At 42.7% G+C, this 112,224-nt stretch overlaps 6 protein-coding genes and 1 long non-coding RNA gene across 13 annotated transcripts; 3 read left to right on the top strand and 4 right to left on the bottom strand.

The window, feature by feature from the left end:
- Window positions 1-9,830: 9,830 nt before the first annotated feature.
- LOC124023460 lies at window positions 9,831-19,490 on the top strand. Of its 2 annotated transcripts, none has more exons than XM_046337923.1 (7): window positions 9,831-10,484; window positions 10,814-11,170; window positions 16,499-16,807; window positions 17,190-17,306; window positions 17,578-17,775; window positions 18,444-18,605; window positions 18,892-19,490. In XM_046337923.1, exons 1-7 carry the CDS (start codon window positions 10,436-10,438, stop codon window positions 18,945-18,947), a joined length of 1,248 nt encoding a protein of 415 aa, XP_046193879.1. In that variant the 5' UTR covers window positions 9,831-10,435; the 3' UTR covers window positions 18,948-19,490. The 2 variants fall into 2 exon arrangements, with proteins under 2 accessions (XP_046193879.1, XP_046193880.1); XM_046337924.1 differs by having other exon boundaries at window positions 17,578-17,785.
- A 3,527-nt stretch (window positions 19,491-23,017) lies between these two features.
- On the bottom strand, window positions 23,018-24,024 carry LOC124032382. Its single transcript, XR_006838265.1, has 2 exons — window positions 23,523-24,024; window positions 23,018-23,489 (listed from the first exon to the last, which is right to left on the bottom strand). It is a non-coding gene; the product is annotated as an uncharacterized LOC124032382 (long non-coding RNA).
- A 963-nt stretch (window positions 24,025-24,987) lies between these two features.
- On the bottom strand, window positions 24,988-29,523 carry LOC124032381 (emerin-like). Its single transcript, XM_046344748.1, has 6 exons — window positions 29,144-29,523; window positions 28,792-28,893; window positions 28,560-28,594; window positions 28,308-28,390; window positions 28,143-28,199; window positions 24,988-25,683 (listed from the first exon to the last, which is right to left on the bottom strand). The coding sequence occupies exons 1-6, from the start codon at window positions 29,223-29,225 to the stop codon at window positions 25,461-25,463; spliced, it is 582 nt and encodes a 193-aa protein (XP_046200704.1). The 5' UTR covers window positions 29,226-29,523; the 3' UTR covers window positions 24,988-25,460.
- A 1,701-nt stretch (window positions 29,524-31,224) lies between these two features.
- LOC124032379 (spore wall protein 2-like) lies at window positions 31,225-35,083 on the bottom strand. 4 transcript variants are annotated; one of them, XM_046344745.1, is made up of 6 exons: window positions 34,873-34,957; window positions 34,445-34,487; window positions 32,165-34,133; window positions 31,937-32,006; window positions 31,650-31,745; window positions 31,225-31,564 (listed from the first exon to the last, which is right to left on the bottom strand). In XM_046344745.1, the coding sequence occupies exons 2-6, from the start codon at window positions 34,485-34,487 to the stop codon at window positions 31,469-31,471; spliced, it is 2,274 nt and encodes a 757-aa protein (XP_046200701.1). In that variant the 5' UTR covers window positions 34,873-34,957; the 3' UTR covers window positions 31,225-31,468. The 4 variants fall into 4 exon arrangements, with proteins under 4 accessions (XP_046200701.1, XP_046200700.1, XP_046200702.1 ...); XM_046344744.1 differs by having other exon boundaries at window positions 31,937-32,009; window positions 34,873-34,956; XM_046344746.1 differs by having other exon boundaries at window positions 31,937-32,009; window positions 34,445-34,492; window positions 34,873-34,950.
- Window positions 35,084-35,681: 598 nt separating this feature from the next.
- Window positions 35,682-65,044, bottom strand: dnase1l1l (deoxyribonuclease I-like 1-like). Of its 3 annotated transcripts, none has more exons than XM_046344741.1 (9): window positions 64,883-65,044; window positions 64,471-64,524; window positions 55,200-55,288; window positions 54,856-54,942; window positions 54,573-54,700; window positions 37,060-37,172; window positions 36,758-36,915; window positions 36,165-36,261; window positions 35,682-36,055 (listed from the first exon to the last, which is right to left on the bottom strand). In XM_046344741.1, the coding sequence occupies exons 1-9, from the start codon at window positions 65,006-65,008 to the stop codon at window positions 35,975-35,977; spliced, it is 933 nt and encodes a 310-aa protein (XP_046200697.1). In that variant the 5' UTR covers window positions 65,009-65,044; the 3' UTR covers window positions 35,682-35,974. The 3 variants fall into 3 exon arrangements, with proteins under 3 accessions (XP_046200697.1, XP_046200699.1, XP_046200698.1); XM_046344742.1 differs by having other exon boundaries at window positions 35,695-36,055; window positions 64,471-64,627; window positions 64,883-65,019; XM_046344743.1 differs by lacking the exon at window positions 64,471-64,524.
- Window positions 65,045-75,438: 10,394 nt separating this feature from the next.
- LOC124032377 (ATP synthase F(0) complex subunit B1, mitochondrial-like) lies at window positions 75,439-79,849 on the top strand. Its single transcript, XM_046344740.1, has 7 exons — window positions 75,439-75,568; window positions 76,666-76,702; window positions 76,979-77,121; window positions 77,777-77,940; window positions 78,268-78,393; window positions 79,001-79,180; window positions 79,597-79,849. The coding sequence occupies exons 1-7, from the start codon at window positions 75,541-75,543 to the stop codon at window positions 79,672-79,674; spliced, it is 756 nt and encodes a 251-aa protein (XP_046200696.1). The 5' UTR covers window positions 75,439-75,540; the 3' UTR covers window positions 79,675-79,849.
- A 531-nt stretch (window positions 79,850-80,380) lies between these two features.
- Window positions 80,381-101,991, top strand: eps8l3b (EPS8-like 3b). Its single transcript, XM_046344739.1, has 20 exons — window positions 80,381-80,611; window positions 85,766-85,843; window positions 86,183-86,253; window positions 86,392-86,456; window positions 86,589-86,747; window positions 88,789-88,938; window positions 89,779-89,870; window positions 90,054-90,187; window positions 90,554-90,699; window positions 91,466-91,580; window positions 94,771-94,841; window positions 95,171-95,245; window positions 96,946-97,091; window positions 98,795-98,960; window positions 99,174-99,224; window positions 99,325-99,353; window positions 99,568-99,664; window positions 100,886-101,088; window positions 101,366-101,498; window positions 101,699-101,991. Exons 2-20 carry the CDS (start codon window positions 85,803-85,805, stop codon window positions 101,741-101,743), a joined length of 1,989 nt encoding a protein of 662 aa, XP_046200695.1. The 5' UTR covers window positions 80,381-80,611; window positions 85,766-85,802; the 3' UTR covers window positions 101,744-101,991.
- Window positions 101,992-112,224: the final 10,233 nt, after the last annotated feature.

Below are 112,224 nucleotides of genomic sequence, written 5' to 3'. Positions count from 1 at the left end.
TTGCAGGAAATCATGCACAGAACAAGCAGTATTGCTGGTGGCATTGTCATGCTGGAGGGTCATGTCAGGATGAGCCTGCAGGAAGGATACCACATGAGGGAGGAGGATGTCTTCCCTGTAACGCACAGCATTGAGATTGCCTGCAATGACAATACACTCAGTCCAATGATGCTGTGACACACCGCCCCAGACCATGACGGACCCTCCACCTCCAAATCGATCCCGCTCCAGAATACAGGCCTCTGTGTAACGCTAATTCCGTCGATAAATGTGAATCCGACCATCACCCCCGGTGAGACAAAACTGTGACTCGTCAGTGAAGAGCACTTTTTGACAATCCTGTCTGGTCCAGCGACGGTAGGTTTGTGCCCATAGACGCTGGTAATGTCTGGTGAGGACCTGCCTTACAACAGGTGTTTTTCAGAGTCAGTAGAAAGGCCTCTTTGGTGTCCTCTAAGTTTTCATAACTGTGACCTTAATTGCTTACCGTATGTAAGCTGTTGGTGTCTTAACGACCGTTCCACGGGTGCATGTTCATTAATTGTTTAGGGTTCATTGAACGAGCATGGGAAACAAGAGTTTAAACCCTTTACAATGAAGATCTGTGAAGTTATTTAGATTTTTACAAATTATCTTTGAAAGACAGGGTCCTGAAAAAGGGACGTTTCTTTTTTTGCTGAGTTTACATCTGTACAAATACAGAAAAATTAAACAAGGCATTTGAACCCAGTCTGGCACCAAAATAAGGTTCAAATGAGAGACAAGCCTATACACAATCTATTTACACCTCCGGTCAAAGGTTTTAGAACAGCTTCTCATTCAAGGATTTATCTTTATTTTTTACTATTTTCTACATTGTAGAATAATAGTGAAGACATCAAAACTATGAAATAACACAATATGGAATCATGTAGTAACCAAAAAAGTGTCAAAGAAATCCAAATATATTTTTCATTTTAGAGTCTTCAAAGTAGCCACCCTTTGCCTTGGTAACAGCTTTGCACACTCTTGGCATTCTCTCAACCAAAAAAAATAAAGAAAACCCCTTGAATGAGTAGGTGTGTCCAAACTTTTGACTGGTACTGTGTATGGCTACATGTACGCCCGCTTGCACACAGATAGCTTCTCTTTTTGGCACAGAAGATAGACTATTTTCCTCTACAATTTGTGCTTGGTTAGTCCCACTGAGGTATATACACTGCTCAAAAGAATAAAGGGAACACTTAAACAACACAATGTAACTCCCAAGTCAATCACACTTCTGTGAAATCAAACTGTCCACTTAGGAAGCAACACTGATTGACAATAAATTTCACATGCTGTTGTGCAAATGGAATAGACCCTGGAAATTATAGGCAATTAGCAAGAAACCCCCAATAAAGGAGTGGTTCTGCAGGTCATAACCACAGACCACTTCTCAGTTCCTATGCTTCCTGGCTGATGTTTTGGTCACTTTTGAATGCTGGCAGTGCTTTCACTCTAGTGGTAGCATGAGACGGAGTCTACATCCCACACAAGTGGCTCAGGTAGTGTAGCTCATCCAGGATGGCACATCAATGCGAGCTGTGGCAAGAAGGTTTGCTGTGTCTGTCAGCGTAGTGTCCAGAGCATGGAGGCGCTACCAGGAGACAGGCCAGTACATCAGGAGACGTGGAGGAGGCCGTAGGAGGGCAACAACCCAGCAGCAGGACCGCTACCTCCGCCTTTGTGCAAGGAGGAGCACTGCCAGAGCCCTGCAAAATGAACTCCAGCAGCCCACAAATGTGCATGTGTCTGCTCAAACGGTCAGAAACAGACTCCATGAGGGTGGTATGAGGGCCCGACGTACACAGGTGGGGGTTGTGCTTACAGCCCAACACCGTGCAGGACGTTTGGCATTTGCCAGAGAACACCAAGATTGGCAAATTCGCCACTGGCGCCCTGTGCTCTTCACAGATGAAAGCAGGTTCACACTGAGCACGTGACAGACATGACAGAGTCTGGAGACGCCGTGGAGAACGTTCTGCTGCCTGCAACATCCTCCAGCATGACCGGTTTGGTGGTGGGTCAGTCATGGTGTGGGGTGGCATTTCTTTGGGGGGCGCACAGCCCTCCATGTGCTCGCCAGAGGTAGCCTGACTGCCATTAGGTACCGAGATGAGATCCTCAGACCCACTGTGAGACCATATGCTGGTGCGGTTGGCCCTGGCTTCCTCCTAATGCAAGACAATGCTAGACCTCATGTGGCAGGAATGTGTGTCAGCAGTTCCTGCAAGAGGAAGGCATTGATGCTATGGACTGGCCCGCCCGTTCCCCAGACCTGAATCCAATTGAGCACATCTGGGACATCATGCCTCGCTCCATCCACCAACGCCACGTTGCACCACAGACTGTCCAGGAGTTGGCGGATGGTTTAGTCCAGGTCTGGGAGGAGATCCCTCAGGAGACCATCCGCCACCTCATCAGGAGCATGCCCAGGCGTTGTAGGGAGGTCATACAGGCATGTGGAGGCCACACACACTACTGAGCCTCATTTTGACTTGTTTTAAGGACATTATATCAAAGTTGGATCAGCCTGTAGTGTGGTTTTCCACTTTAATTTTGAGTGTGACTCCAAATCCAGACCTCCATGGGTTGATACATTTGATTTCCATTGATAATTTTCGTGTGATTTTGTTGCCAGCACATTCAACTATGTAATGAAAAAAAAAGTATTTAATAAGAATATTTCATTCATTCAGATCTAGGATGTGTTATTTTAGTGTTCCCTTTATTTTTTTGAGCAGTGTAGGCTCATCCACTGACATACAGTATGATATGGATACATTGTAGCAGAGTAGCTAGTGGTGAAAGAGTGACCTCTGTCTGTAGGATGATGGTCACGCATAGAGAATCCTAATTCCTAATTCTGTAGTCACATGTCAATGACGTCAGAGAAAACAACCTCTGATCAAATAACCCTTTCATTTGATCCAACACTTTGTAGACTACCAGTGAAATGCTTACAGGCCTTTCCCAACCATGAGGAAGAGAGGAAAAACTACAGACAAAAATAGAAAAAGAATAACACAAGGAATAAATATACAATGATAATAATATAATAATAATATATATTATTATTATATTATTATTATTATTGTACAATGATAACTTGGCTATACACACTAGGTACCAGTACCTAGTCGAGGTGCAGTGGTACGAGGTAATTGAGGTAGATATGTACATAAAAATCTACACTAGGTACCAGTACCTAGTCGAGGTGCAGTGGTACGAGGTAATTGAGGTAGATATGTACATAAAAATCTAATAAAATTGTATTTGTCACATGCACATTCACCTTACAGTGAAATGCTTACTTACAAGCCCTTAACCAACAATGCAGTTTTAAGAAGAAAAAAAAATGAAAGAGATAAGAATAACAAATAATTAAAGAGCAGCAGTAAAAAAAAACAATAGCAGGTTACCGGTGTAGAGGTGATTGAGGTAATATGTACATGTTGGTAGTTATTAAAGTGACGATGCATATAACAGAAAGTAGCAGCAGTGTAGAAGGAGGAGGGGGTGGGGGCATTGCAAATAGTCTAGGTAGCCAAGTCTCATGGCTTGGAGGGTAGAAGCTGTTTTAGAAGCCTCTTGGACCTAGACTTGGTGCTCCGGTACCACTTTCCGTGCGGTAGCAGGGGGAACAGTCTATAACTAGGGTGGCTGGAGTCTTTGACAATTTTTAGGGCCTTTCTCTTATATCGCCTGGTATAGAGGTCCTGGATGGCAGGAAGCTTGGTCCTGGTGATGTACTGGGCCGTATGCACTACCCTCTGTAGTGCCTTGTGGTCAGAGCCCTAGCAGTTGCCATACCAGGCAGTGATGCAACCCGTCAGGATGCTCTCGATGGTGCAGCTGTAAAACCTTTTGAGGATCTTAGGACCCATGCCAAATCTTTTCAGTCTCCTGAGGGGGAGTAGATTTTGTCATGCCCTATTCCCAACGGCCTTGGTGTGCTTGGACCATGTTAGTTTGTTGGTGATGTGGACACCAAGGAACTTGAAGCTCTCAACCTGCTCCACTACAGCCACGTTGATGAGAATGGGGGCGTGCTAGGTCCTCCTTTTCCTGTAGTCCCCAATCATCTCATTTGTCTTAATCATGTTGAGGGAGAGGTTGTTGTCCTTGCACCACACGGTCAGGTCTCTGACCTCCTCCCTACAGGCTGTCTCATCGTTGTCGGTGATCAGGCCTACCACTGTTCTGTCATCAGCAAACTTAATGATGGTTTTGGAGTCATGCCTGTCCGTGCAGTCATGAGTGAACAGGGAGTACAGGAGGGGACTGAGCATGCACCCCTGAGGGGCCCCCATGTTGAGGATCAGCGTGGCGGGTGTGTTGTTACCTACCCTTACCACCTGGGGGCCGCCCGTCAGGAAGTCCAAGATCCAGTTTGCAGAGGGAGGTGTTCAGTCCCAGGGTCCTTAGCTTAGTGATGAGCTTTGAGTGCACCATGGTGTTGAATGCTGAGCTGTAGTCAATGAATAGCATTCTCACATAGATGTTCCTTTTGTCCAGATGGGAAAGGGCAGTGTGGAGTGCAATAGAGATTGCATCATCTGTGGATCTGTTGGGGCGGTATGCAAATTGGAGTGGGCCTAGGGTTTCTGGGATGAGGGTGTTGATGTGAGCCATGACCAGCCTTTCAAAGCATTTCATGGATACAGAGGTGAGTTCTATGGGTAGGAAGTAATTTAGGCAGATTACCTTAGTGTTCTTGGGCATAGGCACTATGGTGGTCTGCCTGAAACATGTTGGTATTACAGACAGACAGGGAGAGGTTGAAAATGTCATTGAAGACACTTGCCAGTTGGTCAGAGCATGCTCGCAATACACGTCCTGGTAATCCTTCTGGTCCTGCGGCCTTGTGAATGTTTACCTGTTTAAAGGTCTTACTCACATCGGCTGCGGATGTAAGTAGGGATAAAGTGACCAGTCAACAGGATAGATAATAAACAGTAGCAGCAGTATATGTGATGAGTCAAAATAGTTGCAAATAGGTGAATGCAAATATTCCAGGTATCTATTGGTTAACTATTTAACTATCTATTTTGCAATATTATGGCTTGTGGGTAGAAGCTGTATCGAGTCCTGCTGGTTCCAGACTTGCAGCATCGTTACCACTGCTGTAGCAGTGAGAACAGTCTATGACTTGGGTGGCTGGTGTCTTTGACAATGTTAAAGGCCTTCCTCTGACACCGCCTGGTATAGAGGTCCTGGATTGCAGAGAACTCAGCCCCAATGTACTGGCCCGTACGCACTACCCTCTGTAGCACTTTACGGAAGCAGTTGCTAAACCAAATGGTGATGCAGCCAGTCAAGATGCTCTCGATGGTGCAGCTGTAGAACTTTTTGAGGATCTGAGGACCCATGGTGTATCTTTGCAGCCTCCTGAGGGGGAAGAGGCCTTGTCTCACCTTCTTGATGACTGTGTTGGTCTGTGTGGACCATGATAATTCCTACCAGTGTGTTGTGAACGACATTAGTTTGAGCAGCAATAGTAGAATCTGTGGTTCACCTTCAAAATAAAAGTCCCCCATTGAAACTGATGCAAACGGATACAAATTGTGGAATCACTGGACTAGATAATGCAAAAGCAAGGTTGGAATGTTGTTATATAAATTAAACAAAAGACAACAATAACAAAAATGTAAATCAGTTGAAATCGCACTGTGGATGTATTTCAATTCAGAATTGCATTGGGGGCATAAAGAAAGACTGACCTTTCCAGTCAGCCTATTGTGTGTATTGGACATACATACTGCACTGTACAGCCTAACCTATGGATTGAGCACCCATGAAATGGGTTATCAGCCTACTCAGTGACACCAACAGAACACAAATATGTAGAGTTTACACCTATATTAGCTTTGCAGCTCTTATTGTAGAGCTTTGACTGTGGGAATTTACCTCACTATTCAGCCTATTGTGCATATTGACATTCATATTGCACGGTACAGCTTTACCTATGGATCCAAGCGGAGACAATCAAGGACGCCACCTCAAGCTGACTGCCTGGCTGCCCTTGGTGGAAACGCCTATTTCTGCACTATGGACCTCACACCAGGGTTCTACAACGTCCCACTACATACATTTATTTAAAATTTCAGTTAAATTTCAGTTAATTTTTAATTTGCAAATACATTCGTTAAAAATCCTACAATGTGATTTTCTGGATTTTTTCCCCTCCTTTTGTCTGTCATAGTTGAAGTGTCCCTACGATGAAAATTACAGTCCTCTCTCATCTTTTTAAGTGGGAGAACTTGCACAATTGGTGGCTGACTAAATACTTTTGTGCCCCACTGTATGTGGAGTGGAGGAGTTTGATGCATAAGGGGCACAACACTTCATTTACAGATGTTGTTTGTTTCTTTATCAGAGAATAAAAGATCAACACCAATCTGTTCTTGTAAGCCGATCAAAACACAACGCAGAGGCCGGTCTACACCAGTCAACATAGTTGTGTTCTGTGGCTGTCACGAAAGTAGGCTGGACATTGCAATACACAATGTTTAACTGGTGAGCTTAATGTTTATTGCAACGGTTTCAGAGTCCCGCAGTAAGAGTTATAATGCTAATATACAGTTGAAGTTGGTAGTTTACATACACCTTAGCCAAATACATTTAAACTCAGTATTTCACAATTCCTGACATTTAATCCTCGTAAAAAAATCCAGTTTTAGGTCAGTTAGGATCACCACTGTATTTTAAGAATGTGAAATGTCAGAATAATAGTAGAGAGAATGATTAATTTCAGCTTTTATGTCTTTCATCACGTTCACAGTGGGTCAGAAGTTAACATACACTCAATTAGTATTTGGTAGCATTGCCTTTAAATTGTTTAACTTGAGTCAAACGTTCCGGGTACCCTTCCACAAGCTTCCCACAATAAGTTGGGTGAATTTTGGCACATTCCTACTGACAGAGCTGGTGTAACCGAGTCAGGTTTGTAGGACTCCTTGCAGGGATTTGTGATGGCCACTCCAATACCTTGACTTTCTTGGCCTTAAGCCATTTTGCCACAACTTTAGAAGAATGTTTAGGGTCATTGTCCATTTGGAAGACCCATTTGCGACCAAGCTTTAACTTCCTGACTGATGTCTTGAGATGTTGCTTCAATATATCCACATAATTTTCCTCCCTCATGATGCCATCTATTTTGTGAAGTGCACCAGTCCTTCCTGCAGCAAAGCACCACCTCCGTGCTTCACGTTGGGATGGTGTTCTTCAGCTTGCAAGCCTCCCACTTTTTCCTCCAAACATAATGATGGTCATTATGGCCAAACTGTTCCATTTTTGTTTCATCAGACCAGAGGACATTTCTCCTAAAAGTACGATCATTGTCCCCATGTGCAGTTGCAAACCGCAGTCTGACTTTTTTATGGCGGTTTTGGAGCAGTGGCTTCTTCCTTGCTGAGCGGCCTTTCAGGTTTTGTCGATATAGGACTCATTTTTACTGTGGATATAGATACTTTTGTTTCTTCCAGCATCTTCACAAGGTCCTTCGCTGTTGTTCTGGGATTGTTTTGCACTTTTCGCACCAATGTACGTTCATCTCTAGGAGACAGAACGTGTCTCCTTCCTGAGCGGTATGACGACTGTGTGGTCCCATGGTGTTCATCTCTAGGAGACAGAACGTATCTCCTTCCTGAGCAGTATGATGGCTGCGTGGTCCCATGGTGTTCATCTCTAGGAGACAGAACGTATCTCCTTCCTGAGCGGTATGACGACTGTGTGGTCCCATGGTGTTTATACTTGCATACTATTGTTTGTCCAGATGAACGTGGTACCTTCAGGCGTTTGTAAATTGCTCCCAAGGATGAACCAGACTTGTGGAGGTCATCAATTGTTTTTCTGAGGTCTTGGCAGATTTCTTTTGATTTTCCCATGATGTCAAGCAAAGAGGCACTGAGTTTGAAGGTAGACCTTGAAATACATCCACACCTCCAATTGACTCAAATTATGTCAATTAGCCTATCAGAAGCTTCTAAAGCCATGACATCATTTTCTGGAATTTTTCAAGCTGTTTAAAGGCACAGTCAACTTAGAGTATGTAAACTTCTGACCCAATGGAATTGTGATACAGTGAATTATAAATGAAATAGTCTGTCTGTAAACAATTGTTGGAAAAATGACTTGTGTCATGCACAAAGTAGATGTCCTGACCGACTGGCCAAAACTATAGTTTGTTCACAAGAAATGTGTGGAGTGGTTGAAAAAAATGTGTTTTAATGACTCCAACCTAAGTGTATGTAAACGTCCGACTTCCAACTGTATAGTGCCCTATGTCAAAGCTCTGCAATAAGAGCTGCAAAGCTAATATAGGTGTAAACTCTACATATTTGTGTTCTGTTGATGTTACTGAGTAGGCTGATAACCCATTTCATGGGTGCACAGTCCATAGGTTAGGCTGTACATAGGTCTCAAAAAACTCTAGGCGGCATTCTGACTTCTCTCCCTACAGTTCTCAGCCATTAGCTTTGCACACGACTGCCTCATATGATAACTATATTACCGACGCTGTGTTTTAGCGTTTGGGAACGTCAATAATCTTCGCTTGTGATAACGGCTTTCAAAACATATGGCCCTTATCTTTCATCCGAGAGAAGGAATCCTTTAAATAAAAACAATATACATTTACTGTAGCAGTTTTGCACAGATCAACAGAGTACCAGAGTATGAGTCATAATACCCCCAAAAACCTAGCAGTCAAATAAGGAAATAGTTCCAATCTAATTTTCCACAATTCATTTCTGCCATAGAGAGTTTTAGAAACACTTAAAATAAGGGCTATGTTTCGTGTAGGCTTACGTGACGTTTTGATAACCAATTTACAATTTACTCTCAGATTTCAAAAATGCTAATTTCCCTGTTTGACCGCTAGATTTTATGGGTATTGTGACACCTCCACTGTGGGTCTCTATACAGCTACAGGTGCCTCAAGACTAAACTATGTTTCTGCTCCACTTCCCGAGTTACGTTTACGCGCAGTTGTTCGGATATGTAAATATGGGAGATGCATTCAGTTGTACAACTGACTAGGTATCCCCCTTTCCCTATTATGTGTAATGGAACTGAAATGGTCCACCCACACAGACGGTGTGGTGAAGAAGGCACAACAGAGCCTCTTCAACCTCAGGAGGCTGAAGAAATTTGGCTTGGCTTGTAAGACCCTGACAAACTTTTACAGATGCACAATTAAGACCACAATTAAAACCATACTGGCAACTGCACAGTCAGCAACTGCAGGTCACTTTATTAGTGTTTACATACTGCTTTACTCATCTCATATGTATATACTGTATTCTATTCTACTGTATTTTAGTCAATGCCACTCCGACATCGCTTGTCCTAATATTTATATATTTCTGAATTCCATTATTTTTTTTTTAGATGTATGTATTGTTTTGAATTGTTAGATACTACTGCACTGTTGGACCTATGAACACAAGCATTTCGCTACACCCATCTACTAAATATGTGTAAGTGATCAATACAATTTGATTTGATGATCAAGGGCTAGGCATATAAGCCCCCAACGCAATTCTCAATCCAAATACATCCACAGTGCGATTTGCACAGATTTTTCTTGTAAAAAATGAACTTATTATTTTGTTTTGTTGAATATATGTAACAACATTCCAAACTCGTTCACCATTATTTACTCTAATTGTGGCATTTGTCCACTATTATTTAAAAAATCAGTTTACATGTTTCATTGGCGGCCATTTATTTTGAAGGCGAACCTCGAATTCCACTATAGTTCCCAAAACACTGGTATAATTCCGTACGTAATTACGTAAATGCAACGCCAGGCGGATATGTGTCTTGCTAGTTTTTTCCGAAAATATATATATTTTTTTAATGATTTTTTTATTTAATTCAAACAAATCTTTCGAAAGGATTCCCTGATATCTTGACGTGATTATATATCGATGACCAATAATACTGTATCTACATATTGAATAATTGATGTTTTTAACTGTAGAACTTTCGCGTTCTTTAAAACAAGGTTTTGTAGTTAAAGAATATTAATAGTTACGACATGGGAGTAGTTTTCTCGGTTTGATATTTTGTATAATGTTTGATATACGTTATGAAATGTGAAAGGAAGGACCTGGACGGACCTGAAGTTAGCCAGCTAAACTAACCAGGCATGATCAAACAGTGTCAGTGACTGAAGAAATGTAGCTAGATGCCTGACAGCGAGTAGGTATGTTAAGGCCAGCTGTACTACAGGCTAACACACCGAAATCCTTCAGATAGTATTACGGTAATTTGACTAGTTAGTCAACTATAGTTGTCTCAAGTTGAAGGTCACCACTCCACTTTTGGGTGCAGTTTGAGTAGACCGCCGAAAACCGCATCAAGCTCAACTTCAGCAGAATCATCTCTCGACTTGCGGTCAAATTAAATGATGACAAAGATGCTGAATATTCTAATTGTCCTTGCAACACTAGTAGGTCAGTGATCATTCAATATTTTTTTTAAACATTTTCTGTGTGGTATAATTTGTTAATTTTAGAATGAGCTAGTTTAAGTATTTCAATATGCTTGTGTGATGAGTTAAGTATCAGAGACAACCTTGAGTACTGATACTGTAGCAGCTAACATCGATATGACTACTTTTGCTGAAGTATTGTCAAGATTGTAGATCAAATGTACAGTTTTCCTCACTCTTTCTGTTGCTGTTCCCATAAAGGCTGTGCTCTTGTTGTACAAGCTGTGCTCTTGTTGTCCAGGCTGTGCTCTTGTTATACAGGCTGTGCTCTTGTTACTTGGGATGGGGTAGGTGCAGACGGTGTGTCACTCAGAATAATTCCAGCTGCAGATGGCTTTTCGTTCATCCGTCTAGTCCGTGGGGACAGTGACTGTGCGGGGCGCGTGGAGCTGCTCCAGGGGAATCAGTGGGGGACAGTGTGTGATGAAGGCTGGGACCTGACAGATGCTGACGTGTTGTGCAAGGAGCTGGACTGTGGGCTGGCTGATAAAGCCGTCCGTGGAGCTGCGTTTGGAAGGGGCACCGGAGAGATCTGGCTGAGGCACGTCAACTGTTCGGGCCAAGAGACGAGCCTGACGCAATGTCCCAGGGTCGTCAACGGGAACCCCACCTGCACCCATGATAATGACGCTGGAGTGAAATGTTCAGGTGAGACTGAGTCCCAGGAGTATAGCCTGGTACCAGATCAGTTGAAATTGTTTAAACAGATCTGGGGAAGCCATGCTTCAGGAGGTAAAGACACCTAAAATATTTTTTTGTTGTTGTTATGGGACAGAAAACATTTCCACGTTGGAATGTAATTAAGTAATACATATTAACGATAGTAATGTTTTAAGAATTTATAATATGCGTGTGATGTGTTTGTACAGTGCTTCCTCAATTTAAAGTTGCATCATACCATGGTGTAGTGTGCGGTATGCGTTACAGTGCTTGCCGTTAATGCTCGTTCAAACCACCAGAGGGCATCTTTGAGCACTTCTACTCCATTTATTAGTAAGGGCTTTTGAAGCTGAGCAGAGATCATCACCATGCCATGCAATTGTGAGTAGAGGTCGGCCGATTAATCGGAATGGCCGATTAATTAGGGCCGATTTCAAATTTTCATAACAGTCGGTAATCGTCATTTTTGGACACCGATCATAGCCGATTACGTTGTACTCCACGAGGAGACTGCATGGCAGGCTGACTACCTGTTATGTGAGTGCAGCAAGGAGCCAAGGTAAGGTGCTAGCTAGCATTAACCTTATCGTATAAAAAACTAGCAATCTTAACATAATCACTAGTTAACTACACATGGTTGATGATATTACTATTTTATCTAGCTTGCCCTGTGTTGCATATAATCGATGCGGTGCCTGTTAATTTATCATTGAATTACAGCCTACTTCGCCAAACAGGTGATTTGACAAGCGCATTCCCGAAAAAAGCACTGTCGTTGCACCAATGTACCTAACCATAAACATCAATGGCGTTCTTAAAATTAATACACAGAAGTATATATTTTTAAACCTGCATATTTAGTTAAAAGAAATCCAGGTTAGCAGGCAATATTAAACTAGGGGAATTGTGTCACTTCTATTGCGTTCATTGCACGCAGAGTCAGGGTATATGCAACAGTTTGGGCCACCTGGCTCGTTGCAAACTAATTTGCCAGAATTTTACGTAATTATGACATAACATTGAAGGTTGTGCAATGTAACAGGAATATTTAGACTTATAGATGCCACCCGTTAGATAAAATATGGAACGGTTCCGTATTTCACTGAAAGAATAAACGTTTTGTTTTTGAAATGATAGTTTCCGGATTCGACCATATTAATGACCTAAGGCTCGTATTTCTGTGTGTTATTATGTTATAATTAAGTCTATGATTTGATATTTGATAGAGCAGTCTGAGCGGTGGTAGGCAGCAGCAGGCTCGTAAGCATTCATTCAAACAGCACTTTCGTGCGTTTGCTAGCAGCTCTTTGCTGTGCTTCAAGCATTGAGCTGTTTATGACTTCAAGCCTATCAACTCCTGAGATTAGGCTGGTGTAAATGATGTGAAATGGCTAGCTAGGTAGCGGGGTGCGGGCTAAAAGCGTTTCAATCGGTGACGTCACTCGCTCCGAGACCTCGGAGTAGTTGTTCCCCTTGCTCTGCAAGGGCCGCGGCTTTTGTGGAGCAATGGATAGCGATGCTTCGAGTGTGGCTGTTGCCGATGTGTTCCTGGTTCGAGCCCACGTAGGGGCGAGGAGCGGGATGGAAGCTATACTGTTACACTGGCAATACTAAAGTGCCTATAAGAACATCCAATAGTCCAAGGTTAATGAAATACAAATGGTATAGAGGGAAATAGTGCTATAATTTCTATAATAACTACAACCTAAAACTTCTGACCTGGGAATATTGAAGACTCGTGTTAAAAGGAACCACCAGCTTTCGTGTTCTGAGCAAGGAACTTAAATGTTAGCTTTTTACATGGCACATATTGTACTTTTACTTTCATCTCCAACACTTTGTTTTTGCATTATTTAAACCGAATTGAACATGTTTCATTATTTATTTGAGGCTATATTGATTATTGATGTATTATATTAAGTTAAAATAAGTGTTCATTCAGTATTGTTGTAGTTGTCATTATTGAAAAAATAAATAAAAATTGGCTGATTAATCGGTATTGTCAAAAAACAGTCTTCCAATAATCGGTATCGGCGTTAAAATCATAATCGGTCGATTTCTAATTGTGAGCACACTTCATGATTTAAAATGGAATTATATATTTTATTTTTGGTCAATGGGAAGCGAAAGGGGAGAAGATCAAGCAAGCCAAATCCCAACATGGGCAGAATATTGTATGAAATATTTGGATGGTTAAAGGCCGACATTTTGGTCGTTTCAATTACATCTGGTTATTTCAATTCAAATGTGACTGGTTCCATTCTACATTCTCTTGTTGATATTTTATTTAGGATTATTTTAGTGGTTTCACAGTGCTGTATGTGTTTGACAGGCAGAAGTTAGAAACTTCAGCACCGCGCAACAAGAAGATGCCCCATCCCTCCAGCAAATTGGGCTACTTTTGCAAAAAAAATTATTCTCTGAGTGAGGGAAATGCTGTAAATCAAGATGCTACAAGATGCTTCTTTCTGTTGTTGTCATCTGTTCGGTAACATAACATAATAATTAATTCATCAGCAGGATAAACCCATTCCTGGCACAAATTGGGGGATTTTCACACCTATCCCTTTGTAAATGAATGGAGCTGTGAATGTTTCTGTCTGAGAGTCTCTCTCCTCTCGCACTATAGTCCTGCATCCGGACAAAAAGAATCAGCTGGCGGTTAGTTGAGAGAACTTGAGTAATGGCGCAATTACACTTCACGTGGACTGACGATAAAATAACAAAGAGTGGTTGCTCGTCTATCATGGAGTGGGACAGTTCCCAGCGCAAAACTGCAGATAACATAAGGCCAGCTATTGTGAAAGAATACATGGGGCTCTTGTTGAATTCCTCTCGCTTCAAAGAGACCAGACGAGTCTTTATATGTATTTCACTGCACCCCTCACTCTATTCAAGACCACATTGTCTGCCTCCATATGAGGCGTTCATTTAGGAAGGTCATAAAAAAAACATGGATACTAAGACGATGTATTTCAAAAGAACAGAATAGCATGTTTTGAGTTGTATTTATCTGTGCTTAGTAACCAAGGATATATGGCTGCGTCATCGACTCATTCATTTAGCAGACACCAATTGCGTATATTCAGTCAACACACATATTTTACAGTAAGAATTTAATGAAAAATGAATGTAACATTTTAGTTTATCTTTTAAAAACATTATAGTGTAACAACAGTTATAGTTTGTCATATTCTACAGTCCAGTTACAGCTTCTTCTGACAAAGTAAAAAAAAAAGAAAAAAAAGTGTATTTGTCCAGGTGTGAGCCTTTGTGCACATGGGACAGAGGAAGGACAATTCTTACACTGTTGTTCTAAACTCAATCATCATTATTCAGTTCGTTCCAATATATTTGTGAAGTCATGTGCACAATTTTCAGTTTCTATCTGGTTTTCACCCATTCATCAATTGACGTCATTCATTCAGTGAAACACTGATTCAACCACAAAGACCAGGAGGGGGGAGGTTTCCAAAACCTTGCAAAGAAGATCACCTATTTGGTAGATGGGTAAAAAAAAATATCCCTTAGAGCATGTTGAAGTTATTTAATTACACTTTGGATGGTGTATTAACATACCCAGTCACTACAAAGATACAGGCGTAACTCAGATGCCCGAGAGGAAGGAAACCGCACAAGGATTTCACCAATGAGGCCAGTGGTGAATTTTAAAATAGTTACAGAGTTTAATGGCTTTGATAGGAGGAAACTGAGGATGGATCAACAACATTGTAGTTACTCCACAATAAAACCTAATTGTCAGAATTAAAAAGGAATCCTGTGTATAGAATTTTTAAAAACATTTTTTTTAAATGCATCCCGTTTGCAACAAGGGACTGAAGTAATACTGCAAAAAATGTGGCAAAGCAATCATTTTTTTTGTCCTGAATACAAAATGTTACATTTGGGGCAAATCCAACACAACACATTACTGAGTACCACTCTCCATATTTTTAAGCATAGTGGTAGCTGCACTATGTTATGGGTATGCTTGTATTTGTTAAGTACTGGGGAGTTTCAAGAAAAAAAAAAGAAACGGAATGGAGCTTAGCACAAGCAAAATCCTAGAGGAATACCTGGTTCAGTCTACTTTCCACCAGACACCGGGAAATGAATTCACCTTTCATCAGGACAATAACCTAAAACACAAGGCCAAATCTACACTGAGGTTGCTCATCAAGAAGGCAGTGAATACTCCTGAGTGGCCGAGTTACAGTTTTGACTTAAATCTACCTCTTAAGGATCCGCCCCCCTTTTCTATTCAATTTTCACCTGAAATGACACGCAAATCTAACTGCCTGTAGCTTAGGAACTGAAGCAAGGATACACATATTATTGATACCATTTGAAAGGAAACACTTTAAAGTTTGTGGAAATGTGAAATTAATGTAGGAGAATATAACACAATAGATCTGGTAAAAGATGATACAAAGAAAAAACCAACCATGTTTTGTATTTTTTGTTGTTGTACCATCTTTGAAATGCAAAAGAAAGGCCATAATGTATTATTCCAGCATAGGTGCAATTTAGTGTTTAGCCACTAGATGGCAGCAGTGTCTGCGCACCGTTTTAGACTAATCCAATTAACCATTACATTTCTGTTCAAAATGTTGTATCAAGACTAACCAAATGTACCTAATTGGTTTATTAATAACTTTTCAAGTTCATAATTGTGCACTCTCCTCAAACAATAGCATGGTATTCTTTCACTGTAATAGCTACTGTAAATTGGACAGTGCAGTTGAATTAACAACAATTTATGCTTTCTGCCAATATCAGATATGTCTATGACCTGGGAAATTTTTGTGTTACTTACAACCTCATGCTAATCACATTAGCCTATGTTAGCTCAACCGTCCAGTGGGGGACCAGTGGGGGACCCACCAATCCTGTAGAGTTTTTAAATCTATGGCAAGATGTGAAAATGGTTGTCTAGCAATGATCAACAACCAATTTGACAAGAGATTGAATAATTTTCAAACGAATAATGGGTGAATGTTGCACAATCCAGTTGTAGAATGTTCTTCGAGTACTACCCAGAAAGACCTCACAGCTGTAATCTCTGCCAAAGCTGATTCTAACATGTATTGACTCAGGGGTGTGAAAATCTCATGTAAATGAGATTTCAGTATTTCATTGTCAATAAATAGGCAACATTTTCTAAAAACATTTTTAATTATGGGGTATTGTGTGTAGATTGGTGAGGAAAAAAGGATCCATTGAATCCATTTTGAATTCAGGCTGTAACATAACAAAATGTGGAATAAGTCAAGGGGTCTGAATACTTTCTGAATACTTTTTCTGTCTCCCTGACAGGTACACTGTTGATGCCTACCCTGTCCCTGCTCTCCCCTCACACCGTCTTATCTCCCGGGGAGGTGGTTCGCTTCAGCTGTACTGTGCTACCGGGCCACCACCTGAATGACTTCCACCTGTATAAGAGAGGCATAGCCACCCCGTTGAGGACTCAGCAGGTGGCCTTTGCCCAGTCCAGGGTGGAGTTTACTCCGTCAAACCAGAAGACTCAACAGGGCAGCTATAGGTGTCTGTACAGGATCAAGGGTATCCCTCCCTCCTCCTCCATGCTTACCTCTCCACCCAGCAACTCTATCAACATCACTGTGGGTGAGTCATCTAGGGCCTGTTCAGTTAGAGGAAGATGGAAGGGATTTGCTCCAATGGAAGAGGAAAAAGGGATTTACTATAGTATGCTTTAAAGTTCATTAGGGCACAATGTAGAGAAATGTTTTTGACACATAAAAAGGGACAACTTTTAAAAGATGTTTATTGGACGAGTTCAGGACAGGTAGTACTGCCTCGTTTCACTCCGTTCTCCCTACTGAACTTATCTTTTATCATTTTGGTTTTGTCATGAGATCCTGACATCTTTTCCAGTAACAAAGAAGAAAACGACTGACTTTGTTTTTTTGTCATTTTGATCTGTCCTGAAACTCAATGACGGGTCAAATTGATCCACAACCCCCCTGTCTCCCTCCCATCTCGTCAGTGGAGCTGCTCACCCCTCGGCACTGGTACAACACGTCCACCGAGGCTCCCACAGGCTCTGTCATCAAAGGCCACAGCTTCAACATCACCTGCTTCACTGAGAAGCAGTATCCTGGAGGTAGCTTAATTGATTGATACATTAATTGATTTGATTTATTTTACCATTAATTTTTAAAAATAATAATACCAATTAGTCTGGTTTATTTTGACATTAAGCATAGGCCTGGACTAAATAGCCATTTCAATGGAGATTCTCCAATAAGAAAGCTTTTTAGTCTAGTGCTAAGCTGTCTCAGGAAAACCGTCCCATATAGGCAAGAACAAGCAGTACATAGCTACATTTACAAAAACTATCCAGGATAACACAATTGTTTTATTTCCTTATTGAGGTTCCTTCCAGCTGCGTCTGATCCGTTCCAACGACACGGTACGCCAGTCGCTGCCCGCCCTCACTCCCGCTGTCACCTTCAGCTTCTCAAACGCACAGCTCTCCAACGAGGGCTACTATTACTGCCTCTATATGGTCCAGCTTGACGGGAGAATCTTCGTGTCCCGGGAGAGCCAACCGCTTCCTGTCTCCATCAGAGGTGAGGGCAGGTCAGTCAGCATCTACGGCAGGGATGAAGCCCTCGGATCAACTTCCCCCAAAATAGTAGAATAGAAATAGAATAGTAGAATAGAAATAGAATAGTAGAATAGAAATAGAATAGTAGAATAGAGATAGAATAATAGAATAGAAATAGAATAATAGAATAGAAATAGAATAGTAGAATAGAAATAGAATAATAGAATAGAAAATATGCCATTTCAAAATGTTGTTGTACATCAGCAATTTTTTATTTCCATTGATCATCCTTGAGATGTTTCCACCTGTTGTAAATTAAATTGATTGGACATGATTTGGAAAGGCACACACCTGTCTTTTTAAGCTCCCACAGTTGACGGTGCATGTCAGAGCAAAAAAAAAACAAGCCATGAGGTTGAAAGAATTGTCTGTAGAGCTCCGAGACAGGATTGTGTCTAGACACGGATCTGGGGAAGGGTACCAAGTACACATTAATGCCCATGATTTTTTAAAATGTTTTTTTTTAAAGATGTTCGACGTGCAGGTGTCCACATACTTTTGGTCACGTAGTGTATATTCGTGCTTGTTTGTGTCCACACACCCTAAGACCTGGAAGTTATTGACTGTAATATAAAACATTTCTCACTTCTCATATTGTCTGTACATCTGTGCTGCATCCTCCCTCATCAGACCCAGACCCAGTGTTGAGCCTTATGGTGATCAGCTGGCTAGCTTCTGCTCTGGCCTTCCTCGTGGCTCTCGTCGTCGTCATCATCATCATCATCGTTGCCAGAGTCAAGCTCTGCAAGAAACGGGAGAACCCCTTGGCACTAGAGCTAGAGACCAGAACCTGTGAGTGCTTGTATCGTCTCACTCTTAGCTTTTATCCTGGAATCCAGGTTGGGGTCAATTCCAGTCAAATCAGAAAGTAAACCCAATTCCATATTTTCCTCTTTGAAAATAATTTGACTTAAACTCTGCTGGAATCCTAACGGATAGAAACACTGGTGAAACTGGGCTCATCAGTTTGGATTCTTGGCTATCTTTGCTTACCACGGTCAAGTTAATTTAGAAGAATCATCCTGTATAACCACTAACAGACTGACGCATCTAATTACATGTCTGATTTGACCAACAGGTGTGGACAACACGTACGTTGCCTTGGATGATGAGCTGGGCAGATATATTGGATAAAGAGAAGGACCATGTGTTTGTGAGAGAACCATCAAGATGGAACCCACAATGCAGACATTCCTGAGCTTGACAACCTTCCTCAGGGATGGGTCACAGACAGAGATGGTGACACAAGATAAGTACCAAAGCACTACGTAGGAGCCATATGTAACAGTATAACTTTAGACCGTCCCCTCGCATGAACCAAGGACCCTCTGCACACATCAACAACAGTCACCCATGAAGCATCGCTCCACAAAATCCGTGGCCCTTGCAGAGCAAGGGGAACTACTACTTCAAGGTCTCAGAGCAAGTGACGTCACCGATTTAAACGCTATTTAGCGCGCGCCACCGTGAACTAAGCTAGCCATTTCACATCCGTTACACATACACACGACATCTACTAGAACCTGGTAGAATCCTGCATTAGAACATGACAGCAACAAATCAAATCAAATCAAATCAAATTTATTTATATAGCCCTTCGTACATCAGCTGATATCTCAAAGTGCTGTACAGAAACCCAGCCTAAAACCCCAAACAGCAAACAATGCAGGTGTAAAAGCACGGTGGCTAGGAAAAACTCCCTAGAAAGGCCAAAACCTAGGAAGAAACCTAGAGAGGAACCGGGCTATGTGGGGTGGCCAGTCCTCTTCTGGCTGTGCCGGGTAGAGATTATAACAGAAAATGACCAAGATGTTCAAATGTTCATAAATGACCAGCATGGTCAAATAATAATAAGGCAGAACAGTTGAAACTGGAGCAGCAGCACAGTCAGGTGGACTGGGGACAGCAAGGAGCCATCATGTCAGGTAGTCCTGGGGCACGGTCCTAGGGCTCAGGTCCTCCGAGAGAGAGAAAGAAAGAGAGAATTAGAGAGAGCATATGTGGGGTGGCCAGTCCTCTTCTGGCTGTGCCGGGTGGAGATTATAACAGAACGTGGCCAAGATGTTCAAATGTTCATAAATGACCAGCATGGTTGAATACTTGTAGGTAGATATGTTAAGCCATCATACATATACCAGGCACACTGTAATGAACACTACAATCAACTAACTATAAAAGGACAATGACCCTATGGGACACTTTGGCTTTTCTAGGCCAGTTCTCATGACAAAAAAATCAGCTATAATTGAAGAGACTGGACATGAATTTGACTGAGCACTAAGTTCCAATGCCAATGATTTTAATTGTTAAATGATGGTTGAATAAGACTGACGGTCAGTTAAACTTTTTCACTATTGATGTCAATAAGGGAACAGCGGACACTTGTTGGACTGAAGATTGATTCACTTTTAAGGCGTCAGCATACTTCAGTACGGCTAGGCAACCGAACGAGTGTGGTCGCATACTCCCTTAAAAGACCTTCGCTTGAAAAACAAGAGGCAGTAGTACTGTTTGTCCAGTTTGAGGCGCCGTAGCCAGTATACACTTCCCTCACAATAGTCTGAATTAATCTTAAGTAACTAAAGAAATCTGCATTTTTGACGTTTTTTCCTCAAGAGACTTTAGTCGCGTATTTTTGTATATATATATTTTTTTACATTTAACTAAGATGTTTGGTGCAGGATTTCGCAATGAAAATAATGTGCATGACAACATGTCGGTTTGAAGACCGAAAAGCACCCTATCCCCTCAGCATTGAAATTAAGTGGACACTTGTGATGACGTGTCTTATGATGACGTGTATACACTTGGAGGGCGAGGGAGGAAGGAATGATTTTTAAATAGACCGCCATTTGCCCGGAAATTCGTCCCTCCTTCATCCCGTTATGCTTATGTTTTCGGCCAATTATGATTGCGTGTCTACTTACATTACATATATAAGTATTAATATACGCCTACTATATGATAGCTAGAAAATGTATTAGCTAAATAACATTAGCCTGCCTAGTTGGAACTTCCGAAGAAGGAAAATGTTTTATTTATACATTTTCCAAAAGCTAACCAAACAAAAACATGACTTTTATGAAAACATGTTTGTGCATTAGTAGCACAATTTCTGATTTATTTAACATTCGTTTTTACTTACACGTGTATGTTGACTCCATATGTTGTTTTAATTTTTGGCATACTTTTCTTAGTGGATGTACAATCGCCGCGAATTGAATTATGGGGAGTTTCAGGCCCCGAAGTGAACATAATTGTACACAAGCTTTTAAAAATTATTTATTTAAATTAGATTTTTTATTAACAACAAATCAATACATGAAGCACACGAGGGAACACAAGCATACATAGATTACAAACACTCGTCTAAAAACGAGGGGCTGACGTTGCAAACATCGCTGGCTAATCATTTGGACCGCCCTCCAAGATGGTGACGGGGATTCCCCCAAGGGCATAACATTTACATTTAAGTCATTTAGCAGACGCTCTTATCCAGAGCGACTTACAAATTGGTGCATTCACCTTATGACATCCAGTGGGACAGTCACTTAACAATAGTGCATAAGGCGAGGGTCTCTTTTATGAATTGGAATCGCAAACGTCGTCTCTCGTTGAATGATAACAGACTTTACGGAATAATCTCTGCTATTGATCAATCATCGACGAAGGGGTTCGGTTCGCCTAAAAAAATGTGTGCATGAACAACATTCAAAAACGTCACAATTGTCATAATATAAACACAAACTTCTGAACTGTTTCGGTTTGTAAGCATGTGGATGGATGCTTTCAGTCTGGCAGCAACCACTCCTGATTGGTGGAGTAGTTTAATAGCCTGGAACCCGGGTCAGTTTGTGCTGTTTTGCCACTGTTGGTAAGACAATGACCACAGGAGTGGGCAACATGGCATAAACAGATCTGGGACCAGGCTAGCCGTTTTTGATGATACTGGTATTCAGACAAAGCTTTGACTGTGAAATCAATTTGTTCTCTTCAGGTCTCTTGTTAATACGTTGTGTATTTACACTATTTATTAGTTTAATCCATTTTTATTTTATTTTACAAGATTGTAAATTAACATTAGGCTATGTCAAGGATCATGAATTGTTGTTTTCACAGATAACAGTCCATGATTAGTGACATAAATGTGTAGTTATGTTTCAGTAGAGGTGACCCAAGCGACCATAGTTAGGAGGGGTAGCACAAACAGAGCTGGGATCATCTTGCTGGTAGTTATGATGTAGCCTCGGAAGCCCAGGATCGGATCGATCTGGAAGTTAGAATTTGCAAGACTAATGGATGTCCATCTCCCGTAGAGACTGACTTGCTAATGTCCATCTCTAGTAGAGACTGACTAGCTGATGTCCATCTCCACTAGAGACTGACTAGCTGATGTCCATCTCTAGTAGACTGACTAGCTGATGTCCATCTCTAGTAGACTGACTAGCTGATGTCCATCTCCACTAGAGACTGACTAGCTGATGTCCATCTCTAGTAGACTGACTAGCTGATGTCCATCTCTAGTAGACTGACTAGCTGATGTCCATCTCTAGTAGACTGATTAGCTGATGTCCATCTCCACTATAGACTGACTAGCTGATGTCCATCTCCCATAGAGACTGACTAGCTGATGTCCATCTCCACTAGAGACTGACTAGCTGATGTCCATCTCTAGTAGACTGATTAGCTGATGTCCATCTCCACTAGAGACTGACTAGCTGATGTCCATCTCTAGTAGACTGACTAGCTGATGTCCATCTCTAGTAGACTGACTAGCTGATGTCCATCTCCACTAGACTGACTAGCTGATGTCCATCTCCACTAGAGACTGACTAGCTGATGTCCATCTCTAGTAGACTGACTAGCTGATGTCCATCTCTAGTAGACTGACTAGCTGATGTCCATCTCCACTAGACTGACTAGCTGATGTCCATCTCCACTAGAGACTGACTAGCTGATGTCCATCTCCACTAGAGACTGACTAGCCGATGTCCATCTTTAGTAGATAAAGTTTGCCCTTTAGTATCTAGTATCTATGGGTGTCAGGGTTTTATATTTCACTCAGTTACCACATTTGCCGCTATCACTAAGTTCTGTTCACCGTATGTTGCTGGGAATAAAAAAATAAAAATGTATATTCTGTGATCACATTTTATTCTCTACTAACGTGTATTCAATCATTTTAAAGAAAGAAATGACAGAAATTCTGTTTGATACAGAAACATTTATTTTAAAGTTGGGAGATTCATAGGAATTACTCAAAATGGCTGGATAGAAAATATGTGAACAGTTACTGTCTTGCTGAAAAGTATTTACTTGTAGACCGCATCCTATTTATTCCCACTACAAAAGTAGTGCACTATATAGGGAATAGGGTGCCATATGGGACGCGGCCTGTGCTCGATAAACATTCTTGTGTGACCAAAGTGATCTCTGATAAAAAAACAGACAAGTGTATGGTAACGTCAAAGTGAGTATTACAAATGATACTGCAGATGTAGAAACATGTTCTCGTGACGTCACCATAAGACAATTAACAGAACCACCTCCCACACTGAACATTTGAATGACAATACACCTGTCACAGCAATTGCATTTGTATAATAGTCTGAATGGAACCATTAACAGGTCAAAATGCTAAGGCACTTCATTTTCAACTTTAATGCCATTTAGAACCTTGGAATTTAGAACTTTAATGCCATTTAGAACCTTGGAATTTAGAACTTTAATGTCATTTAAAACAACCAAAAATAACAATTGATTTTCATGTTCATGAAGAAAGCTTAACTTGTGTTTTTGATTCAATTAGACCATGCCCATTTCAAGCTTATCTTCCAAATAAATACAGTTTTTCACAATAGTTAGGCAAGAGTCATTGTTGCTGATGTGTAGTATAACCCCCCCCCCCCAGGATGCAGAGAGAATGAGGATACTGCGTATAGCTGACTAAGCTAGACTATACAACTAGATAGCACACTGTGTCAGGACATTTACACAAATAGCCATTATCAAATCATAATACACTACATGACCAAAAGTATGTGGACACCTGTTTGTCGAACATCTCTTTCCAATATCACGGATATTAATATGGAGTTGGTCCTCCCTTTGCTGCCACAACAGCCTCCACTCTTCTGGGAAGGCTTTCCACTAGATGTTGGAACATTGCTGCTATAACAGCCTCCACTCTTCTGGGAAGGCTTTCCACTAGATGTTGGAACATTGCTGCAGGGACTTGCTTCCATTCAGCCACAAGGATTAGTGAGGTTGGGCGATTAGGTCTTGCTTGCAGTCGGCGTCATCCCAAAGGTGTTCGATGTGGTTGAGGTCAGGGCTCTGTATAGGCCAGTCAAGTTCTTCCACACCGATGTCGACAAACCATTTCTGTATGGACCTCGCTTGGTGCACAGGGGCATTGTCATGTTGAAACAGGTAAGGGCCTTCCCCAAACTGTTGCCACAAAGTTGGAAACACAGAATGATCTAGAATATCATTGTATGCTGTAGCGTTAAGATTTCCCCTCACCGGAATTAAGGGGACTAGAACCATGAAAAACAGCCCCTGACAATTATTCCTCGTCCACCAAACTTTAAAGTTGGCACTATGCATTGGGGCAGGTAGCGATCTGGCATCCGCCAAACCCAGATGGTGAAGTGTGATTCATCACTTCAGAGAACTGATTTCCACTGCTTCAGTCCAATGGCCGTGAGCTTTATACTTGTGTGTGGCTGCTCGGCCTTGGAAACCCATTTCATGAAGCTCCTGACGAACAGTTCTTGTGCTGACGTTGCTTCCAGAGGTAGTTTGGAACTCGATAGTGAGTGTTGCAACCGAGGACAGACGATTTTTACACTCTCGGCGCTTCAGCACTCAGGTCCCGTTCTGTGAACTTGTGTAGCCTAACACTTTGTGGCTGAGGCGCTGTTGCTCCTAGACGTTTCCACTTCACAATAACAGCACTTATAGTTAACTGGGGCAGCACTAACAGGGCAAGAATTTGAGGAACTGATGTTGAAAGTGGCCATTCTACTGTTTGTCTATGGAGATTGCATGGCTGTGTGCTCAATTTTATACCCATCAGCAACAAATAGCCTAATACAACAATTTGAAGGGGTGACCACATACTTTTGTGTATATAGTGTATTTCTGATTTGATACTAACATATATATATATATATATACATATATAGTAGATGTATTTACTATGAGCTGTGGACACTACTTTTTTGGGGAGATAATGAAGATAGTGATGACACTTTCTCACAGTACTATTACCCATAGTAGAAGCACCCTGTTTTGGTAACATAGTTGTATGATAAGAGATAACATCATCTAGTAACTAAATACAAGTCTGGACGGGAGGAAATGTTCTGGCTTTCCTTTGGCAGAATCCAATGTCAGTCACCTTTTTATATAAACCACAAGCACAAAGAAAGACAGGCATGGGATTTCCATAATTCATCTGTCAAAATATGAACACTGGGACGTATTCATTCACACCGTAGCAAAACGTTTTAAAAACGTCCAACAGAAAATGTGATTTTATTATTGGACGAGTTATTTTTTTGTTGTTTTACTTCCATTTTGGACTGTTTTCTTTAAAATGTTCTGTCTAATGAACTTATCCCATATTTTGTAAAAATGTGATCATTGGATTCTGTTAAAGGGGCTACTCTCTACGGACTCCATGTTGATAAATATGAAGTAGAGGAACCCGGCTACGATCAGGAAGACCAGAAACTGGATCCAGAGAGGGACCAGTCTCCCAGAACTCTCTGTTTTTTCCTCCTTTACAACGACACCTCCAGACTTCACCACAGGCGTTGGTTTGGAGTAGGATGAGTATGATGGTGTGTTGTAGACATGGGGCCTGAAAACAGGGGGGGGGGGATTGGGGTTAGTCTCACATGACTATATTCAGGTATGTGATCAGAACATAGAAAAGCAGGCTCTTAGCTAGGGTCAGTTTCCATATACATGGAGTATACCAAACATTATGAACAACTTCCTAATATTAGGTTGTACCCCTCCCTTCAGAACAGCCTTAATTCGTCGGGGACATGGACTCTACAAGGTGTCAAAAGCTTTCCACCAGGATCCTGGTCCATGTTGACTGCAGTGGAGGCTGCTGAGGGGAGGACGGCTCATAATAATGGCTGGAACGGCACGAATGACATCAAGCGCATGGAAACCATGTGTTTGATGTATTTGATATCATTCCACTTATTCTGCTCCAGCCATTACCGCGAGCCCGTCCTCCCCGATTAAGGTGCCAACAACCTCCTGTGGTTGACTGCAATGCTTCCTCACAGTTGTGTCAAGTTGGCTGGATGTCCTTTGGGTTGGTGGACCATTCTTGATACACACAGGAAACTGTTGAGTGTGGAATAACAACCACAGCGTTGCAGTCCTGATAAACCGGTGCATTTGGCACCTACTATCAAAACCCGTTCAAGGGCACTTTAATCTTTTGTCTTGACCATTCACCCTCTGAATGATACACAATCTATGTCTCATTTAATCTCAATGCTTAAAAATCCTACTTTAACCCGTCTCCTCCCCTTCATCTACACTGATTGAAGTGGATTTAACAGGGGACATCAATAAAGGATGATCGACTGACTAGGTGAATGCTGTCATTGGAAAGAGTGTTCTTAATGTTTTGCTCAGTGTATATACAGAGCCTTCAGAAAGTATTCACACCCCTTGACTTTCCCCACATGTTGTTGTGTTACAGCCTGAATTTAAAATGGATTCCATTGAGATGTGTCACTGGCCTACACACAATACCACATGTGAGGGTGGAATGTTTTTCTATATATTTTTTTTTACAAATAATAAAAGGAAAAGCTGAAATATCTTCAGTCAATAAGTATTCAAGCCTAAATCAGTTCAGGAGTAAAAATGGGCTTAACAAGTCACATAAGCTGCATGGTCTTACGATGTGCAGTAAGTGTTGAACATGATTTTTGAATGACTACCTCATCTCTGTACCCCACACATACAGATAATTGTAAGGTCCCTCAGTCGACAAGTGAATTTCAAAACACAGATTCAACCACAAAGACCAGGGACGTTTTCCAATGCCTCACAGAGAAGGACACCTATTGCTAGATGGGTACACTTTTTATTTATTTAAAGCAGACATTGAATATCCCTTTGAGCATGGTGAAGTTATTTATTACACTTTGGATGTTGTATCAATACACCCAGTCACTACAAAGATACAGGCGTCCTTCCTAACTCAGTTGCCGGAGAGGAAGGAAACCGCTCAGGGATTTCACCATGAGGCCAATGGTGACTTTAAAACAGTTACAGAGTTTAATGGCTGTGTTAGGAGAAAACTGAGGATAGATCAACAATACTAACCTAATTCACTGTGAAAAGAAGGAAGCCTATACAGAATAGAAAACTTTCCATAACACATTGAGTACCATTCTCCATATTTTCAAGCATAGTGGTGGCTGCATCGTATTATAGGTATGGTTGTAATCGTTAAGGATGGGGGAGTTTTTTGAATGGCGCTAAGTACTGGCAAAACTAGAGGAAAACCTGGTTTCAGTTTGCTATCCACTGGGAGACTAATTCACCTTTTAGCAAGACAACCTGAATCAAGGCTAAATCTACACTGGAGTTGCTTACCAAGAAGAAAGTGAATATTCCTGAGTGGCCAAGTTACAGTTTTGACTTAAATCTGCTTAAAATCTATGGCAAGACTTAAATGGTTGCCGAGCAATGATCAACAACTAATTTGACAGAGCTTAAAGAATTTGGAAAAGAACAATGGGAAAACATTGTACAATCAAGGTGTGCAAAGAGCTTAAGACTTACCCAGAAAGACTCACAGCTGTAATCGCTGCCACAGGTGATTCTTGACATGTTTTGACTCAGGGATGTGAATACTTATGTAAATGAGATTTCTGTATTTAATTTAATACATATGCAAAAAATGGCTCAAAATGTGTTCACACTTTGTCATTATGGGGTATTGTGTGTAGATGGGTGAGTAAAAAAACCAAATATTTAATCCATTTTGAATTCCGGCTGAATTCAACAATGTGGAATAAGTCGAGGGGTATGAATACCTTCTGAAGGCACGGAATATGAATGGAGGTTAAATGTCAGAACAGTAGGAATCACATCCCTGAACATTAGCATAGTTCCAGTATCTGTTTGTCAAGTATTGCCAACTCATATGGTTCTTGTCGGCATGACAACGACCATAGGACTTGGCAAGACAGCATAAAAAAACAAACAGATCTGGGACCAAGCTAATGAAAACATTATTATACATAAACAATTTGAAATCTTTCAAAACAAAAGACTCACTCATCAACGTATTGCCTTCCACTGCTGTACTCTGGTCTTGATCTCGAATAGAGTTTTCTGCAAAGGAGAGAGAAACAAGGGGATTTGTTTTTATTGGTCCACTTTAAAATCAACTGACCATTAAAAAAAAACACTGGATAACAAAAAATCTGTAAACAAACGTACTCATCCACAAAGTCCATCTCACTATACTCTGGTCTTGACCTCATGTAGGGTTTTCCATCTCCGGAAGGCCCTTCGCTTATAACCTGCAAATATGAGAAACAGAAGAATATTGATGGTAAGACGGTTTGATTTTCCAGCTATAAAATGTGTTTTATTTTTCATTTAACTAGGCAAGTCAGTTAAGAACAAATTCATATTTACAATGTAGAAGCAACTGTGAACAAAAGAATCAACCCAAGGTTGGATACTTACTGGTGTCCGATATGTAACGTAAGTGACTTCTTCCTCTGAAATGAAGAAAGAAAAACTGTCTCTGTGCCCTTGAGCAAGGCACTTAACCCTCATTGCTCCTGTAAGTCACTGGATAAAAGCCTCTGCTAAACGACAAAAAAAATATATAATTCCTGATTTCCACTTAGCTCAGTCTAAAGATAGTATATGTATGCATAATGTAGCATTGTGTTATCATGCATGTATAACTTACGCTCTTCTCTGTAGAAGGTTTTGTCTGAGGATGGTTTTGTGACTTTCTTGTCTTTGGCCATGGCCTCTTTTAGCTTCTTTTCATATAGTGGTCTTGTAGTGTCTCCAAAAATGCAGAAATGTTAGACGTGGCTCAGTAATACAATGAAACCATTGCTATATGACTATTATAATACCCTCAATACATTTGAGACTGTCTGGTCATAAACATAACGTTAGTCTATTTATTAGGCAGGCCTACTCAGTAGGCTAGGAATTATTAGCTACAGTATCTAGCTAAAACATTATTCAGCTATGGGCTGGGTAAGCTCAGTTAGCTATCGTTAACGTTAAAAAATGAAAGCATGACTTACCAACGATAGGCCCGTGCTTAATTCCATACTCGTCCAACAGTTCCCTGATTTCTTGGTCAGACTTACTTTTCAGTGTGGCCATACTGTCGCCTATATATTTTGCTCTTTGATTGCAACGGAAAATTACTCGTGTTGACTGGCTACATTAACTACAGTTTAATTTGCAAAAATCAACAATGTTCTGGCACCACCCACTTCCACACATTGCTACCATAGAAATATTATGAATAGAACGGACTTGGACCCTCTAACCACAAAGTTTCTAAAAACCCAGAGGGGTAACATCGCGAGACTTCCGGGGAACGCTTATGAATATGGAAACAAACAGTTTTTCATTTTCGTCAAACGAAATTTTAATCGAAGGAGTGCATTTGAATTGACGGTTGGCACATGCGCAGTTCGGTGCGAGACGACCGTTTGACCCGACGACGTGTTTCTAACTCATGAGATTAGCTAGCTAACATCGGCTACAAGTGTCATCGGGGATTTATATTTGGATAAGATAAGAATGTAAATCTATTTTTTTAAGAAATAGAAAAAATATATTTGGATAAGCAGTTTTGGCCCCTCTTCATACTGTACTGTCTTCGGTACTACCCTGTCAGTTTGACTGGTACACTCGCAATGGCTGCCTGTTATTGTGATGCGATAATTTCCATGGTAATGTAGAGTTGTTCATTTACATTATATTACCTGATGTGGCTCGTGCAATAGAATGTACGTATTGTAATGTCAATTGAGTTGGATCAACAAATCCACAGCATAAGTAAGCATTTCACTGTTAGTCTACACCTGTTGTTTACAAAGCATGTGACAAATAAAATTAATTTGATTTATATTGATGGGTGCACTTCCTGCTTTGCCCCTATGGGTGGGTACACTTCCTGCTTTGCCCCTATGGGTGGGTACACTTCCTGCTTTGCCCCTATGGGTGGGTACACTTCCTGCTTTGCCCCTATGGGTGGGTACACTTCCTGCTTTGCCCCTATGGGTGGGTACACTTCCTGCTTTGCCCCTATGGGTGGGTACACTTCCTGCTTTGCCCCTATGGGTGGGTACACTTCCTGCTTTGCCCCTATGGGTGGGTACACTTCCTGCTTTGCCCCTATGGGTGGGTGCACTTCCTGCTTTGCCCCTATGGGTGGGTACACTTCCTGCTTTGCCCCTATGGGTGGGTGCACTTCCTGCTTTGCCCCTATGGGTGGGTGCACTTCCTGCTTTGCCCCTATGGGTGGGTGCACTTCCTGCTTTGCCCCTATGGGTGGGTACACTTCCTGCTTTGCCCCTATGGGTGGGTACACTTCCTGCTTTGCCCCTATGGGTGGGTACACTTCCTGCTTTGCCCCTATGGGTGGGTACACTTCCTGCTTTGCCCCTATGGGTGGGTACACTTCCTGCTTTGCCCCTATGGGCGGGTACACTTCCTGCTTTGCCCCTATGGGCGGGTACACTTCCTGCTTTGCCCCTATGGGCGGGTACACTTCCTGCTTTGCCCCTATGGGCGGGTACACTTCCTGCTTTGCCCCTATGGGCGGGTACACTTCCTGCTTTGCCCCTATGGGCGGGTACACTTCCTGCTTTGCCCCTATGGGCGGGTACACTTCCTGCTTTGCCCCTATGGGCGGGTACACTTCCACTTTCCTGCTTTGCCCCTATGGGTGGGTACACTTCCTGCTTTGCCCCTATGGGTGGGTACACTTCCTGCTTTGCCCCTATGGGTGGGTACACTTCCTGCTTTGCCCCTATGGGTGGGTACACTTCCTGCTTTGCCCCTATGGGTGGGTACACTTCCTGCTTTGCCCCTATGGGTGGGTACACTTCCAATGACCACCAGTCCGATCATTATACCGTCATTGACTTGAATGGCGGATGTCCGTTTGATTCATTCTATTTATATGATTGTTACAACGTTGTTTCTGGTTCCTCTTAAAAAAAAAAAAATCACCCGTGACAGCAGCTTCTGATACGCTCTGGCAAGAGTCACATAGTACCAGAGCATTTAGACAATAAGGCTTATATTTGTGTGGAAAAGCCAAGCTTTCTGTATCTGCGATGTAAAACAATATATAAAATGCTGAACCTTAAAGTTAAATGGGAATATAAATAGACCCCTTTTTATTATCCATCAAAACAGATGAAGACATGTTACAGATGAAGACAGTATGAAAATAAAAGTGACAGAAACTACAGTATAAGGAGAGAGTATTTTCCTGACAAGTAAGCATTTTCTACTTAGCTGCTGCTACTTTATTATCTCATTATTTTCAGGCATAGGCATATTGACAATACAGTACAGTCGTTTGCAAAAACTGTATTTGGTCCAGATCACCAGTCCTTTAGGTCTGTTGTCCACCAGAATGTCAAAAGTCCAATCAATGTCAAAAGGGCCATCTTCAGCAGGAACTTCAGCACCCTCAGACACTACACAAACACAGTGTGTCAGAGGAATCCCATCAATTTCATGAAGCCCTTTTTTTAAACAGAAAGTTGTGGGGTAAAGACTTACCCAGTCTCTCTTGCTGTGTGTCCGAGGTATTTTGCTGAGATCTTGTAGTTCTTCTTGTGGCTTCTGGCTCTCCTGAGTCTCAGGCTCACGCTGCTCCTGAAATAGATACACTGCATTGTCATGTGCTGCTGGTGGCTAAGAGAGAGAGAGAGAGAGAGAGAGAGAGAGAGAGAGAGAGAGAGCAAAGAGAGAGAGAGCAAAGAGAGAGCGAGAGAGAAAGAGAGAGCGAGAGAGAGAGAGAGAGAGCGAGAGAGGGAGAGAGAGAGAGAGAGAGAGAGAGCTCTCACTTCAAGCCTTGCTGTAGAATCCAGGTCCTCATCTCTGTCAGATGCGCTGTCGACCAAATCCGTGTCACTGCTGCTAAGAACGCAGTAGACAGACAGTAATATAGGAAATTATTTCACTTATCTATCTACCACAGTGACAGTACAAATGACATGTCTTGTGCAAGTAGAAATAAGCATTTCCTGGTTGGCGGGTGTCTTGAGTAATTTTATGTAGGCAATTTCTCTTACCTGTCTGTATATTCAATGACTTGAGGCAGGGGATCCATGCAGAACTGAACTTTAGGCTTCCTCCTTGAAAAAGCACCTTCTGTTTCCATGGCCTCCTTCTCCTCTTCGTCATTATAAAACTTGTAGAATGCCTCGATTCTCACTCTCTCTTGTTTCCAACTCCTCTCCTCGTCTTCTTCATCATCTGCAAATTGTTCCTCTCCGACTGTGATTCCGCTCCCCTCGTACTTGTAATCTAGAATGAAACCACTCCTGTCCACGTTATTATCCCCCGTGTCCCAGTTTATATTGGTGTGAAGGTGGTTCTCCAACTTTCCTTCTAGCTCCGGCGGGATTTCTCGAAGATACTCCTCTTTACCCCAAATCCAAGTCTCCCCTTTGTCCTTTCTTAGTTCAGTCTCCAACGTACAAAATTCTCCCGGAAAATTATCCTCAGAGTCAGATGATGACATGTTGCCTGTACTTCTCTTCCCCCTGTTACACCTGGTTACGTCTGCTGTACTGAGTCCAGCCTCACTGTGAAGGGTAAAAGTGGGGACATCAGAGATAGTGTCTGAAAGATGCAGGTCTGCAACACTCTGCTTGGAGATGTTCTCCTCTCCACCCTCCCAGTCAGGTAGATGTAAAACATCAGATCTGCAGTCTCTCTGAGGAAGAGCCTGGTATCTTGGCAGGGCTGGGTGTTCTTCATTATCCTTCTCATCCTCACTGGAACTATCACTAGAGCTATCAGTGGAGCTATCACTGGAGCTATCAGCTTCAAGATTGTCTTCAATAATCTTGCTCGTGCTAATGTCAATATTGATATTACACATTGCACAATCTGCAAAATCTTGTTTGCCTTCTACGCTCAGAGAGATAGCAGGTCTCACATCAACCTTTTCCTCTTCCTCTCCCTGTACATGGCTATCCTTCTGCTTGGTTATCTCTCTCTCTGGGTCGACATTCTCGTCTATCTTTAAATGACCCTCAGCGGGACTAGACAGTGTGCTCCCATTTTTGTTTCGCTCTCTCCCTTTCCCTCCATCATTGTCGTATTCACTTGGAAAGAAGTCAGAGGGGTAATCTGCAAAGCTTTCACCCGCCTCTTGGTGGTCATCCCCTAGGAAGTCCTTAATTTTCGCCTCAAGCGGGTGTTCCACAAAGGCATTGACCATAATAGATTGCAGATTCTGTGTTGCTGCGGGATCAGGACAATAGGAAACAATCTCTGGAGCTCCAGGTTCATCTTGCTCTTCTTCCTCTTCATTCTCCTGGGGAAAATGTGGGGAGAGTAAGTTCACTCCTTTCTTCCCCTCTTCTATCTGGTTTTCAGTGATAGAGCTTGTCAGGACCTCCAGGTCTGAATCAGATGATTTATCTTGGTTTTCTTCAGCTGCCAGTCTCTCCTCTTCTTCAATCCCTTCACTTATATCTGCTGTGATCTCCATGGTGTCATCTTCAGTAACACCCTCAAAACAACTTACATCACTGTTCTCGTAAGTACCTTGCTCTATGTTTCTGATGTTAGGGTTTTCCCTATCCTCTTGGGCAAAAGGTTGTCCTGTAGTTACGATATTTTCTATATTCTCTTCGTCGTAGTGAACAACCACAGACCAACCCCCTGGCGAGCCAATGTTCTCTATTCCTGTGTCCTCTTCTTCTCCTGAGGTGATCTCCTCTTCATCTTCCTCCTCCTCTTCCTTGCCCTCCTCTACCTCCTCCTTGCCCTCTTCTTCCTCCTCCTCTTCCTCCTCCTCATCAATATGTTCTGTATCCTCTTCAGTCAAACTCACATCATATGTCTTCACTGAGATAGGGTCAGGTACAGGTCCAGTTTCTCCACCAGGCTCTTCCTCTTCCTGTCCTTCATCCACATCTTCCTCTCTCAGCACTGGTAATCTTCCAGAGGACATTTCCGTCTTGGCTTCGTCAAAATCAAGAGGCTCAAAGTCAAACCCTCCTTCAGGGAAAGATGGGAGGGATGTGTCTGCAACAACAACATCAACATGGCGCTTAATGACAGAAAACCCAAGCAATAATATATTTATTGTAACTTTCAGGAAATGATTGTACTATATGTCAGTGAAGTTGCAGTACTCTAACTTCAACCTGCATAATGTGGTCCTTCTGTAGCTCAGTTGGTAGAGCATGGCGCTTGTAACGCCAGGGTAGTGGGATCGATCCCCGGGACCACCCATACGTAGAATGTATGCACACATGACTGTAAGTCGCTTTGGATAAAAGCGTCTGCTAAATGGCATATATTATTATTATTATTATTATTATTATAATGTTTACCTGAAAATGCATCCGTTAACATATCAGCAAAGTTCTGTTCCATCTTCTCTAGGTAATAGGATAAAAAATAAAATAAAATAAGACAAAACTATATGTCATAAGATTTCTGTGCCTTTTAAGTTAGTCAATTTACCAAGAGACACGTTTCGGCAACATTTGAAAGCATCTTTTACAACAAAATTCTTCTGATTTCTGACAGGAAGTGTGTTAGGTTTCTCGTCTGTTATTGCTTCAACTAGCTTCCTGTCAGAATAGGGGATGCAGAAATATATCAAAACACATCGACAAGTAGTGACAGTCAGGACAAAGAGAACAACAACTTAATTTTAAAAGAATATGCAAATTAAAATGTCACAAAACCCAAGTCTGTTAAAGGCTTTGGTTGTTCATAAATAAAGTCACATATAGGAAGATGTTGATGTACTCACCGTAGATTTAGCACATAAGCCGTGCTGTGGTTTTACTTTCTGATGTCTAACACAAGACCCAGCCCTCCCTCCCTCAGAGATGTAGGCTACCACTTCCACCCTGCCTGTGTCTGGCTCTATCAAATTAAGCATCGTCTGTATAGGGCAGGCCCCTAATTTATACTGAACAAAAATATAAATGCAACATGTCATGTGTTGATCCCATGTTTCATGAGCTTAAATAAAACATCCCAGAAATGTTCCACGCGTACAAAAAGCTTATTTCTCTCAAATTTTGTGCACCAATTTGTTTACATCACTGTTAGTGAGCATTTCTCCTTTACCAAAATAATCTATGCACCTGACAGCATGATCATTACACAGGTGCACCTTGTGTTGGGGACAATAAAAGGCCACTCTAAAAATGTGCAGTTTTGTCACACAACACAATGTCAAAGATGTCTCAAGTTTTGAGGAAGTGTGCAATTGCCATGCTGACTGTAGGAATGTCCACCAGAACTGTTAACTGAGAATTGAATGTTCATTTCTCTACCATAAACCAGCCCAAGACCTCCACATCCGGCTTCTTTACATGCGGGATCTTCTGAGACCAGCCACCAGGACAGCTGATGAAACCGAGGAGTATTTCTGTCTGTAATAAAGCCCTTTTGTGGGGAAAAACTCATTCTGATTGGCTGGGCCTGGCTCCCCAACCTATGCCCTTCCAGGCCCACCCACGGCTGCGCCCCTGCACAGTCATGTGAAATCCATAGATACGGGCCTAATGAATTTATTTAGATTGACTGATTTCCTTATGTTAGTCTGAGTTATGGATTAATCCAAAGTAGAATTAATTCTACATCACAATATTTAGATATCCAATATATTACGTTTATTAGTCTCTGTGCAGACAAAGACACAGTTTGTTTATTTTCCTTAATAGTATATACAGTTTGGTACAGTATAAATTCCAACAAAAATCACTCTTAATTTTTTTTCTAAACTCCTAAATAATTTAATTTAAGTACCTAAAATAATTTGAAATAAATAAATACAACTGAAATAATTGGGAGTAAAAACATGATTGCAATGGTTGTTGGTAATGTTGATGGTGCAGTGGGGTCTAAAGTTCATGGCGCAGGAGATAGCGATGGATGGGCTTCAGGTCAACTTCTACTGGGAAGTGGTCGCTGACTTCCAAGGCCTAAATGTAAACAAACACATAATCAAAATCGGTCAATCAAAAAAGAATACAAGGTTAATTTAAACTTATATTATACATATCAACTGATTTAAAATGTCTGAGAAGTTACCTCTTCTTCAGTAAGGCGGAACTCCTCTTTAAAGTTGAAGGGTTTAGCTGAATCTGGAACTATCCCAGAGATCATCTCTCTGCCATGAATAACTATCCTGGAGTATGACGTACAGAGAGAGAGGAGACATATCATGATTACAGCAAGAAGAAGCTTCACCCGCAGATTACATTTACATTTAAGTCATTTAGCAGACGCTCTTATCCAGAGCGACTTACAAATTGGTGCATTCACCTTATGACATCCAGTGGAACAGTCACTTTACAATAGTGCATCTAAATCTTAAAGGGGGGGGGGTGAGAGGGATTACTTATCCTATCCTAGGTATTCCTTAAAGAGGTGGGGTTTCAGGTGTCTCCGGAAGGTGGTGATTGACTCCGCTGTCCTGGCGTCGTGAGGGAGTTTGTTCCACCATTGGGGGGCCAGAGCAGCGAACAGTTTTGACTGGGCTGAGCGGGAGCTGTACTTCCTCAGTGGTAGGGAGGCGAGCAGGCCAGAGGTGGATGAACGCAGTGCCCTTGTTTGGGTGTAGGGCCAAACAAGCAGAACACATCCAAGTCTTCTACAATGATTCTATTGTATGGGTCACTGACCTGTCGTAAGCGCAGTGCGTCTTCTGCCGAACGGTTGTATCCTGTTCATCTCCAATCAGCCAGCGGAACTTGGGGTCGCTTCTCAAACGCACAGCTCTAAAGCCCTTGATGGTGATGTAGCTGCAGGCTGCGTTCAGGTCCCCTAAGATCACCACATTCTAGAGGAAGACAGATGACCAGTATCAAACAAATAAACACAAAATAGTTAGTTATTATCAAGAGAAAGAGGAAGGAATAAAATGCTAGAAATCCAAGGAGCTTCTAGTAATGTTATCAGATATCAATGATTTAAACCAACTAACCTCAGTCTTCCACTTCTTGCAGATCCCATTGAAAACAGTGTAGAGTTCATCGATCTCTTTCATTGCCGTTTTGGGACAGGTGTGTTGGCCCACCAAGACAAAATCCTTCACCACTGCAGAAGGAGAGATTTAAAAGAAATTCCTCTTATATCATTTATAATTTTGGGAGTTTGATAGGAGTATCGTAGCCTTGTCCCAGATCTATTCCTGACAGTGTTGTCGAGTCTGGTCTCGAGACCACATGTTGAGTGTCATGATCTTGTCTCGGTGTCGGATACATTTTGACTCAGTTTTGACTCGGTCTCGGACAGTGAGGACTTATCATTTCCTCCCAAGACCAGCGGAATATTTGTATTTGTATTTATTATGGATCCCCATTACATTACATTGCACAACAGTTTTCGCAACACTTTAAGTGTGTTCCCTCAGGCCACCACTCTACTACTACATATCTACAACACAAAATCCATGTGTACATGTTGTATAGTGCATATGTTATGTGTGTGTCTCTTCACAGTCTGCAGATTTTTTATCTGTTTAAAAAAACAATATCTAATTTTACTGCTAGCACGAGTTATTTGATGTGGAATAGAGTTACATGTAGTCATGTCTCTATGTAGTACTGTGTGCCTCCCATAGTCTGTTCTGGACTTGGAAGAGACCTTTGTTGGCATGTCTTGTGGGGTACGCATGGGTGTCTGAGCTTTGTGCTAGTAGTCTAAACAGACAGCTCGGTGCATTCAACATGTCAATACCTCTAACAAATACAAGTAGTGATGAAGTCAATCCCTCCTCTACTTTGAGCCAGAAGAGATTGACAGGCATGTTATTATTGTTTGCTCTCTGTGTATATTTTAAGGGCCCACTGTGCTGCCATGTTCAGGGCCAATTGTAATTTTCCTAAGTCCCTCTTTGTGGCACCTGACCACACGACTGAACAGTAGTCCAGGTGTGACAAAACAGCGCTTTATTATGGAAAGACCCCAGCTTAGCTACTGTTGCATCAATAGGTTTTGACCATGACAGTTGACCTGAACTGCCTCAATTTCCACATTATTCATTACAATATTTAGGGTTTAGTGAATCATTTGTCCCAAATACAATGCTTTAAGTTTTTGAAATATTGAGGACCAACTTATTTCTTGCCACCCATTCTGAATTTGACTGCAGCTCTTTGTTAAGTGTTGCAGTGATTTAACTTGCTGTGGTAGCTGACGTGTTTAGTGTTGAGTCATCAGCATTAAGAAAATGCTAAAAAAGCATGGATAAAGGTTAAAAAACATACATAGACACACAGACCTTAATTCAGCGCCAGTGGCATGTCATTAGTAAAGACTGAAAAAAAGTCAAAGGGTCCTAAACAGCTGCCCTGGGGTATGCCTGACTCTACTTGGATTATGTTGGCTAGGCTTCCATTAAAGAACACCCTCTGTGTTCTGTTAGACAGGTAACTCTCAATTCACAGTATAGCAGGGGATGTAAAGCCATAACACATCCGATTTTCCCAACAGCAGATTATAATCAATAATGTCAAAAGCTGCACTGAAGTCTAACAAAACAGCTCCCACAATCTTTTTATTATCAATTTCTCTCACATTTCTCTCCTTCCCTATAAGCATGCTGAAAACCTGTTAATTTGTTTACTGCAAAATATCTGGTCAAACACCATTTTCCACAAAAGTTTACTAAGGGTTGGTAACAGGCTGATTGTGTCACACCCTGATCTGTTTCACCTGTCTTGTGCTTGTCTCCACCCACCACCAGGTGTCTCCCACCTTCCTCCATTATCCCCTGTGTACTTATACCTGCATTTTCTGTTGGTTTGTTGCCAGTTCATCTTGTCAAGTCTTACCAGCATGTTTTCCAGTATCTCCAGTTTCTGTTTTCTAGTCGTCCCAGTTCTGCCCTGAGCCTGCAGGCCGTTCTGTCCCATATTGACGCTGCCTTGGATTACTGACCCTTGACCTGCCGTTTGCCTGTCCCCTGTTTTGTAATAAACATCTGAGATTCAAACTGTCTTGCTTCCTGTGTCTGCATCTGGGTCTTATCCTGAGTCGTGTTAGATTGATCGGCTGTTTGAGCCAGTAAAGTGTGCTTTTCTATTCTTGGGTAGTGGAATGACTTTTACTTCCCTCCAGGCCTGAGGGTACACACTTTCTAGTAGGCTTAGATTGAAGAGATGGCTAATAGGAGTGGCAATATCCACTATCATCCTCAGTCATTTTTCATCCAAGTTGTCAGGTCATTGTTGATAGACAATTGTTTCACCCTTACATATGGTCCTTCTGTAGCTCAGTTGGTAGAGCATGGCGCTTGTAACGCCAGGGTAGTGGGTTCGATCCCCGGGACCACCCATACGTAGAATGTATGCACACATGACTGTAAGTCGCTTTGGATAAAAGCGTCTGCTAAATGGCATATATTATTATTATTATTATTACACACTCCACGAATTGCAAAATTATGTTTTTTTTCCCTTCATAATTCGGTGAGTAATGCTTAGATATGAAGGTTCAGAATTTGTGACTGTCATGTCATGTGATGTGATTGTGATGCCATGTCTAAGTTTGCTAATCTTGCCAATTAAAAAAATAATTAAAAGTAGTTGGCAATATCAGTGGGTTTTGTGACAAATGAGCCATCTGATTCAATGGAGCCGAGTTTGCCTTTTTGCCCAAAGTTTCATTTAAGGTGCTCCAAAGCTTTTTACCATCATTCTTTATATCATGTATCTTGTTTTATAGTACAGTTGTATTCTTGTTGTTGTTGGGTTTAGTCACATGATTTTCTCAATTTACAGTACGTTTGCCAAACGACTTATTTGCCATTCCTTTTGCCTCATCCCTCTCAACCATACAATTTTTCAATTCCTCATTAATCCTCAGCGATTTAACCGTTTTTACAGTCATTTTCTTAATGGGTGAATGTTTAGCGTTAGTTCAGCGTCTGGTTGCTCCTCATTATAGATCTTCAAAATAGGAATCACTACAAAACGTATTGTATGTCCTCTTATACATTATGTAAGGCCCAGCCTTTGGAACTTTGGTTTTCCTAGATATGGTTATTGTATTGTGATCACTATATCCGATGGATCTGGATACTGCTTTACAGCACCTTTCTGCAGCATTAGTAAAGATGTGATCAATACGTGTTGATGATTTCATTCCTGTGCTGTTTGTAAATGTCCTGGTAGGTTGACTGATAACCTGAACTAGGTTACAGGCACTGGTTACAGTTTGAAACTTTTTCCTGAGTGGGCAGCTTGATGAAAGCCAGTCAATATTCAGGTCACCCAGAAAATGTACCTCTCTGTTGATGTCACAAATTATCAAGGATTTCTCACAAACTCAGAAAAAAAAGAAACGTCCCTTTTTCAGGACCCTGTCTTTTAAAGATAATTTGTAAAAATCTAAATGACTTCACAGATCTTCATTGTAAAGGGTTTAAACACTGTTTCCCATGCTTGTTCAATGAACCCTAAACAATTAATGAACATGCAGTGCTCAGACTGTCCACAATAGGCTGAGAGAGGCTGGACTGAGGGCTTGTAGGCAGGTCCTCACCAACAATGTTGCCTATGGGCACAAACCCACCGTCGCTGGACCAGACAATGCTCACAAAAAGTGCTCTTCACTGACGAGTCGTCGGATTTGTCTCACCAGGGATGATGGGTCGGATTCGCGTTTATCGTCAAAGGAATAAGGGTTACACCAAGGCCTGTAGTCTGGAGCGGGATCGATTTGGAGGTGGAGGGTCCGTCATGGTCTGGGGCGGTGTGTCACAGCATCATCGGACTGAGCTTGTTGTCATTGCAGGCAATCTCAATGCTGTGCGTTACAGGGAAGACATCCTCCTCCCTCATGTGGTATCCTTCCTGCAGGCTCATCCTGACATGACCCTCCAGCATGACAATGCCACCAGCCATACTGCTCTTTCTGTGCATGATTTCCTGCAAGACAGGAATGTCAGTGTTCTGCCATGGCCAGCGAAGAGCCCAGATCTCAATCCCATTGAGCACGTCTGGGACCTGTTGGATCGGAGGATGAGGGCTATGGCCATTCCCCACAGAAATGTCTGGGAACTTGCAGGTGCCTTGGTAGAAGAGTGGGGTAACATCTCACAGCAAGAACTGGCAAATCTGTTGCAGTTCATGAGGAGGAGATGCACTGCAGTACTTAATGCAGCTGGTGGCCACACCAGATACTGACAGTTACTTTTGATTTTGACCCCCCTTTTGTTCAGGGACACATTATTCCATTTCTGTTAGTCACATGTCTGTGGAACTTGTTCAGTTTATGTCTCAGTTGTTGAATCTTGTTATGTTCATACAAATATTTACACATGTTAAGTTTGCTGAAATAAACGCAGTTGACAGTGAGAGGACGTTTATTTTTTTTGTTGAGTTTATTATCCAGATACTGACTGTTAGCACTTGGTGGTCTATAGCAGCCTCTTACAAATATGGGCTTTAGGTGAGGCAGGTGAACCTGTTACCATATTACTTCAACAGCATTTGACATGAGATCCTCTCTAAACTTGACAGGAGTATGACACTGAACATAAATGGCAACACCTCCACCATTGGCATTCCTGTCTCATCTGAAGATGTTGATATCATGTATTGCTACCACTGTATCATCAAATGTACTGTATTATCTAAGTGAGTTTAAGAGATAGTCAGTATATTAATGTTATATGTTACTAGCAAGTTATTTTTTTATATTTTTTATATATATATTTTTTTTTTAACCTTTATTTAACCAGGCAAGTCAGTTAAGAACACATTCTTATTTTCAATGACGGCCTGGGAACATTGGGTTAACTGCCTGTTCAGGGGCAGAACGACAGATTTGTACCTTGTCAGCTCGGGGGTTTGAACTCGCAACCTTCCGGTTACTAGTCCAATGCTAGATATGTTAATGTATATGTTAATTTGGTGCAGCAGGTAGCCTAGTGGTTAGAGCATTGGGTCAGTAACCGAAAGGCTGATGCATTGAATCCCAAGCTGACAAGGTAAAAAGCTGTCGTGCTACCCCTGAACAAGGCTGTTCCCCAGTAGACTGTCATTGTAAATAAGAATTTGTTCTTAACTGACTCGCCTAGTTAAATAAGTGTGCTATTTTTTAGCACTTTTCTGGGATTCTTGATTGTTTTTAATCGCTTTACAGGAAGACTTATCAGAGGTAGATATGACAGTGTTATTTTTGTTTGAGCTGATAGTGCAGGGTGAGCTGCACACAGTGGACCTCCTAATAGGGCCCACCGCCTCAGTGCTAACAGTATAACTCAGGTTCATAGGCGCAAGATTACTGCATACAATATCTGTAGGATTAACAGAGAGTATTCAGGGGAGTTAAGAGGGGACATAAATTAGGTTGCTTAACATTATTGCCAATGACCCATAGCAGCACTATGACAACTCAGTGACACACTGGTAGGGATCATTACATTTACATTACATTTAAGTCATTTAGCAGACGCTCTTATCCAGAGCGACTTACAAATTGGTGCATTCACCTTATGACATCCAGTAGAACTTTACAATAGTGCATCTAAATCTTAAAGGGGGGGGGGGGGTGAGAAGGATTACTTATCCTATCCTAGGTATTCCTTAAAGAGGTGGGGTTTCAGGTGTCTCCGGAAGGTGGTGGTTGACTCAGCAGGGTTTTGGTTCACTGGTAAGTCATTGTCTCAACGCAGCCTTTGAAATGCGAGGACAGGGTCCAGGAGCCAAGATGACTTGGACGGACTCTGTCATTTCTGTAGACCACATTCTGTTTCCAGAAGGTGTTATTTATAGAGGCCAACAGTAGACTTAGGTGTGTAATGCCAGTAGCTTGATGAATATTTCACAGTAGCGGCTCAGCGATGTTATCGGGCCTGCAATAATTGGCCGCTTTAAAAAATATATATATATCTTTCAGACCTAGAATCAGTTCTTTAAAATCAATTTTCAGCAGTTCCGAGCTAGCCCTCCTAATGTCGTTTGACCCCAACATGGACTACGACAGCGTCAGTCCGCCTGTGTCAGCCCACAGCAGCTGCCGTAGAATGGTAGGAAGCAGCCTTGTAATGACCTGTACTCAAGCTCCAGGATAGTATAGGGTTTCCCCCCCTGGAACTGAGATGTTTCTCACCATAGAGCTGCAGGTGACAGCTGGTGAAGTAGAAGGAGTAAAAAACTCATACAGTAATTATCAGCTTTCATTCAGTCAGCGCATAAAACTGCTTCACCAGGCCAAATATATATGTTTTTTATTTAACTAGGCAAGTCAGTTAAGAACAAATTCTTATTTACAATGAAGGCCTACCCCAGCTAAACCCTCCCCTGACAATGCTGGCCAATTGTGCGCTGGTCTATGGGACTCCCGATCGATCACAGCCGGTTGTAATACAGCCCAGGATCAAACCAAGGTCTGTAGTGACGCCTCTAGCACTGAGATGCAGTGTCTTAGACCTCTGCGCCATTCGGGAGCCCAATATAGACACATTCATGAAACAATATCTTAACGCCTATTGAAACCTGGGCCTCCTACTTTACTCATAACATTACTGTTCTTTACTTTAATTGAAAAATATCCTCAAAACGTTGTCTCTCTTGCTGGTAGCTCAGCGGAGTTGAGTGATTGGAAATACAGCTCATCACTCACACGCACCGCTCCATGTCCTTTACCACGGCTCTGTTAAAAACTGCTCCATATTTAAAAAAAAATCCCGTTACAATTTCGCTCCATTCATTTAAAATCACAATTTAACCAGCACCCATCTATTTTTGTGACTACCTGGATCTACCATTTGGTATTTAAGTATTGAAACTAAACCATGTGGATTTGAATTAAAATGATTTGAATAGACATGAAAAGGTGAATGCAAGAAGCGCACACCATTTCAAATAGGCTACATGTCATTTTAAACAGCATATAAACACACGTTCTGCCAGTCACATTCGGTTAAAGGTCCCCAAAGCGCACACATCTCTGGGTCACTCCTCTTTTCAGTTCGCTGCAGCTAGTGACGGGAACAAGCTGCAACACACACTCAAACTGTACAGTTTTATCTCAACCTCTTCATTCTGTGACTCACTCATGGACACTCTTACTGACAGTTGTGGTTGCTTCGCGTGATGTATTGTTGTCTCTACCTTCTTACTCTTTGTGCTGTTGTCTGTACCATGTTTTGTGCTTCTACTATGTTGTGCTGCTACCGTGTTTTTGTCATGTTGTGTTGCTAACATGCTGCGTTGTCATATGTTGCTGCCATGCAGGTCTCTCTTTGTGTAGTGTTGTGGTGTCTCTCTTATCGTGATGTGTGTTTTGTCCTATATTTGTATTTGATTTTAATATTTTATTCCCAGCCCCGTCCCCGCAGGATGCCAATTACCTTCTGGTAGGCCGTCATTGTAAATACGAATGTGTTCTTACATTTACATTTAAGTCATTTAGCAGACGCTCTTATCCAGAGCGACTTTCTTAACTGGCTTGCCTAGTTAAATAAAGGATACATTAAATAAACACTCTAGATAGGTCAGGAGCCAGAGAGGGAGCCTAAGAAGGAACGGAAATGAATTATTAAGGCTATATTATTTCAATTAGTTCAAGGCTATAGCCTACAAATGAATACATTGTGACGTATTTGCGAGCGCGACATAATTGGCTGGTGGAGACATAAAGCGCGCAGCATTTAAACAACATTTCGTTGTATTAAATAATTATAGTCTATACATTGCGCATATAGGCTGTGACTTACTTAGAATTAAATAGCCTACAAATTAAACCAAAAAATACTTATTATTGCCTTTTGAATTCATCGTATTTTTTTTGAATTCATTTTTTCAAATTCAAAAAGGCACTCGCACATCTGAGCAATCTTTTTTTGCAGGTGCATGGTAACAGTAGAACAAGATGAAGGAAAAAAGAAACCGCACACTGCTCTTGATGGTATCAGGCTCTTTTACGCCCTCTTCCAAATGGTAGCTTTAAATGCAGAGGATGCGCACAGTGCAACAATATGATGAAGTGTGAATATGTCCGCCACCCACATACAGGAAAAAGCTTCCAAATAAATGACATCATTACGTGTTCCACCACCCATGTTATTTACATTATTAAATGTCCACGTGGGCTGTGCTATGTAGGTAAAAACATATTGCTCTCTCAAACAGAGAATCATTGAACATAAAAGTTCAATCAGGAGAAACGACAGGGATTATCCAGTCGCAGTACATTTTAATGACCTGAAGCATGACATTTCTACCTTTAGATTATGTGGCATTGAGCAAGTTAAGATATCAGACAGGGGAGGTGATATTAATAATACTCTGAGTAAAAGAGAATGTTTTGGGATGTTCACCCTCCAGACATTATTTCCTAAAGGACTTAATGCTGAAATGCCTATGTATGTTATGTTGTGAATTTGAACATGAATTTTGCCCCTATTTAAAATGACCCTGATGTTTTTCGTACGATGCACCCAATGATTAATGAAAACTTGCTCGGTAGGTCGACGTCCTCATTGTGGTTTTACAGACATGTTTAATACATCGTATTTACACACTTTATTTGAATATTGATAAAATGCATATTGTTATATTTGGTAGCACTTATTTGTTTTTCCTTCGCCTGCAACCCCATTCGACGCGTGGAACGGATGTGGGTGGGGCTAGGTCTACTTAAGGGTGCTAATTTAAAAATAAACTCACAAAAGCTCTGACTGTGGCCGATACGTAGTAAGCTTATTAAATATCAGTTATACTATCAAGAACAGTGTGCGGTTTCTTTTTTCCTTCATCTTGAATTCTTTAGAAACACGAGTTTGGCCAGTCTGTGACTTCCGGCTCATGCGATGGTGGACGGGGGAGAACAGGTGTTGTGCTGACCCCCCCCCCCTGCCAGAATCCGCCCCTTGGCGTTCTTCATTGCTGCGACTTGCTTGCTAGTTGAGATTTCTGCTATTCATTCCGTTGTCAGTTTAGCCTACATTTCACTGATCTTAGTAGCAGGAAGCATTTGTGTCCGCAGTTTTCGTTTTGGATATTTGTTTCAAGTGTATATGCCGGTTCTAGCTTGTATGGCGCCCTTGCCTGCCAACATTTTACTCCCTCTGTTTAATATAACACCCATACATTCATTATTCATTTCCGATGCCTATCCTGACGCGAAGTTTGTTCTATAGAAAGTATTTGACTCTGTGCCACAGAAAGTATTGGACTCTAGCCACAAAATAGAAGGGGGGAATTCCAGCAGGGGGAGATTTTCGGCACAACACCGGCCAGTAGCGGAGAATTTCCTCTACACACTTGCAGATACACTAGGGATGCGAAACACTCCCCTTGGCCACTCCTGCCAGGCTGGGCAGATCAAATGGAAAGCTCCTTGAACGTGGGAATATGCCAGGCCTATTGTTTCAAAATCAATTATGGCCTATTGTATAGATAATAACGAAAATGAACGAGAAGTTTAAGATATCAGATTTTTAGCTTATAAACACCTCTCTACAATAACACACGTAGTTATCTACCCACCTCATTCCTTTATTCCAGCATGTGCACGTAGTAAAGTACACCAGCATACTTTTGAGAGGTCTTTTCAGATTCCACAATGATTTAGTTGTGGATGTTTCATGTAGCCAGCATGTAACAACTGTCATTTCCCACGGATAGAACAACGGCATCCGGTCTGTAACCTAACAGTTTAGCACCATACCAGCAGGTGGCATCCAAGCCTTAAACATACCAGTGGACACTACATCACCACACTCCTTTCACCTTGATTTAGCACATGTGTTTAAAAAAGAAAATCAATTTCTTTAGCGAACTCTATGACAGTAGCTAAAGCAAGGGGCTATCATCAGCTCACAATTAGACTACAATTGCATGCTGGGGCAGGCATGCCCTGAGCTCCTGAGGTAAGCGCTACTGGAGTGGGCTCCAGTCAAATTGAGCACTCTCTGCTCCTCGCTCTGCTCCAGCTCCACTCAGCACATCTGGCTGGTAAGGAAGAGTGGAGGGGGAATTGTTTGAAAGTTGCTCACTCACTATAAGTTGCTCACCCCCCCACCGGGAGAATTGTAACAGTCTTTATAAATAGACATGTTTGGGCAGTGGCGAACCGTGGCTATTGGACCTTCCAACAACACAGTCCCCACAGTCCAACAACACAGTCCCCACAGTCCAAGAACACAGTCCCCACAGTCCAACAACACAGTCCCCACAGTCCAACAACACAGTCCCCACAGTCCAACAACACAGTCCCCACAGTCCAACAACACAGTCCCCACAGTCCAACAACACAGTCCCCACAGTCCAACAACACAGTCCCCACAGTCCAACAACACAGTCCCTAAATCCAGATTAAATTAAAGAAAGCTACAATATTGTTACACCCTGATCTGTTTTCACCTGTCCTTGTGATTGTCTCCACCCACTCCAGGTGTCGCTGATTTTTCCCCAGTTTATTTATCCCTGTGTTTCCTGTCTCTCTGTGCCAGTTCATCTTGTATGTTTTTCCAAGTCAACCAGCGTTTTTCCTATTCCTCCCGGTTTTAACCCGTGCCTGTTTCTGGACTCTGCACCAGCCTGCCTGACCATTCTGCCTGCCTTGACCACGTGCCTGTCTGCCACTCTGTACCCGCCTGCCTGACCATTCTGCCTTCCTTGACCACGTGCCTGTCTGCCACTCTGTACCCGCCTGCCTGACCATTCTGCCTGCCTTGACCACGAGCCTGTCTGCCACTCTGTACCTGCCTGCCTGACCATTCTTCCTGCCTTGACCACGTGCCTGTCTGCCACTCTGTACCCGCCTGCCTGACCATTCTGCCTGCCTTGACCACGTGTGTCATGCAGGTGAAAGAGGACCCAAAAGCGACTTAACAGAAACAGAGTTTATTCAAGTCCAAATAGGGAATAACAGACATCCTCTAGTCTGTAGAGGGGAATAACAGGAGAAGCGGCCACAGACTGCAGGTCGCTTCGGGTAGGCGCAGGCCGTAGTTGACAGAGACACCTGCTCACACGCAGCATCTGATGAAGGCAAAAAACACGACAGGACAGGGCGAAACACAATCACAGCACGGTGAATACTAAACAAGGAACCGACAGGACAGGAACGGAACACAAAGGAATAAGTAGGGACTCCAATCAGGGGAAAGGATCGGGAACAGGTGTGGGAAGACTAAATGATGATTAGGGGAATAGGAACAGCTGGGAGCAGGAACGGAACGATAGAGAGAAGAGAGAGCGAGAGAGTGAGAGAGGAGGGGGAGAGAGAGGGATAGAAAGAGGAAAGAACCTAATAAGACCAGCAGAGGGAAACGAATAGAATGGGGAGCACAGGGACGAGACATGATAATAAATGACAAACATGACAGTACCCCCCCACTCACCGAGCGCCTCCTGGCGCACTCGAGGAGGAATCCTGGCGGCAACGGAGGAAATCATCGATGAGTGAACGGTCCAGCACGTCCCGAGACGGAACCCAACTCCTCTCCTCAGGACCGTAACCCTCCCAATCCACTAAGTATTGGTGACCCCGTCCCGAGAACGCATGTCCATGATCTTATGTACCTTGTAAATAGGTGCGCTCGACAAGGACGGGAGGGGGAGGGAAGACGAACGGGGTGCGAAGAAAGGGCTTAACACAGGAGACATGGAAGACAGGATGGACGCGACGAAGATGTCGCGGAAGAAGCAGTCGCACAGCGACAGGATTGACGACCTGGGAGACACGGAACGGACCAATGAACCGCGGAGTCAACTTACGAGAAGCTGTCGTAAGAGGAAGGTTGCGAGTGGAAAGCCACACTCTCTGGCCGCAACAATACCTTGGACTCTTAATCCTGCGTTTATTGGCGGCTCTCACCGTCTGTGCCCTGTAACGGCAAAGTGCAGACCTCACCCTCCTCCAGGTGCGCTCACAACGTTGGACAAACGCTTGAGCGGAGGGAACGCTGGACTCGGCAAGCTGGGATGAGAACAGAGGAGGCTGGTAACCCAGACTACTCTGAAACGGAGATAACCCGGTAGCAGACGAAGGAAGCGAATTGTGAGCGTATTCTGCCCAGGGGAGCTGTTCTGCCCAAGACGCAGGGTTTCTGAAAGAAAGGCTGCGTAGTATGCGACCAATCGTCTGATTGGCCCTCTCTGCTTGACCGTTAGACTGGGGATGAAACCCGGAAGAGAGACTGACGGACGCACCAATCAAACGACAGAACTCCCTCCAAAACTGTGACGTGAATTGCGGGCCTCTGTCTGAAACGGCGTCTAACGGGAGGCCATGAATTCTGAATACATTCTCAATAATGATTTGTGCCGTCTCCTTAGCGGAAGGAAGTTTAGCGAGGGGAATGAAATGTGCCGCCTTAGAGAACCTATCGACAACCGTAAGAATCACAGTCTTCCCCGCAGACAACGGCAGACCGGTAATGAAGTCTAAGGCGATGTGAGACCATGGTCGAGAAGGAATGGGGAGCGGTCTGAGACGACCGGCAGGAGGAGAGTTACCCGACTTAGTCTGCGCGCAGTCCGAACAAGCAGCCACGAAACGGCGCGTGTCACGCTCCTGAGTCGGCCACCAAAAGCGCTGGCGAATAGACGCAAGAGTGCCTCGAACACCGGGATGACCAGCTAACTTGGCAGAGTGAGCCCACTGAAGAACAGCCAGACGAGTGGAAACAGGGACGAAAAGGAGGTTACTAGGACAAGCGCGCGGCGACGCAGTGTGCGTGAGTGCTTGCTTAACCTGTCTTTCAATTCCCCAGACTGTTAACCCGACAACACGCCCATAAGGAAGAATCCCTCGGGATCAGTAGAAGCCACAGAAGAACTAAACAGACGGGATAAGGCATCAGGCTTGGTGTTCTTGCTACCCGGACGGTAAGAAATCACAAACTCGAAACGAGCGAAAAACAACGCCCAACGAGCTTGACGGGCATTAAGTCGTTTGGCAGAACGGATGTACTCAAGGTTCTTATGGTCTGTCCAAACGACAAAAGGAACGGTCGCCCCCTCCAACCACTGTCGCCATTCGCCTAGGGCTAAGCGGATGGCGAGCAGTTCACGGTTACCCACATCATAGTTGCGCTCAGATGGCGACAGGCGATGAGAAAAATAAGCGCAAGGATGAACCTTATCGTCAGACTGGAAGCGCTGGGATAGAATGGCTCCCACGCCTACCTCTGAAGCGTCAACCTCGACAATGAATTGTCTAGTGACGTCAGGAGTAACGAGGATAGGAGCGGACGTAAAACGTTCTTTTAGAAGATCAAAAGCTCCCTGGGCGGAACCGGACCACTTAAAACACGTCTTGACAGAAGTAAGAGCTGTGAGAGGGGCAGCAACTTGACCGAAATTACGAATGAAACGCCGATAGAAATTAGCGAAACCTAAAAAGCGCTGCAACTCGACACGTGACCTTGGAACGGGCCAATCACTGACAGCTTGGACCTTAGCGGAATCCATCTGAATGCCTTCAGCGGAAATAACGGAACCGAGAAAAGTAACGGAGGAGACATGAAAAGAGCACTTCTCAGCCTTTACGTAGAGACAATTCTCTAAAAGGCGCTGTAGGACACGTCGAACGTGCTGAACATGAATCTCGAGTGACGGAGAAAAAATCAGGATATCGTCAAGATAGACAAAAACAAAGATGTTCAGCATGTCTCTCAGAACATCATTAACTAATGCCTGAAAAACAGCTGGCGCATTGGCGAGACCGAACGGCAGAACCCGGTACTCAAAATGCCCTAACGGAGTGTTAAACGCCGTTTTCCACTCGTCCCCCTCTCTGATGCGCACGAGATGGTAAGCGTTACGAAGGTCCAACTTAGTAAAGCACCTGGCTCCCTGCAGAATCTCGAAGGCTGATGACATAAGGGGAAGCGGATAACGATTCTTAACCGTTATGTCATTCAGCCCTCGATAATCCACGCAGGGCGCAGAGTACCGTCCTTCTTCTTAACAAAAAGAACCCCGCCCCGGCCGGAGAAGAAGAAGGCACTATGGTACCGGCGTCAAGAGACACAGACAAATAATCCTCGAGAGCCTTACGTTCGGGAGCCGACAGAGAGTATAGTCTACCTCGAGGAGGAGTGGTCCCTGGAAGGAGATCAATACTACAATCATACGACCGGTGAGGAGGAAGGGAGTTGGCTCGGGACCGACTGAAGACCGTGCGCAGATCATGATATTCCTCCGGCACTCCTGTCAAATCGCCAGGTTCCTCCTGAGAAGTAGGGAGAGAAGAAACGGGAGGGATGGCAGACATTAAACACTTCACATGACAAGAAACGTTCCAGGATAGGATAGAATTACTAGACCAATTAATAGAAGGATTATGACATACTAGCCAGGGATGACCCAAAACAACAGGTGTAAACGGTGAACGGAAAATCAAAAAAGAAATAGTCTCACTGTGGTTACCAGATACTGTGAGAGTTAAAGGTAGTGTCTCAAATTTGATACTGGGAAGATGACTACCATCTAAGGCAAACATGGGCGTAGGCTTGTCTAACGGTCTGAAAGGAATGTTATGTTTCCGAACCCATGCTTCGTCCATGAAACAACCCTCAGCCCCAGAGTCAATCAAGGCACTGCATGTAGCACCCGAACCGGTCCAGCGTAGATGGACCGACATAGTAGTACAAGATCTAGATGAAGAGAACTGAGTAGTAGCGCTCACCAGTAGCCCTCCGCTTACTGATGGGCTCTGGCCTCTTACTGGACATGAATTAACAAAATGTCCAGCAACTCCGCAATAGAGACACAGGCGGTTGGTGATCCTCCGTTCCCTCTCCTTAGTCGAGATGCGAATCCCTCCCAGCTGCATGGGCTCAGTCTCAAAGCCAGAGGAGGGAGATGGTTGCGATGCGGAGCAGGGAAACACCGTTGATGCGAGCTCTCTTCCACGAGCCCGGTGACGAAGATCTACCCGTCGTTCTATGCGGATGGCGAGAGCAATCAAAGAGTCCACATCTGAAGGAACCTCCCGGGAGAGAATCTCATCCTTAACCACTGCGTGGAGTCCCTCCAGAAAACGAGCGAGCAGCGCCGGCTCGTTCCACTCACTAGAGGCAGCAAGAGTGCGAAACTCAATAGAATAATCCGTTATGGACCGTTCACCTTGGCATAAGGAAGCCAGGGCCCTAGAAGCCTCCCTACCAAAAACTGAACGGTCAAAAACCCGAATCATCTCCTCTTTAAAGTTCTGGAACTTGTTAGAGCAATCAGCCCTTGCCTCCCAGATAGCTGTGCCCCATTCTCGAGCCCGGCCAGTAAGGAGTGAAATGACGTAAGCAACCCGAGCTCTCTCTAGAGTATGTGTTGGGTTGGAGAGAGAACACAATCTCACACTGCGTGAGAAAGGAGCGGCACTCAGTGGGCTGCCCGGAGTAGCAAGGTGGGTTATTAACCCTAGGTTCTGGAGGCTCGGCAGGCCAGGAAGTAACAGGTGGCACGAGACGTAGACTCTGGAACTGTCCAGAGAGGTCGGAAACCTGAGCGGCCAGGTTCTCCACGGCATGGCGAGCAGCAGACAATTCCTGCTCGTGTCTGCCGAGCATGGCTCCTTGGATCTCGACGGCAGTGTAACGAGCGTCTGAAGTCGCTGGGTCCATTCCTTGGTCGGTTCCTTCTGTCATGCAGGTGAAAGAGGACCCAAAAGCGACTTAACAGAAACAGAGTTTATTCAAGTCCAAACAGGGAATAACAGACATCCTCTAGTCTGTAGAGGGGAATAACAGGAGAAGCGGCCACAGACTGCAGGTCGCTTCGGGTAGGCGCAGGCCGTAGTTGACAGAGACACCTGCTCACACGCAGCATCTGATGAAGGCAAAAAACACGACAGGACAGGGCGAAACACAATCACAGCACGGTGAATACTAAACAAGGAACCGACAGGACAGGAACGGAACACAAAGGAATAAGTAGGGACTCCAATCAGGGGAAAGGATCGGGAACAGGTGTGGGAAGACTAAATGATGATTAGGGGAATAGGAACAGCTGGGAGCAGGAACGGAACGATAGAGAGAAGAGAGAGCGAGAGAGTGAGAGAGGGAGGGGGAGAGAGAGGGATAGAAAGAGGGAAAGAACCTAATAAGACCAGCAGAGGGAAACGAATAGAATGGGGAGCACAGGGACGAGACATGATAATAAATGACAAACATGACAACGTGCCTGTCTGCCACTCTGTACCCGCCTGCCTGACCATTCTGCCTGCCTTGACCACGAGCCTGTCTGCCACTCTGTACCTCCTGGACTCTGATCTGGTTTTGACTTTTTTGCCGGTCCACGACCGTTCTCTTGCCTATTCCTTTTTGGATGAATAAACATTGTAAGACTCCAACCATCCGCCTCCTGTGTCTGCATCTGGGTCTCACCTTGTGTTGTTATACAATATTATATAGAGCCATTATTGCATGGAACTCCCGTCCATCTCATATGGCTTAAATTAACAACAAACCTGGTTTAAAAAACAGATAAAGCAACACCTCATGGCACAAAGCCTCTCCCCTATTTGACCTATATAGTTTGTATGTATGTTTTGATATGTATGTCTTTTTAAACTGATGTAGTTCTGTCCTTAAGCTGTTGTTGTCTATTAACATTCTGTATTATGTCATGTTTCATGTTCTGTGTGGACCCCAGGAAGCTGCGGCTTTTTTTTGCAACAGCTAATGGGGATCCTAATAAAATACCCAAAGCAACAACCACAACCACAACCACATTGTTCACACAACCCTATGGTAGCCTAACACCATCACTATCACCAAAAGCGACAAGGATGTGTGTAACGGGCTCGTGATGCTGTAAAGACAGCGCCCATAATACCAGCGCACTCCATATAGGAGTGCACTTTTTGTAAAACACATCAGACCAATATAATTGTTTTCATTTAACTAGGGAAATCAGTTCAGAACTCAATTATTTTCACCATTCTGTATGTCTGAAGAATCCATATGTTCTGAAATATGAACTTGGAAATCTTGGACTTGTTGAAGTCTTATTATTGTGTCGATTTGGCAAAATTACATTCATGATCTTGAGTTAAACTCACATTTTTCTGTTCAAGGTGTCTAGGTGTTGAATCGGTCTCGCCCCCCTCCGGTCTAGGTTTTGAATCGGTCTCGCCCCCCTCCGGTCTAGGTCTTGAATCAGTCTCGCCCCCCTCCAGTCTAGGTCTTGCATCAGTCTCGCCTCCCTCCGGTCTTGAATCGGTCTCGCCCCCCTCCGGTCTTGAATCGGTCTCGCCCCCTCCAGTTTAGGTCTTGAATCGGTCTCACCCCCCCTCCCCGGTCTAGGTCTTGAATCGGTCTCGCTTTAGGTAGACACGAAAACAACACTGCTGTCTTGACAACCCCATATGGTCACGTGGCTGGCAAGACAGCACAAACAGATGTGAGACCAGGCTAGGACTATCTGTCTAAGGTATCCTAAAATCCTTTAACACATCTCCAAATTGCATGATATGAGATGATATGACATTATAACTTAAGACAGTGATTGATATATTGAAGGTTCTCACAGGTAGTGGGTGAGTGAAAGCGGACAATGAAAGGCTCTCTGGAGAAAACCTCGGTGTCGTTATTCGTCCTCTCTCCTCCCTCTAGCTCAGGATACTGGCAATGCTCTCGGACCTGCAGCACATCTTTCCTAGAGATGATTCAAGCCAATTAATCAATCAACCAACCAACCAATCAAACGAGAGAGAGTATATGAGAAATTAGGAGTGCTGCAGTGTTTTAAAGATTCTCATCTAAAATGTAAAGTTTAATGTAAAAGTCTGTGTAAAAATGTAAATGGCTTACTTGTAAATGTAGACATATTGCTCTTTGTAGGTTTTCTTCCCCAGTCTCTTACTCTCCACGTAGGAGTATGCATGCGATTTGACAAAGCTGATGGTGGAAAGACAAACAGACATCAGGTGACGATTAGAACCCTAACCCTGATAAGACTTCATCTGCACATACTGTACATATCTTATAAAGGATTCATTCTGTAAAGGTGGACCCCGCTGTATATAGCCTGTATTGTTGCCATATTACTTCAGTAAACGACTCACTCTCTCTGTCTCATCCATATCTAAAAACACAACACACATTTTTAAAAAAGGTCCACAAAGCAATTTCAAGACCCCCCCCGTGTTATGTACCTGTTAAGATCCTTCACCAGTGTAGGTATGGCTTCGCCTTTTGCATCTCGAACCTCCTGGATCAAACACAGGTCACAGCGAGCAAGAATCTGGTGAAGGGGAGGGAAACAGCTTTTGGTTATATTGTTGGATATCAAAAATACCATAATAATGAACACAGAATAGTTGTGACCAGAGTTCGTGAGCCGAGATGAGCAGTTTGAAATCACGCTCATCGCTCATGGTGCTTCATGTATTTTCCTACCGCTCCAAGCCTCCACTAAAAACGCTCCATGCGCACAGGAGAAAAAAAAATGCAAATTCACTCCATTCATTAAAATCACAATTTAAGCAACACCCATCTATTTTTGTGACTACCTGGACGTACCAATTTGTATTTAAGTATTGAAACCAAACCATGTGGATTTGAATGAAAAGTATTTGAATAAACATGAAAATGTGAATTTAAGAAGCGAACATAATTTCAAATAGGTTACATGTCATATTAATTAAACAGCATATAAACACTCTATATATGTCAGAAGCCAGACAGGGAGCCTAAGAAGGAACGCAAATTAATTATTTAGGCTATATTATTTTAAGGCTATAGCCTACAAATAAATACATTGTGAAGGATTTGCGATTGCGACATAATAGGCTGGTAGGGACATAAAGCGCGCAGCTTTAAAACAACATTTCGTTGTAATTAAATTATTACAGTCAAGAAATTGCGCATATAGGCTGTGACTTACTTAAATACATATTAAACGAAAAATGAGAATTATTAGTGCCTTTGAATTCGTTTTTATAATTCGTATTTAGAAACACGAGTTTAACCAGTCTGTGGCTTCAGACTCATGCGATGGCGCTTGGAGAGCCGGTGTTGTGCTGAAAATCTCCCCCCTGCCAGAATTCTGTCAACCCCCCTTCGCGTGAACTCGCACGAACACAATTCTTCATTGCTTCGACTTGCTTGCAAATTGAGATTTCTGATCACGTTAGGCTGCGTTTCATTTTTTTTTATGTTGGTGTGATCGCTGGGAGGCACTAGTAATGTCTGCAGTTTTCGGTTTGGCTATTTGCTTCAAGTGTATTAGTCTATAAATATAAATGCGTCATCTCTCCCATGTCTTATTGTTCTGAAATGTTTATTGCTTGCCTACATTTTACTCCATCCTCTATGTTTAATATAACACACATACATTCATTATTCATTTCGGTTGAAGTTTGTTCTATTTTAAAGTATTTGACTCTGATGTGTGCCACAAAAAGAACTTGACTCTAGCCACAGAATTAAGGAAAAATGAAACGCAGCCTAACATGAACAGAAATCTCAACTAGCAAGCAAGTCGCAGCAATGAAGAATTGCGTGCGTGTGCGTTCACACGAAGGTGAGGGGGGATTCTGGCAGGGGGGAGATTTTCGGCACAACACCAGCCGACAGCGGAGAACTTTCTCTCCACACCTGCAGAGCCACTGGGGATGCTAAACAGCCGTTTGGCCAGTCTTGCCAGGCTAGGCAGAGACACAGAGTTGTTTCTACACATTTCTATAGGTAGGCCTAAAGGTTTTTAGACAAAATAACCCAATCAAAACGGAAAGCTCCTTGAACGTGGGAATATGCCAGGCCCATTGGGCCAAAATCAATTATGGCCTATTGTTTAGATAATAGAACAAAAATGAACGAAACACAGTGGTCGCCAATTCGACCGGTCGATCTTTAAGGCATCCTAGTCGAACACCAAATATTTCTGTAGAAAAGATGTCATAAGGTGAATGCACCAATGTGTAAGTCGCTCTGGATAAGAGCGTCTGCTAAATGACTTAAATGTAAATGTAAATGTAAAAGCAAATGAAAGATTGAGCTCAACTAAAGGCTGTTTAGTTGTAGTTTTCCAGCAGTCTAGTTGTTTAGTAGTAGCTGTCTGGTTGTTTAGTAGTAGCTGTCTAGTAGTTTAGTAGTAGCTGTTTAGTTGTTTAGTAGTAGCTGTTTAGTTGTTTAGTAGTAGCTGTCTAGTTGTTTAGTAGTAGCTGTTTAGTTGTTTAGTAGTAGCTGTTTAGTTGTTTAGTAGTAGCTGTTTAGTAGTAGCTGTTTAGTTGTTTAGTAGTAGCTGTTTAGTTGTTTAGTAGTAGCTGTCTGGTTGTTTAGTAGTAGTTGTTTAGTAGTAGCTGTCTAGTTGTTTAGTAGTAGCTGTCTAGTTGTTTAGTAGTAGCTGTTTAGTTGTTTAGTAGTAGCTGTTTAGTTGTTTAGTAGTAGCTGTCTAGTTGTTTAGTAGTAGCTGTTTAGTTGTTTAGTAGTAGCTGTCTAGTTGTTTAGTAGTAGCTGTTTAGTTGTTTAGTAGTTGCTGTTTAGTTGTTTAGTAGTAGCTGTCTAGTTGTTTAGTAGTAGCTGTCTAGTTGTTTAATAGTAGCTGTTTAGTTTAGTAGTTTAGTTGCAGCTGTTTAGTTGTTTAGTAGTAGCTGTTTAGTAGTAGCTGTTTAGTTGTTTAGTAGTAGCTGTCTAGTTGTTTAGTAGTAGCTGTCTAGTTGTTTAGTAGTAGCTGTTTAGTTTAGTAGTTTAGTTGCAGCTGTTTAGTTGTTTAGTAGTAGCTGTTTAGTAGTAGCTGTCTAGTTGTTTAGTAGTAGCTGTCTAGTTGTTTAGTAGTAGCTGTTTAGTAGTAGCTGTCTAGTTGTTTAGTAGTAGCTGTTTAGTTGTTTAGTAGTAGCTGTTTAGTAGTAGCTGTCTAGTTGTTTAGTAGTAGCTGTTTAGTTGTTTAGTAGTAGCTGTTTAGTTGTTTAGTAGTAGCTGTCTAGTTGTTTAGTAGTAGCTGTTTAGTTGTTTAGTAGTAGCTGTTTAGTTGTTTAGTAGTAGCTGTTTAGTTGTTTAGTAGTAGCTGTTTATTTGTTTAGTAGTAGCTGTTTAGTTGTTTAGTAGTAGTTGTTTAGTAGTAGCTGTCTGGTTGTTTAGTAGTAGTTGTCTAGTTGTTTAGTAGTAGCTGTTTAGTTGTTTAGTAGTAGCTGTTTAGTTGTTTAGTAGTAGCTGTTTAGTTGTTTAGTAGTAGCTGTCTAGTTGTTTAGTAGTAGCTGTTTAGTTGTTTAGTAGTTGCTGTTTAGTTGTTTAGTAGTAGCTGTCTAGTTGTTTAGTAGTAGCTGTCTAGTTGTTTAATAGTAGCTGTTTAGTTTAGTAGTTTAGTTGCAGCTGTTTAGTTGTTTAGTAGTAGCTGTTTAGTAGTAGCTGTTTAGTTGTTTAGTAGTAGCTGTTTAGTTGTTTAGTAGTAGCTGTTTAGTTGTTTAATAGTAGCTGTTTAGTTTAGTAGTTTAGTTGCAGCTGTTTAGTTGTTTAGTAGTAGCTGTTTAGTAGTAGCTGTTTAGTTGTTTAGTAGTAGCTGTCTAGTTGTTTAGTAGTAGCTGTCTAGTTGTTTAGTAGTAGCTGTCTAGTTGTTTAGTAGTAGCTGTTTAGTTTAGTAGTTTAGTTGCAGCTGTTTAGTTGTTTAGTAGTAGCTGTTTAGTAGTAGCTGTCTAGTTGTTTAGTAGTAGCTGTTTAGTTGTTTAGTAGTAGCTGTTTAGTAGTAGCTGTCTAGTTGTTTAGTAGTAGCTGTTTAGTTGTTTAGTAGTAGCTGTTTAGTAGTAGCTGTCTAGTTGTTTAGTAGTAGCTGTTTAGTTGTTTAGTAGTAGCTGTTTAGTTGTTTAGTAGTAGCTGTCTAGTTGTTTAGTAGTAGCTGTTTAGTTGTTTGGTAGTAGCTGTTTAGTAGTAGCTGTCTAGTTGTTTAGTAGTAGCTGTTTAGTTGTTTAGTAGTAGCTGTTTAGTTGTTTAGTAGTAGCTGTTTAGTAGTAGCTGTCTAGTTGTTTAGTAGTAGCTGTTTAGTTGTTTAGTAGTAGCTGTTTAGTTGTTTAGTAGTAGCTGTCTAGTTGTTTAGTAGTAGCTGTTTAGTTGTTTAGTAGTAGCTGTTTAGTAGTAGCTGTCTAGTTGTTTAGTAGTAGCTGTTTAGTTGTTTAGTAGTAGCTGTCTAGTTGTTTAGTAGTAGCTGTCTAGTTGTTTAGTAGTAGCTGTTTAGTTGTTTAGTAGTAGCTGTTTAGTAGTAGCTGTCTAGTTGTTTAGTAGTAGCTGTCTAGTTGTTTAGTAGTAGCTGTTTAGTAGTAGCTGTCTAGTTGTTTAGTAGTAGCTGTCTAGTTGTTTAGTAGTAGCTGTTTAGTTTAGTAGTTTAGTTGCAGCTGTTTAGTTGTTTAGTAGTAGCTGTTTAGTAGTAGCTGTTTAGTAGTAGCTGTTTAGTTGTTTAGTAGTAGCTGTTTAGTTGTTTAGTAGTAGCTGTTTAGTTGTTTAGTAGTAGCTGTCTAGTTGTTTAGTAGTAGCTGTTTAGTAGTAGCTGTCTAGTTGTTTAGTAGTAGCTGTTTAGTAGTAGCTGTCTAGTTGTTTAGTAGTAGCTGTCTAGTTGTTTAGTAGTAGCTGTCTAGTTGTTTAGTAGTAGCTGTTTAGTTTAGTAGTTTAGTTGCAGCTGTTTAGTTGTTTAGTAGTAGCTGTTTAGTAGTAGCTGTCTAGTTGTTTAGTAGTAGCTGTCTAGTTGTTTAGTAGTAGCTGTTTAGTAGTAGCTGTCTAGTTGTTTAGTAGTAGCTGTTTAGTTGTTTAGTAGTAGCTGTTTAGTAGTAGCTGTCTAGTTGTTTAGTAGTAGCTGTTTAGTTGTTTAGTAGTAGCTGTTTAGTTGTTTAGTAGTAGCTGTCTAGTTGTTTAGTAGTAGCTGTTTAGTTGTTTAGTAGTAGCTGTTTAGTAGTAGCTGTCTAGTTGTTTAGTAGTAGCTGTTTAGTTGTTTAGTAGTAGCTGTTTAGTTGTTTAGTAATAGCTGTTTAGTTGTTTAGTAGTAGCTGTTTAGTAGTAGCTGTCTAGTTGTTTAGTAGTAGCTGTTTAGTTGTTTAGTAGTAGCTGTTTAGTTGTTTAGTAGTAGCTGTCTAGTTGTTTAGTAGTAGCTGTTTAGTTGTTTAGTAGTAGCTGTTTAGTAGTAGCTGTCTAGTTGTTTAGTAGTAGCTGTTTAGTTGTTTAGTAGTAGCTGTTTAGTAGTAGCTGTCTAGTTGTTTAGTAGTAGCTGTTTAGTTGTTTAGTAGTAGCTGTCTAGTTGTTTAGTAGTAGCTGTCTAGTTGTTTAGTAGTAGCTGTTTAGTAGTAGCTGTCTAGTTGTTTAGTAGTAGCTGTCTAGTTGTTTAGTAGTAGCTGTTTAGTAGTAGCTGTCTAGTTGTTTAGTAGTAGCTGTCTAGTTGTTTAGTAGTAGCTGTTTAGTTTAGTAGTTTAGTTTGGTAGAGCATGGCACTTGTAATGCCAGGGTAGTGGGTTCGATGTTTAGGGACCACCCATACGTAGAATGTATGCACGCATGACTGTAAGTCGCTTTGGATAAAAGCGTCTGCTAAATGGCATATATTATATTATTATTATTATTAGTTGCAGCTGTTTAGTTGTTTAGTAGTAGCTGTTTAGTAGTAGCTGTTTAGTAGTAGCTGTTTAGTTGTTTAGTAGTAGCTGTTTAGTTGTTTAGTAGTAGCTGTCTAGTTGTTTAGTAGTAGCTGTTTAGTAGTAGCTGTCTAGTTGTTTAGTAGTAGCTGTTTAGTAGTAGCTGTTTAGTTGTTTAGTAGTAGCTGTTTAGTAGTAGCTGTCTAGTTGTTTAGTAGTAGCTGTCTAGTTGTTTAGTAGTAGCTGTCTAGTTGTTTAGTAGTAGCTGTTTAGTAGTAGCTGTTTAGTTGTTTAGTAGTAGCTGTTTAGTAGTAGCTGTCTAGTTGTTTAGTAGTAGCTGTTTAGTAGTAGCTGTTTAGTAGTAGCTGTCTAGTTGTTTAGTAGTAGCTGTTTAGTAGTAGCTGTCTAGTTGTTTAGTAGTAGCTGTTTAGTAGTAGCTGTCTAGTTGTTTAGTAGTAGCTGTTTAGTAGTAGCTGTCTAGTTGTTTAGTAGTAGCTGTTTAGTAGTAGCTGTCTAGTTTAGTTTTTTAGTAGTAGTTGTCTAGTTGTTTAGTAATAGCTGTCTGGTTGTTTCGTAGTAGCTGTCTGGTTTAGTTGTTTAGTAGTAGCTGTTTAGTAGTAGCTGTCTAGTTGTTTAGTAGTAGCTGTTTAGTAGTAGCTGTCTAGTTGTTTAGTAGTAGCTGTTTAGTAGTAGCTGTCTAGTTGTTTAGTAGTAGCTGTCTAGTTGTTTAGTAGTAGCTGTTTAGTAGTAGCTGTCTAGTTTAGTTTTTTAGTAGTAGTTGTCTAGTTGTTTAGTAGTAGCTGTCTGGTTGTTTCGTAGTAGCTGTCTGGTTTAGTTGTTTAGTAGTAGCTGTTTAGTAGTAGCTGTCTAGTTTAGTAGTAGCTGTTTAGGTGTTTAGTAGTAGTTGTTTAGTAGTAGCTGTTTAGTAGTAGCTGTCTAGTTGTTTAGTAGTAGCTGTCTAGTTTAGTTGTTTAGTAGTAGTTGTTTAGTTGTTTAGTAGTAGTTGTTTAGTAGTAGCTGTCTAGTTGTTTAGTAGTAGCTGTTTAGTTGTTTAGTAGTAGTTGTTTAGTAGTAGCTGTCTAGTTTAGTTGTTTAGTAGTAGCTGTTTAGTTGTTTAGTAGTAGTTGTTTAGTAGTAGCTGTCTAGTTTAGTTGTTTAGTAGTAGCTGTTTAGTTGTTTAGTAGTAGTTGTTTAGTAGTAGCTGTTTAGTAGTAGCTGTCTAGTTTAGCTGTTTAGTAGTAGTTGTCTAGTTGTTTAGTAGTAGCTGTCTAGTTTAGCTGTTTAGTAGTAGTTGTCTAGTTGTTTAGTAGTAGCTGTTTAGTTGTTTCGTTTAGTTGTTTAGTAGTAGCTGTCTAGTTTAGTTGTTTAGTAGTAGTTGTCTAGTTGTTTAGTAGTTGCTGTTTAGTTGTTTAGTAGTAGCTGTTTAGTTGTTTAGTTTAGTTGTTTAGTAGTAGCTGTCTAGTTTAGTTGTTTAGTAGTAGTTGTCTGGTTGTTTAGTACTAGTTTAGTTGTTTAGTAGTAGTTGTCTGGTTGTTTAGTACTAGTTTAGTTGTTTAGTAGTAGCTGTCTGGTTGTTTAGTACTAGTTTAGTTGTTTAGTAGTAGTTTAGTTGTTTAGTAGTAGCTGTCTGTCACGTCGTAATAATGATGGTTGGACCAAGGCGCAGCGTACGTAGAGTTCCACATATTTTAATGAACAAAGTGAAACTTAAGAAAAATACAAAACAATAAAGACCAAACGAACCGTGACGACAAATGCTGTGCTAACAGGCAACTAAACATAAACAATATCCCATAATCCACAGGTGGGAAAAATGCTACTTAAATATGATCCCCAATTAGAGACAACAATAACCAGCTGCCTCTAACTGGGAATCATACTAATCACCAACATAGAAAATCAAACCTAGAACCCCACATAGAAAACATAAACTAGAACAAAAACCCCTAGTCACGCCCTGACCTACTCTACCATAGAAAATACAGGTTTTCTATAGTCAGGACGTGACAATGTCTAGTTTAGTTGTTTAGTAGTAGCTGTTTAGCTTAGTTGTAGCTGTCTAGTTTAGTTGTAGCTGTTTAGCTTAGTTGTAGCTGTCTAGTTTAGTTGTAGCTGTTTAGCTTAGTTGTAGCTGTCTAGTTTAGTTGTAGCTGTTTAGCTTAGTTGTAGCTGTCTAGTTTAGTTGTTTAGTTGTACCTGTCTTGTTTAGTTGTAGCTGTTTAGTTTAGTTGTTTAGTAGTAGCTGTTTAGTGGTAACTGTTTAGTTTAGTTGTTTAGTTGTAGCTGTTTAGTGGTAACTGTTTAGTTTATTTGTTTAGTTGTAGCTGTCTTGTTTAGTTGTAGCTGTCTAGTTTAATTGTTTAGTGGTAACTGTTTTGTTTAGTTGTTTAGTTGTAGCTGTTTAGTTTAGTTGTAGCGGTCTAGTTTAATTGTTTAGTGGTAACTGTTTTGTTTAGTTGTTTAGTAGTAGCTGTTTAGTGGTAACTGTTTAGTTTAGTTGTTTAGTTGTAGCTGTTTAGTGGTAACTGTTTTGTTTATTTGTTTAGTTGTAGCTGTTTAGTTTAGTTGTAGCGGTCTAGTTTAATTGTTTAGTGGTAACTGTTTTGTTTAGTTGTTTAGTTGTACCTGTCTTGTTTAGTTGTAGCTGTTTAGTTTAGTTGTTTAGTAGTAGCTGTTTAGTGGTAACTGTTTAGTTTAGTTGTTTAGTTGTAGCTGTTTAGTGGTAACTGTTTAGTTTATTTGTTTAGTTGTAGCTGTCTAGTTTAGTAGTAGCGGTCTAGTTTAATTGTTTAGTTGTACCTGTCTAGTTTAGTAGTAGCTGTTTAGTTTAGTTGTTTAGTTGTAGCTGTCTAGTTTAGTAGTAGCGGTCTAGTTTAATTGTTTAGTGGTAACTGTTTTGTTTAGTTGTTTAGTTGTAGCTGTTTAGTGGTAACTGTTTAGTTGTTTAGTTGTAGCTGTCTAGTTTAGTAGTAGCGGTCTAGTTTAATTGTTTAGTGGTAACTGTTTTGTTTAGTTGTTTAGTTGTAGCTGTTTAGTGGTAACTGTTTAGTTTAGTTGTTTAGTTGTAGCTGTCTAGTTTAGTAGTAGCGGTCTAGTTGAATTGTTTAGTGGTAACTGTTTAGTTTAGTTGTTTAGTAGTAGCTGTTTAGTGGTAACTGTTTTGTTTAGTTGTTTAGTAGTAGCTGTTTAGTGGTAACTGTTTTGTTTAGTTGTTTAGTAGTAGCTGTTTAGTGGTAACTGTTTTGTTTAGTTGTTTAGTTGTAGCTGTTTAGTTTAGTAGTAGCGGTCTAGTTTATTTGTTTAGTTGTAGCTGTCTAGTTTAGTTGTAGCTGTCTAGTTTAGTAGTAGCTGTCTAGTTTAGTTGTTTAGTTGTAGCTGTCTAGTTTATTTGTTTAGTTGTAGCTGTCTAGTTTATTTGTTTAGTTGTAGCTGTCTAGTTTAGTTGTTTAGTTGTAGCTGTCTAGTTTATTTGTTTAGTTGTAGCTGTCTAGTTTAGTTGTTTAGTTGTAGCTGTCTAGTTTATTTGTTTAGTTGTAGCTGTCTAGTTTAGTTGTTTAGTAGTAGCTGTCTAGTTTATTTGTTTAGTTGTAGCTGTCTAGTTTATTTGTTTAGTTTTAGCTGTCTAGTTTATTTGTTTAGTTGTAGCTGTCTAGTTTATTTGTTTAGTTGTAGCTGTCTAGTTTATTTGTTTAGTTGTAGCTGTCTAGTTTAGTAGTAGCGGTCTAGTTTATTTGTTTAGTTGTAGCTGTCTAGTTTAGTTGTAGCTGTTTAGTTTAGTTGTTTAGTAGTAGCTGTCTAGTTGAATTGTTTAGTTGTAGCTGTCTAGTTTAGGCGTTTAGTTTTAGCTATCTTCACAGTTCTTGTCTCTTACACCTACCTTGATCAGAATTCCCATAATCTTTTTGTTGTTAGCTTTCGCCTCCCCAAAGCTCTGAATGTTAAAGGCACAGATTTTCAGTGACATTGCAACGTGCCACAGTCCCACAGAACACGTAACGAGAACTGGCCACTTCATTCTGTTTTCAATAGGAATTCTGTAAACACGGAAAAACAGTAGAGCTGCTCAAAATTATGTTTGAATTGTGACAACATAAAAACATTTTCTTGGGCCTGTAATTGTCTGGGGTTATAGATAATCATCCATAATTAAGTTTGTACTAGATCAGCTGTGTAGCTTAAAGTTGAAATTTCCGTTGTATAATATGTAATTCATATTGTGTAATAATCTGTAATATTCATCAAATTAGTCATCATTAACATTACTCATTTGAAACCAGAATATCTCTTACCCTCTGTGCCAGTTTGTCAGGTAGGTCAGCCCTAGTGGAGTGAAGAGCCGTCTCCTGAATGTCCTGTCCTGTGGTATATTGGGAACATACAGGTAACGTAGAGGGTGAAAGACATGAGAACTGCATCCCAAACAGCACCCTATTCCATTACCCCCTACTGTCTTTTACCCATAGGGCTCTGGTCAAAAGTAGTGCACTATATAGGGAACAGGGTGCAATTTGGGACCGGGGACAGAGGGCAGGGGTCTGTTGTGCTGTGTCAGTGGGAAATTCAGAATGGAGCTCTATCTGGAAACGTTTGCTATACCACTGAACACAGTGGTACAATGGACTCCATCACACATTCAGAAACTTCTGCTTCTGACTGACTACGCACACACGCACTCACGCACTCACTCACTCACTCACTCACTCACTCACGCACGCACGCACGCACGCACGCACGCACGCACGCACGCACGCACGCACGCACGCACACACACACACACACACACACACACACACACACACACACACACACACACACACACACACACACCACGTTGGCTACACCACTGAACACACACAGGCACAATGGACTCCATCACACATTCAGAAAGTTATGCTTCTGACTGACGATTGTCTCAAAGGTGAAGGGCTGCCCAACAATAGACCAGAGAGAAACCATATGATACTCGGACTATGAATAAAAGACTGGCAATCATTCTTCTAAATCTGTGAGCAAGATCAGGGGTTTTTAAACTTTTTCATGTCAAGGGCCCCGAACTATGATCAGCCCCCGGCCGAGAACGCCCAACGGAATATTTTCACCCTGTGCATTGTAGCCGTTAGACGTTACATTTTAAGATTTCAGAGGGATACCCCCTACTGCCTCTGACCTGGTGGATTCACTAAACAGAGAACATCCCTGGTCATCCCTACTTCCTCTGATCTGGAGGACTCACTAAACAGAGAACATCCCTGGTCATCCCTACTGCCTCTGATCTGGAGGACTCACTAAACAGAGAACATCCCTGGTCATCCCTACTGCCTCTGATCTGGAGGACTCACTAAACAGAGAACATCCCTGGTCATCCCTACTGCCTCTGATCTGGAGGACTCACTAAACAGAGAACATCCCTGGTCATATCTACTGCCTCTGACCTGGTGGATTCACTAAACAGAGAATATCCCTGGTCATCCCTACTGCCTCTGATCTGGAGGACTCACTAAACAGAGAACATCCCTGGTCATCCCTACTGCCTCTGATCTGGAGGACTCACTAAACAGAGAACATCCCTGGTCATCCCTACTGCCTCTGATCTGGAGGACTCACTAAACAGAGAACATCCCTGGTCATCCCTACTGCCTCTGATCTGGAGGACTCACTAAACAGAGAACATCCCTGGTCATCCCTACTGCCTCTGATCTGGTGGACTCACTAAACAGAGAACATCCCTGGTCATATCTACTGCCTCTGATCTGGCAGTCTCACTAAACACAAATGCTTCATTTGTAAATTATGTCTGAATGTTGGAGTCTGGCTATCGATAAATAAAATATACACATTTTTAAATGGTTTTGTCTGGTTTGCATAATATAAGGAATTTGAAATTATTTATACTTTAACTTTTGATACTTAAGTATATTTTAGCAATTACATTTACTTTTGATACTTAAGTAAATTTTTAAAGCAAATACTTTTACTCAAGTAGTATTTTACTGGGCGACTTTCACTTTTACTTGAGTCATTTTCTATTAAGGTAACTTTACTTTTACTCAAGTATGACAATTAGGTACTTTTTCCATCACTGTTTCTGAGTCTGTTTAATTATGATGTTGATAAGATAATTATGTTCTCCAGGTACATCACCCAATGGAAATATATTACTCTCAGTCTGCAAACCAGAATTTGTAAGATCCTGGTCGAATGAAAACAGACAGAGGCCCAGTCCACAATAGTCAAATGTTTATTCACGGGAACGTTCTGGTTGTGCACAGTACAAAGACCTTCATTTTATAGTGACACAGATACTTCCACACAAAACATGAGTTCTCATACGCCCACACGGTCCTGCTACCCAGCCGACATAGGGAGAGACCCTGGGAAGTTCTGTGTCCCAGCCAAGGTCGGCCCCGACCAGTCCGTTATCAAGACACTAGATATATTGTCACCAAATCATTAATTCTAACTACGAACTACACTCTCAGATATAATTCTACTGACTAAATCACACACAGCATTAAAATAGTCTAATGATTCTAATCAATTTCATACTATCATATAGTTTCAGAGTTATGGTCTCAGAGGGTAATATTCTAATCATTCTAATCATATAATTCTATTAACAGATGGTTTCAGAGTTATGGTCTCAGAGGGTAATATTCTAATCATTCTAATCATATAATTCTATTAACAGATGGTTTCAGAGTTATGGTCTCAGAGGGTAATATTCTAATCATTCTAATCATATAATTCTATTAACAGATGGTTTCAGAGTTATGGTCTCAGAGGGTAATATTCTAATCATTCTAATCATATAATTCTATTAACAGATGGTTTCAGAGTTATGGTCTCAGAGGGTAATATTCTAATCATTCTAATCATATAATTCTATTAACAGATGGTTTCAGAGTTATGGTCTCAGAGGGTAATATTCTAATCATTCTAATCATATAATTCTATTAACAGATGGTTTCAGAGTTATGGTCTCAGAGGGTAATATTCTAATCATTCTAATCATATAATTCTATTAACAGATGGTTTCAGAGTTATGGTCTCAGAGGGTAATATTCTAATCATATAATTCTATTAACAGATGGGGAAAATGATGTGTACATTACGTCATTAACGCCATTTTGCTCCTTTGTTTTAGACAGTAGCCGACAACATTGTTAACAACTGTATAATGTTATGCTTTCCCAGTGTGTCATTTTTATTTATTTTACCTTTATTTAACTAGGCAAGTCAGTTAAGAACAAATTCTTATTTTCAATGACGGCCTAGGAACATTGGGTTAACTGCCTGTTCAGTGGCAGAACGACAGATTTGTACCTTGTCAGCTCGGGGGTTTGAACTTGCAACCTTCCGGTTACTAGACCAACGCTCTAACCACTAGGCTACCCTGCTAGGTATAGTTTATGTTATAAGACAAATCACATAAGATAAATGACATTGAAACTAACATACTGGACGGGTGTTGTACAATGCAAGACTGTCTGGCAGTGGTACATGTCCTCTTCTTTATCCATCATGGCAAAACCCATTGTGGAGTCTCTGCAACAAATGCTGTTTGCTGAGAAATGTTGTGATTTTATCAGGAGTTTCAGACAGGGTTGTTGCTTGTGAGGGGAAAACGGGTCATCTGTATTGTGATAAGTTCTGATAGGAGCCTAGCTCATACGGTTATTTCAATGAATTATGTACTATTTCAATATACAGTGTATTCGGAAGTATTCAGACCCCTTAACTTTCTCAAAATGTTGTGTTACAGCCTTATTCTAAAATGGACTAAATTTAAAAAAAAACTAAATAGGTTTTTAGATATTTTTGCAAACGTATTAAAAAAAAATTTGAACAGAAATATCACATTTACATATGTATTCACTTTACTCAGTACTTTGTTGAAGCACCTTTGGCAGCGATTACACCTTTGGCAGTGATTACACCCTTGGCAGTGATTACACCCATGGCAGTGATTACACCCATGGCAGTGATTACACCCATGGCAGTGATTACACCCTTGGCAGTGATTACACTCATGGCAGTGATTACACCCATGGCAGTGATTACACCTTTGGCAGTGATTACACCCATGGCAGTGATTACACCCTTGGCAGTGATTACACCCATGGCAGTGATTACACCCTTGGCAGTGATTACACCCATGGCAGTGATTACACCCTTGGCAGTGATTACACCCATGGCAGTGATTACACCCTTGGCAGTGATTACACCCTTTGGCAGCGATTACAGCATTGAATCTTCTTGGGTATGACGCTACAAGCTTAGCACACCTGTATTTGGGCAGTTTCTCCCATTCATCTCTGGAGATTCTCTCAAGCTCTGTCAGGTTGGATTTGGAGTGTCGCTGCACAGCTATTTTCAGGTCTCTTCAGCGATGTATGATCGGGTTCAAGTCTGGGCTCTGGCTGGGCCACTCAAGGACATTCGGAGACTTGTCCCGAAGATACTCCTGCGTTGTCTTAGCTGTGTGCTTAGGGTCGTTGTCCTGTTGGAAGGTGAACCTTTGCCCCAGTTGGAAGGCCTGAGCGCTCTGGAGCAGGTTTTCATCAATGATCTCTATGTATTTTGCTCCATTCATCTTTCCCTTGATCCTGACTAGTCTCCCATTCCCTGCCGCTGAAAAACATCCCCAGAGCATGATGCTGCAACCACCATGCTTCACCGTAGTGCCAGGTTTCCTCTAGACATGACGCTTGGCATTCAGGCCAAAGAGTTCCATCTTGGTTTTATCAGACCAGAGAATCTTGTTTCTCATGGTCTGAGAGTCCTATAGGTGCCTTGGCAAACTCCAAGTGGGCTGTCATGTGTCTTTTTACTGAGGAGTGGCTTGTGTCTGGCCACTCTACCATAAAGGCCTGGTAGGTGGAGTGCTGCAGAGATGGTTGTCCTTCTGGAAGGTTCTTCCATCCCCACAGAGGAACTCTGGAGGTCTGTCAGAGTGACCATCAGGTTCTTGGTCACCTCCATGACCAAGGCCCTTCTCCCCCGCTTGCTCAGTTTGGCCGGGCGGCCAGCTCTAGGAAGATGTAAGAAAGATGGAGGCCACCGTGTTCTTAGGGACCTTTTAATGCTACCCTTCCCCAGATCTGTGCCTCGCCACAATCCTGTCTCGGAGCTCTTACGGACAATTCTTTCAACCTTATTGCTTAGTTTTTTTCTCTCACATGCACTGTCAACTGTAGGACCTTATATAGACAGGTGTGTGCATTTCCAAATCCTGTCCAATCAGTTGAATTTACCACAGGTGGACTCCAATCAAGTTGTAGAAAACATCTCAAGGAAGGTAAATGGAAAGTAAATGGAAACAGGATGCACCCGAGTCTCATAGCAAAGGGGTCTGAATAATTATGTAAATGAGGTAATACATTTGCTAAACATGTATTTTTACTGGTTTTCACTTTGTCTTTATGTGGTATTGTATGTAGATTGATGAGGTAAACATTTTATTTAATCAATTTTATAAACGTAACAAAATGTGACGAAAGGGGAAGGGGTCTGAATACTTTCCCGAATGCTCTGTATGATCTTACATTCAAAGTTTTCATGAGATTTCTGTTATTTGTAAGGTGGAACCATAACGATCAATAGAGTCAACTATGGAAGGATATCTGCTCAGGTGGCATCTGCTCAGGTGAATAACTTCACAGATTTTCATTGTAAAGGGTTTAAACACTGTTTCCCATGCTTGTTCAATGAACCATAAACTATTAATGAACATGCACCTGTGGAAAGGTTGTTAAGACACTAACAGCTTACAGACGGTAGGCAATTAAGTTCACAGTTGTGAAAACTTAGGACACTAAAGAGGCCTTTCTACGGACTCTGAAAAACACACACAAAAAGATGCACAGGGTCCCTGCTCATCTCTGTGAATGTGCCTTAGGCATGCTGCAAGGACGCATGAGGACTGCAGATGTGACCAGGGCAATAAATTGCAATGTTCATACCGTGAGACGCCCAAAACAGCACTACAGGGAGACAGGGCGGACAGCTGATCGACCTTGCAGTGGCAGACCATGTGTAACAACACCTGCACAGGATCGGTGCAGGATTGCAACAACAACGGCCCGAGTTACACCAGGAATGCACAATCCCTCCATCAGTGCTCAGACAGTCTGCAATAGGTTGAGAGAGGCTGGAGTAAGGGCTTGTAGGCCTATTGTATGGCAGGTCCTCACCAGACATCACCGGCAACAACGTCGCCTATGGGCACAAACCCACCGTCGCTGGACCAGACAGGACTGGCAAAAAGTGCTCTTCTCTTACGAGTCGTGGTTTTGTCTCACCAGGGGTGATGGTCGGATTCACGTTTATCGTCAAAGGAATGAGCGTTACACCGAGGCCTGTACTCTGGAGCGGGATCGATTTGGAGGTGGTGGGTCCGTCATAGTCTGGGGCGGTGTGTCACAGTATAATCGGACTGAGCTTGTTGTCATTGCAGGAAATCTCAACACTGTGCGTTACAGGGAAGACATCCTCCTCCCTCATGTGGTACCGTTCTTGCAGGCTCATCCTGACATGACCCTCCAGCACTACAATGCCACCAGCCATACTGCTCATTCTGTGCGTGATTTCCTACAAGACAGGAATGTCAGTGTTCTGCCATGGCCAGCGAAGAGCCCGGATCTCAATTGAGCATGTCTGGGACCTGTTGAATCGGAGGGTGAGGGCTAGGGCCATTCCCCCCAGAAACTTCTGGGAACTTGCAGATACCTTGGTAGAAGAGTGGGGTAACATCTCACAGCAAGAACTGGCAAATCTGGTGCAGTCCATGAGGAGGAGATGCACTGCAGCACTTAATGTCATAGAGTTGGCAAGAGAGCTTCCAATGTCATAGAGTTGGCAAGACAGCTTCCAATGTCATAGAGTTGGCAAGAGAGCTTCTAATGTCATAGAGTTGGCAAGACAGCTTCTAATGTCATAGAGTTGGCAAGACAGCTTCTAATGTCATAGAGTTGGCAAGACAGCTTCCAATGTCATAGAGTTGGCAAGACAGCTTCCAATGTCATAGAGTTGGCTAGAGAGCTTCCAATGTCATAGAGTTGACAAGACAGCTTCCAATGTCATAGAGTTGGCTAGAGAACTTCCAATGTCATAGAGTTGGCAAGACAGCTTCCAATGTCATAGAGTTGGCTAGAGAGTTTCCAATGTCATAGAGTTTAAAGACAGCATCCAATGTCACAGAGTTGGCTAGAGAGCTTCCAATGTCATAGAGTTGACAAGACAGCTTCCAATGTCATAGAGTTGGCTAGAGAGTTTCCAATGTCATAGAGTTGGCAAGACAGCTTCCAATGTCATAGAGTTTAAAGACAGCATCCAATGTCACAGAGTTGGCTAGAGAGCCTCCTATTTCATAGAGCTGGAAAGATAGCCTCGTCTGTAATTTAGTTGGCAAGAGAGCATCCACCAACCTGGGACTCAGGCTAGTGTTGTGGCCAGATAGGCCTGAAACAGCCAGAGAGCTGTGGTCAGATAGGCTTGAAACAGCCAGAGTATTGTGCTGAAGCTGTATAGCCCTCTATGTGTTCCTCTACAGCCGAGTACAGGTCCTGGACCTGCTCCCTGAGAGGATGGAGCCACACCCACAAAGTGGCACCCATCACCAGGGACAGGTGCAGCAGCAGGAGCACACACACAGTCAGCCACAAGACACAGGGCTTCTAGAAACATCTTTAAAACATTAACCTGTACTGAAGCACAGTAATAAAAAACATTTACTTCACAGTGGAGGTAACTGGGCCGTCAGGGGCATATTTGAGATTAATTTCATAGGTCATGGGGCCAATAGATGGAGGGAGATGGTCACTGTACTGCTGCATCAGACGGATCTGACACTCTGCCTCCACGGCCTCCAGCTCGTTGTGCAGCTCCTCACACACACACACACTGTTTTCACCTTCCTCGTGTATAAATGATTCATTTCGTAACTGGATTGAAACGTCTGTACATTCTATTCACGGTTATTGGACCATTTCAGATGATGATTTGAGGTGATCAATGAACATGTAATAACTCATTTTCCTCATGCTTTCACAATCAGGCTTAGCACAGTAAAGAGGGTTTATTATGAGCCCCTCCTCCCTCACCTCTCTCTCCTCCTCCACTAGCCCCTCCTCCCTCCTCTAGCCCCTCCTCCCCTAGCCCCTCGCCTCTCTCTTCCTCCACTAGCCCCTCCTCCTTTAGCCCCTCCTCCTTCGCCTCCTCCACTAGCCCGTCCTCCCTCACCTCTCTCCCCTCCTCCACTAGCCCCTCCTCCTCCACTAGCCCCCTCCCTCACCTCTCTCCCCTCCTCCACTAGCCCCTCCTCCTCCACTAGCCCCTCCTCCCTCACCTATCTCTCCTCCTCCTCTAGCCCCTCCCCCTCTCTCTCCTTCTTCTCGAGCACGTTCTCCTCCACTAGCCCCTCCTCCCTCACTTCCTCCTCTAGCCCCTCCTCCAGCCCCTCCTCATCTAGCCCCTCCTACAGCCTCTCCTTCTCTAGCCCCTCCTCCCTCACCCCTCTCCTTCAGCTGTGGTTTTTCCTGAGTCCCTCCATTAGTCCCTCCTCCACCTCTCTTCTTCAGCTGTGGTTGGTCCTGAGTCCCTCCTCCACCTCTCTCCTTCAGCTGTGGTTGGTCCTGAGTCCCTCCATTAGTCCCTCCTCCACCTCTCTCCTCCAGCTGTGGTTGGTCCTGAGTCCCTCCTCCACCTCTCTCCTTCAGCTGTGGTTGGTCCTGAGTCCCTCCATTAGTCCCTCCTCCACCTCTCTCCTCCAGCTGTGGTTGGTCCTGAGTCCCTCCTCCACCTCTCTCCTTCAGCTGTGGTTGGTCCTGAGTCCCTCCTCCACCTCTCTCCTCCAGCTGTGGTTGGTCCTGAGTGTGACGGAGCTGCTCCTGAACTTGATTTCCTTCTCCCCATGAGAACTGCTTCTGCTGTGATGAGACAATCAGCTCCTCCTCCACTAGCACGTCCTCCAACACAGCCAACTGCACCAGGGTCTCGTCCAAGTCTTCTGACTGCTCTGACAATACATCCAGCTCCTCCTTTGCTTCTGGTACCTCTAGCAGTACACTCATGTGCTCCTCCTCTTCCACAAACACAGCCAACTGAGCCAGGGACTCCCCAAGGGAGTCCTCCTCAGCGCTGGGATCTAGGAGTCAGGGTATCCAGGGTTAAAGTGGAGGTACTGCCTCTAGTTTTCTGGTAGTGTTCTTCTCGTTTTTTCTCCATACTGAGGCCTGGTAAGAAAGGAAAAGCAACAAAGGGACTCTGTAATTAAGCTATAATAACATTGCCTTAATAAATTAGCTCAGGATCGTCCGAATAAGAGGATAAAAAGGTATAATATCAACTAGATAAACTTCAAATATATTGATAGAGACAATAGACGTGTACAGTAGACGGTGTCACTGGTGTAGAGAGGAGTAGACAGGAGGCAGTCACAGGTTTAGAACTGCCAAATTGATTTAAGAGCCATAGATCAAAGTGGGACGAAACCCAAACGCCGTTGTTCTCAAAATATATATCTTCATGAATTGAAAGGTACAGGGCGAACCCAAAGCGCAAAATATAAAGTACTCAGGAAATAGTAGGAGAGACAAGTAACATTTACAATGATCGACAAAGACAAATGACAGAGGGAGTATGTATACGGTGACAGAGTGGGGATTGGAACCAGGTGTGTGTAATGATGACGAGACAAGTCCGGGGTTGATGAGTGAAGGGCGTTTGCCAGCAGTAGGTATGCAGCAGCTTGAAGGCCCGGCGACGAACACCTGAGCTGGACAGGAGGGGGAGCCAAAGGGAAGGCTGTAGGTGTTCTTGTTCTTCAAGCCAGAATTAACAAACATTCATTGGAAGTAGTTCCGAGAAGTAGGCCAACCCACAGGGCACAATTCAATGTCTATTCCACGTTGGGTCATCGTAATTCCATTTAAAAGACGTGGCTTCGTTGCAGATGACACAACTGTCGTCCTTGACCTTTGCAGAGTCTTTCACCCTTTGTGACCCAGGCAGATTCGACTTAAGGGTCACCCTGAACTCAGCCCGCAACGCGCCTGACTTGGATGTGTCACTGATATCACAACCGTTATCCTTTCCAGAGTCTTTTGACGTTTTTTGGGGGGCTGACTGATCTTCTCCGAATAAGTTCCTGCTTAAAGTACAATTTAAGGAGTTTATTTTTGGGTATCTATACTTTACTTTTTATATTTTTGACAACTTTTTACTCCATACATTTTCCCTGACACCCAAAAGTACTCGCTACATTTTGAATGCTGAGCACGACAGGAAAATGTTACAATTCACACACTTATCTAGAGAACATAACTGGTCATCCCTACTACCTCTGATCTGGGGGACTCACTAAACACTCATGCTTCCTTTTGTAAATTATGTCTGAGTGTTGGACTGTGCCCCTGGCTATCCATACATTTTTTTTTTTAAGAAAATGGTTCAGTCTGGTTTGCTTAATATAAGAAATTGTATACTTTTTATTCTTAAGTACATTTTAGCATTTGCATTTACTTTTGATACTTAAGTATATTTAAAAGCAAATACTTTTAGACTTTAACTCAAGTAGTATTTCACTGGGTGGCTTTCACTTTTACTTGACTCATTGTCTATTAAGGTATCTTTACTTTTATTCAAGTATGATAATTGGGTACCTTTCCTATTATTGACTGCAATTATATTTAGGGATCTTTACGAATATCCCGTGCAGCAAAAGGTCAAATATATGTTTGTTGTGTACCACCTAGTGAATAAAACATTGAACAACCTGACTATTTGATTTGACCCGGACACACAAGTCCCGTTTACGAAGACATAGAGTCTCGCGACGTTTGACGAGGCTTTCTCGTTCGTCGGCCATTCTTGTGGCTCTTTGCAGTAGAAGGGCACGAAGACAGCAGTGCCCAGTAAACCAAGGACTTGGCACTTTTCTCGTTCAACCATGCTGTCTCGGGTCGTTTTCGTTTCAGGTATGCAATGCCAGCCTTTTCTACATAAGATTGAGTTGAAATGGCAGCAGTAATGCCGCGAAGTGTGGCTGACTTGAATGTGAATCTGAAGGGTAAAGTCAGGGGAAGAAGGCCGCAGTCACATTGAATGAGCAACATGCAAACCTAGCAAAGCTAACGACAGCTAGTAAATGTGACTTACAAAATGTTATTAATTTGTCCAATTTGGGTAGGTATTGCACAGGGTTCGAAATAGTTAGCTAAATGTCAAGGTAAGTCATTGTTTTTGCGATATTAGTTAAATAACTAAAGTTAGCCACAAACGAACTGATCTCTGCCCTTGGCTAGCCAGGACATCTGACCCGCTTGTTTACAACTGCACTAGGGTCAGACCACATTTCTGTTTATTAAGACACTGGAGCCGAAGAGACATAGGGCTCAGAAAACATACTTTAATCCGGGGAGGAGAAATGCGTTGCACTCTGAATCGCCCCATTATCCCAACTGTTACACTGAGAAGGTTGAACGACAGGTAGTTTAATTAAAATGCCGTTTTTGACCTCATTCTAGCTAGCAGTAGCCACAGCAGCCATTATGGAATGAACAACAATGGAGCTGATTGGCTGACACTTCCAAAATGGCTGCTGATTAGGATCTGTGCTTATCTATTCAATATTTATATACATTTTTAATCAGATAGCATGCATTTTCAAAAAATATCATAATGTATGTTTTTGAAAAAGTCAGTTTACGTAAAGTACATCGTCAATTTTTTTATTGTCTCCCTAGCAACTAGACTATTGAATTCTGGAAGCTTGCAAACAAGCTGGCATGGTAACGCTTGCTGATGCCATGGCAATTGCTCTTGACGGCCGACTAAGGTTGGCTAGCTAAAGCTTGTCAGTGTGTACAGTTCACACGCACATTCTCTTTGTTTGATTGCATAAGTAAATGTCCATATTAATCTCTACCATTATGTTCAAAATTGAGCAACAGGGCACTCTTTCAAGCAGCCACGGTCTCCACATGTTTACTTTCATTGACTCTTTCGTGACATTCAAAACATTTGTACATTTTGTCTTTTCAATTCTATTGACTGTTCTTTTATCCTCTTCCAGCCAATGCTGTAAAAAGCAGTGGTCCCCTCGGAGCTGGGTATGCACCTCTCATTATGACTTCCAACCTTTAACTGAAGCTAGATAATCTGCTTGTTTTACATGCAGGAAATCAATAAATGGCCATTCACAACACTAGATGTCATTTTTATGGTCCAGTAGTTTTATTATGATTTTGCAAACATTGGTATTTGATAAATATACATATAAATGGAAATAAGGGTGACAAAATGATAATGGTCACTCTACGTTGAAGATCTACATGCCCGTCTTCTCTGTAGTTCCTATAATAAGTCGTCTGTCTGTGTCCTCCCAGGCTGGTCCAGCTGGCCCATCTCCACACATCCCCCAACAGCCAGGCTCCAGTCCCCGCTCTGCCAGAGAAGGGAGGCAAGACGCGCCACGGTATCATCCCTGAGGAGCTCTTCCAGATCCTGTACCCTAAGACTGGAGTTACAGGTCAGCAGGACTTCCCCAAACCTGGAGCAATGTTCAGATAGAAATATGACATGTAGAACAAACTTGCCTCATGTAGAATAATAACTGTTTTATTCATTCCATTTCTGTTGACATGATCAATGATTTTTGCCTGAATGTGGCCATAAATGTTCACTCACCTTTCCTCTTCCTCTTCTTTCCCTCATCTCCTCCTTTCCTCATCTCCTCCTTTCCTCATCTCCTCCTTTCCTCTTTCCCTCATCTCCTCCTTTCCTCATCTTCTCCTTTCCTCATCTTCTCCTTTCCTCATCTCCTCCTTTCCTCATCTCCTCCTTTCCTCATCTCCTCCTTTCCTCATCTCCTCCTTTCCTCATCTCCTCCTTTCCTCATCTCCTCCTTTCCTCATCTCCTCCTTTCCTCATCTCCTCCTTTCCTCATCTCCTCCTTTCCTCTTTCCCTCATCTTCTCCTATTCTCTCTTTCTCCTATTCTCTCTTTCTCCTATTCTCTCTTTCTCCTCTTCTCTCTTTCTCCTATTCTCTCCTTTCCTCCTCTCTCCTCCTCTTTTCTCCTCCTTTCCTTCTCACCTCCTCCTTTCCTTCTCTCCTCTTTCCTCCTACCCTCATCTCCTCTTCCTCCCATCTACTCTTCCCTCACTCCTGTCCTGTTGTCTCCAGGGCCCTACGTGCTGGGTGCTGGGCTGCTCACATACATCCTTTCCAAGGAGATCTACATCATCAACCACGAGACCTTCGCTGCTGCCTGCATGGGTACGGTCATCATCTATGGTGTCAGGAAGTTCGGCCCCGACGTCGCGGCTTTCGCTGACAAACTGAACGAGGTGGGGAATTTATTCTCCTGAGTATGTTTGGCTTATTTCATCATCACTTGCAGAAATTCTTATCATACATGTTGTGCTCTGGACTGCTTAAAAAATGCACTGTGTCAACACACAGCCACGTTTCCACTGAATTTACAATTGAGGCTTTTTGCCCCTCCCCTTAATGCCAGCCAGTCCTGAGACATTTTCATATGTTTGAGGAAATTGATCCGTACTGCAAACTGTCCATCACATGCTGTGTCCCTCCCGAGGCGCTTAGTCTCACAGCTGACCTGTGACCCTGACCTTCTGACGTCGGCTGTGTGGGTTGTATTTTTTTTTTTGCAGGAGAAAGTTCAGAAGGCTCAGGAAGTGAAGGACCTGGCCATGACCAGCTTGGCTCAGGCCGTCCTGGACGAGAAGAAGGAGCAGTGGAGGGCAGAGGGACGACAGATGCTCTTCGATGCTAAGAGGGTGAGTGTGACCGAGGAGAGGTTAGAGCGTGGGTCTCTTGTATGCATTCAAGTCCGTGTTTAAATCTGAGGCAAAACCCAGGCTCGATCATACACACCCAAATTAGGTGAAATCAAGCCAGTTAAATCAAGCCAGTTAAGCATTTTGATAAGAGACCTATTGAATATGGTCTTTAGTCTGCGTGACCACTCCTAGGACTGGTTTTCTGGACACAAGTTTAATTGAGGGTAGACCTGGATTAAAAATCAATCTCAATGGAGATTATCTGTTTTAAAAGAGTCTTTTAGTCCAGGACTTTCTCTGGGTCTGAGAAACCTGACTCTAATAACCGGGGATGATTTTGACATGAGATGGTGTACTAATGTTTTCAACTGTCCTCTTCTCCCGTCTTCCACTGTCCTCTTCTCCCGTCTTCCACTGTCCTCTTCTCCCGTCTTCCACTGTCCTCTTCTCCCGTCTTCCACTGTCCTCTTCGCCCGTCTTCCACTGTCCTCTTCGCCCGTCTTCCACTGTCCTCTTCGCCCGTCTTCCACTGTCCTCTTCGCCCGTCTTCCACTGTCCTCTTCGCCCGTCTTCCACTGTCCTCTTCTCCCGTCTTCCACCTCAGAACAACGTGGCCATGCTACTGGAGACCAACCGCAGGGAGAGGGTCCACATGGTGACCAACGATGTGAAGAAGAGGCTGGACTACCAGATCGCCCTGCAGACCCTTCACCGCCGCATGGAGCAGGAACACATGGTGAACTGGGTGGAGAAGAACGTAGTCACCAGCATCACCCCCCAGCAGGTGGGTTAAGGATGGGAGATGGATGGGGAACATTACATACTTGACGTGTGTGTGTGTGTAGTGCAGATTTTATACACAGTATGTCTGAGGTTCTGTTCCACCTAGACACGCGTACGTATGTGTTGTGTCTAGGTGGAACAGAACCAGAACCTCAGAGACATACTGTGTATAAACTCTCCACTAGTGGTAGTCACTGTGCCCTGCCATGTTTCTAGTAGGTAGACGGCTTGTTCTCAATATGAACTTGGTAAATGTCGACCGGCGTCTGTTGTATTGACGGGCAATAGAATTACAGCTAAACCCTCTGAAATTTGGTTTATTTAGTATTTTTATTTTATTCTTGATTTAATTTGACCCTTGACCTTGCTCATGCCTTTCTGTCTGAATAACCCTGTTTTGTTCGTTCTGTGTTTCAGGAGAAAGCAAGTATTGCCAAGTGCATCACAGACCTGAAGGTTTTGGCTAAAGTCCAGCAGGCCAAGACCACTGCATAACTCTCCACTGTACTGTCTCTAGACCGTCGCCACTCAACCCCCAACTCGTCGATGGCCACTTTTCATTACAAATCAACTATTTCCTCTTTAACGATATGGTCTGTCTCTTTCCATGTAATGAGTGTATATACACATCGACTGATCATAAAAATAAAAGGTTAATTTTATTCACTAACCTTCTAGTTTGTCGTTATTATCCCGGCTGAAAATGCTGTTGATAATATTTGTTGGTTCAAAGCGACAATCTGGGCTTTGTATCTTAGCAAAATGGCAGCAAGTTGTTATACCAGACACAGTTTGGACAGATTCTTATGCTGTACTATAGGGGATATAAAACGGTTTAGGAAAAATTGCATAAGAGGTCTTACGTTTTACCTGTGTCTTGTTGTACGCTTATCTCACCACCTATAATCGCTTATCAACAGAACGGCAAGGCATTCCCAAACCTTTGGACTCAAAACCAGCTTTCCATCAAGCCTTTAATGGCCCTTATAAAAACTAGGGCCTGTGATCCCATATGACGCCCTATGTAATGGGCCCTGGTCATAAGTAGTGTACTATAATGTATGCCATTTGGGACACACTTATCTGTGGGGCTGGCCGTTCTCTGTCACTGCTGGGACCTGGTCAGGAGTGTGTAATGTTAACGATGGGAATGTGTTGGGACAGATATCACTATGTAATACAAAGGACAGACACGAGCTCTGGTTTATGTTTCCGTTCAACGTGAAATGTTCACCTCACTGAATACACCCTTGCAGGTGGACTTTGACCTTGGCGTTTCCAAGCAGGAAGTCAAGGATAATATTTGTCTTTTTTTTTTTTGTACCTGCCGATTGTGTCAGATGCTTGTCTTGGAATATGTATGTCACTGTTGTATTATAAGAGGCTTGCTCATGGAACAGTGAACTCAAGAGGACACAGGCTACATTCACAGGTAATAATATTGGACTTTATCTAAAGAAATGCTTAAGAGACTATATATGTACGGAGATGTCTGAGGTATAAAGATACAGTAATGTGGTAATGCGAGAGAGACCAAGACTGTATATATGTACGGAGATGTCTGAGGTATAAAGATACAGTAATGTGGTAATGCGAGAGAGACCAAGACAAAACAATAAGCTTTGGAATAAAGTTATTCATGTAGAGTGCATTCTGAAAGTATTCAGACCCCTTCACTTATTCCACATTTTGTTACGTTAAAACTTTATAAATAGGGTTTTCTCTCTCGTCAATCTACCCAAATGCCAAAGCAAAAACATGTTTTAAGACATTTTTGCAAATTAATAAAAAATAAAAGATATATCAAATGTACATAAGTATTCAGAGTCTTTACTCAGTACGTTGATGCACCTTTGGCAGTGATTTTTCTAAAATAGATTCAATAATTTTTTTCTCATCAATCTACACACAATACTCCATAATGACAAAGGAAAATAGGTTTTTAGAAATGTTTGCAAATGTATTACAAATAAAAATCAGAAATACCTTATTTACTGAAGTGTTAAGACAATTTGCTATGAGATTTGAAATTGAGCTCAGGTGCATCCTGTTTCCATTGATCGACCTTGAGATGTTTTCTACAACTTGATTGGAGTCCACCTGTGGTAAATTCTATTGATTGGACATGATTTGGAAAGGCACAAACCTGTCTATATATGGTCACACGGTTGACAGTGCAGTTGACAGTCGGAGTGAAAACCAAGCCATGAGGTTGAAGGAATTGTCCGTAGAGCTCTTGAGACAGGATTGTGTCGAGCCACAGATCTGGGGAAGGATACTAAAAAATGTCTGCAGGTCCCCAAGAACACAGTGGCCTTCATCGTTCCTAACTGGAAGAATCGGTAGAGAAGGGCCTTGTTCAGGGAGGTGACCAAGAACCCAATCGTCACTGACAGCACTAGAGTTCCTCTGTGGAGATGGTTGTCCTTCTGGAAGGTTCTCCCATCTTTTAAAAATGTATTTACATATATATATATTTTTACCCCTTTTTCTCCCCAATTTCGTGGTTACCAATTGGTAGTTACAGTCTTGTCTCATCACTGCAACTCCCATACGGACTCGGGAGAGGCAAAGGTTGAGAGCCATGAGTACTCCGAAACACAACCCAACCAAGCTGCACTGCTTCTTGACACAATGCCCACTTAACCCGGAAGCTAGCCCCACCAATGTATCAGAGGGAACACCGTGCAACCGTGTCAGCGTGCACTGCGCCCGCCACAGGAGTCGCTAGTGCCCGATGGGACAGGACATCCCTCCCCTAACCCGGACGACGCTGGGCCAATTGTGCACTACCCCATGGGTCTCCCGGTCGGGGCCGGTTGCGACAGAGCCTGGACTCAAACCCAGAATCTCTAGTGGCACAGCTAGCACTGCAATGTTGTGCCTTAGACCACTGTGCCACTTGGGAAGCCTTGGACAACCATCTCTGCAGCACTCCACCAATCAGGCCTTGATGGTAGACTGGCCAGACGGAAGCCACCCCTCAGTAAAAGGCACATGACAGCCCGCTTGGAGTTTGGCAAAAGTCACCTAAAAGACTCTCAGATCATGAGAAACAAGATTATTTGGTCTGATGAAACCAAGATTGAACTCTTTGGCCTGAATGCCAAGCGTCATGTCTGGAGGAAACCTGGCACCATCCCTATGGTGAAGCATGGTGGTGGCAGCATCATGCTGTGGGGATGTTTTTCAGTGGCAGGAACTGAAAGCCTAGTCAGGATCAAGGGAAAGATGAACGGAGCAAAGTACAGAGAGATCCTTGATGAAAATCTGCTCCAGAGCCCTCAGGACCTCAGACTGGGGCGAAGGTTCACCTTCCAACAGGACATCGACCCTATGCACACAGTCAAGACAACTCAGGAGTGGCTTCAGGACAAGTCTCTGAATGTCCTAGCCAGAGCCCGGATTTGAACCCGATCGAACATCTCTGGAGAGACCTGAAAATAGCTGTGCAGCGACGCTCCCCATCCAACCTGACAGAGCTTGAGATGATCTGCGAAGAAGAATGGGAGCAAATCCACAAATACAGGTGTGCCAAGCTTGTATCGTCATACACTCGAGGCTGTAATCGCTGCCAAATGTGTTTCACCAAAGTACGGAGCAAAGGGTCTGAATACTTATGTAAATGTAACATTTCTGTTTATTTGAAATGAATTAGCTAAAGTTTCTAAAACTGCTCTGTCATTATTTAGTATTGTGTGTGTGTGTAGATAAATTGATAAAAACCTATCCTTTTTAAAAAGGCAAGTCGGTTAAGAACAAATTCTTATTTACAATGACGGCCTAGGAACAGTGGGTAAACTGCCTTGTTCAAGGGGCAGAACGACAGATTTTTACCTTGTCAGCTCAGGGATTTGATCTAGCAACCTTTCAGTCACTAGCCCAACACTCTAACCACTAGGCCACCTGCCACCCCAAAATTGATGAATGAAGGGGAAAAACTGTTTTTAATACATTTTAGAATGAGTCTGTAACGTAACAAAATGTGGAAAAGTCTACGTGGTCTGAATACTTTCTGACTGTGGTGTATACTGCAGTCTGAATTTGTTTAGCTCTGTTACAGAATCAACATTTTTATATTTATTACTGATATCTGTATTAGTAAATATTGATTTTGTGACCACATCTTTTTTTGCCAGTAGGGAAATGTTTTTTTTATTATCACCTGGAAGGTAGTGAATGTGTTATGAACTGGTTGATATCTTACTGTGGTGTCAGCTACTGGTGGTGGTACCTGGCAAGGTGAGCTGGGACTAAAGCCTACCTTTTTCTTTGGTCAGTTTCACATACATACAACCCTTTTTAAAGGAGGAAGAATGTCTGCTGACTGAATAGAACATTGAGGTGTGTCAGCTGCTGACTGAATAGAACATTGAGGTGTGTCAGCTGCTGACTGAATAGAACTGCTGACTGAATAGAACATTGAGGTGTGTCAGCTGCTGACTGAATAGAACATTGAGGTGTGTCAGCTGCTGACTGAATAGAACATTGAGGTGTCAGCTGCTGACTGAATAGAACTCCTGACTGAATAGAACATTGAGGTGTGTCAGCTGCTGACTGAATAGAACATTGAGGTGTGTCAGCTGCTGACTGAATAGAACTGCTGACTGAATAGAACATTGAGGTGTGTCAGCTGCTGACTGAATAGAACATTAGGGTGTGTCAGCTGCTGACTGAATAGAACTGCTGACTGAATAGAACATTGAGGTGTGTCAGCTGCTGACTGAATAGAACATTGAGGTGTGTCAGCTGCTGACTGAATAGAACTGCTGACTGAATAGAACATTGAGGTGTGTCAGCTGCTGACTGAATAGAACATTGAGGTGTGTCAGCTGCTGACTGAATAGAACTGCTGACTGAATAGAACATTGAGGTGTGTCAGCTGCTGACTGAATAGAACTGCTGACTGAATAGAACATTGAGGTGTGTCAGCTGCTGACTGAATAGAACTGCTGACTGAATAGAACATTGAGGTGTGTCAGCTGCTGACTGAATAGAACTGCTGACTGAATAGAACATTGAGGTGTGTCAGCTGCTGACTGAATAGAACATTGAGGTGTGTCAGCTGCTGACTGAATAGAACTGCTGACTGAATAGAACATTGAGGTGTGTCAACTGCTGACTGAATAGAACTGTTGACTGAATAGAACTGCTGACTGAATAGAACATTGAGGTGTGTCAGCTGCTGACTGAATAGAACATTGAGGTGTGTCAGCTGCTGACTGAATAGAACTGCTGACTGAATAGAACATTGAGGTGTGTCAGCTGCTGACTGAATAGAACATTGAGGTGTGTCAGCTGCTGACTGAATAGAACTGCTGACTGAATAGAACTGCTGACTGAATAGAACATTGAGGTGTGTCAGCTGCTGACTGAATAGAACATTGAGGTGTGTCAGCTGCTGACTGAATAGAACTGCTGACTGAATAGAACATTGAGGTGTGTCAGCTGCTGACTGAATAGAACATTGAGGTGTGTCAGCTGCTGACTGAATAGAACTGCTGACTGAATAGAACTGCTGACTGAATAGAACATTGAGGTGTGTCAGCTGCTGACTGAATAGAACATTGAGGTGTGTCAGCTGCTGACTGAATAGAACTGCTGACTGAATAGAACATTGAGGTATGTCAGCTGCTGACTGAATAGAACATTGAGGTATGTCAGCTGCTGACTGAATAGAACTGCTGACTGAATAGAACATTGAGGTGTGTCAGCTGCTGACTGAATAGAACATTGAGGTATGTCAGCTGCTGACTGAATAGAACTGCTGACTGAATAGAACATCGAGGTGTGTCAGATGCTGACTGAATAGAACATGACTGAATAGAACATTGAGGTGTGTCAGATGCTGACTGAATAGAACATTGAGGTGTGTCAGCTGCTGACTGAATAGAACATTGAGGTGTGTCAGCTGCTGACTGAATAGAACATTGAGGTGTGTTTTGAGGTCTTGCCTTTTTTTTACAAGCCTTTTATCAGTCTATTTGTATTGCTGTCCAAATGTTCTGCGACGGGAAGGATTAGACCTGAAATATTACTTTGATTTCTAGGCCAACTATCAATGACAATCACTTCACATTTCAAGAATGACTTCATTCATGATTTGCTTTCTTGTCAACATGTTTGTCTGAGCTATTTCACCTTAAAAAACCCTTAACCATTCACCTGTTATATGGGATATGTACTGGTGTGTGAACAGAGGTGATAGCATGGTTTTATATTCTTTATCCTTGGTAGTGATTAACTAGTGTCTGACTGATGCAAAGTGTATGTGTAACTTCTTGGTTTCCTTTTGACTAAGTCAGCAGAATTGGCACATTTCTGGATTCCTAATAACTGTTGGCTTGTAAGACTGATCACTCAGTCAGAAATAAAGGTGTGTGTGTGTGTGTGTGTGTGTGTGTGTGTGTGTGTGTGTGTGAGCTTCTATAGAACTAGAGCTGAATGATCAACGTTCTGTGACTCGTGGTACTTCTGGTTCCCTGTACATCTCTTTCCTCTCTTTCCTGACCTGTGATCAAAGCAGGCCACGGTCACACACCTGTTTCACCTGCTGATACACTACCATGACCTTTGCCCTTTGCAGATTGGTGACGTCACGATTCAAAAAAAAGAAATAAAAAATGTTCAGGAATAATAGCGTGCCGTTTCCCTCTCAACCAAGGTACAGTATTACACCTGTATTCTCACCGTCTTGATTATTAAGTGTGTTGCTAGATCCGTTCAAGGAAAGACGGTAGTGATACGATCAGCCTCCTTATATATCATGGGCGTCCTCAGGAAACGGACTGTATATAAACTACACACTCCCTTTTGCTATATAAACGATACATTTATATTTGATTGGCAATCCTAACACTTCCTTTTTAGTGTTAGTTGATCTAAACATTGCCAACGTACTGCGCTCTACAGATGCTTGTTGATCTCGTGTCAGATGGCAAACAAGTAATGTTGTATTGGCCTATGAGTACACTGCAGAGTTAGTAATGAGTGTGTGTTGCAGAGGGTTCCCTCAGGAGGATCCTCCCTCTCAGAGGTCCAGTATAACCAGACCCAATGCCAAGTCCATATACAGTGAGTTCATAGTTCACACCTTGAACCAATAGGGTGAGCCTATTGGTTCAATTCAATATTTCAGTATGCGCTAAGTCAATTGGTTTAATTCAATCTTTCAGTAAACGCTAGGCCTAATGGTTAAATTCAATTTTTCAGTGCAAAGGAAGGAGTATTCTGAAACGATGAACAACCAACCAGACAACTTTCAGTACAGGGTGGAGGTAAGGTTAAATTCTGAACATTCAGATTGAAATGTATTGTGGTGGCTCTTGTATGATTATCTGTCATGTAGAATGAGAGTCATGTCTCCCTATAACTCCGCTAAACACCACCTGTCTCACATTCTATCCTAGCACCTGTTTACGTGCGAGTTGGACGGTCAGGAGGTGCGCAACTTGAATGACTGTGTGACCAGGCTGCAGAGGCTGGAGGCTAAGGGCCGTGTCTGGGGGCAGGAGGTGATCCTGGAGGTCCAGGGAGGATACCTTCAGCTCAATGACATCGAGACCAAGGTAGCCAACCTGTCACCTGTCTCTAGACAACGTACAACGTATCTATTGTTGTTTGTATATGGAGACCAAGGTAGCCAACCTGTCACCTGTCTCTAGACAACGTACAACGTATCTATTGTCGTTTGTATATGGAGACCAATGTAGCCAACCTGTCACCTGTCTCTAGACAACGTACAACATCTATTGTTGTTTGTATATGGAGACCAAGGTAGCCAACCTGTCACCTGACTCTAGACAACGTACAACGTATCTATTGTTGTTTGTATATGGAGACCAAGGTACTGTCTCTGTAATAGATGCACTGTCAGTTAACAGACATGTCAGTCCGTTGTACGCCTGTGTCTTTATTGTTCCTGTCTGTGTCGAATGCTGGTGACAAACAACACTCATCCTGTTGAGGTCAAAGTTCAGTTCCCTTTATTCATATGTGTACTATAGAGGGGGATGGGTTTGGAACACCATAATGATGTCCATTGGAAATACAGTGATATTGGGTATTGTATAACTTGTATTAGCTTGACCTTATCAGTGTCCAGGCCTCATCAGGCCTCATGACCTCATCGGTGTCCAGGCCTCATGACCTCATCGGTGTCCAGGCCTCATCAGGCCTCATGACCTCATCGGTGTCCAGGCAATCTCATTAAGTCATGCTGTGTGACTTTTGCCACGCTCACACGCTAGGAAACTCTGACGTTTCTGACTTGCTAACGGACTGGTTGTAGTTTTACACGTGCTGCTAGCAACCAGCTAGCAAGTTTCAGAGTTCCCACTAGCACGTAAATGCGGCATAAGTTCTCTCTACAGGCAGAGTCAGTGCCTCTGGGAAGTGAAGTTCAGACCGAGGCTGTGTTGGACACCTGTGCCTACAACTACCTACTCACCTTCTCCCTACCCCTCTGTTCTCTCTACAGGCAGAGCTGGAGTATGTGCCTCTGGGAAGTGTAGTTCAGACCAAGGCTGTGTTGGACACTTGTGCCTACAACTACCTACTCACCTTCTCCCTACCCCTCTGTTCTCTCTACAGGCAGAGCTGGAGTACGTGCCTCTGGGAAGTGTAGTTCAGACCAAGGCTGTGTTGGACACTTGTGCCTACAACTACCTACTCACCTTCTCCCTACCCCTCTGTTCTCTCTACAGGCAGAGCTGGAGTATGTGCCTCTGGGAAGTGTAGTTCAGACCAAGGCTGTGTTGGACACTTGTGCCTACAACTACCTACTCACCTTCTCCCTACCCCTCTGTTCTCTCTACAGGCAGAGCTGGAGTACGTGCCTCTGGGAAGTGTAGTTCAGACCAAGTCTGTGTTGGACACTTGTGCCTACAACTACCTACTCACCTTCTCCCTACCCCTCTGTTCTCTCTACAGGCAGAGCTGGAGTACGTGCCTCTGGGAAGTGTAGTTCAGACCAAGGCTGTGTTGGACACTTGTGCCTACAACTACCTACTCACCTTCTCCCTACCCCTCTGTTCTCTCTACAGGCAGAGCTGGAGTACGTGCCTCTGGGAAGTGTAGTTCAGACCAAGTCTGTGTTGGACACTTGTGCCTACAACTACCTACTCACCTTCTCCCTACCCCTCTGTTCTCTCTACAGGCAGAGCTGGAGTACGTGCCTCTGGGAAGTGTAGTTCAGACCAAGGCTGTGTTGGACACTTGTGCCTACAACTACCTACTCACCTTCTCCCTACCCCTCTGTTCTCTCTACAGGCAGAGCTGGAGTACGTGCCTCTGGGAAGTGTAGTTCAGACCAAGTCTGTGTTGGACACTTGTGCCTACAACTACCTACTCACCTTCTCCCTACCCCTCTGTTCTCTCTACAGGCAGAGCTGGAGTACGTGCCTCTGGGAAGTGTAGTTCAGACCAAGGCTGTGTTGGACACTTGTGCCTACAACTACCTACTCACCTTCTCCCTACCCCTCTGTTCTCTCTACAGGCAGAGCTGGAGTACGTGCCTCTGGGAAGTGTAGTTCAGACCAAGTCTGTGTTGGACACTTGTGCCTACAACTACCTACTCACCTTCTCCCTACCCCTCTGTTCTCTCTACAGGCAGAGCTGGAGTACGTGCCTCTGGGAAGTGTAGTTCAGACCAAGGCTGTGTTGGACACTTGTGCCTACAACTCCCTGCTCACTGTTATGGTCCAGGAACGCAACAGACGCATCCCTCAAGTCTTTATGTTCCAGTGTGAGGAGGTTGGGGTGAGTGAGACAGATTCCTCCAGCCTAATGTCACTGCACATGGACAAGTTACAGATTTCACCATAATCTCAGCTAAAACCGACAAGATACAGATTTCACCATAATCTCAGCTAAAACCGACAAGTTACAGATTTCACCATAATCTCAGCTAACACCGACAATATACAGATTTCACCATAATCTCAGCTAAAACCGACAAGATACAGATTTCACCATAATCTCAGCTAAAACCGACAAGATACAGATTTCACCATAACCTCAGCTAAAACCGACAAGTTACAGATTTCACCATAATCTCAGCTAAAACCGACAAGTTACAGATTTCACCATAATCTCAGCTAAAACCGACAAGATACAGATTTCACCATAACCTCAGCTACAACCGACAAGTTAATAAACAGATACCCACTATCTAACTTTGGGGAAACATCAGTGAACGAGTGGATATAATATTTCTTAACCTTTTGGTTGGATCTTGGATAATCAGGGATGGAATTAGTAAAAAAAAATACATTTAAAAAATCACTCAGAATTCACCACTGTGAAAATAGCAAGAATTCAGCTCATAGTACCATTTATGTATTTAGTCATGTCAAAATGATTTCACATTGGGACCTGTGCTCCATGAGTTCCTCCTCAACCTCTATTCCATCCCTCGGATGTAGTAGTGTATAAGTTATCCTGAGACCGAGTGGTGCTATCTGTCCCTCTAGGCAGAACAAATCAGAGACCTGGACAGGGCTGTCCAACACAGTGCTAATTCTCCACCTGTTGTCACCTAGCAGTGTCTTAATGAGACTAACCTGTGTAAATAGGAGATTGTTCTGTCTGTTCCTTTAGGCAGAGCATATCAGAGAAGACCTGGACAAGGCTGTCCAACACAACGCTAATGCTCCTCCTCCTGAACCTCGCAGAGAACCAAGCAGACACAAGTACGACATCAGAACACGCGCGCACACACACACACACACACACACACACACACACACACACACACACACACACACACACACACACACACACACACACACACACACACACACACACACACACACACACACACACACACACACACACACACACACACACACACCCTAAACCTCTCTCTTTCTCAGGAGTAATCTGGAGAACATCATCGGTCAACATGGGAATGGCTTCTGGCCCATTGGTCCTGCTCCTCCCATGATGCTGCAGGAGAGGACCCCTCCTCCCCCTGACCGCACTGCCCCGGTGTACAACAACAGAAACGGTAGGGACTATGGTCAGTCTTTAGCTTTGTCTGAAAAGTTTATAAGGCGTCAAATCTTTGATTCCTCCTGTCCTTGATTCCTCCTGTCCTTGATTCCTCCTGTCCTTGATTCCTCCTGTCCTGGATTCCTCCTGTCCTGGATTCCTCCTGTCCTGGATTCCTCCTGTCCTTGATTCCTCCTGTCCTTGATTTCTCCTGTCCTTGACTCCCTTTGCATTAAAGGAGAGGTGCCAAGGTCTCTCCCTTCAGACCTTCTCCTCCAATGAGTTTGGAGAAGGTGGCAAGGATTTTCCTTTTATGCTTCACTACAACAATGGAGTTTAATGCCAGAAGTTGAGATCTGTCTTTATCCGTGTGTGTTTCCAGAGAGCTTCCCTCCCCCTCCAGTCTACAACCCACTACAGGAGCCCCTGCACAGTCCGGAGGTATACGGAGGGTCACAGCAGTACGGAGCTAGAGACCAAGAGCCTCGCCAACCCCAGCCTCAATACACTGACACAGAGAGGAATGTGGTCAGTACCGTGTCTGTTACACAACCCAACACCCTAACCCCTCACCGTGTAGTCAGTACTGTGTCTGTTACCCAACACAACACACACAACCCACCCCCCCAGCCTCCCTCAGTCTCAGACCCAGCCTCACACCCAGACCCAGCCTCACCCCCAGCCTCAATCCAACCCTCACCCCCGGCCCCAGCCTCACCCCCGGCCCCAGCCTCACCCCCGGCCCCAGCCTCACCCCCGGCCCCAGCCTCACCCCCGGCCCCAGCCTCACCCCCGGCCCCAGCCTCACCCTAAGACCCAGCCTCACCCTCAGACCCAGCCTCACCCTCAGACCCAGCCTCACCCTCAGACCCAGCCTCACCCTCAGACCCAGCCTCAGACCCAGCGTCACCCCCAAACCCAGCCTCACCCTCCAAACCCAGCCTCAGACCCAGCCTCACCCCCAGACCCGGCCTCACCCCCAGACCCGGCCTCACCCCCAGACCCGGCCTCACCCCCAGACCCGGCCTCACCCCCAGACCCGGCCTCACCCCCAGACCCGGCCTCACCCCCAGACCCGGCCTAACCCTCAGACCCGGCCTCACCCTCAGACCCTAGCCTGTTAAACCATACTTTAAGTGCATTGTTCTGTCTGGTTAAACCAGGCCATCTGTTCCCTAAGCTGTTATACCAGACTTTAAGTACTATTCTGTTTGGACTCCCGGCTACACATTTTAGAGTACATTTACAAGTGTTTCTCAGTCATTCGATGTTCGTACATTATTTGTCTGTGTAGGACATTTTAAACCATGTGCTGAACGACGTGGAGCTCTTCATGGGGAAAGTAGCCGCTCCTAATGAAGAGAAGAACAACAAGAAGAAAAAGAAGAAGAAAAGCTCAAAGCCAAACGGTGAATTAAGTAAAATTTATCTCCAATCAGCGTAGGAAACACTGATCCCAGATCTGTTTGTAGCCAGTTAGCCTGGTCCCGATCTGTTTGTAGCCAGTTAGCCTGGTCCCGATCTGTTTGTTGCCAGTTAGCCTGGTCCCAGACCTGTTTGTTGCCAGTTAGCCTGGTCCCAGATCTGTTTGTAGGCAGTTAGCCTGGTCACAGATCTGTTTGTAGGCAGTTAGCCTGGTCCCAGATCTGTTTGTAGCCAGTTAGCCTGGTCCCCCATCTGTTTGTTGCCAGTTAGCCTGGTCCCCCATCTGTTTGTTGCCAGTTAGCCTGGTCCCAGACCTGTTTGTTGCCAGTTAGCCTGGTCCCAGACCTGTTTGTTGCCAGTTAGCCTGGTCCCAGACCTGTTTGTTGCCAGTTAGCCTGGTCCCAGACCTGTTTGTTGCCAGTTAGCCTGGTCCCAGACCTGTTTGTTGCCAGTTAGCCTGGTCCCAGACCTGTTTGTTGCCAGTTAGCCTGGTCCCAGACCTGTTTGTTGTCAGTTAGCCTGGTCCCAGACCTGTTTGTTGCCAGTTAGCCTGGTCCCAGACCTGTTTGTTGCCAGTTAGCCTGGTCCCAGACCCGTTTGTTGCCAGTTAGCCTGGTCCCAGATCTGTTTGTTGCCAGTTAGCCTGGTACCAGATCCGTTTGTTGCCAGTTAGCCTGGTCCCAGATCCGTTTGTTGCCAGTTAGCCTGGTCCCAGATCCGTTTGTTGCCAGTTAGCCTGGTCCCAGATCTGATTGTTGACAGTTAGCCTGGTCACAGATCTGATTGTTGACAGTTAGCCTGGTCACAGACCTGATTGTTGACAGTTAGCCTGGTCACAGATCTGTTTGTTGGCAGTTAGCCTGGTCCCAGACCTGTTTGTTGCCAGTTAGCCTGGTCCCAGATCTGTTTGTAGGCAGTTAGCCTGGTCACAGATCTGTTTGTAGGCAGTTAGCCTGGTCACAGATCTGTTTGTAGGCAGTTAGCCTGGTCACAGATCTGTTTGTAGCCAGTTAGCCTGGTCCCCCATCTGTTTGTTGCCAGTTAGCCTGGTCCCGATCTGTTTGTTGCCAGTTAGCCTGGTCCCAGACCTGTTTGTTGCCAGTTAGCCTGGTCCCAGATCTGTTTGTAGGCAGTTAGCCTGGTCACAGATCTGTTTGTAGGCAGTTAGCCTGGTCACAGATCTGTTTGTAGCCAGTTAGCCTGGTCACAGATCTGTTTGTAGCCAGTTAGCCTGGTCCCCCATCTGTTTGTTGCCAGTTAGCCTGGTCCCAGACCTGTTTGTTGCCAGTTAGCCTGGTCCCAGACCTGTTTGTTGCCAGTTAGCCTGGTCCCAGACCTGTTTGTTGCCAGTTAGCCTGGTCCCAGACCTGTTTGTTGCCAGTTAGCCTGGTCCCAGACCTGTTTGTTGTCAGTTAGCCTGGTCCCAGACCTGTTTGTTGCCAGTTAGCCTGGTCCCAGACCTGTTTGTTGCCAGTTAGCCTGGTCCCAGACCTGTTTGTTGCCAGTTAGCCTGGTCCCAGATCTGTTTGTTGCCAGTTAGCCTGGTCCCAGATCCGTTTGTTGCCAGTTAGCCTGGTCCCAGATCCGTTTGTTGCCAGTTAGCCTGGTCCCAGATCCGTTTGTTGCCAGTTAGCCTGGTCCCAGATCTGATTGTTGACAGTTAGCCTGGTCCCAGATCTGATTGTTGACAGTTAGCCTGGTCACAGACCTGATTGTTGACAGTTAGCCTGGTCACAGATCTGTTTGTTGGCAGTTAGCCTGGTCACAGATCTGTTTGTTGGCAGTTAGCCTGGTCCCAGACCTGTTTGTTGGCAGTTGGCCTGGTCCCAGATCTGTTTGTTGGCAGTTAGCCTGGTCCCAGATCTGTTGGTTGACAGTTAGCCTGGTCCCAGACCTGTTTGTTGGCAGTTGGCCTGGTCCCAGATCTGTTTGTTGGCAGTTAGCCTGGTCCCAGATCTGTTGGTTGACAGTTAGCCTGGTCCCAGACCTGTTGGTTGACAGTTAGCCTGGTCCCAGACCTGTTGGTTGACAGTTAGCCTGGTCCCAGATCTGTTGGTTGACAGTTAGCCTGGTCCCAGATCTGTTTGTTGACAGTTAGCCTGGTCCCAGATCTGTTTGTTGACAGTTAGCCTGGTCCCAGATCTGTTTGTTGACAGTTAGCCTGGTCCCAGATCTGTTTGTGCTCTTGCCAACTTCATTACAGTTAATGTCAAGCCAAACATGACAATGAGTGACGGGAAATTAGCATGGGGCCAGGAAACACTAGGGTAAAGGACAGATACTAGGGTAAAGGACTGATACTAGGGTAAAGGACAGATACTAGGGTAAAGGACAGATGCTAGGGTAAAGGACAGATACTAGGGTAAAGGACAGATACTAGGGTAAAGGACAGATACTAGGGTAAAGGACAGATACTAGGGTAAAGGACAGATACTAGGGTAAAGGACTGATGCTAGGGTAAAGGACTGATGCTAGGGTAAAGGACTGATGCTAGGGTAAAGGACTGATGCTAGGGTAAAGGACTGATGCTAGGGTAAAGGACTGATGCTAGGGTAAAGGACTGATGCTAGGGTAAAGGACTGATGCTAGGGTAAAGGACTGATGCATCAGGCTATAGGTGAACACCACAACTGACTTAATGTTGAGGCCAGGAAACACTAGGGTATAAAGGACTGATACTAGTGTAAAGGACTGATGCATCAGGCTATAGGTGAACTCCACAACTGACTTAATGTTGAGGCCAGGAAACACTAGTGTAAAGGACTGATACTAGTGTAAAGGACTGATGCATCAGGCTATAGGTGAACTCCACAACTGACTTAATGTTGAGGCCAGGAAACACTAGGGTATAAAGGACTGATGCATCAGGCTATAGGTGAACTCCACAACTGACTTAATGTTGAGGCCAGGAAACACTAGGGTATAAAGGACTGATGCATCAGGCTATAGGTGAACTCCACAACTGACTTAATGTTGAGGCCAGGAAACACTAGGGTATAAAGGACTGATGCATCAGGCTATAGGTGAACTCCACAACTGACTTAATGTTGAGGCCAGGAAACACTAGTGTAAAGGACTGATACTAGGGTAAAGGACTGATGCTCTGCAGAAAGATTTATAACAGATTTGCTTGGGTTTCTATACTGGAAAATAATAATTTGTCTATTTCTGTAGCTGCCAACTTGCCACATTGGGAGGAGTTTATTGTCTGTCTTAAGAAAATCAAGTATGGATTCAACCTGCTGGTATGTTTACCTCCTATCAAAAATCATACGATGTCAGAAGTTCACTTGAACTAAGTGTTAATTTAATTAACCTCAGGTTTTCTATAATTTCATATCATTAATCAGACATAATGGTATTATCATATTACCTGAAAATAAAGTATGCCGTTGAATTACTCTGTTCAACTCAGAGGTTTAGTTTCCCGGGGTGTGTTTGGGGAAACTCTGCTTTACAGTGCCGATTGCAACACAGCCCATTATTGCTGAACTTTAAAAAAAATTTGGAATGTGTGCCTCATTGGTTCTTGTGCTGAGTAAGCACCGTCGTCATTGGTCCTTTTCTGTTACAGGGCAAGCTGAATGGAGAGATCCAGAACCCTAGCGCTGCAGACTTTGTCCACATTCTCTTCTCTACTCTGGGCATGGTGAGCATCTTGTCTGTAGCACCAAGCAGCCATGACTAAGAAGGATATGGGACCCGTTGCCTAGGCTACTCCTGTACTGATTCATTTAGCCTTTTAATTCAAGAGTAGAGTAGGCTAGAATCCTTAATTGAAACTATAACAAAGTTGATACCCCTCCTCTGTTTTGGTTAAAAGCTGAGGGATGTGGGTCTGGAGAAATTCAACCACTATCAGATTAATAGATAGAGCTATGGATGCAAGGACTGACCATTCATGATATCAACATTATAGGTTTAGCCATGTTATGAGGCTATATAGGACCATCCATGATATCAACATTATAGTTTTAACCATGTTATGAGGCTATACAGGACTGACCATCCATTATATCAACATTATAGTTATAACCATGTTATGAGGCTATATAGGACCATCCATGATATCAACATTATAGTTTTAACCATGTTATGAGGCTATACAGGACTGACCATCCATTATATCAACATTATAGTTATAACCATGTTATGAGGCTATATAGGACCATCCATTATATCAACACTATAGTTTTAACCATGTTATGAGGCTATACAGGACTGACCATCCATTATATCAACATTATAGTTTTAACAATGTTATGAGGCTATACAGGACTGACCATCCATTATATCAACATTATAGTTTTAACCATGTTATGAGGCTATACAGGACTGACCATCCATTATATCAACATTATAGTTTTAACCATGTTATGAGGCTATATAGGACCATCCATGATATCAACATTATAGTTTTAACCATGTTATGAGGCTATACAGGACTGACCATCCATTATATCAACATTATAGTTTTGACCATGTTATGAGGCTATATAGGACCATCCATGATTTCAACATTATAGTTTTAACCATGTTATGAGGCTATATAGGACTGACCATCCATGATATCAACATTATAGTTATAACCATGTTATGAGGCTATATAGGACTGACCATCCATTATGTCAACACTATAGTTTTAACCATGTTATGAGGCTATATAGGACCATCCATGATTTCAACATTATAGTTTTAACCATGTTATGAGGCTATATAGACCATCCATGATTTCAACATTATAGTTTTAACCATGTTATGAGGCTATACAGGACTGACCATCCATGATATCAACATTATAGTTATAACCATGTTATGAGGCTATATAGGACCATCCATGATATCAACATTATAGTTTTAACCATGTTATGAGGCTATATAGGACCATCCATGATTTCAACATTATAGTTTTAACCATGTTATGAGGCTATACAGGACTGACCATCCATGATATCAACATTATAGTTATAACCATGTTATGAGGCTATATAGGACCATCCATGATTTCAACATTATAGTTTTAACCATGTTATGAGGCTATATAGGACCATCCATGATATCAACATTATAGTTATAACCATGTTATGAGGCTATACTTTGTTTGTTTACATGTACATTATTTACAAACATTGGAGTAAGACAAGCTTATATTTTGGGTTCTGATGGGGGATAACAGCTAAACTAAGCTCATGAGGAATTTATAAATAATATTCTTCAAGAATGAATGGGAAAATCTCATTTAATTCCTAAGATCCAAAAATGGATGTAGGATACTGTCCGGTAAACCTGTCCCAGTGTTTAGATATTTGTATGACTCATTCCTCCCTCCTGTCATTGTCTCTATTCCAGTTGATGTGCCACTACTCCCCTGACCTGCCCCCCTCTGTCCTGGCCCCCCTGCTAACAGAGCCAGCACTCATCTTGCTTAGCCAGGTGGTCACCCCAGAGGAGGACAAGAAATGGAGGGCCCTGGGAGACTCCTGGAACATCCCCAGGTAAACTACCCTTAGTACCCCATAACCACTCCCTGAGTGCCCCTATTCCCCTACCTGACTACTCCTAAGAACTAACTAACACAACCAGTTCTGGAGCGCCCTGCTAGCTGGTAGACAGCTGGAACATACCCAGGTATCCCCTCAACTAGCTCTGGAGACCCCTCTGCTTTCCTAGGTAGCTCTATTCCAACCCTAAGTATCATCCCTTTCCTTAGGACCTCTAACAAACAAACTAAAGAGGTACCCCTATACCTTTCCTTAGTACCCCTAACTAACTAACTAGGTACCCCTATCTCTTTCCTTAGTACCCCTAACTAACTCACTAACTAGGTAACCCTATCTCTTTCCTTAGTACCCCTAACTAACTCACTAACTAGGTACCCCTATCTCTTTCCTTAGTACCCCTAACTAACTCACTAACTAGGTACCCCTATCTCTTTCCTTAGTACCCCTAACTAACTCACTAACTAGGTACCCCTATCTCTTTCCTTAGTACCCCTAACTAACTAACTAGGTACCCCTATCTCTTTCCTTAGTTAGTTAGTTAGTTAGGGGTACTAACTAACTGGACCAGCTGTGAAGGCTCCTGGGTGACAGCCGTAGCATATCCATGTATGGCTGCCCTTAGACACCCCTCCAAATGTAGTGGATTTGGCTATTTCAGCCACACCTGTTGCTGACAGGTGTATATAATCGAGCACACAGCCATGCAATCTCCATAGACAAACATTGGCAGTAGAATCGCTTTACTGAAGAGCTCAGTGACTTTGAATGTTGCACTGTCATTGGATACCACCTTTCCAACAAGTCAGTTAAATCAAGTGCTGTTATAGTGAAGTGGAAATGTCTAGGAGCAAGAGCGGCTCAGTTGCAAAGTGGTAGGCCAAACAATCTTACAGAACGGGACCACCGAGTGCTATAGTCTGTCCTCGGTTGCAACACTCACTACCGAGTTCCAAACTGCCTCTGGAAGAAACGTCAACACAAGAACTGTTCGTTGGGAGCTTCATGAAATGGGTTTCCATGGTCGAGCAGCCGCACACAAGCTTAAGATCACCAAGTGCAATGCCAAGCATTGACTGGAGTGGTGTAAAGCTTGCTGCCAATGGAGAGGTGGAAATGCATTCCCTGGAGTGATGAATCACGCTTCCACATCTGTCAATCCGACGGATGAATCTGGATTTGGCGGATGCCAGGAGAACGCTACCGGCACGAATGTATTGTGCCACCTGTAAGTTCGGTTGAGGACGAATTGCCCAACATGAATGCCCGACATCACTAATGCTCTAGAGGCTGAATGGAAGCAAGTCCATGCAGCAATGTCCCAACATCTAGTGGAAAACCTTCCCAGAAGTTTGGAGGCTGTTATAGCAGCAGAGGGGGGACCAACTACATATTAATGCCCACGATTTTTACATTTACATTACATTTAAGTCATTTAGCAGATGTTTGACGAGCAGGTGTCCACATACCTTTGGTCATGTAGTGTATATTGGGTTGGTTTACTTGTTAGGAACTGTATATAACCAGTCCTGGGTTCAATTAGTATCCACTTTCTGTCAGACCTGGGTTCAAATAGTATTTGTTTTCTATCAAATACAATGAATGGTTGATTTAAACATGCCTTGTTTGCTGGAGTCAGCGACTAGCCAGCGAGATGATTTGTTTTCAGTAGGAGGAGTTTCCTGTGTTTGTTGTACCAGGTCCAAATGGCCAGACGGTCACATGATCCCGCCCTACAACCCAGAGTTCTATGATGGTTGGCAGCTGCCACAGCCTGTCCCACCGGCAGCCAATCAGGGACTGAGCAGGAGCAACAGCCAACACATCCCCCTGAGAAAGGAAATGATGCAACAGATGCCTGATGAGGTAACAATAATAACATCTAATAAAATGCCATATGGATTTCAATCATTTGTTAAAGCAGTGAAGGTCCCCAATCCTCATTTGAGATACAATATTTGCATTTAACTCACATTTTTTTGCACCAATCTCCAACATTCAAAGTTATGTACACTTATCTAAAATTAGGATTCAGCCATAAGAAGCCATGTTAAATATCATTATCTCATGTTCTCTCAGGGCAGGCAGTTGAGCAGGAGCAACAGCCAATACATGCAACGGCCTGAGGAGGTGAGACTGACGAGGACAGAAGCGTCAGAATCCATCAAAACATTCATTCTAACTGTTTCTTTATTACGTTATGTTTCTCATGATTTATTGTCATTGACAGCTCATGATGAACTCTCCACCATCTTTACGGTAAGCTACAGGCATCACTTAAAGCAGCTACGTTGTTTTGATGATGATATCCTCAGTAATTCAATAGTGGGTAAAAGCATTGTATTACTTTTTTTCGTCATTGTCCTTTTGCGTTGCTATTACATTGTCATACAACGCTATTACGTTCTTCAAACATTGCTGTTACGTTGCTATTACATTGATGCTACGTTATGTTTCTCTGTTTCCTCTGCAGCCCCAGTGAGCTGGCCCCAGTGAGGATGCGTGTGATCTATGACTTTATGGCCAGGAACCCCCAGGAGCTGAGCATTATGAAGGGAGAGGTTGTCCAGGTGGGTTAGGGTTGAACCCCCAGGAGCTGAGCATTATGAATGGAGAGGGGGGTTAGGGTTGAACCACCAGGAGCTGAGCATTATGAATGGAGAGGGGGGTTAGGGTTGAACCCCCAGGAGCTGAGCATTATGAAGGGAGAGGTGGGTTAGGGTTGAACCACCAGGAGCTGAGCATTATGAAGGGAGAGGTTGTCCAGGTGGGTTAGGGTTGAACCCCCAGGAGCTGAGCATTATGAAGGGAGAGGTGGGTTGGGGTTGAACCCCCAGGAGCTGAGCATTATGAATGGAGAGGGGGGTTAGGGTTGAACCCCCAGGAGCTGAGCATTATGAATGGAGAGGGGGGTTAGGGTTGAACCCCCAGGAGCTGAGCATTATGAATGGAGAGGGGGGTTAGGGTTGAACCCCCAGGAGCTGAGCATTATGAATGGAGAGGGGGGTTAGGGTTGAACCCCCAGGAGCTGAGCATTATGAAGGGAGAGGTGGGTTAGGGTTGAACCACCAGGAGCTGAGCATTATGAAGGGAGAGGTGGGTTAGGGTTGAACCCCTAGGAGCTGAGCATTATGAAGGGAGAGCTTGTCCAGGTGGGTTAGGGTTGAACCCCCAGGAGCTGAGCATTATGAAGGGAGAGGTGGGTTGGGGTTGAACCCCCAGGAGCTGAGCATTATGAAGGGAGAGGTGGGTTAGGGTTGAACCCCCAGGAGCTGAGCATTATGAAGGGAGAGCTTGTCCAGGTGGGTTAGGGTTGAACCCCCAGGAGCTGAGCATTATGAAGGGAGAGGTGGGTTGGGGTTGAACCCCCAGGAGCTGAGCATTATGAAGGGAGAGGTGGGTTAGGGTTGAACCACCAGGAGCTGAGCATTATGAAGGGAGAGGTGGGTTGGGGTTGAACCCCCAGGAGCTGAGCATTATGAAGGGAGAGGTAGGTTGGGGTTGAACCACCAGGAGCTGAGCATTATGAAGGGAGAGGAAGGTCAGGTGAGTGTCTGACTGTTAGGATTAATCCCATGGCTCCTATAAGGAACACAGGCCATTGACAAATGTCCTCCATCTCACTGACTGAATATGAATTAAAAAAAGAATAGCAGTGAATGTCAACCAAACCAGAATCAAAATAACAAAATGGATATAAATGGTTTGCAACATTAGGAAAATATATCTGTGAAAATAAACATACGTTGATCTACAGAAGTGATTTAAAGTTGTAAATTGTGTGTTTCTAGGTCGTAGACAAGTCGGGGCAGTGGTGGAGGATCCGTAATGAACGTGGCGAGGAGGGTCACGTTGCTAAGAACGTTCTAGAGCCTCTGGATGGAGGGAGACCCTGGGATGAGGGCCAGGAGGTGCGCTCCCCTCCACCCCTCAACATGCAGTCCAGACCTGCAGAGGTGAAAGCCTGGCTGGAATACAAGGCCTTCTCCAAAATGTAAGAATTTACATGGACAACAAACTCTGATCTTTCCTCCTTGGTGGCTCTGCTTACTAGCACTGTAAAACTGACTCAGGGACCGGTCATCAACATGTCATGGAACGCCACAGAGTCCACAGAGTCCACAGAGTCCACAGAGTCCACAGAGTCCACAGAGTCCACAGAGTCCACAGAGTCCACAGACTGGAGGATGGAAAACATTGTGCTAAACAACCTTGTTGTGCTGGTGTTGTGGTGTCTTCTATGCTTATGAGAGCTTTTATGTTGTCATTAGAACGGTTCGTAGCCTGAGCGTGCTGAACGGAGCCCTGCTACTGGGGATGTCCAAAGATGAGATGAGGACGGTGTGTCCAGAGGAAGGAGGAAGAGTCTTCTTCCAGCTGCAGGCTATCAAGTCCTCCATAGCCGTGAGTGACAGTAGCATAGATGCACACGCACACACAACTCAGATCACGCAACCTAAAATGATAGCTGATCTACTAAGTGTTTGGGTGCTTTTCTGCCTTTTTTTCTATCAGTGATGAATTCAAGCTGAACGAAATGCATTGTCTGTGAGACAGAGATAAACAACCAGTCAGATTTTTTTTCTCTCTCTCATTGTCTGCAGCTTGCCAGTGAGTCCAATGGATATGGCCCTTATAACGGTCGTTAGGCTGACTCGTCTCAAGTAACAACCAAGAGCCAACTGAGGGAGAAGAATAACTCAACTATTTAACCTTTCATTTAATCATATATTATTTTTGTCCATTCATAGACGGGTTGGTGGTTTAGCAACAAAGCCGATGTGTGAGTAACTATGTGTCAAAACACAGATTGGTTTTGACTGTTGACAACATGTAAACTGTATTATTTCTTTAAATGTTTTATCGATTATACATAAATAAATTTTCACAATCAGCACTTTTTTGTTTATCTTTGAACTTCCAAGATCATTGCAGACATCTGAGCGCTCCCCTTTCTTTTACTGGGGTAGTCACCGTGTGGTCACCGTGTGAGTCACCGTGTGAGTCACCGGTAAGTCACCGTATGAGTCACCGTATGAGTCACCGTATGAGTCACCGGGTAGTCACCGTGTAGTCACCGGGTGAGTCACCTCAAAGCCAGTTCCACTCCTGCTTTTAGTCTTCCCCTCTAATCAGGGACTGATTTAGACCTGGGACACCAGGTGGTGCAATTAATTATCAGGTAGAACAGACAACCTGCAGTACTCCGGTCCTCCGGGTTCGGATTTGAATACCAGTACCCTTGCTTTATTCTCTTTTGGACGAATCAGAACCATTGGCGTGGTGGTTCCTCAGGTTCCTCAGTTATGAGGCTTGCATCTAATTATTGTATAAAATAAATGAGTAAAAATGAAACTATTTGTGAAATGATGTAATGTGATATTTAGTCTTCTAAATGAGAGAATTGTTTTCATAAGTAAACTGGCGCACACAAAGCGGCCACGCCCAAGTGAATAGACATTGGTTGGAAATGATGAACCAACCCCTTTTCTACATTTCTATAAAAGCCCTGTGACGAAAACTCACCTCAGTTCCAAAAAACGGGAGGACTTGTCCTCCAAGATGAAAAGGGATAATTTCAACTATACAGGCCAGGAAACGAGAGCTTGCTCCACACGTGAAATGGTATGAACTCTGAACTATTGATCACCTAAAGAAGAAGTGCATACTAAACTAACGTATATCAGACTGCAGCTGAACATATGCGCAAATCTAGTACGAGAACACTGGCGGACGAATCTTCAGAGTGATGTTAACCTTTTGGACCATGTGAACCTCTCACACGACAACCCAGAAGAATCTACAAAGGACAACGGCGACATTGACTGGGCGCTCCAGAGCCTCACATCACCAGCTCAACTATCAAAGCCAGCTTCACGTAAATGCAATGCATCACTTTTCTGAATGAGCGATCGTTAGTGGCATATGTATTTATGTGAGAATAGCTTCTCAGGTCCAATAGAGACCCATGGTCCTTAGTCTTCCTTCCAAAACCCCTTTCTCTTCTCTCTGAATCTATTGTGTTATAACTAAGCTGCTTTTGTTTAGTCCACTAGGGACGGTATTTACTGTATAATGTTATTATGTATTGTATATTCTGTAATTGTTTAATTAGTTAGTAAATAAATAATTGAGGCAATTGGTGTATGGATGATTCATAGTAGAGGCTGGGTTCGTTCAGATGAAACTGACGGAAGTTAATAATAAAAACTCATTAATAGAAGGTCGTGGTCCTTCTGTAGCTCAGTTGGTAGAGCATGGCGCCAGGGTAGTGGGTTCGATCCCCGGGACCACCCATACGTAGAATGTATGCACACATGACTGTAAGTCGCTTTGGATAAAAGCGTCTGCTAAATGGCATATATTATTATTATTATTATTATTAGAAGACTAATTGATCAGATATTAAAATATCTGAAGAGTTATATTCAGCAAATTGTAAACCAACATTTTCCGTGGTGCCCCGACTTCCTAGTTAATTCAATTTACATGATTAATTTAATTACGTAGTAATAATTACAAAGAATTGATTTGATAAATTAACATTCTTCACATTTTAATGATAAGTCAGAGACACGGCACTCTACCCACTGCATTTACATTTCTAAAGTCTATTAATGGTGACAAAATTGTCCAATGCTGGAAAAGTAAAAAAAAAAAAAATCTAAAATGAATTTGCTTGCAGATTATTAATATAAAAATCAAAACATAGTCAAATAATACCCCTTAACATAAATGACAGCTTAATGTATTTTTATATTTTTACTACATTGAACAAATAAATAAATGCTTGTGTTGCCTTTATGTCACCGGTGTTCCCTATATTTTAATGACAATTCAGGCTTTCCAAAAATGTAATATGACTAATTAATTTGCATATACAGTGCATTTGGAAAGTATTCAGACCCCTTGACTTTTTACACATTTAGTTACATTACAGACATTCTAAAATGGATAAAACAAAATTTTTCCCGATCATCAATCTACACACAACACCCCATAATCACATAGGGAAAACAGGTTTTTAGATAAAAAATTTAAAATGAAATATCACATTTACATAAGTATTCTGACTCTTTACTCAGTACTTTGTTGAAGCACATTTGGCAGCGATTACAGCATTGAGTTTTCTTGGGTATGACGCTACAAGCTTGGCACACCTGTATTTGGGGAGTTTCTCCCTTACTGATGCTAGCATTGGATATGCTTGTGGAAGCAGAAAAAAACTCACCTAAATGTATATGTCACGTTCTGACCTTAGTTCCTCTGTTTTGTCTTTGTTTTAGTATGGTCAGGGTGTGAGTTGGGGTGGGCAGTCTATGTTCCTTTTTCTATAATTTGGGATTTCTGTGTTTGGCCTGGTATGGTTCTCAATCAGAGGCAGCTGTCAATCGTTGTCCCTGATTGAGAACCATACTTAGGTAGCCTGGTTGTCCCTGATTGAGAACCATACATAGGTAGCCTGGTTGTCCCTGATTGAGAACCATACTCAGGTAGCCTGGTTGTCCCTGATTGAGAACCATACTCAGGTAGCCTGGTTGTCCCTGATTGAGAACCATACTCAGGTAGCCTGGTTGTCCCTGATTGAGAACCATACATAGGTAGCCTGGTTGTCCCTGATTGAGAACCATACTTAGGTAGCCTGGTTGTTCCTGATTGAGAACCATACTTCGGTAGCCTGGTTTCAGTTTTGAGTTGTGGGTGTTTATTTTCCGTGGCAGTGTTTGTTCCACACGGGACTGTTTGTTATTTTGTATTTTAGTGTTCAGGCAAATATGTACTTACCATGCTGTGTATTGGTCCTCCGATCCTTCCTACTACTCCTCCTACTATAGCCCCGTATAGCCCTGTATAGCCCCGTACAGCCCCGTATAGCCCCATACAACCCCGTACAGTATAGCCCCGTACAGCCCCGTACAGTATAGCCGTACAGTTGCTTTATCTGGACGTGCAGTCTCTGTACTCATAATATACAGGAGGACATTTGCCTTCTGGCGAGGATAGCCGTGTTGCAAGCCCAGCTTCAGACGCAATCGTTAGGCAAGGGTAATTTAAGTGTAGGATAGGATGAAACAGCGTCTGTGCCACCAGTAAGTACAGATGGTAGTATAAATCCCCTGCACGGTCCCTGCAGCCGGACAACTTTCTCATGGCTTGTAAAATCAGCATGTAAATCAGCTAGAAAGATGTGTCGACATTGAGTAATTGTCTCTGGCTCAGCTATCCCCATTGAGACCGTGTCTGTGCCTCGATCTAGGTTGGGCAAAACTAAACATGGGGGTGTCCACTTTAGCAATCTCACTGGAATAAAGACCTCCTCCATTCCTGTCATTATTGAAAGAGATTGTGGTACCTCACATCTCAAAATAGGGCTAGTTAATGTTAGATCCCTTACTTCCAAGGCAGTTATAGTCAACAAACGAATCACTGATCATAATCTTGATGTGATTGGCCTGACTGAAACATGGCTTAAGCCTGATGAATTTACTGTGTTAAATGAGGCCTCTCCTCCTGGTTACACTAGTGACCATATCCCCCGTGCATCCCGCAAAGGTGGAGGTGTTGCTAACATTTACGATAGCAAATTTCAATTTACAAAAAACAACAACTGCATTTTCGTCTTTTGAGCTTCTAGTCATGAAATCTATGCAGCCTACTCATTCACTTTCTATAGCTACTGTTTACAGGCCACCTGGGCCGTATACTCACTGGGTTCCCTGAATTCCTATCGGATCTGGCAGTCATGGCAGATAATATTCAAATTTTTGCTGACTTTAATATTCAGAAGGGAAAATCCGCAGACCCACTTCAAAAGGCTTTCGGAGCCATCGTCGACTCAGTGGGTTTTGTCCAACATGTCTCTGGACCAACTCACTGACACAGTCATACTCTGGACCTAGTTTTGCCCCATGGAATAAATGTGGATCTTAATGTTTCTCCTCATAATCCTAGATTATCGGAGCACCATTTTATTACGTTTGCAATCACAACAAAGAATCTGCTCAGACCCCAACCAAGGATCATCAAAAGTCGTGCTACACATTCTGGGACAACCCAAAGATTTCTAGATGCCCTTCCAGACTCCCTCCACCTACCCAAGGACGTCAGAGTACAAACATCAGTTAACCACCTAACTGAAGAACTCGTAATACCCTAGATGTAGTCTCATCCCTAAAAACAAAAGAACATTTGTCATAAGAAACTAGCTCCCTGGTATACAGAAAATGCCCGAGCCCTGAAGCAAGCTTCCAGAAAAATAACGGAAATGGAGCTACACCAAACTGGAAGTCGTCCGACTAGCTTGGAAAGACAGTACCGTGCAGTACCGAAGATCCCTCACTGCTGCTCAATCATCCTAGGTTTCCAACTTAATTGTGTAATATTAGAACAATCCCAAATTTATTTTAGATACTGTTGCAAAGCTAACTAAAAAGCAGCATTCCCCAAGAAAGGATGGCTTTTCACTTCAGCAGTAATAAATTCATGATCTTCTTTGACGAAAAGATCATGATCATTAGAAAGCAAATTACGGACTCCTCTTTAAATCTGCGTATTTCTGCAAAGCTAAGTTGTCCTAAGTCAGCACAACACTGCCAGGACCTAGGATCAAGGGAGACACTCAAGTTTTTGATACTATATCTCGACACACTGATGAAAATAGTCATGGCCTCTAAACCTTCCAGCTGCATACTGGACCCTGTTCCAACTAAACTACTGAAAGAGCTGCATCCTGTGCTTGGTCCTCCTATATTGAACATAATAAACGTCTCTCTATCCACCGGATGTGTGCCAAACTCCCTAAAAGTGGCAGTAATAAAGCCTCTCTTGAAAAAGCCAAACCTTGACCCAGAAAATATAAAAAACAATCGGTCTATATCGAATCTCTAAATTATTTGAAAAAGTTGTTGAGCAGCAACTTACTGCTTTCCTGAAGACAAACAATGTATATAGCACTGAGACTGCACTTGTGAAGGTGGTAAATTACCTTTTAATGGCATCAGACCGAGGCTCTGCATCTGTCCTCGTGCTCCTACTCCTTAGTGCTACTTTTCATACATCGATCACCACATTCTTTAGGAAAGATTGGAAACCCCAATTGGTCTACATGGACAAGTTCTGGCCTGGTTTAGATCTTATCTGTCAGAAAGATATCAGTTTGTCTCTGTGGATGGTTTGTCTTCTGACAAATCAACTGTAAATTTCAGTCTTCCACAAGGCTCCGTGTTTTAGGACCACTGTTGTTTTCACTGTATTTTTTACCTCTTGGTGATACCATTTGGAAACATAATGTTAACTTTCACTGCTATGCGGACAACACACAGCTCTATATTTCGATGAAACATGGTGAAGCCTCAAAATTGCCCTCCATGGAAGCCTGTGTTGAAGATATAAGGAAGTCTACTTTCAAACTCAAACTCAAAACAGAGATGCATGTTCAAGGTCCCAAGAAACAAAGAGATCTTCTGTTAAATCTGACAATCAATCATGATGGTTGTACAGTCGTCTCAAATAAAGCTGTGAAGGACCTCGGCGTTACTCTGGACCCTGATCTCTCTCTTGACGAACATATCAAGACTGTTTCAAGGACAGCTGTTTTCCATCTACGTAACGCCGTTACTCTGGACCCTGATCTCTATTTCTGCTGCTCCAGTTTCAAATGTTGTGCCTGCGGCTATGGATCCCTGACCTGTTCACCGGACGTGCTATCTTGTCCCAGACCTGCTGTTTTCAACTCTCTAGAGACAGCAGGTGCGGTAGAAATACTCTGAATGATCGGCTATGAAAAGCCAACTGATATTTACTCCTGAGGTGCTGACCTGTTGCACCCTCGACAACCACTGTGATTATTGTTTGACCCTGCTGGCCATCTATGAACATTTGAACATCTTGGCCATGTTCTGTTATAATCTCCACCTGGCACAGCCAGAAGAAGACTGGCCATCCCTCATAGCCTGGTTCCTCTCTAGGTTTCTTCCTAGGTTCTGGCCTTTCTAGGGAGTTTTTCCTAGCCTTTTAGACCAGCTACATCTACAGTCTCTAATATATTATGATAGACCTGCTAGATCTACTGTCTCATTTATATCATGACAAACCAAGTATATCTTCTGTCTCAATTATATTATGACAGACCAGTGTCGTGTCTCTACTATCATTAACTGAAGACTGCTAGTTTTTTATCAAAGATTCTCTGTAATTAGTTATTACGCGATCAACTGATTAATCACGTAACTAATTAACTAGGAAGTCAGGGCACCAAGGAAAAATATTCAGATTACAAAGTTACCATTTCCTAAAATAACTTTTCAGGTATTTTATCTGATCAATTAGTCTTCGAATTAATGAATTATTTACTTTACCTCATGTTAGTCTCATTCCAAACGTCGTAAATGGATGGTTATCTGCACGAACCCAGTCTTCACTATGAGTCATCCATACATCAATTGTCTTAAATCATTTATTTATTACTAACTAAGTAAATGCATAAACAAACAAACAAACAAGGTAAATATAATGATAGGAGAATGTGCCCTTGTGGGCTAAACCGGCATGGCGGCTTGTTCGACCAAAGGGGAAGTGGGGGTCGACTAAGAAGTCACTACAAAGTGATAATTATAACAATTGAAATGCTAATCCTTTGCACATGAACGCTCACTCAATCGGGAACAATTGCAATCGATATATATATTTACGCTCAGTGTGTCGTCTTGATCACTGGTGAAACGTTAATTTATTTTGTGGAATTGTCCGTCTCTCTCCCTCTCTCTCTTGGTTGTGGTTAGAGAGGTTTGTTCAGAGTGACATTCGTTATAGAATGGATGTTTTTCGGCGGTTGTCGTTCTTCGCGTTCAATGATGCCGAATTCCTAGCTGCAGACTAGTAATCAATATCAAAGACTTGTTCTTATTCTGTCGGTATCGATAGTCTAAGAGTTTAACCACGTGGCATGGTTAAAAGATTCAGCAATGGTCTACAACCGTTGTCCTCCTAATGGAGAAAAACATGGTCTGCAACCTTTACCCATCTTGTAATTGAGGTAAGCTCGGTCTGCTGATCGAAAACCCGAGTGGGGGATTTATTAGAAGGGCCAAAGAGGGCTGTCCCAGGATGTCTGACCCTAACTGGGCTCAGGGGCGGTCCTCTGATTTAGTTCAAATCAAAAGTGAATTGTATTTTTCTTCATTAAACAGTCCAAAATCATATTACACAATTATACAAACAGTATCATACTCACGCATTCATCTAAAACAACAATTAGATGTAAACCTAATATCTGAGGCTATTATATAAACAGCGTTATGGTAATGTGGCCACACAATCTCCCAGGAGCTTCCCAAAGTTGTTGACAAATGGACCAGTTCGTAGCTGGAATCTTCACCAATCTTTTATTCTTTCTCCGGAACATGACATTTGTTCGTACCTCAAGTTCTGTGAGGTGGAAGGATTTCCTTTGTTCTCCATGAAAATCTACTCTCTCTCTACTGTGTGGCCATGTGGCAGGGTCTTCTCAGGAATTTACGATGTCTCTCTGACCACAGCAACCTAGTTGAAGGAGGCATGGGGGAGGCAGGGAGAGGGGGATGGGCTTGCTATACCGAAAGAGGCCAACGTCATGACACCAGCTATATCTACTGTCTCAATTATCTTATGACAGACTAGCTAGATCTACTGTCTCTACTATATTATGACATACAAGCAAGATCTATTATCTCTATTATATTATGACAGACCAGCTAGATCTACTGTCTTTATTATATTATTGAAGAGCAGCAACATCTACCCTCTCTAGTGTAATATAATAGACCAGTTAGATCTACTGTCTCTATTATATTATGACAGACCAGCTAGATCTATTCTCTTTATTATATTATGACAGACCAGCTAGATCTACTGTCTCTATTATATTATGACAGACCAGCTATATATACTGTCTCCAGTATATTTTGACAGACCGCCTAGATTTACTGTCTCTATTATATTATCACAAACCAGCTACATCTACTGTCTGTATTATATTATGACAGACCAGCTAGATCTACTGTCTCTATTATATTATGACAGACCAGCTAGATCTACTGTCTTTATTATATTATGACAGACCAGCGAGATCTACTGTCTCTATTATATTATGACAGACCAGCTAGATCTACTGTCTCTATTATATTGTGACATACCAGCTTGACCTACTGTCTCTATTATATTATGACAGACCAACGAGATCTACCCTCTCTATTGTAATATAATAGACCAATTAGATCTACTGTCTCTCTTATATTATGACAGACCAGCTAGATCTACTGTCTCTATTGTAATATGATAGACCAGTTAGATCTACTGTCTCTATTAAATTATGACAGACCAGCTAGATCTACTGTCTCTACTATAATATGACAGACCAACGAGATCTACCCTCTCTATTGTAATATAATAGACCAGCTATATCTTCTGTCTCTATTATATTGTGACAGACCAGCTAGATCTACTGTCTCTCTTATATTATGACAGACCAGCTAGATCTACTGTCTCTATTATATTATGACAGACCTGCGATATCTACCCTCTCTATTGTAATATGATAGACCAGTTAGATCTACTCGATCTATTATATTATGACAGACCAGCTATATCTTCTGTCTCTCTTATATTATGACAGACCAGCTAGATCTACTGTCTCTATTATATTATGACAGACCAGCGAGATCTACCTTCTCTATTGTAATATAATAGACCATTTAGATCTACTGTCCCTCTTATATTTTGACAGACCAGCTAGATCTACTGTCTCTTTTAAATTATGACAGACCAGCTATACCAACTGTCTCTGTTATATTATGACAGACCAGCTAGATCTACTGTCTCCAGTATATTTTGACAGACCACCTAGATTTACTGTCTCTATTATATTATGACAAACCAGCTAGATCTACTGTCTCTATTATATTATAACAGACCAGCTAGATCTACTCTCTTTATTATATTATGACAGACCAGCTAGATCTACTGTCTCTATTATATTGTGACATACCAGCTTGAACTACTGCCTCTATTATAGTATGACAGACCAGCTATATTTACTGTCTCCAGTATATTTTGACAGACCGCCTAGATTTACTGTCTCCATTATATTATGACAGACCAGCTTGATCTACTGTCCCTATTATATTATGACAGACCAGCAAGATCTACTGTCTCTATTATATTATGACAGACAAGCTAGATCTACTGTCTTTATTATATTATGACAGACCAGCGAGATGTACTGTTTCTATTATATTATGACAGACCAGCGAGATCTACCCTCTCCTTTGTAATATAATAGACCAGTTAGATCTACTGTCTCTCTTATATTATGACAGACCAGCTAGATCTACTGTCTCTATTATATTACGACAGACCAGCGAGATCTACCCTCTCTATTGTAATATAATAGACCAATTAGATCTACTGTCTCTCTTATATTATGACAGACCAGCGAGATCAACTGTCTCCGTTATATTATGACAGACCAACAAGATCTACTGTCTCTATTAAATTATGACAGACCATCTTGATCTACTGTCTCTATTATATTATGACAGACCAGCAAGATCTACTGTCTCTATTATATTATGACAGACCAGCTTGATCTACTGTCTCTATTATATTATGACAGACCAGCTAGATCTACTGTCTCTACTATTTTATGACAGACCAGCTAGATCTACTGTCTCTATTATATTATGACAGACCTGCGATATCTACCCTCTCTATTGTAATATGATAGACCAGTTAGATCTACTGTCTCTATTAAATTATGACAGACCAGCTAGATCTACTGTCTCTATTATAATATGAGAGACCAGCTAGATCTACTGTCTCTCTTATAATATGACAGACCAGCTAGATCTACTGTCTCTCTTATATCATGACAGACCAGCTAGATCTACTGTCTCTATTATATTATGACAGACCAGCTAGATCTACTGTCTCTATTATATTATGACAGACCAGCTAGATCTACTGTCTCTATTATATTATTGAAGACCAGCAACATCTACCCTCTCTAGTGTAATATAATAGACCAGTTAGATCTACTGTCTCTCTTATATTATGACAGACCAGCTAGATTTACTGTCTCTATTATATTATGACA

The sequence above is a fragment of the Oncorhynchus gorbuscha genome, linkage group LG03 (genome assembly GCF_021184085.1).
Source record: "Oncorhynchus gorbuscha isolate QuinsamMale2020 ecotype Even-year linkage group LG03, OgorEven_v1.0, whole genome shotgun sequence".
Classification (NCBI taxonomy): Eukaryota; Metazoa; Chordata; class Actinopteri; order Salmoniformes; family Salmonidae; genus Oncorhynchus; species Oncorhynchus gorbuscha.
Note: the sequence above shows the minus strand (reverse complement) of the source record. Positions and strands in the feature narration are given on the sequence as shown.

What these genes read in the sequence shown, in the direction of transcription:
- LOC124023460 (XM_046337923.1), top strand. Translation starts at nt 10,436, where the DNA reads ATGATGACAAAGATGCTGAATATTCTAATTGTCCTTGCAACACTAGTA. An exon ending in CGCTGGAGTGAAATGTTCAG is followed by an intron (nt 11,171 to 16,498) that starts GTGAGACTGAGT and finishes TCTCCCTGACAG; the next exon opens with GTACACTGTTGATGCCTACC. An exon ending in TGAGAAGCAGTATCCTGGAG is followed by an intron (nt 17,307 to 17,577) that starts GTAGCTTAATTG and finishes TTCCTTATTGAG; the next exon opens with GTTCCTTCCAGCTGCGTCTG.
- LOC124032381 (XM_046344748.1), bottom strand. Translation starts at nt 29,225, where the DNA reads ATGGCCACACTGAAAAGTAAGTCTGACCAAGAAATCAGGGAACTGTTG. An exon ending in AACCTTCTACAGAGAAGAGC is followed by an intron (nt 28,595 to 28,791) that starts GTAAGTTATACA and finishes TCTTCATTTCAG; the next exon opens with AGGAAGAAGTCACTTACGTT. An exon ending in GGAAGGCAATACGTTGATGA is followed by an intron (nt 25,684 to 28,142) that starts GTGAGTCTTTTG and finishes CCCTGTTTTCAG; the next exon opens with GCCCCATGTCTACAACACAC.
- LOC124032379 (XM_046344744.1), bottom strand. Translation starts at nt 34,487, where the DNA reads ATGGAACAGAACTTTGCTGATATGTTAACGGATGCATTTTCAG. An exon ending in GTTAACGGATGCATTTTCAG is followed by an intron (nt 34,134 to 34,444) that starts GTAAACATTATA and finishes TTGTTGTTGCAG; the next exon opens with ACACATCCCTCCCATCTTTC. An exon ending in CACACAGCAAGAGAGACTGG is followed by an intron (nt 31,565 to 31,649) that starts GTAAGTCTTTAC and finishes GTGTTTGTGTAG; the next exon opens with TGTCTGAGGGTGCTGAAGTT.
- dnase1l1l (XM_046344741.1), bottom strand. Translation starts at nt 65,008, where the DNA reads ATGCAGTTCTCATGTCTTTCACCCTCTACGTTACCTGTATGTTCCCAA. An exon ending in GCAAGAAGTGGAAGACTGAG is followed by an intron (nt 36,916 to 37,059) that starts GTTAGTTGGTTT and finishes GTCTTCCTCTAG; the next exon opens with AATGTGGTGATCTTAGGGGA. An exon ending in TCCGCCTTACTGAAGAAGAG is followed by an intron (nt 36,056 to 36,164) that starts GTAACTTCTCAG and finishes GTTTACATTTAG; the next exon opens with GCCTTGGAAGTCAGCGACCA.
- LOC124032377 (XM_046344740.1), top strand. Translation starts at nt 75,541, where the DNA reads ATGCTGTCTCGGGTCGTTTTCGTTTCAG. An exon ending in TCGCTGACAAACTGAACGAG is followed by an intron (nt 77,941 to 78,267) that starts GTGGGGAATTTA and finishes TTTTTTTTGCAG; the next exon opens with GAGAAAGTTCAGAAGGCTCA. An exon ending in CCAGCATCACCCCCCAGCAG is followed by an intron (nt 79,181 to 79,596) that starts GTGGGTTAAGGA and finishes TCTGTGTTTCAG; the next exon opens with GAGAAAGCAAGTATTGCCAA.
- eps8l3b (XM_046344739.1), top strand. Translation starts at nt 85,803, where the DNA reads ATGTTCAGGAATAATAGCGTGCCGTTTCCCTCTCAACCAAG. An exon ending in TCAATGACATCGAGACCAAG is followed by an intron (nt 86,748 to 88,788) that starts GTAGCCAACCTG and finishes TTCTCTCTACAG; the next exon opens with GCAGAGCTGGAGTACGTGCC. An exon ending in AACTCTCCACCATCTTTACG is followed by an intron (nt 99,354 to 99,567) that starts GTAAGCTACAGG and finishes TTTCCTCTGCAG; the next exon opens with CCCCAGTGAGCTGGCCCCAG.